Below are 144,179 nucleotides of genomic sequence, written 5' to 3'. Positions count from 1 at the left end.
GGGATATGATCAGTTCACCACACACTGTTCCTGCCACTGCTCAGGAAGACGAATCCTTCCCCTGCTCCAGCATGGAGTCCCTTCCACAGGAGACAGTTCTCCATTAAATTCTTCAGCCTGAGTCCTTCCCATGGGCTACAGTTCTTTCTTAACTGCTTCAGAGAGGTCACAAATCCTGCCAGAAAATCTGCTCCAGCATGGGCTCCTCTTTCCACAGGTCCACAAGCCCCTGCTCCAGCCTGGGCTTCCCAGGGGGTCACAGCCTCCTCTCAGGCATTCAGCTGCTTCAGCATGGGGCTTGGCCACAGCAGAGGGTGTATCTCCGCACCCTCCAGGTACCTCCATGTTCTATGGGGGGACAGATGCTTTACCACAGTCTTCACCAATTCTTCCCTTCTTAAAGATGTTATCACAGAGTCATTACTGCCATCTCTGATCGACTCACACTTGGCCAGTGGTGGGTCTGTTTTGGAGCCATCTGGCATTGGCTCTGGCAAATATGGGAGAAGCTTCCAGCAGCTTCTTACAGCAACCACCCCTACAGCTGCCTCCTCTACCCTCCTCTCTACTAAAACCTGGCACTGAAAACCAAATACAGCATTTCATTTACACGGTGAATTAGATAAAATAGAAAGAAGAAGAGAAACTATGAAATGGGGTTAAAAATAACAAAGACATTTTACCACACAAAAGGAATGTTTTGCAAATTGTTGGGCCCATCTGCTGCTCTTCATGTTCATGGATTTAACTGCACCATGAAAGACAGGGTCAGCAAAAAGCAGGAGTGGTTCACTGAACTGCTGAATATGATACAATTTTCATAGCTGCATAGAGCTAGTGAGAGAATAGGTGAAGCAACCTGATAGGTAACTCAGATATAAATGTTTAATCTACAGCCTGGAGCTTGGCCAGCTAGCTGTGGAAAGACTGTCTTAACCAAATTTGTTAATCATTTTTGTATGAGTATCTGGGCTCATAAAGACAAACAGGAAACAATGACTGATGGATGTTCTCCATCTCAAGTCAATGCAGAGGCATAAGTTTTCTGAAATGATATTTCCTAACTTAAGATTTAGACTCTGCTGCCCATTACAGCAATACCTAGGATGTTGTCCTGCAGTGATCCAGACCACCATCTGAATCTTCATGTTTCCAAATGGATTATGTCATTGAATATTTCCCACAAATTTTTGTACCTCATGGTGAAACCACTTCCCCTGACCTGTCGTTCTGACAGGTGGGAAGGTTGGGTAGGTTCCAGAGCTCCTACCTGTGGGAGGGTTAGCTCAGGTATTTCTGTAGAACCCTTCTCTCCAATTATCAAATCCCAATCCCCTAAGTATTTTCCAGAATCACTGTTCTGAAAAACAGCCTGAACTCCCAGAACACAAAACCTTTTGCTAGAAACAGCTCTGCATTGATGCAGAGCCAGATTTTTTCTGCTTCTTTCATATTAATCCACAATTTCATTATATAAAGTTACAAAAAACTAAATACATCCAATTACAGAATTTCAAAATCTATTCAGAAATAGGAAGGGAGCAAGCCCACAATTAGCGTGGTCCTTAATGCAGTTTCATAAAGCCCATAGCAATTAAGTTGCAAAGTGCTGTAATTTACATGAACAAACAAAAACAGGAGTGGGTGTAGGAGTCTTTGCTTCATAAACAAAATAAATGTCACAGACAGCTCTAATGCAAGACTGTACAACAACAGCAGGGATGGCATTTCTCAGTGATTCTGGCTACTGCCTGCAGACATTCAAGTTCTTTTCAGATGGGCCAGGACTGGTGAAAGTGAGGCTGGAAAAGGATGGACTGTTTCTATCAGAGGTTCCCATGCCAAGGACAGCAGTTAAGCTCTGCCCAAATCTACATCAGTGCCTGGCCCCAGCAAGGGCATCAAAGAAACAAGATGCAACTTGGGAACAACCCCTCACATTTTAAGTGACAGCCTGTGACTACATCCCTGAAACATCAACAGAAATGTCAAAAAATCTCTGCATTTTCACATTTTCCTGGGTAGCAAATCAGTACAATGAAAGGGTTCTTAAAGACCTATAAATGCCAGCTCTCTGCCCTCCTTCCCATCATGGCAAGAGGTGTCTGAGCCGCATAAAAAGAGGGAAGCAGAAATCCCTGTCTGAAGCTTTCTTTGAGGAACTGCTGTCCTTAACTTCATTGGAAAAAGCTGCTTGGCACCCTCATCAACAGCTCAGTTAGTGTTGTGGCTGCTTGAGACAATGGGGCCAGTTCCTTCAAAACTCCCTTACAGCCTTGGCCATGGTGTCCAATTCTGAGTGCGTAGGGTAGGGTTTAGCCCAAGTTTTCCAAGGAAAAATTGGTCCTTCAGGTGCTAGGGAGAACATGCCAGTCATCCAGACAGCCTTTCAGCTAACTGCCTGACAGGTAGGGGCTTTGGGGCTCCCAGCTTTCTTCAGGCAGGCTGCTGGAAACTAGGAGAAACTTGACTCAAAAGTGAATTCATAAGCTGCAAGAGAAATGTGTCATTTCCCCTTTTCATAGGTGTGAAAAATATGTGAAAATGTCACAATTTCCCTATAGGAGAGAAATTGCAGCTTTAACCAGCTCACCTCTGAAATTTGTCAGCATTCTGGTACACTTGATGCCACTCCAGACAAAACAAGCATAGCTCATCTTCTCATCTGTGCACACAAGCTACAATAGCCAAGGCTGTAGAGAGGAATTACATAATGGTTCAGCCTCCTATCTCTGATCCCTTCACCCTTCCCTCATTAAAGTTGGGAAGAAGAAAGTACATTATCATCAGCTGCAAGGAAGGCTTTTACTGGTAAAATAGTGTGACTAATGGTGTTTAAAAATAGTAAATGGCCTTTAGAAGCATTAAATTCCCCAACAATTTCGCAGCTTAAAAATTGTAGCAAAATCAGTTTTGCTAAAGTTCTGTAAATGTCACATCAGCATTTCATAAAAATGTTTTCCAGCTGTTTTCCTACATTTTAAGTAACATTATATAGTGAAAGGCCTGAAGCACTTGCAGATGTCATGCTTTCCTAGAAGAATCAAAATATTCCAGGAAAATGGTTTCATTATTTCTAAGTCTTGTATAATTTCTCAACAGTTTTCAAAAACATGCATTGTGAGAGATGAACAACAGAAGATGTCCCTGAAGAGCTTCCCTATTTTGCTCGAACCACCTGTTTCACACCACTGTGAAATGAATTCTCCACCACTGCATGAGCCCTTCTGAGCAGAGGGAAAAGCATGGTGGTATTGCCCACAAAATTGGATTTGCTACCTGGTGTGCAACAAGCCACTAATAGCACATTGACAGAGACATCGATTACTTTTTTCAGATCTGTGCTGTGTGCGTGGAGGTTTTCCACAAAGAAAGCACATTGGTAGGACACTCTGCAGCTTTATTTACACACAGAAGTTCAAAGTTAGTAACTTCCCAAGTACAGCCCACTCATTATGCTTGGTTAGTAGTTTCCATTTAAACAAGGTAATACTAATTTCTACACAAGCCCAAGGGAAGGCTTGTGTCATTCTGACTTTGAGGCATGACTTTCAGAGTTACAATACAGGCAGCTCCTCTAAGGGATACATGGTCCTTGAGTCATTTGCCAAGTTTATTCAGTAACATTCATAGACATACAACATCTTCATTTATTGCATTCTTACAGCTTGGTTCCCAGATATCCTTGACTAAGGAATGCTAACTGTTTGTTCCACCTATTAGGAGTCCTTTCTTGCTGATATAAGAAAGTCTTAATTAGCCAAGCTAAAGTATTTAAAGAACATCCCAACTTAAGATAATTTTGACATATTCCTCATTCTGCAACAGTGGTACTGAGAAAAACTGTCACTTTTCACACCCAGAAATCAGTCCTGCTGCTTCAGTCTAGAATAGAAAAGGGCTCTACTGTAAATTGCAGACAGTCTTTAAGGTAAAATCAAGAAAATACAAGTGATTTTGCCAAGATGTTTGAAGTTCAGTGTCTTCTCTGTGCTTAATTTTGCTGCTGCACTGTACAGAGAGATTGCATGTATACTTGAGTATAGTACTTTTGCTTGCATCCAGAGCCAAAAATATCTATGACTCATGCATGTTAATCTACACCTCCTGTGATCATTAAATTCTACCAAAATCCTTTCTGCTGGGGAAAAGTTCCCTTTCTAGCTTTCAGGGATGCAAAGAAATGTGAGTGCCCTGTTCAGCCTCCCTGGGCTTGCAAGAGAGATGAAAACCTTCTCCACAATTTTCACTGTTTTTGTAACCATTTTTAGGCGTCCCACCACCACGACCAGTACTGATCCCACAGGGAGAGTCTGGCCAGGGTTTGAGCACTGGACCCACAGTGTGATTGCAGGGGACTGGACCATAGGAAACACTTGTGACAGCATGGCTAAAAAAACCCAAATGCACACATACACACTCATTCAGTCTACTAAAAGAGAATGGTGGGAGTCACCTATATGTGTCACTCACAGCTTCTCCTGGAGGAAACTGTGAATAAGGAAAGCACAAACCTGTTTTTAAACTCTGTGGTTTTTAACTCCCCTGCCTCAGCTTGGAGGAAGGTGCATCTGATGCCCTAAAGTGTAAAAGCCAGCAACTACCAAGTTCTTCCATCCGGGCCTTGCTGGTGCAGTTGTTAATCTTCTGTGGCTCAGGACAAACTTGCCTTTACAGAGCCATCATTACATTCTCAACCAAACCAGAGGCGAACCAGATGTGTGCCTTGTCCTCCCCCCTCAGGTAACAGCTAGCTTCACCCATCAACATCTGCACATAACCTCTCAGAGAAATAATTGAGTCCTGTCTGACATTAGGAGGCACAAATACGGTCCCCAGCACTGCCACCTGCTGAGTTAGAAGTACTATGACAGCACATGCCAACCCAGCTCAGCCTCCACCAACATCAAAGTGCCAGTAGGTCTTTTAAATCCTTTGAATTCTGCTCTTCCCCTGAGCACTGGAAGAAAGTTATTGCAAAAATGTAATGCTCAGAAGTGCTAGAAAATATAAAAATCATTCAGAAATAAAACAAAGACTTAGAACAGACTACAAACCCCTCTGCTTGTGGTCTGACGCATCTGGCAGAAAACACAACTGTGAAATTTTAGTTGGTAACAAATGACGACTAAAACAAGTATTTGTGACTTTTATCTTTAAAACACTTCACAGGTGTTAAAACAGTCAGAAAAGCAAATCTTCTGGGCAGGTCTGTATTTCCTTACTGCATAGTCAGTGCAAATTCTCTGAGACAAAACCCTGAGCTTCTTCCTGATAGCATTTTGGCTCCTCATGAGAGATAGAACTCCTGTCAACTAAGCATTAGATGGACATTGCTGCAGGATTTTATTTTCTATTTGCATAGATTGAATAAGTTTTAATATCCACTACATTGCCTAGTTAGTTCTACTGAGGTAGTTGTATTTGAGCCTGTATCTCCCTCCTGCAATATTTCATGCATTTTCTGAGGGTGGCAGCTCAAAAAATGCCCCACCACATCTTCTAGAAAAAAATCAGCTGTGCTCACACTTGATGCCTATGTACCTTCCTTCATCAGCATGGATTATAACTTTTTTAACCCAGACTTACTAGGCTTGTGAAGATTTAAAGCCCCCAAAGGACTGAGTCTAAATCTGACCTTGGCACTGCTCTACTTTCAAGTAGTTACCTGTTAGCAAGCATTATATTTATGGAAATTTTGCTGCAGCACAAATAACACAAGAGGCTACTAAACCCTTCACAGTCTTTAAAAGCATGGTTACAGGTGAATGCAAGAGTTCATACAGTCTAGCCCTCCTGCTGGACTGGTCAATTTGAGTTATTTGTTTAATTTGAGTTATTCAAGCTGCTTTGCATTTAACCACAGGACTTGGGATCGGGCAACGTCACATTTCAATTACTAGTACCACATGCTGTTTTCACTGGAATTTTTAAATGTCTCACATTTATTTGGGCTGAAATCTTCTGACGCATTTTATTCCCAAGGTGGTCTGAGATAAGAAATCTGCTCACAACTGCTTCTAAATTCTGCTTCCATACAAGCTATATCACTTTTTAGCATGTTTCAAATGCAAAGTTTTTAGTTCTCCTATATCTTTTCAAGCAATCTGAGATCACTAACGGGACCATAAAAAGGAAATTCACATAATTAATATACTTCTCACAGTGTGCAATTGACTGAACAGAAAGTGTGCTAAGCTGTAGCTATTCATACACTGTCTTCATACACTGGCTTCAATAACGACACCACAATAAGAAAACACCGAGGTCTGAGTTGCTCCTTCACTTCCATCTCTCTCTGGCTGTGGATCCTGTGGTCCATAGGATACACTGGAAGGTAAGAGCTTACATGGGAAAAGCTGGGGACTTAGGGCTCCATGGGTATGAGACCTCGGCTATGAATGCTTATGCTTATGCCAGCTAATGAAGGACAGGCTTTAAAAATTCCTGTTTCTATTCCTGTTAGGAACTTTCATCCAGAACACTTCCTTGAATTGCTTTGTTAAATCCAGAGTTAAAAAAAATCTGGAAGTGCATCATTAGATGATAAAGACTTTTATTAAATCAACACATCTACAATTTTCTTATTCACTGCCTCAAATTTGGCATCAGAAATCTTCAGAAAGGAGATAAAGAGAAGGCTTTGCACTCCAGAGACTGCTGGGCTGAATAAAAATTCTCTTCTAATGCCTTTGAAATAGAAACTGTGTCTTCACACATAATAGAAGTCCAATGAAGAACAAATCCACAAGAAAAAGTTTTTATTTTTTCTCTCCAGTGTACTTTCAGATAAAAGGAAATCAGTAGTTGCTGTGAGATTCACATCAGAAAGATCAGCTTATTTATGTATGAGCACAGCTCCCTGACCCCCTGAAGATGTCTGTGCCATTCCTGGGAACAGGTCAGACTGGCCTGAGGGCAAAAAAATTCAAGGACAGAGTACTCAGCAGTGACATACACTTTAATCTCTGATAAACTGAAGACTTGGTCGAAGCAAGGGAAAGTTTTGTACTTTGCTATTGTTGTAGAACCTGTTTTTTAACTTCTTTTCTATGCAGCAAAACTCAGAGAATACTTCCTCCCCCGCCCCCAGTTTGCTTCATTCTGCAAAATGCATTTTTCTGCTTGGAGAGGTGTTCCTCCTTACAACAGAATCAGGTTATCTTCCTTAGGAGAAATGTTTTAATATATTCATAGACCAAGCAATGGACTGTGTACTTCCGTTTACCAAGGCACTCTAAACTGTTGAATTACAAATATGTGTATTTCTGTCCCAAACTGAAGTCCCAAAGCAGAAGCCAGGCCTTTGCAGTAGATTGAGGCTGCTTGAGCCCTGTTCCACAAGGCACTTGTTGACATGTGGATCCACCCCTGTAGCTTCTCCATGGAAAAGGCCATGGGGAAACTCACTAGCAGGCTGAGCCGGGGAATCAGGAGAGGACCTGGTGTGTCAGACTTTGAGAAGGTAATCTGTTCTTCACAAAACTGCACTAATCTGTAGAAGTAAGGAACTGGGACACACTTTGCTCAATGGGCAGGAGAGCTAGAGGTGCAAATACTGGTTACATACCATGTACCACACTAGAACCATCCTTTCTCAGAGATTTGACTGCTTAAAAGAATATTTTCTATTATAGATTTAGACTTTCATCTTCACTCATTTTATTGCTGCAAGCCTTGACAATTTCCAGCAACTCTTCCTTGGCATATTTCTGCATTAGAAAAAAAATTCAATTCCCTTCAAAAATCTATTTTCAGATTCAAACTTATTATGAATTCAAGCTCAACTCCATCTCTTATCCACACCTACCAAATGCTGTCTAAGATACTTGGCACACAAACACGGGAGACTGAACTGGAGGAAGACAAAGAAATCACATCTTCCAGACTGTCAAAATTTTATTTTCAAAAAGAAAATACTTTTTACAACAGAATCCTTCATGCCAGTGCACAAACACAGACACCTGGGCAGGGCTTTGAACAGAGTACACCAAGCCATTAGTAACTTGTAATTATTTTCTTCCTTTAGTTTCCAGAGTGAGCAAATGGTACACATTGTGAAGATGCTCTCTTCATGACCGTTTTAGTTAGCTGTGTTGATTCTGACAAGATTTGTTACGTTTTATTTGGAAATTAATGGGCTACGTCTTTCAAACTGTCGAGTTATGAGCACAAGCACTGACAGAAGTTTTGCTGCAATATAAATTAGATTGCATAAGAAGTAATCAAAGTTTAAATATTAGATAGTACTGAGAGACACATATCAGCATTAAAGCACACTAAGTGCTGTGGTGCATATTATAATAAGCAGTAGACAGTAAAATTATGTTTACTAAGGTAGTCTAATTTGCCAAAATCTTCCCTGACTGTCCATAAAATGTTGCAGCCTCCAGTTTATAGCAAATCTCATCTAGAAGGAGCCAGCTGAGACTACTGAGTTTCAGAAAACAACCTGTGAACAAGCAGACAAAACACCATTTTTCCATTCCCTTTTCTATAGGAATCAAAGTGTTCTATTTGTGGTGGTACAGATTTTTTTCCAAATGCTTCTTAACAGGGAAATCACAAAACAAAAGTAACATTTCTTACCAAGCACGTAGAAAATGGATTTAGAAAATTGCATATTGTTCACTCTGCTCCTGCATAAAATTTGACTTGCTGGGGTGCCGTGAAAATTCTCCTTCATATATTCTCTGCCAAGTACCAAGCTCCAGAACTTGAATTGAATGAGAATGGACAATTTTACACATGTTCTAACTTCCCTTTAACCCCTAAATTCCTGGAGGCTCTGAATAAAATATTACCAGAATAAGTCATAATTAATTCCCTGTGGAAAACTCTGGACTACCCCTTAAGATTCCTTGTACAAACTCTTCATGTTCTTTTGTATGTAATACATGATGAAAGATAGAGCAGATATTCACAGGTGCTGTCTTCTTTCAGCTACATCTAACAGATAAAATGTTTCAAAAAAAGGGTGAGAGAAGAATGTACATTTTGGGGTCAGGAAGAACCACTTGCACTTTGTTCTTGGCTGTAAAGGAGTTGAGCCAAGAGGAACAGAGTTTGCTGATAAAGGCAGGAATTTTCTCACCAGTGCAAGGTCACTCAACCATCTAGATATGGAAACAGGGACCACATAACTGAGTGTAATGCCTCTGTCACAGTGCTGTACCTCAGGGCCATCTGCCCACTTGAGGGGGCACTGTAGAGAAAACTTATTATCCTGGGCCTCTGCTAATGATAGTGAAAAGGTTTCAGCATCAAAAAGAGCTTCCTGGAGACAATGCTTCATTGTGGTGTGAGCTGCAGAGGAGGAGGAGGCTTGATGCCAGTTGCCAGGAGACAGCCTGGAAATCTCAACAGAAAGGGGCATGCACCTCTCCTGTGCAACTTACCCTGGCTCACCGTGGCATCTCAACACCACTGACATTCTCCTTTGGGAGTCACCACTGTGTCTGTGTGGTGAGAAATGAGAAGAGTCTTGGTGAGGCTGGAAGCTCTCTAAGAAAACAAACCTGGATATGAAAAGCAAATGAATGAAAATAAAACAGGTTGTGTGTTCCCAAGACAGCATGGAAGAGGCGGCTGGGAAAGAAGGCAGTACCTTCCCAATCTGCACACACACATGGCAAAAGGCAGAACCACCCAAAACATAAAATTCAGTGAAAAACTAAAAAACAAATCATTGCTGGTGATGAGGGTGGGGACAATATCTTCAAATCCTGATTCAATTCCCAATTGGTGCAAGTCTCAAGGAAGACCAATTGCAGATGAATGGACAATTGCATCAACTACCCAAAGGATAAGTACTACAGAGCAAGTCCCGTGGGATCAGTTAAACAAACACAAGTGCAGGAATGAACAGTGGGTCCCAGAGAAGGATAAACACAACCCAAAACGGTCATCAGCCTGCAGCTGGTTGTAAAAGCTCCTTTTTCTGCCCATAAACACAATGGTCTCCATAAACTGTCAAGAAAAGATGAGCTTTATAATTTTCTTTGTTTTAAAAGCATTTGTAATTTTACTTTGGTACTTAACTCCCTTCTTTTGAAATTTGTGAGTGAGTGTGTGTGTGTGTGTGTGTGTGTGTATGTGTGTGTAGGTTGGTGGTTTCTTTTTACCTGTTTCCAGTCCACAGTTTATTTTTAGACCTAACCTTTTGTTCTGAATCAGGAGGGAATAATAAAATAAAGCAGTGAAAATTCCCACAAGGCAGAAAAAGAAAAAGGAAGAAAAAAAGTGTTACAGAACACCAGCTTTTGAGGTAGACAAAGAGCGACCTCACCCTTCCTCAAGCCCCTAGGAGATCATCCCCATAACTTTTCCTGTGGAACTATTTTAGCTCACTCTCCCTCCCCACAGACTGCTGCAGCCCTGACCTTCAGAAGCTTTCCCCCTTGAACACATTACATTGTGTTTCTATTTGTTGCTGTGCTCATTGCAGGTTATTGCAATGTGCAAAAGCCCCATAGCAGGCAGGCCAGCTTGAACTTCCCCATCTAAAATCACTTGCATGGATTGGTAAAGAGCAGAACAGCAGGTTAGAAAATCTAATTGATTAGAAAACACTGTAGTTTTAAAACATCCTTTGGTGGCATAGAGAAAGGGGGAAATGTTTCACTGAAATAACTCCAAATAAAGAAGTGTGCTTTACACAAAACCCACACAAGCACTTCTGTGTACAACTGATGTCACTGCTGACAAGTTAAGCTGTTTATATTACCCGAGGGGGAAAAAAAACAACAGAGAGCAGGTTTTCACTTGCAAGTGGAGTTTAGCTTGCTTCTAGGAAAATATCATGGACACAACAAGTTTCTCATTTTTGCTTCCTTATTGTCTCACTTCAAAAAACATTCTTCACAAGATATTGATTCATTTACAATGCAACAGACAGAAATTTTGCAGGACAACAGATGCTGTCATTAGAAAGCTAGACTTTGGATTGTATCAAAATTTGAGTATGCAAAACTACACTAAATCACAATCTGCTTTGTCCTTCCAAGCTCTCCTCAGGCTCAGAAACTGCATCAGGAGCCACTTATTGCCATGTTGTTCAGAGATGGCATTGGCTCTGGAGCACCTACACAGCATGGCTTGAAAGAAGCAACACTGGCCAGAGATGGACACAAGCACACACTGCACATGGATTGTGACTATTCAAGTCCTTCCACTTGCACAAGCAGTGACTCTCAGTCTCAGTTCTTTCATGGAGGCACTGCCCAGATGATGAACACAATGAATTCATCTGCTGCTTTGCACTTGCTGACTTAAAGCCTTTACGAGTACAGGGGTTTGGCTGTAACCACTCAGACAGTGGTTGCCAAGCTGCACATTCTTCCTCAAACACAGCAGCTGGGAAACAGCTGCCTGAGCAGAGCATACCGATCCATTGCTCTCCCTCCTCTCCAAAAGCTCTCCGACAGTCCTCAGAGGCAATGGAGGATACCTGCTCAAGAGCACTTCCCAGGAAATGATGTATTGCAGGCCATAATGCAATCCTGAAGGAGCAAAAACCTGACAGGAAATAGTGCCCATGTCTTGCTAGTGAGCATCCTTGGATGCCAGCTTTCTCTCTTCTGCTACTGGAACAGAAGAACAATGAACTAAGTAATTCTCTAACAGAGAAAAAATCTGCCAGAGAAAACAGACTGAAATAAAGCATTTGCAAACACTTTCTCCAGCCATGTTCCCAACTACTTCAGTTGCTTCTTGAGATAAAACAGTCACACAAGGTCCCCAGAAATGTCTGTGTCTTTGTCCCTGGTCCTTCTAAGTTTATCCAGTTTCCTCTATCATCTGCACACCAAAACTCTTGGCACAATCATATGGAGACCTTACTGCCCGTCGGCTGGGAAAGTTCTGTTTTAAGGCAATAGAACCTGAATTTAGCAAATGCTTTTTTCTTCTCACATATAATGAAGCAAGCTGAGCATATGGACAAGGCATGTTAAGAGGTTTATTACAGCCAGGACCAGGAGATGGCATTTGTTTCTACTCTGTGCAAAGTTCTGTCAACAGAGAGACAAAAGATTTTGAAAGAAAGCCAAAAGATCACTAGAAATCTTCATGCTTGTGGGGTGTTCCTCTCATGGTACAACCTGACAACTCCTGGTTCACAGTTTGCAGACACCAGAAAGACTCCAGCTCCAAGCATCTAGACACAATGAAACTTCTGAAGAAGAATTTTCCAGTGCTTTGCAGAAATTTGATGCATATCATCCATTGTTGCAGTTTGAACTGCTGCTAGTAAAGTCCAGGGTAAAGAAGCAAAAAAGGCTTTTGCATAACATCCATAGAAGTTTAATTCAGCCGCGTGGTGAGATGTTCTCCTCTCTCACACACACACCCTCCCAAGGTCCTGCTCTCTCCCCCAGGGGCCTCCTGGCTGACCTTGGTCTCCAAGCAGTATCAAGGTGAGGCCCAATCAGGGAAAAGGGAGTGAGAGCCTCAGGAGCACCTATTTTCAGGCATAGGAACAGGAGAAGGAGCCAATGGGGTATAATGTAGGATAAGCCCCTCCAGGGCCTCCACAATCCATCAGCATCTGGGTTTTACCTACAACAAAAGTAAGTTCAAAGACCCCTCTAACATTTCACTCAGATGGTTTATGTGAACTCCAGAAATCTTTGGCAAGTACATATATTTTTACCATATGTACATAACGGCTGAAAGGATTTATTTTGTTTCAAAACAACTCTCCCACTGCTTTTTTTCCCAAGTCAGCCATGGCATGATCAAAAAGAAAAGAATCTTTCTCCATGGGGGAGCTCCTATTCTGTGACTCTCTTGTGCAAGCACAGGTTTTGCACTTTGCTTGGCTTTCCTCCTATGAGGAGTTGATTGAGGAAATGATTCTCAGTTTCCATTTGATTAAAGCACAGAAGAGGTTAGAAACTGTCCCTTTACTTTTTTCCTAACTATTAGATGGTGCATCTTTGAAAGGGCTTCATAATCCTCTTCTCCCAGTTCACAGATCTCACTTGCTGGTGCATGTACCACAGCAGCTTTTCTTCATTATATCTTTTCACCTCTCCCTCACTTTCCCTTTTCTTTGTGTCACAACAATGCACAGAGCCTGCTCTCCACTGCCACTGCTCTTCTTGAGCACTGCAAGAAGAGCAAGCAGGTCATTCTGAATCACACACCTGGTAATTCAAACCAGCACAGAGCAGGAGGGAGACGCAGAGGCGTGCCCAGCCAAGTGCAATTCTGTTTCCAGGATGTCACAGGGCCATGTCACAGGTGGAGTAATGGAAATCCATGAGCTTCACTGGCATCACAGAGGTGCTCAGGAGTGACTGTGGTTCAGCTTATTAATCCTCAGAGGTTTGGATGCTGTCATGAAAATGCTGTGACTGTGAATTCATCTTATCAGCATCGCTAACCATTCAGCATCTTTAGGGAAAGCCAGCTCTGCCATGAAAGAACACAAAAAATTACCTAGAAATCCACATACTGAGCTATGGTTTTGGGGGAGAGTTAGAGATGTCTGTATGTGTTAAAGAGCATACAGAGGACAGGAAAGGTCTGTGGTGCCCTCACTCTTTTTCAATAACCTAAAAGAAAATGCCTTTGTTACTGTGCAACCAACACTGCTGCAAACTGAACAGAAAATTATGAAATCACCGGTAATAGCTTTGGAGAGAGTGGAATTAACAGCTTTACTTTTTGGAACTTCAGAAGCCTTTATAATCTGAAGCCAAGGTTACCATTTTTCCATTATATCAACAGAGAAACAATCACAAGGTGTTGAACACTAAATGCATCCCTGGGCCATAGGCTTTCCAAGGTGGCAATAATTACTTTTTCCTGACTGCAAGGCCTTTACTGTAATGAAGCCTTCACTCTATTCTTCACTCTATTAGTCACACCTAAAATGATAACTTTCTGCTATTACTTCTGATGATTGCACTAGGCTTTTGGCACTGTTCTGTACTATGAGAAAAGTTTAACATGCAATAACTGGGGCAAGAAAGGAAAGAAAGAAAGGAAACAGGAAGGTTTCACACAAGGGATACTGTGTCCTGAACAGAAACTGCTGGCGGCAGCCAGGAGGGCAGGAACAACTGAGGCAGTCTAGGGCAGACAGGATAAGCAGTGATGATGGCCAAAGGTGAATGTAGAAAACTACTCTGGATGCAGCTCAGCAATCAGGTAGCCAAGGTATTTCTCCCAAGCATTTTTTGCTTGTATACTGGGAGAGAATTAGCTCCACAAACAGAAGTTTGCACTACCATGGAGCACTTCTTCTATCTGCCAGAAGAGTTTGGCACCCATGAAGCACCACCACAACCAGGGATAAATATCCATACCACTGTGAGTCTGTCATCAATTCTCCTCTGCTGAAGCAACTGACTTTGATTCAAAAATTAACAAACATGACCTGATTGTTTTTATGTTGCTGTTTCTTTTATTTATATTTATTATTGTTTTATTTTTAAATCATTAACAAGGAGAGGGAAATTCTTCTCATTTCTCCACTTCAGCCAAAAATCAGAATGGAGATACCTGTGTGCACTTCCCAAAAAGCAGCATTCTGTCTGTTCTCCCATTATCCCTGAACGTTTTTACGTTTTTTCATTCCTCATCTGACTTCCTTCACACAACTTTTGTCTTCACTCTTCTGCCACTCATAGCAGGAGTTGAAAGCTTCTCTGTTCCTTTTTGTCCAGAGCTCTAAAGGACAATGAAGGTCCTATGTGGCCACCTCTCCCTCTGCTTTTCTTCCCAGCATGTTCTCAGGCAAATCTATATTTATCTGACCTGATTAACATGTCCAGACTCTGCTGCTGGCTGGGAACCTCTCTAGAGACAACCAGGTCACCACGAGCCAGAGCCATGAGACCTGGGGAGTCACAGGCCTGCAAACACTCTGTCTGTATTTGGCAAATTCACAGAGTCTTCTAATCAATAGAGCTTACTGGCACATGGATAAACTGCGGGCACTAAGAACAGGTCACAGTCGTGTTTGTGAAGGAAAAATGTGCTTTACTAATTTATTTGTGCTCTTAGGATGGCCTGGCAAATGTGCCAACTTGAAACAGCTCTGATGGCTTTCAACTCAGCCCTCAAGAGATACAACTCTACCATGGGGTGGCAGCCTAAAGCCCTCATATAAATGGTTAAAAGAGAAAAGAAAAAGAACAGGAGAAAGTGGGGGTTTATTTCAGCAGAGGAAAATCTCAAGAGAGGTGCGTATCAGTGACATTTGCTGTTCAACACAGTCTCAAATAAGCTTTTAAAAGATCAGAAGAGAAGCAGGGAGGCCAGAAACTTCACTAGCCTAATCACAGTTATCCAGACAAGACCTGACTTTGCATATGTATCTGGTAATATCAGTGACTTGACAATAAAAGAGCAGATTAAATTCTATGTGGATGAGCATAAAATTATGCACATGGGTGAGGAAAATACTGCTATCAATTTAATATATAAAATGATGGCATCTGAGCTAATAGTTACCCCTCAGGAATCTTATCTTGTCGATAATACACCAAAAACACCAGTTCTGTACTCAGCAGTAGTCAAAACTTTCACATTCTCAGATTTATTACACAAGTAGTGGAAGACCCTATAGAGAATGTAATTATTATCTTCCCTTATAGGAGAATAAATCCTGAGTTCCTGCACGGGTTGGCATGACAGCTCACTGGAACTATAGACCTATAGTTAGGTAAATATGTAACTACATAACTCTAGTCCAGATATAAACTACAACTTGCATCCCTGATCTGTTAACTGTGGTCATTGAATGCATTCCTTATGCACCAGCACAGCACAGCATCTTGGAGTCAGCAGTACAGGACAGAAGGAATTAGAATTAATACCTGAAGGAAGGAGGAGTTTCCAGGTTAAATAACTCTCGGTGACTGTGGTCACTCTTTGCAGCATGTTTTCCTAGGCCATATGCAAACCTATCTAATTATAGATTATAAAGCCTAGCATGCTGGAATAGTAGCACCTTACAAAATCAATAATGTCAAAAGGTGGACATAATTAAAACCAATATAATTATAATCCTGCCAAGAGTTGGCTGTGGCAACACTGTAGGAAACAAACCAGAACAGAGCTGTTCCAGTGGGTTCATCAACATCCTAGCTAAGCTATAGCCAATTTCTAAGTTTTGCTACTGCTCCAATCAAGTAATACTATTTCCTCTTACCTACACTTTCCTCTAAAGGAAAAAAAGTGCATTCCCATATAACCTCAAAATGCGCAGCTCCCTTGTTTTACAGGTAACTTCTGTCATCTGATCATAAACCAAAATATCTTCCCCCTTGCTATGCACCCCATTTTCACTAGAAGTTTCAAGGTTCTACACTTAAGTTATTTTAGTTTGTGCCAGAGAGAGGCTTAAAGCAGAAGTGGATGCTGTGAGCAGCTGAGGTCCTAAGGCATCTCTCTGTCTCTTATTTCCATTTTCAGGTGCACTTTAAGCTTCCTTGTGTTAGCAGTGATGGACCAATCACAGCACATATTATCATAGCATGAGAGAGGCTGAAATCTTGACTTCTAGCTGAACTAGGAAAATTGCCTTTTCTCCCTCTCAGAGTTTCTACTTTCCCGAGGTGGGAGGGAAGCACATTCAAGCAGATCTCATGAGTGTGATGGCAAATCAAATTCAGTTATCAGAAAGAAGAATCAGAAGCCTGAAATGGCCAATCTTCTGAAGCACCCTGCAGAGTTATCAGTGAAATGTGTAGCTATTTGCCCTCATCCATAAAGTGCCCTGCACACACACTGTGCAGTAAATCTGAGATTGCTGCATTAGGGTCCTTGTCAGGAAGGGGAGAATAATTTCTTGGTTTTGCTAAATGAAATTCTTCCTTGTTGGCATGGCTATCAAGATTTTCAAGTAGCTTTGTCTCCACGTGCCCTTGCACAGCTCCAGGAGAACCATCCCAGGCAGCCCTCTCCAACTTCTTGGTCTCAGGAATCTCACATATGCAGATCAGAGCTGCTGGTGACTAACCAAAATGTTTGCAAGAGGGATCCTACAGTTTGTGCCTCCAACTGCTGGGCTGCTTACCAAGTGTCACTCTAGGTTACTTTGCTGTTAACTCTTCTTTTGAAGAGTGTTCAATCTGTTACCTAATGAGGTAGAGAAACTGGCAGGCAGGCCTTGGGACAGTTCCTCAGAAACCCCTTCCCAGCCTCTAGCTCAGACCTGATCCTGCAGACCTAAGGAATAACAATGGCAGTTGTGTCTCCATCAGGTGGAAATGGCTGCTTCTGTAGAAGATGTTAATTAACATCCTACAACAGCAACATCAGCAGCATGTTGGGGAGGAGGGAGCCAAAGGGAATGGGAAATTTAAAGCCAGCCAGAGCTCAGTGGAGCATTAGTGTCCAAGTCTTTGCCTGCCAGCCTGCAGGTGTTGGAGAGATTTCATTCTGCACCAGCCCAAAGGGATACAGTTTATTTGTGACAAAGGTTCTGTGGAGGATGTTCCTCCCCAGCTCTCCCCAGGTATTTTTGATCCTCACTGGTATGAATGATGTGAAAACAACCTTCCTGTTTTGTTTTGGCATGTTCCAGATTGCTGGAGGTTTGGCCACACTGATCAGCCAAGTCAAACATGAATTGTTCTCCTAGTCAAAAGCTGTGTTGGGATTTCAGATGCCGTAAGACAAGGATCCATCAAGCAGTAACCAAAAAGTGTGAAATACAATATTTCACTTAGAGCCATGCTACATGATTGGACTCAATCTGTAAAATCATAATGCTATTCAAGGGAACTTGCATCCACATGTGTTACAGGGGTATCACTTCCCCATAATTTTTATAATTAGTCTGTCATAGCAGTACTCCCTCTTCCCCCAGCAGAGAGCTGTCAGGAGTTCCACACTTGTTCTCCATTTAATCCTGACTGTGACCAAATGTTTTACTCATTTCTCTTGTGAGAGAACAAGGCTCCAAAGAAAAGAACTCAAAACTCTTCTTCTTTACTCGTACTACCGAGTACAGTAAACTCTGTAGGCAGTGATTGTGTCTGTCCCAAAATATTCTGACAATCAAAAACTGAAATTATTTGTTCTTCCTATCTCTGAGCTTCTTTCTTTGTCTCTCGTCCAGGTGGAAATGAAGACAGTGTGAGGATCCCATCCACTCTATTGCAAATTCCATAGAAGAACATTGAATAGAAGACAAGCACTATTCCTAACCAGAGAGAACGGTCTTATCTGTAAATCTATGAGCAGTGTGTTTTAAAATCCAGTGTAAGTTTTCTTAAACAAAACCAGGTATTTTTATCAATTTCTTACAGCCTGGAAGTACAATAAAAATTATCTATTCTGATTCTCAGTCCTTCTAAGGTATATAACAGCAATAAATCATAGGGAAATAAGTGCAAGTATCAAAATATGCAGTGCTACTTTCCCATGTACTAAATCACCAGCTTGACTTCCTTGGTCTTGATAGGCTAAAAAGTTTAATTAAAAAAGAACATACTTATCAGATCACTTGCAGAACCATGAATTTTAAGATAGAAACTGTCTCTCCTGGGGCAACTGTAATTCTCTTTTTTGACCTAATGTGTGGAGCTAGACTAAGAAAAGCAAAGGTATAAAGGAGTCAGACTAAAGAAGATAGCTGGGAAACATGCAGTGACATACTCTGCATTAATAAAGCAATAAGACAATGGCTTGCACCCTCAAATAAGGTGAATACACAACAACTGTGCAGGAAAATAAACCCAGATTAATAAACTTTATTCTATTAAATTAAGAGGTATTGCAACATATCCCATACCATTAAGCAAAATAGATGTTTCTTGACTATTTGTAAGGGTGGTTTTGTCTTTTCCCTTTTCATTATCCACCCAAATTACATTACTGCAGTTTGACTTTCAGGCTGTGGCCTCCAAAATTAAGTAATGGGATTTAAGTGAGGGACAAAGGCATCGATTGGTGCCGAAGTAGTTTTGCTAATGTACTTTGGGTAATCCTGCCAGCTGCACTGGCTTGTGGCCTTAACCAAGGGCACCAGAGCAGCCAGCTGCCCTCACAGGGCCTCGATCTTCCCTGTCAGCAGCTACATGCCTTGCTCTTTACAGTGGGAAGGGGCTGGTCTGGGGTGTCAAAATGCCAAGAAAACACCTTGATTTTGTCAAAGGTAAATTTTATGGTACCCCAGTGAGGTTGTTGGGGATGGATGGTGCAGCACAGGCACAGAATCACGGAATTGATTAGGTTGGAAAAGACCATCTCTGAGATCATCAAGCCCAGCGTTTTGACCAATCAAGACTCTTTTGACTGGGTGCCACATCCAGTTTTAGCTCAAACACCTCCAGAGATGGTCATTGCACCACCTTCCTGGGCAGTCCATTCCAATGTCTAATCACCCTTTCTATGAAGAGACTCCTCCTAATGTCCAACCTAAACATCCACTGGTGCAGTTTAAGATTATGTCCTCTTGTCCAGTCACTAGTTGCCTGGGAGAAGAGGCTGGTCCCCACCTGGCTACAGCCTCTCTTCAGGGTGTTGTAGGGAGTGATAAAGCCAGCCCTGAGCCTCCTTTTCTCCAGGTAAAACACACACAGCTCCCTCAGATTCTCCTTGTAAGAATTGTGGCTCAGACCCCACACCAGCCCTGGTCTCGCTCCAGAGAGAGAAGCCTTGTGAGAAAGCAGTCCTGTTCCAGCATTGAGGGGAAAGTCTAACACCACAGGTTTCCCCAGGACCAGATACAGCAATTCCTGTATAAAAATATGCCTAGACCAGAAATCTTAAAAGCCTCATGCACTGAAAAGGCATCAGTCAAAGTAGGTTATTTGGGAGCAAAAAGTTAAATTTGAGTCACTGCACTACCATTACACATGTATTTAATTAAATACAGTACTCTCCCAAGAGGAGATTTGAGTATTCCCATAAGAACTGTAAGAGATGGATATGTAGAAAGAAACATTGAAGATTTTTGATATAACTAAAAGCTAAATGGTCAACTTTCTCTTTTGGATCACCTTTTTGCTTAATAAAAGATGTTTTATTTAGTAAAAAAGTGATCCAAAATAGATGAATCATTTTTTTGAAACCTCAATATATTACTCAGAAATGCTTATATATTTTAGTTTGTCTAAATTTATAAAACAGCTACAGACTGCCAAAAGAATTATATGTTTACTACTACAGCTCTTCTAGGAGATCCTCACTAGCAGTTTATATTGGCAGGTCGGGGAATGCAGAAGAAATATTAACACTGAAAATGTTTGGGTGGTGAGATAGCTGTTTCAGCTGCCTCCCTAAAAGAAATCTAACACAAATTTTTGTTCAAATAACCCATGACAATACTACAGCAGATTTGAATGAATGAAATGGCCTAAAAACCAAGATCAGAAAAAGCTGTTCATGACAATACCAATACAATATCTTTAAGACTGCTTTACCTTTCTACTTCTACATACCTGGAGAGCAATGCTAACCAGCGTGGACAGCGTCATGGGAGAAATCCACCAGCAGTGTCCATGCACATACTCCTCTCCCAGGTCACTTCTGTTAGAGGTTCTGACTGATGCACCCCTAAATCTTTGCAGCCACAGTGTGAAAAACACAGACAGTCTGCATGGAATGAGGTTGCAAATCCCTGCAATGGCAGAGGAGGAGTTTTATTCAGTTTTTCACCAGCCTGCACCTTCCCACTGGCCAGGCCCTGGAGCTCTGCATGGTGACATTGGCATATGATGGCACCATGCTGCTGGGTAACAGCATAGACAGTCAAATCAAGGAACTGTTTCCTTCTGAAAACCTAAGGGAGATGCATGTCAGTCAGTTTATCAAAGTATGGCATTACCTAGAGCTTATTTGTATAAAAGACAAGGCAAGGAGAAAAAAGGAAAAAGGACATTTTTTCTACAATGTAGTGAATTTCGATAAGTTCCAAAAGTTGCTGCTGTAAATTTAGTCTCAGAGAAATACAGCTGGTGACTCCAAAGTTCAAATGCTGCACAATGGCCAACCTGCTGGTATCCTCCTTCTAGCAGTCAAGTGTCAGTTCTTTGCCATTAAGCTACAGGAAGAGACCAAACAGCAGTGCACAGAGGCAACTATGGACATGACTATTTGGTGTTTGATCATTTTTGAAAATGCTAGGGTTTACATCAGTGGAGATTTACAAGAGGAGAAGCTGTGAAATAAATGACTCTTCCTCTCTCTCTCAGAAGGAATCACATCTTCTAAGAGTTAAATCAGTGTCTTATGCCTTGAAAATTTTCAAGTGCTCTCTTTTGTCTCACAGGTAATAGTACTGAGCAGCAGCACCACCAGATCACCATGCAAAACATGAGACATATCTTTAATTTTGCGGGTATCAATCTCTCAGTAGCATTTCTGATTTTTTTTTTCAAAGAAGAAAAGGCTTTCCAGAAGAGATGCCTTAAGAGAACAACATGGGCTTGTATGTCTTCTCTTTTTTGTGTTGTACCTTCTGAAACATTAAAAGACATAGGCATTGCAAGAAGGAACCTGCTGAATTGTCTGTGTTCTGGTAGAGGGTCTGAAGGGCAAGAAGCAAAGCAACCAATGATTCTTTATTTCTGCCATTACATGTCTTTGCTTGAATAGAGGTGACCCCTGCACAGCGTTCAGAGTGATGTAGTGACACATAAAGGTTACTCACAGCCTTGGTGGTCTGGTCAGACACTCCATCCCACTGTGAATTTGCCTTTCTGGGAGCTGCAGAGCAGGCTTGACTCCTCATTCCTTTCAAACACTGCCACTTCCCGGTTTAACTGAACCACTGCAGTTCTTCACTTATAAAGAAAGCTGGGATGTGGACTAGACAGGCCATAGAATGGAATTGCTCCAGGAATACCTTGCTTTACTGTAAGAGGCTGAAGTCCTAGATTGAAGCAGGAGGAAGTCTGATAAAGCTTGTTCGTATCTTGAGGAAAATTTCAGTAACTGTTTTGGGACCAGTTAGACTGGTCTCAAATCTTCAATTTATTTGTCCTAACTAAATCTGCAGAGCAGCCACCAAGCTACAGTATGCTTCAAATGTCCCCTGCTGGCTCCCTGGAACAGATGGGAGACTTTCTACTCTTAAAAAGCATTACCAATTAGCCCCCTGAATTTTATGCATTTCTACTATCTTCTCATCATTTCAAATATCCTTTGGAAAGTTAAATAAAATTTGCAACTATGAATATACAGGAATTTCTGCTGTTTTCCCATAGCTGAGTTTATTGCAGACATCTCAAATGGAAGTTTCTTAGGGCCAACAGTTAATTTGCTTCAGATATTAGCTATGAAATCTCACAGAATCCTGCAGTCCTCAAGTGTCTCTCTAAGTCATGCAATGGTCAGCTGCAGGCTTAAAAAAGAAACATTTGAATATGAAGAGACACTATGAATATTTAATCACTTGCACACATTGCTTTTTAGGGTACCACAAATATTTGGAGAACATCATCTCTGTCTTTCTCCAAATGTAAGACAGGTGGTGCTAATGAAACTGCAGTGGGTGGGTTTTAAAAATACCTCCCTGCAGAGATTTTTAGGAGTGGTTGGATGTGACTCTCATGTAGCTTTCCTCCAGTACTATTTATAACCAGCCCAGCCATCTGAGGTGCCCTTGAAATATTTCATTATGTCAGCATATAACATTCTGCATACACTGCTGGTTTCCTCTGGCGCAAAGCAATTGGAAGAATTGTTCTGCAAACAGGAGCTTTAGGTTATGTTCCAGAAAGCTGATGAAAGCCTGGAAGGACCTCCAAAATGATCCAGACCTCCAGGACTAACCTGACTTAGATTCACAATCTGTTTCTATTGCAAACCTGGAAAGGTCATCTTTACCAAAGTACTTCCAAACTTACTGCCTAGCACACCAAGAGAGCTCTGCTTGTCCTGTCCCCAGGCCCCTTCCTTTTGTCCAGTAGTCCAATACTTCTATCAGTGAGCTAAATCTATTAAAGTACCTTCATGCCCACAGACTGCACATAAAAAGCATGGCTGGATGAGGGAAGTTTTACAAAATGGTTAGAGAAAAGCAAGGCTGACCAGGATGAAGAGAAGACATCAAACAGCACATTAAACTAAACTCAGCTTTTTTTGCACTCCCTGGACTAAGATGTGCTCAGCAGAACCTGAAATTAGCTCAAGAAAATTGACTTTTGAAAGCACGAACATGGACATACCCCCAAAATGTAAGCCAGGAGGAGGCATAGCATAAAATAAGCCATTACTTTAAGTGCTCTCTAAATGTCGGTCCTCCTTCGTGCAACATTTCACAGCAGTCCACCACTGACTGTGACCCCACTTCCAGTCTGTCTAGAAAGCCTGTTTCTTTGAAAAGCCATCAGGTAGATGCCACACTGCTGTTTGTGCACTCAAAGCCTGTGGGCAGCTCAGCTTGTACTTTACTTTGCCAGCTATAATCCTTTATTCTTGCCCTGAAGATATATATTCCATCCCCAGCAAGGCTGAACACATGAGGAGAGGAATCTGTGAAAAGCACTTACAAAACCTCATGATGATCACCTACAGAGGCTTTCCAGGAAAAATGTTTTTTCCTGCAAAGGTGAGCACTGCCACCACAGTGCAAGAGACGAGAAGTATTTAACATAGGCATGCTTGATAGTGTTAAAAGTAATAGGCTTCTTCTTCTCTTCCACAAAGTAATGGTGGGCTTTAAAGAGAGTTTATTCACGGTGCCTTGGAAAATTCATAAACACACAAAGACTGGCTGCAGCTGAGCTGAGATGTGCCTCATTGTCCTTTAAGGATAGCTTGCAGCAGTAGGCATCCTGTCCAGTCTCTCCAAAAAGAAAAGTGAGCAAGATCTGCAACCAGTTCTTGTCTACTACCCCTCCTGCTACTCTGCATGCCCACAGCAGCAAAACTGAATCACTTTTGCACCAGGATGATTTATTTTTAGCCTTCATCTAATTCTGACGCAGGGACAATGGCAGGAAAATTAAGTACTCTTGAGGAGCCTTGTTCGACCCCTCTGAGGGCTGTCCCAGGAGAACCATCAGCCCAATGTTCAGGTGTCATACCCACCCTCATTCAGGAGCAGCTCTCCAGATCAGGTGTCTGAGGGGGTTTGCTGCTTAGGGCTATGAGATGTTTTATGAAATGCAGGGGAAAAGCCCTTCTGGATGGCACAGGACTCATTATGAGGGGGAATCAAAGGCAGGAAAAGCTAGAGGCTTAGGTGAGTGGAGGCATGAAGAAACCCATAGGAAAACAGAGCTGTAAAGGGATTTTAAAGGACCAGGTTTGTGTAAATAGTCAGCTCGTCAGTACCTATGTCTTACTGTGCCGTGTACCTGGTGTGCATCTGTCTCATCTTTCACAGTGAACTCCTTTCCACCCCCTTCCTCCATGAGGGGCACTCAGTTATGGTGCAGGTGTCTGGGGATGGTGAGTGATGTGTATGTGATTGTTGGTACCAGGACCTGGAATGGAGCTGTGCCCTCCAAGGCATGTATGTCCAAACAAAAGCAAGTGGGGAGACTGGGATTTGGTGTCCAGCTATCGGACGGGCTGGGGACTGAGTCCAGTCATCCTTGTACTGAGTAAATGCTTTCTGTGAATGACTACAGCTGAAGCTCAGAGGCCCCAGCATACACAAACACACACAAGCACGTGCAGTCCACATGTTCTGCTACTGGTGCCAGTTCTGAGCTTTTGTTTTGTCTTTGGTTTCTAGACAGAAGTGCCTTTTTTTTCCTCAAAACTTTGCTCTTCCCTAACAAATGCACTTTTTGAGCTGTGCGCTGTTCAGCACCTGGTTTTTTAATGTTATGCATGGCTTTAGCTGCTCTGAAACAATCTGCAAATGGCTAGCAAGGAACACAGTTTTCAAATAGACCCATTGCACAGTAAGACAAAAAACAGATGCATGAGTGTCAAGGAAAGCCCATCTAACTCAGCTTTCATGTCTATTATCGAGAAGTTGGGTTTATACACAGTGGAGAATAAAACCAAGAGGCTTCCTGAATTACAATTTTAATGGTAAAAGAGATGTGTTAGCATACAGCCCAGGGTACAGTTACAAAGCCAGTTGTCCCTACTGTATCACATTATCGGCAGCCATCATCTACCTCATCCACTCCTCTGAGATCTGCAGATCTCTAGACCCTGTAGTTACAAGGGGATTTCTAACTGTTTCTATGCTGCAGTTGAGACAATGGATCCACCATTGCCTTGGCCCAATTGTTTGCTTTGAGGGTGGTCATCTGAGCAGTCCAACACTGCCCTGCTACCATTAATAATCCCTGAATGAACCAGACCAAAAAAACACTTGGAAAGGTGCTTCCATAGTGTGATACAAGATGCCCTAAAGTGAAACAAAAGAAGTAAGGGAAAACCAAGAGCTCTTTGATAAAGAAAGAAAAACTGCAGCAAAATCAGGAAAATCCAGTTGTAAAATAATCAGAACCATTTCTAGACTCCAAGACCAGGAAGACTTACAGAAGTGGAATGAGCAAAGAGTCTGAACATGGTATAAACCTTTGAGGACTTAGAATGCCAAGTTGTGCCTGCTTTCATGTTGAAGTCTTGCAGACATGTGCTCCTATAGCTCCTGTGAGCACCTGCCAGCAGATGGGTGGGATCTAGCTGACATTGGCTCTGGATCAGTTTAAAATAGCTGCATGCATCTCTGATAAAACTGATCTGTGGGAGGGCAGATGGATGATAGGTGGACCATTGACTTCTCAATGACTGCACCCTAGCTGTCACTTTGATGGTGTGGCATACCCATTCTCTCAAATATATGCCTTCTTTTCCCTGAGGCTGGCTGGCTGGCTGATAGCTGTCCATAAAGCTACATGCTTGTCTTTGGATACTCCTGTTGCTACTTCCAGGGCTTACCTCTCCCACTGGCTGTTTGACCACCTCAGAGGTGCTGAAATGACCCTGGAAGACCCCAGGACACAGTTTCCTCCCCCCTAGCTGTGACTGGCCATCTCAGAGCCTCTTTTCTAACCAAGGACCTGACTCCCTCACAGCCACAGGACTCAGTAAAGGCCTTCATGCACAGCTTCTGCACTGGGGCTGCTGGGTCACCAGGAAGTGTGCAGGGGCACCGGCCCAGCACTTCCAACATGCAACAAGACATTAAGTAGTATGTGACACAAAATCCAAAGCAACCTCATGTACTGAAACAGGCATTTCCCTGTTGATATGACAAACTCATATCTCTTTTCCATTGTGTCTTTTTCCAATTACTTTGCACCCAGAAGTGTATAGACTTCTCAGACATCCCAAGTAACCCCTGTAAAGCCTGTGTTTTTTCCATTGTCTAAGCACAGACTTCACTGTTTCACAGTCAGCTCACCCTTCCTGATGACCTTCAGAATCTCCTGCAGAATTCCAATTTTTTCTTTGACTTTAAATTAAGTCTATCATCAATTATGTAACAGTGGCTGTCCTTTCAGATCCTCAGCCACAATAATTACGTTTTTTATGTTCCAGGCACTTAGTGTGTTAGTCTACACAGTTCTTACCTCTTCCATGAATTATGGATAATGATTGATTAGTAATAAAATCAGCCTCCTCTCCAATCCCAGCACAAAATCCAGAAAACAGTAGACAATTTTTAAGATCATGAGCGCCTGTGTCTGCAGAACCTGATATTAAGAGAAAGGCAACAAAAAGTGCTTCATTGTTATGTCTGCTTGCCAAAATCTCTTCTGAACACCTGAAAACTATGTGCAGGATGGATTGTGAACAGCCCAGCTTGAGATCCATAAAAAGGAAGACAAAACCTGTGCAAAATGTGGAGAAGAAAGAGAAGGGCAGAATCTCTGACTTTTGCCTTCCCTCACCCACCACCGCCTGCTGTGAGACACCCCAAGGCCTCTGGGAGCCAATGTTGCCAGCTCGAGGAGAATCGTTCGATCCTTCTTCCTTGGATCCAAGTCACAAGTGAGCTGTGGAAGCCCCCCATCTCACTGCTCCTGCCTCCTGTGGTGAGAGCTTGACCACGGGGATCAGGCACAATGCCTGCATTTCGGGGGAAGGGCGGCTGCTTTCTACCTAAGCTCCTCCTGAGATTGGAGAAGGCAAATAAGACACTTTAAATGGCAGAAAATGACAAAAAAAGGTACAAACTGCTTTGCCCTGACCTGCTATCAGTGACAAAAAAAGGTAGCAACAGTGTGGTGGTGAGCAATACTATACTTTTTAAAGAAACCTTAGCTTATAATAACTTTTCTCTACTTTTCCTTCTCCTTGCCTGTTTTACTGTTAAATAAATTATATCAAATTTTTTGATATCATTGTCTAACCTCACTTTGGTTTTATTCTTGTTTCTGGGAATAAATGAACCTTTGAGTTCATCCTGCTATATTCACAGAGAGTTTTCTTTGCTCCTCCATGGTGGGGGTGGACTGTAACAGCACCAACAGAACTGGCTCCTGCTCCCAGCATGAAGCAGGAAGCTGAACTGTCACCTGCACCACCTACAACACGATGTGCAACATCAAATGGGCCACACAGATCTGAGTAACTGAACTGGGAAAGAGGAAGAGATGAGGCCTTGTCATATCCAGAAGGAACAGCGCCCACACTGCAGCCAGAAAGGCAGTCAACCCACCAAAGCCAATGAAGCAAGAGGATGAAGCCCAAGGCAAGTTGAAAGCATACTTTCTTAAGAAGGACCCTCAGAGATCAGACAAACAGTACCAAGATGCCAGTCAGCTATGAAAAATGCTTAAGGTGAGACCCATCTAACTATCTCAGATCTGAGAACTTCCCTGAAGGCAATGTGAGGTACCCCAGGTGCCCATCACAGCCCTGTGAACAACTCTTTGCAACTGCTAGCCTCCAGCCATTCTGATTAAAACTAGCAAAGTTGCTTGTGAGAGCTTGTGAGCCTGAATAGACAACCTTGTCTGTAAAGAATAATCTCAAAAAGATCTTGCAGAGGGAAATGGTGAAGCACTCCCTGTCATATCAGAACGCACAGACATGGGACTGCTTGTTTCCTAGGGAAAGAGAAGACAGTCATCAGAATGAGAAGACTGTTTTTTATTGAGTCACAGCACAGAGGATCTGTTGAGATGCCAGTGGCAGAGGATCCAGAAAACAACTCATCATCTGTGCTTCAAATCAGCATTGACCATTTTTAAGCAATGCCCACTGCAATGGCTGCAATAAAATCTAGAGAGACCCTCAAAGCTGAGCATTTCAGTTGAAATCATCAAGTCTCAGATGTTGCAGCTGCAGTCCGTAACACTGACACAAAGCAGAGAAAGGAATCTTTTCCAGAGGCATGAGAGCAGCCTAAGGGATACATTCTACTTGATGTCCAGATTCACTAGTGTACTCTCTTTCCAGGCACTTCTGTAAAACAGCAAAATGCATTTAAATAATAATCCAAGTAATGCTAATCCAATCCATTGCAGCTAGTTACAAAGGCATTGCTTAAATGGGAAAGCAGAGGCATTTGGACAATACATTGGATTACAAAATGCACCAAAGCAGAACTTCTGCTCTGCATCCTGCTGAGAACCAGTAGAAAAGACCAGAAGTAGAGACATTATTTGCTGCAACAGCAGTCAGTTCTGTTCCCAACAGTAATGGAAACCGTCATATGGTGCAGCCTCAGAGCACCCACAATCAAAGCCTTTGTGTTCTCTTTGAATAAGGATTCAGGCAAGGGACAGTGAACTTTGCATCAAAGGAGAAAACAAATAAACAAATAGCCTTAAAGAATTTCATTTAAGTTGAATGAGAGAGTTGAATGAATTAAGAGAATGAAGTTTCACTTTCTTCAGGTGCTTGAAGAAACAATTGCAAACTACAAACAGGGGCAGGAAACAATAAACAAAGCTTTAATGGCAACATCTCCTCATGGAAATCACCCAATCAGTCTTTGGACTAAAGCCAACGGCTTTCATTTTTGTTCTGTTCTTATTTCCATGGACACATGCAGTCATTACACAAGACACACAAAGCACAAACATGTCCAATTCAAGCCCTTCAGTAAAACACCTCTGCACAGTGACGAGTGCAAGTGTATTGCCATGTGAAAGACTAGACATATTTATACAGATGTGGACCACATCTGCCTTTTAGTAGTCGAATCTCTCAGACTACTCTTGTAAACTGTTCTTCACTAAAGCCAGATCATTGCTAGACTTTCTCAAAGAAAAACTAATCAAAAGAAAGCCTAAAAAAATCAGGAATATAAAAAGCTAAACGTGGATGACGTTGGAAATTAAAGATGCGCAGGGACTAAGGAGGTACTAGGGATTTGCACTGCAGTATACCTCTATTCATATGCAGCACTGGAGTAGCCTAACTTGAGTTGTGACCAATTGAATCCTGAATGACTACATCTACACCTGGGTTTAAACAGCTGAATTTATCTATCTTAAATGCACATATTCAATTGATATGGATTTTTTTCTCTGACTGCTCTAATCCCAAGGAAGAAGTTATTGCACAAAAAGAGGTAGTGCACTCAAAGTAATGATTTTTTTAATGGCAGAATAGTAAATCAGCAAAATAAGAAAATATCAGTTACATATAAAGTAAGAAACACCAGTAAAACTTTTGCATATTGTTATTTCTTCTGGGAAAAAAAACGTAGTTAGCTCCTACTGGCTGCAGGGCAGGTTTATGCTTTCAGGGCTAGCAAACAAAACTGTTAGCCCAATTTCTTTTTGTAATGCTTGGGAATTTCAGTCAAACAGGAGACGTTTTTACTCCTTATTTATTGGAATAATACCGTGTTCAGGAAAGGGACGGAGCCAGGCCCATCACTGGTTACTTCACAGAGAGATGGAAACAACCAGTAGTACAAAGTTCAGGTAAGTATTAAAACCACTTATAATAAAGGCATGAAGACTTCCAAAATGTAACACTTGCTGAATTAGTGCTAATTTTCATTCCATTTTAAGTGACTATACACAGAAAAAGGGACTTTTCTGCAGTTAGTCTCTCATACTGATATTTAAATGAAGATAGTAAGTGGCAAGTGCCTCAGGACAATTGTGCATGGGTAATATCAGTGCAAATAAGAAATTCATGTATGAATAAAACTGACTTCAAAGCAGCCTGGAGCTGCTGGCAGTTCCTAGCAAGCCAAGAGTATAAATAAAGGTACCCAGCATGTAGAGCAATTCACAAGCTATACATCTGCATTACATGTAATGCAGATGCTGCAAGAAATTCACCTACTGTAGCATCTGTTTTGCATTATTAATGTCTCAGCCAGGGTAAGGTTGTAAGGGTAAGGTTGAAAGGAACAAATACAGGTCCGGAAAGTACCTTTTTATCCAGGTACATAAAGACACCAGGATAATGCTGTTTTCCCTCTCAGTGACTGAAGCCATTTAATTTCCTATCTGGCAGTTACTTGACACACACTTGTCACAGACATACTGCCAGTGGAGTAATACTTTAAGCCATTCTTCTGTTTTGAGTAAAAGGCAGATTTTATGACAATGCAATGCCACACCACCTCTGTTTCAGTCACACTGCACTTATTCAGTGCTACAATGACTGCTAGCTCCTTATGTTCCTTCAAAAGAATGGGACAAAAACTTTCAGCCTCACAGCATTTCAGTTAGTTTCTCTGCTTTTATTAACAAGCATATAATATTCATTGGCAAAACACTGGATACAAGCTTCACTATCATAAAATCAAAACATTAAGCATTAATCCCCAAAAGGCTTATTCAGACAAAACTAGCCACCAGTAGTACAGAAATTACACAGCAACACAAAGCATAAAAAATTGTAAACTTTTAAATGAAGCTAAGCCAAAAATATGGTTTTACACTCTGACAGTTCCAGAATCTTTATTACGCCACATATGAGGATAAAAGGCTTAGTGGTTGCACTGGCTAATTGTCCCTTAACTGCAAAATGATCCTGTTTGCAGAAGGAAAGAACAAACTTTCCTTTTGTCCAGATAAGTCACTTGAATTAAAGATTCCATCAAACCAATACTTTCCATTTCAAACAGAAATAACAAAAATAATGGAGTATCAGTACTCAAAACTCAGGACTTCTTCCTTCAGCCATACCTCTGTTTGCATGAATGAACCCACTGGTTTCTGTGGAACCATCCAGGTTATTACTAAAGCTACCAATGTAAATGTTCATAGAATTGGACATGTAGTTCCTACCCTACGACCAGGACATGGACAGGTCATTGTGGCTTCAAAAGATTTCCAAAAAACTCTTAAGTAGGATAAAATATGGAACAAACAGTAGAGTCATACCTTTAATTTGTATATAAATAAATAGGTAAAACATTACCTGTTGATTTGCCACAAGACCCAAGTTCCTAGGTAATTTTTGTCCTGACTGCAAGTTTTGATGAGAGCAGAGACTGAAGCATTGTTCCATGTTCTTTAGTATTGTTCTCTGCAACTTTTTCTTCAAAAATGGATCTCAAGACCCAAGTAACATCTAATTGTATCTTATGTAGGGAGATTCGTGCGTGGAACAATTTCTGTTACCAACTTTAGGCAGACTAACTAAAGTTGCATTAATGTTTTCAGTGAAGCATCCAAACTGAAGTGATTACCTGAGGAAAAGCAGAAACTTGATTTTGCTGTTCAGTAAAGCCTTCTGTACAAAATGTGTACCTAAGATTCATCTCACTGATGTACAGACTGGTTGGCTTTTTCCTATTATCTTTATCTCAATGTAATATGCAGAATGCTGTAAAACAGCAAGTTATATTTATCATCTAGTAGAAAAAAAAAAATCTGTATATCCCCTAGGACTGTGTTGTTATAAAGACAATAAGAGCCAGATAAGCTTTCAAAGGCTCATAGCCTACTGGAAAAAATAGCACCATCATAGTTGTAGTCTGATATTTTTTACGGTCCCATATCTCCTGAGTGACAGTGTTGTGTATACTATTGCACAACCATAGAAAAAATATTCCCAGGTGTGATGGTACACAAATATACCAGACCTAACAATGGCACAAAACATTTTCAGATAGGCTGCAAGTCTTGTCGATTGCTTCCACAATTCACATTAAGGTTTCTTGCAAGATCGTTTATTTTAAAATATTGCTGACAGATAGTTCTTGTACTTACAGAAATTTTAAATCCCCCATTTCACTCATAAAATAAAAAATGGAACAAAGCATAAAATACACACCCACCCCCAAATAACAGCCCCAAATAAAACTCCATTTGAACAAGTGAGAAAAGCCATCTACATTCCTTTTAAATGTAATGGTAAGTAGATGCTACATTTACAATTTAAACATACGCCTAATAAATGCATGTTTCAAACCTATTGCACAAAAGCATAAGTAATGCTCTTTATCCATACAAAACAAAAACATACAGATGAAAGCTACTCAAACTCAATGTAAAAGGAAGAAGCTTGTAAAAACATCTTACAATTTCAATTTATATGCCCGTAAATAAAGCTGGACCACTAAAACCAAAAATACTTGGATGGTAAAATAAGACAGAAGGCTTAAAATAGAATAAATAATTTTATAAAGTTAAAATTTAAACCCCCAAATCTTATTTAAATTCAATATTATATATTCTATCTGAATTCTTTATTTTTAATGAAAGTATACTTAGTGAGACTCTAAGCCCAGGTGATTCATCAGTCTCACTGCTGCTGAGGATAATGCAACAAGATACTTCCTTACTGCAACTATTTACCAGCGTAAGAAATTATAAAAACTACTTCACAGTAATGGCATCTTCACAAAAGCCAAAATCAACTACCATGATCTCATCAGAACTAAGAAATATGTATGGCCGTGTCCAAATTTTAGTTCAACTTTCAACAGTATCAGGGTTACTTTACCCAATATAATCTTGATATAAATTGTCTCTTAAGTGTCACAGAAATTAAACAAGGCTCTGACCCAAAGAAGGCCTCGCTCTACACTGTAGTCTTTTAGTGAGACTAACATATGGTACAGACAGAGTCACACCACTCCTGAGGGCAATTTTTGAAGTGAAGATGTTATCACATGTGATTTAGAAAAACAACTGAGTAACTTTGGAGTTTTTTGTTGGTTTGGGGGTTTTTTGTTTGGTTTTCTTTGTTTGTTTTTTTGTTTTTTTGTTTTTTTTTAATGGTGCAGTATTATCAGATTAAACACATTGCAAAAGCAGTTACACACAATTACAAGCAAAAACCCCAGCTATAGGTATTAATACTGGCTTGAATTTATGTATCCATATAAACAGAGTTTTCTATATACTCATAGCACCATAACAAATTCAAGTGATTCTAAAGATGGTTATGAAGTTATAAGTTTTCTATTGTAAGTTGTTACAGCAAGAGATAGATTTGAAAGGCTTCTGAATTTGCGTGTTCGTAATTAATTTCTCAGTTGCTCAAGTACACAAGGAAGAAATGAAATCCCAATGTACTTTAACAGCACTGCGTCAATATCTAATCATACAAAAGTTTCCTGCAGTACACACACTTGAGGTAGACAGATCTCATTTATATGTGTATATGTATATATATATTTTTTTGTTTGTGTGTATATATATATATATATATATATATATTCTGATTAAGGTGGTTAATCAGAATGCTGTCTGGCAGCTTTAGTTTAATGTCTACATCAGGTACAGCCACTGTGTGTATACTCTGGGTGCACAGAGCTGGGACCCTTACAGTCCTGTCCACATTCTCAGGGCCTCAGTGGCAAAGCCAGCCTCTTATTCACACTAGAACAGTAACAATCACGTAAGAAACAGCTCCAGAGAGGCCCAGTATGTCAGCTTGTGTACACATCCATACCACCTGCATTGACTGCTTTCATGGAAAGTTTTAAAAATGGTAGACACATGATCTTGTTTGTTCTTTTCTGCCAGATCAAGTAATGCTCAAGATAGAAAAAAAGCCGAAAATACACAAACAGCAAGATAAAATCAGAGCAAAATTTGATTGCATGAATCACAGACATGCACACAAACACCACACAAGAACCAGATGTGGAGTTCTGTGTGACCTAAACATTCAAATGCAGCTATCTTAACACTTTCACCTGCATGGACAGCAGCATGTTCTGGCCTTTGTGTGGCTCTCCTTTCCATCTCCACAATTCAGGAGGCTCCCTTTCATTCTCTGCTCACATAATTTCTTTTTCATTTCCTTCCTCCTCACATCTGTGACTGTAATCAAAATAAGGAGCCCTGTTGTCAAAGGTAAGCACAAGCAGCAGCAGAGCTGGGAAAGGAGAACTGAAGACTCCAGAGAGGGAAATTAAGGGAAATGTGCTGAGGAATGTAGCGCTTTGAAAACTCAAGAGGAAGAATATTTAAAATGTTTATATAAATCTCTTGCAGTATCAGCTTCCAGTTACTAAGTAACACTTTCTAGCAGAAGAAGCAAAGGAGCACAGCAAGAGGAAGCAGGGCTTCTTATCAAAAGACAATTTATCAAAAAATAACAGGGTTTAATAATAGGAATAGCGACTAGCATTTTCAGCTGATAGGAAAACTCTTCCAAAAATTAGGTTAACTATTTCCAGCTGGCCATAATAGGGCATACACTGTTTTCAGTGACTTCACACCTGTGCCAGACAAATGTTCTTACAATTGTTCTATGGATGATACATAGTGGATATAGCTTGCAGAAATCACTTTCAACTACAGTTTTTTAAAAGCCAATTATTTCCAAAAGCCTTACAAAAAGTGCAGTGAGCCCTGCTAAGTGCCATTGAGGGTGCTTTCTATAACATATATAGTTATATGTGTATATAGATGTATGTACCCATACATACATTAATGTGTATTACCTTGCATCCAATTAGGGCTGATGCAAGCAAAATTACTAGTTAAGGCCAAAAGGTGCTAAAATAATCTTGTCTTGATTCCCCCTTCCTCCCCACCCCATGTAAGTTTGGAATTGCAGTACAGAAAATGCTATGGTTTTGTAAGAAAACAGCTAAAGAAATTTAAAGCTGCCTGTAAGTTTTAATCAGTGAAATGAAAAACCTACAATACTCCCACAGTTGTCCAAGAGCCACTGTTTCAATAGCTAGTGATAGCAAATTCTCTCTAAATTAAAAACTGATTTCTGCAAGCCACAAATACATAAGAAATGTTTATTTTTTAAGAAATTCACAAATCTAGCACTTGTGAGTATTTGTCATTACGTGGTGCAATTTATACCATAGCAAAATATATATCACAGCACATTAAAATCAACTGAAATTATTTCTATTAGTCTTACCAAATTAACACGTATACAGAAGTATCAAAACTTTATTAAAACACAAGGTGAGGGAGAGCAATAACTGGGCAAAAATGACAAATTTACTGGTTTCCCAGATTTTCTTAAGTTTTCAATGCAGCATAATAAATTATCACCAGTCACTGTATTATCAGGTATGTTCAATGCTCTACAGAATAACTTCAATAAAGCCAATGCAATCAGGCATACTATATAAGACAATAACACTTTGCAAAAATATAGTTTTTAAAGATTTAGAATGCGAGAACTAAAGCAACTTGGTGTCAAAAGCAACATATTTATATCACCCCACAACACTCAAACTTTTTTTCTGTGTGTAACTGTAAGAGACAAATCAGGCTGAGCTACATGGAACTGTGAAGTGTTTTCAGTATCTGTAAACTTAATGCTGGTAGTGTCTTGCTGAGTTGAAACTTCTTTCTTCCATACAAAAAAGTATAAATATTGTCTGCCCAGAAGTCTAGGTAACACATCCCTAGAAGAAATATTCAGGACAGCCCACTATGAAAGCCCTCCAGTCTTCCAAAATTATTCAGCTGGTTTGTGTCATGTGATTAGTGATGCACTAAGAAGGTGCCAGATGATAGTCTCTGCAAAAAGCTCTGTCCAGAAGGACACTTAAGTTCCCTTACAGCAAGTCCATTTTGGGTCTATAATGTAGCAGTAGAGGTGCTTTCTGCAAGACAGAAATACCAGTAAGTTAAGAAACAAATCCAGAACTAATCTGTTCAGTAGGAAAAACTGTGTCATAAACTAAAGCTTCAATAAAGACAAGAGCAACTATCTGATCTGTCAAAAATTCACCAAGACAAAGACAAAGTGCAACTTCATCTGTGGGGCTCAAACAAGTGATAAAGAACCCTTTCCCCTTAATCTCAGGAGCAGATCTGTTTATCTTGGAAAACTCCCTGAAGTAAGGGATGTCCAGAAAGCAGAAATTAGAGTATGTGGTACTTCACATTTAATAGGTCTCACTTGATTCCTCTTCTGTGAAAGCATCATTGATTTTTTTTTATGAATAGGCAAACTTTTACACCGCAACATCCTGCACCATGGACTTCCATGTCTCATAAAAACAATTACTTCAGCTTGTTTGTTCTGGACCTTCCGTGTCTCAGTTCCATTTTACATCCACCACTTCTTTCACTTGGGAGGGCAGTTCACAGTTCTGCTTTCCACATGACTCACAATTACACAGATCTCTCACAGGTGAAGAGTAGACTGTATAGATGCACATCAATCTGTTTGGTTCTCTCTGCTACACCACAAAACCCTAATGTTTGCATTGTATCCTTTTATCTATAGCTACATTCAATTTCAGGTGTTTGTTAATCACCTGTCATTCAGAACTGTAAAGACCATTTCCAGGTCATTCAGAAACACCATATGAAACAGATTCCAGCAGGATTCCACTTGTGACATCTCTGCATTTTTAACACTGACCATTGACTTTACCCTGTGACTCTTACACAGGTCAATTATTTTGTAATTCCAAGACAGAAAAATGCTTCTCTACTCCCACACGGACCTCTTCTAGATATGCATCCAAAGCCACCAAGTGATTTCACCTCAGCGTACACTGTATGCTCAGAATGTGTTGGCTTTGCATTACAAATACAAACTTCTTGTTCCAGTAACTCCATGTGTACATATACTGACTCTCCTCCTAAGTGTTCCGTTTTGCTACTCATTCTTACTGCCTGAAGGGGTTAAAAATAACACTTTTTGTAGCTTCTACTTCCTCTGACAGACTTGATAACAATTTGACAACTAATACAGTGTTCCCTTTTCTCTTCCAATGAATACTTAATTCTCCTTTCCTTCACTTACTGGAAACAAATAAATACTTGGTGTCTAAGGATATCATAGTAGATATTTATAAAAGTACCTTCTATAAAGCTATACTGCAGTACAGTTCCAAATTATCGCTATTTTATAAACATTTTATTTGGCCATTTCATGATTTACATTGAATCATTGTGTCATACCTTAAATCTCCATCTAGTAACAACTACAAACTTGAGCGTATGGTCCTTGCCAAGAATCTCTTCATTGCATAATATGTCCAGCTGACAAAATAAAGGTGACAGTTAATTCACTGGGACCCAATGCACCAAACAATGTATTTCACATATTACTATACATTTGACAAGACTTATTTTCTCTGAAGACACTGGAACTGGTAATCCTGAAGTTGCCCTGCAGACAAAAATCATACCAGGAAAGACAAGATAAAATCTGCTCTCAACATAAAGTACTGAAAGACCATGTCAATGCCTGCCTAAGAAATATAGTATGATATGGATTTAATGTTTGATTTATCTTCCCAAGCAATACTAATGTCCTTTCCTGAAAGCTTTACATGCTTCTAAAAAGCTTGAATACATGAACAAGGGGAGAGAAATCTCAAAGAGAGCTGTTATTTAGCATACTATGAAATTTTTTTTACCTAAGACCAGTTAGGTGGCATTGTTACAAGGACAGAGGTTTTTTTAAAAAAACATTGTCTGCCATATACTTATATGCTACATTTATAGGGGTTTTACAGATACTTAACAGGTATTTTTTGTTTTCTATCTCTGTTTTTAAAAATCTTGATATTAGAAACAGGGAGGATCTCAACCTAAAAGTATGAGGGATCATATGACTACTAATCAGCTGAACTACAATATCTGAACATGAACTAAAACCAGGGAACATGTATGAAAACAAGTTCCACCAAGTTGGCTTATGTTACAATGTTTTACCCCATAGCCCAGGAAGGCCTGAATGTGCATGCCGTCCACTTACATAGCAGTAACTCAAACCTGAAATAGTCTGTATCAAGCAACCAAGTAACCATGTACTCAAATTCTCCTTCTATATGACTTAGTACTAGTACAATGATTACATGACCATTTATGTATTTTTAAGAAGGCAGAAAGGGATAACAAAAATTAAACAGTACTCCAGAAAAGTTTTTCTTTCAGTAGAAACCAAGTAGATTCTTAAGTCACATCTTGGCACACTGCATCGGAGGGCTTACACTCGCATATACCAAAAGAATATATTAAAAAAAAAAACCTTTTGAACAATCCTTGTAGCTATCTAGCTGCTGGGCTAAAGCCAGGAGTCAACCACCTCTGAGCCAGCTGAGGACAAAACGGGATACATGGTTTTGTTTCAGGAAAACTGTCAGAGTTTGGGGATATACTTGAACCATAAGAGAGAGAGAGAGTGTTAGTTTGAAGTGTACAGAAGCTATGGAGGAAAAATGATAGAGATGCAAATTGGCTGTTGACAAAATCGAGCAGCAAGGTGTTGACATACTGGACTGGAAAGCAGATTATTTGATTTGTATGAAATGTCTTAATGAAATTCAGTGAATCCGTGTCATAATATGGATTTGAGAGATGTCAAGCTGAGAGTCAACTGAGATGTCCAGAAACTGTTACCAAGATCCAGCCAAGTGATAAATAGGGGCTGCATTCATAGTTTGCCACTTTTAATTTTTGAATCTAGGAGAAGTTCAAAGTATTGCCTTTTTTTCTGTACCTTTCAACTTAAATTCTTCTCATGATACCCTGTAAAGACAGGGAAAAGTAGGCATCTGATAACAATCTGGTTGTGGTAGGCAGCAACTTCAGACTGAGCTTCACTAAGAGCACAGAAAAGAACAACATATTTATAGTGCTTTCTCTTCAACGGGGCTTCACTGTTGAAGTGTTTCTGTCTGGCCCCTGTAGAGTGCAAACTTCCTAAAATGTTTGAGATAAACTCAACTACAATATATCAAAGAAATCATCTTGCCAGAGTCCATTTAAACACATGTGGAAGCACATAACCAAACCTTTTTGCTCAACTATTTATAAATGCACATGAAAAGATGCACTGCAAACTAACTGGAAAGTCCTGTACAGACCCAAGAAAGGATAAGAAAATTGCTATGTAACATATATAGCATTCAAGAAGCAGTGTATGCTTCTGTTTTCTGAAAATAAAATCAGAATAAAAGACATTCTTTTACAAAGGAACAAACCCACCCCTTTCAAGTTTTTGTAGCTGTAAACTTATTTTTAAAAATTAAAAGATTACCTCATTAAAAGAAGAAAGGTTGAGTTTTTTGGCAATGAACTTCTTTAGATGCAAGACTGTTGCTTGTGCAGAGCAACGAATCCATTTTCGTTTCAATCCACGCAGTTTGCTGCTATTGCACTCCAAGCAGATGCTTACCTTCAGGAAAAGGCAAAAAATCAAGAGTTGGCTGCAACAATTTTCTGCAGCCTTATGTATTCCACATGCAATTTTTATTAATCCAATACAGCAAAGTACAGTACTAGTGTTCTTTAAACTGAAATGCCTATTAAGAAAACCACATTTTCTAAGATTTCCTAAGCCGAGTGGTAAGTAATAAGACAAATATGTTCAAGTAGTAATTTTTGATGTTGGAACAAGGCTGCTTCAGTCCAAATTCATAGGTTGTCAATAGCTTAAAAGGGCCATATGTTAAAAGCTAGAGCAAGAAAACAGAGAAGAAGAAGAAAACCATTGAAAAAACCATTAAGAAAACCATTGTCAATTCTTAATGGTTGCTTCTAACATAATTTCTTGCTGTCAATGCAACTGCTAATCTAGTTTAATTTTAACATGTTTAAAAAGAATGAATACAAATGATATGACAAATATTTCAAATTCTCACTTTTTCTCCCATGCAGCTATTCATTACAGTCTAAACTCTTTGTGATGGTATGCTTGTATTGCACTAGGAGGATCTAGTAACAAGTACAATCCCTTTGAAAGTTCCCTTACATGGCAACTGGGAAGAAAATTAACCCAAGCTAAAGTTACTCTGGACTCACATAACCAGAAAACATAAAAGGCATGGCTTGTTTATACCAAAGGGAAGTTTCACCTTCAAACAAGCTTTGTGTTCTAAACTTAACAGTGGGCTTCCCTGCTTTTATAATATTTTTATGATTCAGGGCTAACACTGTATTGGTATTAAAGGTTGAAAACAAAATATGTAATAAGTTAGTAAGACTGCTGTTAAGGAAACCTGTCTGGCCATCCAGGAGCCACTCTGGCAGTCACATTCACACCACCTAAGCTGGGAAAAAAGCCCCTTCACAGCTACACCCCTCACACTCACATTCAGGCCAGGACTCCTTACTAGCTCAACCCCAGGTTTCCCATAGCAGAGTCTCAGACATCCAGGTCCTTCAAACAGCTTAATTGTGGTGCAGTAACTAAATAACAACAGCTCCAGCTGGTAACTCGGAGAAGGGGCCCTGAAGAAAGGAACCTCTGGGCTTTCATACCCTCACAGAACCAAAGTCTGGGGGTCTCAGCTGCTTCTGTGTCTCACTGTCCAGTCCCCAGGCTGGTGCCACAGGTCCCTGTGCCCCTTTCTGTGCCAAAGGTTGGCAGTTCATGGCCTCTTGCCTCGGGCTCCCATCCAGAGCTCAGCGTGCAGCTCTCATTGCAACTGCACTCTGAGCTACCTGCACTGAATGTGTTAACAGTGCCAGTGGTTTAATTCATAATTACCAATACACATTCAGCTTAATGTATGATGGTAACACTGGGGTGCACTCCTGTAGAAAGCAGAAAATTACATTAATTTGTTTTGACAGCAAACTTTGAAGACTCATAAACAGTCAAAAATATAAAGATATTTGCAAGAAGATTTGAATGTATTCTCCATTCCTGCCAAAATCCAAAGGTAAAACCTCATGCTTACAAAAAAGCATTGCCCAAACTGTATCGTGTTTGTATCAGAGAACAGAAGAAGTACCTTGAAATAAACTTATTTTCTTCTCTGTTAGATTATCAAAGTTACCTTACCAAACCACAACAGCTAAAACAGAAGATAAAACTAGAGCATGCCCTATGAGCCTACCTGTTCATCACTTCGGTGGTAGTCATTATCTTCTTCCTGTTTTTCCTCCGAAGTTTCTTTATTTATATTTTCATCTGCTTTAGTTTCACCTTAGACAAAAAAACCCAGATATATGGGATACATATATATTATTACCATATATAAACTCCATACATACTCAGCAGCATCTGATAGAGCTAATACAATTAAAACAGCAAGTTTCAGGACTGCAGTATAGAATAAGCTTTGCTATCCCCAAATTGTGCTTATCGGCTCAAGCAACACTTCCAGCCAACAGCCCGTGACATGAAAGAGGAGAACACCTATGGAGTTCAGCTGCTAGCAGCCCAGAAGCTGGGTAATTTCACAGTCCCCATGCAGGCACTGCTGTGGAGACCAACTTTGCCACAAGCAACATGCTATTAACAGCTAAAACCAAAAATTCTGTGCAGAAATAAGGGACAAGGCAACAATCCTATGCTGACTCTATTCCTTGCTGTTACGAAACAATGATTGTAATGTACTCACTGGGCACATACTTCAAACAGATCTGTTCATCAATTTACTATACGTCACCCACCAAAGACAGAATAAATAAAGGACTATTTACCATTTCGATGAGAATCTAGGTGCTGTTTTGTAGAACATGTCTCCCCTTTGATATCCCCTGGAACTTCCATGCCCAGTTTGTGATAAAACTCCCTTTGCTTTTTCATTTCCGCTGTTTAAAATTGCAAATATTAATTCCTGTAATAAAGTTCTAATGCAACATTTATGAAGTTATTCCAAATCCCTTCCCACTTTAGGACTGCCAACAAGTGGCAGTGGTGTCATTATTTACTGTCTTCTATCTCTCCTATTGCATCAAGTTATGCCTAATCTTATTTTTCAGAATTAGAAAAGCATAAAGTAATCTGTATAGTTACTACTATACTATTACTGCTAGAATGAGATGGAATTTAAAATACTACAGCTAATTTTGAATATCCCCCATTTTGAATATGACCGTATTTCAGTCAAAACATTGATTTTGAATTTTTATTTATAGTTCTGGTTTTCAATATCTCAGAAATAATTTTTAAAATATCTATTTAATCACACTGACAGTTGGAAATGCTCTGGTTAAAAAGCAGCTTCAATAGATTTAAATACTCTATTTAAATGAAAACTTTAACATACATTAAGACCAAAAAAAAACCACTGAGCAATATTTATAAAGTATTTCTTTAGTTTAACAGATCTAGCATCAAAGAGGATTATGAAAACAGTAATTGAAAGTTCTCTAACAAAAAAGAACTCTCAAAAATAGCACAAACTAAAAGCATTTTAAAATTGCATTTTACCTCTGAGAATTCTAGAAAGCTTGCACAACAGGTATAACAAAAACAAATTAGAGTTATGGTATGGCAACATTTGAAAGCTGAATGACTATTCTGCTTTACATAATACTGCTTTTGGAAGAAACATCCCACGTTGCCTCCCACCAACCCCACACTCAGTTGCTGCTAGTACAGGTACGAAATTAAATTAATTGCTAAAAATTACACAAGTGAAAGAGTCTCATTTTCCACTGTATTTTTTCTCAGTTGCACCCCCCCCAGCCTCTCTTTTCATCACTTGAAACTTTATTTTATATTTAATGTCAAAGAAGTATGTGCAAACTGACCTTTAAAAAGGTCACACCACAACTTACCTTCTTGGAGGCCTGGCACAAGTTTGTAAACAATATCTTGCATTGTTCTGTCATGACTAGCAAGGAAAAAAACAACAAAAAACCAGAAACAAAATCAAAAGCTTAAGTTCATGATCTTGATTGAAAACATTTCTCTTAAAAAGTTCCAGTACTAACCATATGCAAAAATCTCTAAATTCACCTAAGAATTTTACTTCTCAATCAGTATTTCTATCAAACCAGAAAGAACAGCAACACAAAAGAAACTATGAAAAAGTACAAGCTAAGACAGAAAACAAATGAAAGTTTGAGAAAAACTAGTCTGTAGAAGAATTCACCCCACTGAGTATGTCCTTCTGCAACAAGGCAAGTATGATAATAATAACCTAAAACTCTTTTCCAACTTAGAGATAAACTCATTTTTATTACAAAAGAATCAATAATAGCTTATTTCTCACCCCTATAGACTAATTTCTCACATTTTTAGATTAATTATCTTTACTAGGATCTTCTGAAATGTATGAGATGAGTTCACAGAAAAAGACCACAACCAACTAAGTTTTACTTTTTTCTTAAAAGGACAAAGTAACTGTGAGAAACATTATTTAGCTAAGTAGCCTGTAGAGGTAGTGTGGCTCAAATGAAAAAAAGTCAACAATCCCAATGCAGGACAGTGGGGCCAGTTAAGATTCTAAACTTTAATCCCCAGCTCACCTAGAAAAATCCTATTCTAATCTAAAATAAGTGATGGGTCTCAAAGAAATTAAGTACTACATTAAATTCCAATTAAGAAACAGTATAAGAAACATTTCAAGTGTCTGCCTTGGCTGCTGCAATGTCATAATCTCAAAAGTGTCTGCAGTATCAAGTCCTGAATTGGATTTGAACAGAAAAGGCCTACAAGAGTAGTCTCAGGCTTCTCATCACCTGACATGAGCACTCTGCAGCAGTGGAGATCAGTAACCAAGTACAGAAATCGTGACAAATCAAGACATTTACAAGCAGTAATTACAATATTCTTAGTAGCACTACAAGATTCAGAATACCACTTACCCTAAATTCATGTCATTTTCACCAGTAGCAATCTCATTTGTACAAGCTGAGATTATAAAGTGTCATTTATGGACTGCAAACACATTGCCAAAATTATTTGAACAAAAATATGTAAGTATGACACCACCATTAAATCAGAGGTGACAATTTGGGGGTTGGAACTAGATCATACAGATGATCTTTAAGGCACCAAAGAATTTAAGACTCTGATGCTATTTAACAGTATCTAGAAATGTAAACAAGGAGACACATTTGATTTACCTATTTTTCAGACAGAGATGAATAGGAGTTTAAATCTCCATTTTCAAACACTTGTGATACTCCAGACTGTCAATTATTTTTTTAAAAAGGTAAATAAATATATCCAAAACTAGGCTGGACAAAGTCTGTTTCAGTTTCAATGGGCAATATTTTACAACTAATTTAAGCAGCTTACTTAAGTTGAAGTGTATTCAACAATAAAAAACAAATAACAAATTGCCTTCTAGCTGCTCTCAATATCATGTTGTTTCCTGGCCCTTTTTGCACAAAAACCAGGTTTTTGAACCAAGGCAAACATGTTGTCTTACATGTCATTTATTCATTCTTGCCTATTTGCATGTACCTGTCCCTTTAATTATACACTCATACAGGAGTATGAGTGTATATTATAAATGTGGAGGCATTTATAATATGCTTAGTATACTTAGTTACAGGCTCCTGAATGAGGATGAGCTTGAGCAATGTGTGTATAGACATTGACAGTTTTCTATAAAAGTTCAATCATACTCATTTGCTAAAACCATTGCTTCCGCAATTGTTATAGAAGTGAGAAAGGCATGTTGAAAAATGCTATGAACAAACACAAGTTCCTTATAATGGAAGACAAAACACTACTTGATATGCAACAGCTAATGCAGACATACCATTACAATGTATTTTCATCAGCAGGAGTAAAAAGGAAAGAAAGCACTCAAGGAAAAGAAAAAGAATGTCTTTTCTGACAAGCAAAGGAGGAAAAAAGCCAACAAAAATACTTAGTGAACATGCAATTTGACTATTCAAATGCAGATGGAAAATAAAGAGGTGACTGGCAACAGCCAACATGGCTTTCACTATGAGCAAACCGTGTCTGACAAATTTGGTGGTCTTCTATGATGAGGTTACAGAGACAGTGGATGAGGAAAGGGTGAGTCATGGCATCTACCTGGACTTGTGCAAAGCATTTGATGCTGTCCTGCGCAACATCCTTGTCCCTAACTGGAGAGATCTGGATTTGACTAATGCAGCACTTGGTGCATACGGAATTGCTGGATCAAGAAAGGCTGGATGGTTGCACTCAAAAGAGTTGTGATCAACAGTTCAATATCCAAGAGGAGACCAGTCACAAGTGCTGTCCCTCAGGGGTCAGTACTGAGATCAATGCTGTTTAACATCTTTGTCAGTGACAGTGGGATTGAGGGGCATCCTCAGCAAATTTGCCAGCAACACCAAGCTGTATGGGGCAGTAGACATGCTGGAAGGAAGTAATGCTTAGGAGGTGGGTTGATGTGAAGCTCAAAGTTCAACAAGGCCAAGTACAAGGTCCTGCACCTGGACTGGGGTAATCCCAACCACAAATATAGGCTGGGCAGAGAAGTGACTGAGAGCAGCTCTGAGGGGAAGGACTTGGGATATTAGCAAATGGAAAAATCAACATGACCTGGCAATGTGCAAGAGCAGTCCAGAAAGCCAACTGCAACCTAGGCTGCATCAAAAGAAACTCGTCAGCAGATTGAAGCAGGTGATTCTGTCCTTCTACTCTGCCTGTAAAAAGCCCCTACCTAGACCAGTGCTTTCAGCTCTGGGGCCCCAAAGGATGTGGACCTGTTAGAGTGAGTCCAGAGGAAAGTCATGAAAATGAGGAGAGCATTGAAAATGACCTCCTCTCATGTGAAGACAGGCTGATAGAGTTGGAGCTGTAGAGCCTGGAGAAGGAAGACTGCAGGGAACCGTCAGAGCAGCCTTCCAGTACATGCAGGGAACCCAAAAGAAGGCTGGAAATAGACTTTTTAGACAAGCATGTAGTCATAGGACAAGGGGGAATGGTTTTAAACTAAAAGATGACAGATATAGGTTAGATAATAGGTAGAAATTCTTCAGTGGGAGTGGCAAGGCTGGAAGAGATTGTCCAGAGAAGTTGTGCATACCCCACCCCCAGAAAGGAGGGGGCGGGGGGAGCAGGGTGTCAGTCCAGGCTTCAGGGAACTTTGAGAAACCTGAACTAGATGATCTCAAAGGTCCCTTCCAGCCCAAACCATTCTATGATGATTCTATGACATTCTTATCTGTTCCTACAACCTAAGCAGACCTTTGAAAGATTAACTGAACAATAAAGCTGAAAATTATTTCTCTTATTACTGTCACAAGGAAAAGCACTGTTCAACTGAGAGTAATTTCTGATAATTTTGTAAAAGTGTAATTCCTACAAATGTTTCATATATATAATTTTTACAACCCAAGCATACAAAATGAGGAATGACTATATCCCATTAAAAATTATACAGAAATTAAACATTTGAGTGTATAGTTAACTTGTTTCTAAGTCTGGAACAAGCTGCCATGCTAAGGCCTTGCAAACTCATAGCAGAAGTTTCATTCTGTATCTCCTTCTCAGTCACCTTCATACTTCTTTTTCAATGTTTAACATGCTGATAAGCAAGAGCGAAAATTCTGAGAGAAGCTGTACTGTATCAAAGGGGATGAACCAGACGAGAGTGAAGCTACTTGCACTTCTGCTTTTATACTTACCCAATATACTGTAATGGGTGGCTCTGATGTATAACAATCCTACAGGTTGGACAGGTGTTGTTTTCCTCCAAATATTTCACTAGGCAGCTTCTACAGACTAGTAAAAAAGACATTCACAATTAAAAAGGAATAAAAGTAGCATAACAGAAGTCTGCTTTTATACAGTCACAGAATGCACAATACTGAAATTTACATGAAGTTCATTTTTCTGCATAATATGTCTAATCTTGCAGAACACAGTTTCAAGTACCTTTCATAAATTTTCCTGATACAGGGAAAGAATGCACTAGAATTAGAGCATCTATACCTATCAAAAACCTTAGCACAGTACACAACACAAAATCTCACTTCAAAATTTACTAGAACAATTTCTAGCAGGTCAACATTCAGCTTGCATGGATGGCATTACAGGAACTATTTGCCATTAAGATACTAAACAAAATATATTTGCTTTAACCATGGACACCTACAGAACAAGTGTGTGTGGTGGCAGCACACAAAAAGAATTCCAAAGCAGGAAAGTGGATATCTTGTGTGTCATTTTAATTCTAACTTTCACAGAGTATACTACAGCTGAACTTCCACCAGAAAAAAAAAATTGCATTGTCACAGACCTTCATTATTAGTAAAATGTCCTGCTAGGAGTTGCTAAGTAGTGATTCACTATTAAGCTGCATGTTTCTATATGTATACACACAATCATCCATCTTTTTCAAAGTAAACTATTTATACACCACTCTCCTGCCCCAAAACAGTACTCATAAAATACACTACTAAATGATATCCTCACTCACTTGAAGTTGCAACTGAAAAGGTATGGAGAAAAGAAGGGAGGCTTTCTTGAAGTGCAGTAGTTCATGTAGTCTTGGTATTAATGTACTTTTCACACAAAACAAAAGGATTTCTGTAACTATAGTGCCATCTACCTCTCAAACAAGAAGACAGTACAATTACATAAACACCCACTGACTAAAAAAAAAGTAACAGTAAATGAAGTACTATAACTTTGCATTGTGTTGTGTATTTACACACCTAGGATGACAGCACTGTTGGTGGCAGATGTTAGACAAAGCCTCATCCTGCACAGCAGTTTGTTCCAGCAGAGTGCCAGAACAGTAGATCCATTTGCAAAAGTGAAGCCAAACTCCATTCCTACCAAGTCAATAAAAGCAGAATCTGACAGAGGAAGCAGGGACAGGTATCCTGGAAGGAGTATAGGGATGTTGCTAACTTGGGTAGGGAAGGGTCAGAAAAGCCAAATCACAAATGAAGCTGAACTTGGCAAGGGATATGAAGCATTATAAGAGCTTTTATAAGTATGTCACAAAAAGAAGGTCAAAGAATGTGTAAACCCCTGATAAAAATTACTGGCAAATCAGTAACAATGAACAAGGTGAAGCCTGAGGTATCCAATTTTTCTGCCCCAGTCTTCTCTGGCAATTTCTCCTCCCACAGCTCTTGCATAGATGAACTGCAAAGGAGGCACTGGGGGTGTAAAGTCCCTTTGACTGTGTGAAAAGATCAGACTCACAAACACCTGGGAATGTGAATACACGTAAGTCTCTGAGACCTGACGAGATGTGTCCCAGGGTCTCGAGTTGGCTGATGTAGTTGCCAAGCGACTAACAGCGACAGTCCTGACAGTCAGGTGAAATCCACAGTGACCAGGAAAAGGGAAACATTGCCTCCACTTTTAGGAAGTGGTAGAAAGGGAGAGATCGGGAAATCACCAACCTGTCTACCTTAACTCTGTGCCTGGGAAGACCGTGGAGTACTAGAAGGTGTGCTAAGGCATGTGAAGGACAGGGAGGTGACTCCAGACAGCCAGCACAGCTTCACCAAGGACTCTGAGCAACTTGATGCCATAGAAGATGCCCCTGCTCATTGCTGTGGCAGTGCATTAGGTGACTTTTAGAGTTCCCTTCCAACCCAAAGCATTCTGTGATATCTAAAATATCATCTCATGTTAGTACATCTTCCAGCTTGGACTAAATAAACACTAACTCCTAAAATGAACTAGTCACAAGTTAGCTAATGTTCTGGCAGGTTTCAGTCTGAGCAGAGCATCCAAATAAATGCCATTAGATGGCTTATGAAGGCTGCTGCAGCCATCTAGGTTCTTTTTTTTCTGGGGTCAGGTCAGGATTGTAAACTCTTCTGAAACTAGAAGTCTTTGGAGTAATGGACAGGCAACATGGGAATTGTTCTGTGGTCTGAAACAATATTACTTCTAGAATTTTGCACTACTTTGGTTTTCCAGTATCTCTGATCTCTGTTTACCCAGATATACATGCACTGATTGTGGACATGAGCTGTACATTTTCTGATTTCTTATACACATCAGAGAGGTTTCATCGGAACAGGAACAGACAAGGCTAATGTTCACTTTTTATTTTAACAGTTTCACTTCTCTTGACTTTTTTCATTTCTGTATCTAGCTCAAGTTGACCTTTTATCATGCTGATGCATTCAGAAGATGATACGTTTCATAATGTGAGGTTTTCCCTTTCAAAACATAGAAACATTATAAACTTTGTGTTTATAATGTCAGTTTTGTAAACACTAACAAAACTGATATTATTAACACAAAGTTTAACAAGACCAGCATGTATCATGTAGCCTAGAATTTTAATCAAGGAACAGATACAAACTAAAAAAAGACTTGACTTTTTTTTTAGTTACTACTAATGAAGTTTTTGGCGACTTAGTGGCCTACCTGTCACCAACAAACTAAAACCACAGCAGAGAAGTAAGTAGGAAAGAAAGTGAAAACACTTTGCTTTCTCCTAAATTCATTTTTACAAAAATTTGCCCTGTTCCTCCAGAGGGCTGGCCTTGGTCCTCCAAATTACTTTCACTAAAGGACCCAAGAACTTCATTTACTACTGAAGAGTCTTTGAATGGTTAAAGATCAGTAAATGAGAGAAAAATTGAAAAGGTAAGAAAAATGTACAGTTTCTGAGTAGAAGAGAATGAAAATTTCAAGGTGGTGTGACTTAGAAGAGAATTCACTATCTCAACAGACAGGGTAATTTCATGATGGATTTTGCAAGGATGCTTTTACAGAACATATATCATTAGCAATATCTTACACAATACAAACAATGCAAACATGTATGAAGTTTTGTTAAAAACACAGGAAGGACTCTGTGCCTCTTCCCACAAAACTTATTATACAGGGCACAGAGCGAAGTAGCATTCATAAAATATAAATTGTCAAAATAAGGGAGAAACAAGCCAAAGAAAACCCCAGAAAAAGCAGCAGGAAAAGGTAGTGTGGTGCATTTCCTGACTTTTGCAGCAAGTGCTGTAGAGCTGTGGATCTATGTATTTCCTCCATAAGCAAATATAAGAGATGGTGCAGACAGTATCAGCTGAGGGGTATTTGTGAGGCTCTGCTTTATTTTTAAAGAACAATAAAAAATGACCTCTCTCTAGCTGTTAGCCATGTTACCTTGTTATGATACTCATTTGGGATACACTCTTCTAACTAGCAGCAGTAAAGAAATTTGGGCAAAACTAAGTAGAAGCCTAGCTGTGAAAACAATAGCATGGAAATTGAGATAGGAAGCAAGAAGGCTCTGGAGAGACCTTAAAGCAGTCTTCCAAAAGTTGAAGGGCACTACAAGAGAGATGGGGATGAACTTTGTACAGGGGCATGTACCGACAAGACAAGGGGGAATGCCTTCAAACTGAAGGAAGATAGGTTCAGATTAGAGATTAGAAAGAACTGGCACAGGTAACTGGCACAGGTTGCCCGAAGAAGCTGTGGATGTACCATCACTGGAAGCATTCAAGGCTAGTTATATGGGTCTTTGAACAACCTGATCCAGCAGATGCTGACCCTGCCCATGACCAGGCAACTGAATATAGATTCTAGAACCATTCTGTGATTCTCAGAATCATAGAACAAACCCTTCTACTATCCTAGATTCTATGAGGATATTCAGAACAACATGAAGTGTGACAAGTGCAACAAATTCATCACCGCTGATAAACAGAGCTTCTAAATGGAATACAATAAAAAACCTAATCACTGACAAATCATGAACATTGCCTTTCCCCTTTGTCAGATATAAAAGGTGAAGTGTGCCGACACTTTTTGTTTTATGATAAATACACAGTCACAGAATAATTGCCTTCCAAGAAAATTTAGGACTAAGTCATTAAGCTAATTAAACAACCTACTAGCTTTATCAGAATAAACATAAATATTGTGGCAGAACAATTTTAAAACATGGGATGGGTTGCAAGGTTTTAAGTCATCCTTAGCTTACATGAAAATAGAAATTCATGGAGTAATTCATCAACAAACAACTAATTTATCACAATGTTTTGGAATACAAGCTTTTTTCTAGGATACAATACAACATACTTATTCTTTATCGATAAACTACTCTGTTTTCTGCAGAGGAACAGGAGAGAAAGAGACATCTGAAAGGTTCCAGGTGGAGAGCATATGCTACATCAACTGTCACAGAAGAGAGAACTAGGTATTCCACATTCCTTTAGCATGAAGACAGACTGCATTCTTGAATAGTTACATTACCACTATTATTGTATATGGCTTCAAGTTTATGCAGGACAGCTTTAATGTTCCCTCCATTTGCTTTGCTAAAAAAGCAAATCAACTGTTAAAGAAAAGCAGTCTAGTAAAACACATACTTTTTTGGGTGATGCACAATAGCTATTTGAAATTTCAACTGAAAACCATACAAAATGTTTTAAAACCAAAAACCCAAAACCAGAAACAAATAGAAAGCAAGTCAGCAACTTTAACTTAATTATATTTCTACTTACAAGTATGCAAGCATTCTGTTACAGTAGTAGCATCGATCAGGTATCCATTGCACAGACGACAGGTTATATGGGCATTAATGTCCCAAAGCTTAATCTTCCTTGTTAGCATCTTTGGTGTCTGTGGAAGAGATGTATCATAAAGTAACACAGCTGTAGTCATTTGGGAATAAATTATTAACTTGTGTTAAGCCAGCTTCAGACTTTTGTACAATGTATACAGATGTGTGTGCACAGTCGTGGCACTAACTTTTATGTGACTTCACAGAAACTAAATAATGTAAACTCCACACTATTTTGCAAGTCAGTACTGCAAGAGCATAGAAAATGGCCCTTCCAGTGGCTACTAATAAGTTCCTTTACCAACCAACAGACTCAGATTTAAGATGAAAACCCTACTATCCTGGTAGCTTGAGTCATCATATTCCGTCTAGTTATGATAGAAAACTCACAAAATATGAAGAAAATCCTCAAAGTGGGTGAATTTCAGATTCAAAAGTGTTTTGACAATTGAAAAGTCAAAGCAACTGTTCAGTTTAACTACACTTTTAAGTGTTTGCCTTGTGTCACTATATTAAAGCATAATTTTGAATGTGTCTCTCAATGGGGCTGGCAAGTAAACCTTCTGAAATCCCTTTTATTTAAACAGAAGTTAATTGAACACTACATTACAGATTAAAATAATTTCATTGGCAGAAGAGCAGCTGGTTGTGCTAAAACTTGAACTAAACATCATTCCTTTCTTTTGAGCATGGGGTTGCATAAACATCTTTAAAAGGAAAAAATATTAGAAATCAAAAATTAAAAAGCTCATTTAACTTTTTTTTGCAGTAACCCCAATTGCTTAGAGAGAATACACCACACAAAGCCCATGCCTTTACAAATAAACTGTTACATTTTAAACATAGCTGTTATTATTTTTTTCAAAACATTTTGAAAATTGTACTATTACCAGAACTTGACCAGCATTCTAGTCAATTAACAGAGCAGGCTATACTTGCTTACATACAACCTACTATATTTGGTTCTCGTACTGCGGAAGTCACCAAATTACACTGTTTTCCTTTAAAGTGATTTTACTGTCCCTGGCTCACAAATACTGGTTTTCATCTAGCTCGGTTTGGAAAACATTTCAGAATTTGAATGGTGACACATGTTCCCTAAGTTTCACACTGAAATATTGCAACAAGGTTGTCTGATCTTTAATTTTGTCATCTTTTTTTTCCCCTGTGTTCAGTGAAGTGGTACTAAGAAAAAAGAACTATCAAATGGCAAACTTCCACACCAATCTGAACTATTCCAGTGCAGAGAAGTGCAAAATGTTCCACTGTGAACTATGGAGAAACATATCCAACACCCACCCATTCCAATCTGCATTGTCCTATACAAAAAAGACTAGGAAGATTTCTAGTTCTCATGGTTAAGAAGTAAACAATGGGAGAAAAAAAATCAGTATTACTTTATAGAATTTGAGATTTAGATTTAGTTATAAATCTAGTGACCTCCCATTAAAGAAGAATAAAAGAACAGCTTGGTTTTGCAGTAGACAAAGTAGGTGAAAAACATTTACTTAGAACCTGAATTACTTTCCTAATTTTAGAATTATTTTTAACTCTCTGAAAACCAGACACACATTAAATCCTTTCAGGTGAGTGATGAGGTCATCAATTAAACACTACTACATGAGGTATATAGGTTTCTGTGGTGCTAAGGAAGAGCTATTCAACATCACTCTTCAAGAAGAGCTCAAGGGATGGCATCAAGCCACCAGTTAATTTGAAAGTGGGCATGCTAAAAAACACAATTCATGACAGACAAAAAAGAAATTAGCTTAAACAGATCCTGAAAAAGGCAGTACCAATATAACTAGTTGCTTGTCTAGACAGGAATTCAGAAGAAGGTGTTCAGGATAACCACAGGCAGAAATCCAAGCACTTCTAAGGCAGAAGAGCCAAAGACTTAACAGTGAAATCTGAAGCAAAGAAATTGTTTTTTTTTCTAGAAAAAAAATTACAATTTTTCTTCCCAACAGTAGAGATAAATGCTGCCACTAGAAGAACCATAAATAAACAAACAAAAAAATTCAGATGGGGTATAATATTATGAGAACAATGACTGAACCATACAACAAAGGCAAAAATAATACAAAATAGTAATAAAGCCCATTGTGCCAGGGGAAAAAAGGAGGATATCAAGAATAATACACACTTTTCCAACCTAATAGGAAAAAAATCATACACATTTTGGCACTGGAAAAATGAGTATCTTCTAAAATATCAAGAGCAAGCCTATCAAATCAACCTTATGAAAATTTGGTTTTTTGAAGGAGCACAGAAAGTCACTCTCATTAGATGTCTGAAGGACTGAAAATAAGAACTATTGGAAGAAGCAACAGAAAGGTAAGAGGTCTTTCCAGGGCAGTAGACACTTCAAAAGGTGATAAAACCTACAGAAGGACATTTCTCCAGAGGGCCTGTCCCCTGCTGCCTTCTTGCAGCTACTAAAACAGGAGAAGGATCTCTTCTCTGCTCATGCAGAGTCCATGGTTGCTTCAGCACACCTTCAATCTCCAATAAACAACACAGCTTTTGAGGTAACTGGCTTTGTAAGCAAGCTATCAGTGTCAGACTTTATTTAAGCCTGTGTCTTCTACAATTGTGACCCACATCCTCTAGTCTTGGGAAAACAAAGAACTCAGAATGCCTCTCTTGCTTTTCAAAACAGTTAATCTGTTACAACAAGAGGACTTACTAAAAATCTGAAAATTAATAAAAATAAAATTTAAAAAAGGCCAGACCACTTCATATCTATTTAGAAAGGTAGAGAGAAGCTCGCAAAAATAGGCATATTACCAAGATGTCAGTTCAGTCAGATAACATAAATGCTCAGACTTTGCAGAAAACTTGAATTGCTTCCTAGAGAGAAATAGAAAAAAAAATTTAGCAGAACTAATGACACATATAAAGAAAAATAGAGACACTAATGTTACAACCTGGTATAAGAAATTAAATTCACTAATCATAGCAACTAATTAAAAACATAAAGTAATTCCAGATTATGTAAAGTAATTCCACATTATTCACCTGCCTGTTCTGTATCACTTGAGGGGAAGTAAATAACATAATTGCAGATTTCATCATTAACTACTTTTTTTTCTCTTTATTATTGCATTTGAATATGATACACAGTCACACTAGGAAATACAAAGCTAGGCTACTACTCACAATGCTTAAGAAGAAACACTCCATGTGGATAGGTGGCTAATACAGGATGTCTTTCATGTTCCTATCTGGAATACAGTATCAGTTCAGACAGGGTACTAGCACTACTTGAACCATACATCTGCTCTTGGGAAGGCATCCCAAGATGCCCATGTTTCTACAGCCTAGTGCCAAACAGAAATTAAGCACCACTTTTATCATATAAGACAGCCAAGTTGTTATCACCCCACCAAAATCCATGCCAGTAATCTCATACAAACTGGAACTAAACAGCAAGACTACACAACATCCTAAACATCAAGTCTGACTAAGAATCACACAAGCAATTTTTCTATTTTCCAGACAAATCCAGGTCTCCCTTAAACAACTTCCCTTTGAAAAGGGGATATTTTTTAAAACCTGAATTCCTGATGATCTCTTTCACAGAACTCATCTTCTCATCTCTCAAACAGTTATGTGCTGAAAAGAAAGCTAAAAATGAATTCACATACCTCCAAAACAAGTAATCTAACCTTAAAAACAAAAACAACACAAATCTCAATACATATTCCCAAGAAACCATGCAGCTTAAAAGCACAGACAGATACCTGGATAACACACTGATCCACTTGGTCTGACCTCAGTCTACTCTTCTTTGAGCAGCTGGATTATATAGAAATCCTAATTTGGAAGAGACCCATGGAATCAAGTCCAAATCCTGTCCTGCACAGGACATCCCTAACGTGTCTCATGTGCCTGAGCATATTGTCTGAACCCTTCTTGAACTCTGTCAGGCTTGGTGCAGTGACCACTTCCCTGGGGAGCCTGTTCCAGTGCTCAACCACCCTCTGAGGGAAGAACCTTTCCCCAATACCCAACTTAAGTCTTTGCTGACATAAGTCATGCCACTCCCTGACACCCTATTACAGGTAACCACCTTACATGAAGGACATGATCTTTTTCTAATCTGAATCATCATATGATCCAATGAATTTACTACCTCTGCCTATCCATGTATTAAGCAAGCTGAAGTTCTTACTATATTGACTGATCTCAAGCTGCTGATGACCATTAGAAAATCAGAGACGCTGACTCAATGAAGTTAGCATGAGCACAACATCTAAACCTGGCTGCTGCAAAAAGAAAACACACAGAATTGGGTTGACATTTAAGTCACGCACACCAGCTTGAACCAATAATAAAACATAAGCTTACTTTTCCGAAGTGCAACCTAGGCTGATACCTCCTTGCCTAAAAACATATATATATTTAAAAAAATCAGACCAAAAGCATTATCCCCCAATTGACACTTTTTTTTTTTTAACAGAGATTCACTAGACTGTGCAGGATTTAGTAGGCATAACAAAGCTTTAATACACACAATTTACATTTGCCTTCTTTTGTAATGTGACCCACCATGCACTGTAGAAGAGACATGCTCAAGAGCTTCTTGAGCATGGATCACAGGATCACACTCAAGTTCATAAGCAAAAGTTTCACAGAAAGCTACCATCCAATATAAAAACAGGTAAATTCAGAGGACAGACCAAATTCTGAACATTTACAGTATCATTTTCCAAACCTAATAGCTCATTTGAACACTGTGAAGCTCAGGCCCCCACTGAACCCCCACAGCAGTTAGCAGACAAGAGAAAATACCATACCTTAATTTAGTTTTAAGAAAGTCAAAGCCAAGAAAGCCAAATTTCTGTAAAACATAAATTCTTTAGTTCTTCTTAATTAAATTGTTAGTTCTTCTGAGATTTACCTCCTCAAATAGTAACCTTGGACAGCACGCAATCTCAAACTTTAAGAACTGTAGATAACCTTGAAACTTTCAATGCACTGACTGAACTGTGACACTTGATTAAATAAATTTAAAGTCTTGCTCTGTACTTAGTCAACAAACACTGGAGCAAAAACACAGTTCTTCTCTGTGGAGGCACCAGTTGTCAGTTTTTCTGGGTCTAGACTGAAGGCACTTGAGACAGTAATTTGTGTTAGGACTCAAGTTTTTATTATTTCTTATCAGTAAAACAGTCTCATTATTATGAGTTCAGCAGCTTTTCATTAGAAGGCACAAAATGGCTAACCATCTCTTGTTACAAGGTATTTTAAGATTAAACTATCCATTTAAGAACTGACACCCAGATTATTTTCCCTTTTAACCCAATAACTGATCCCAAAGGGCCCACAATACAGACTTTTCTGCCCAATTACAAAATGCTACTCAAACCCATGAAGAAGAAGGAAGAAGCAGCATGAAGAAATCCAGGACGACACCCTCTGCCCTCCATGTTGCTTCCATCCACAACATACTAAAAATACTAAAACCAAAATTTCTCACCTCGTGATACACCTACACTACTTTCTATAATCTATTTCACACTTTTGTGGATTCTAGTCTATCCTGAAGTCTAGGAAACTTTCTCAATGAATGAGGGTCAAATTCAGTGGTCCCCTGGGGGTCAGGGCACCCCAGAGCAGAGAGAGAAATATTCATGGCGCCCTGGGTTTCCACACGTCTCCCTCAAAACCATGTTGCTGGAATAGTAAGAAGTCACTCCTCAGTTCTTTAATCACAAAATTCTACTCAACTCACTAACTAACCAACCAATCAAAAACAAAACCAACCCACGAAAAAAACCCAAAACAAAAACAAAAAACAAAGCAAAGCAAAGCAAAAACAAACCCCCCTCCACAAACTAAAAAATCCCCAGAAAACAAAAACCCATCTAAAAAAAAGACACACAAAACACCAACCTGAGCCTCAACTGTTTAACTTTTTTTACAGGAAATGTAAAATTCATAAAAAGTGTCCCTTCAACATGTTACACAGATTCATAGGATAATGTTATGGAAATAATGAAGTAACCTCTTCAAGCTTCTCTAATCCAACCTTGCAATCAAAGCAGGCCCACGTAAATAGAGTTACAGTGGGCTATTCTAGCTTCACTCAGAAAATGTTTAACAATTAAGATTCCACAGCCTCTCTGGGCAGCCTTTTCCAGTGCCTGACCACCCTCACTGGCAAAAAATGTTCCTACTGTCTCATAGGAATCTCCCACATTGTAACTTGGGTACAATGCCTCTCATCCTACAAGTGTGCACCTCCAAGAGCAGTGGAGGCACACCTCATCTTGATTTCTGTCCACAGGTTGTGTAGAAAATAGCAATAATATCTTCCCTAATTCACAGCATCACTTTCTTTAGGAGTTTTGTAAACACTGCATAAAAAAGAGCAACACCAAGATCTTTTTCAATAGCTGAAGAGCCACTCTTCACCCAAGTTGTTAGTACTTCATCCTGGTTATTATTTTGGAGGCAGAACAAATCAGCATTGCACTGCTTTAGAGAAATAGGAAGCCCTCCAAGGTGCTTAAAAAGAATTGAGAGATCCTGTTTAAAAAAGCTAAAAGAAGAAAACACACCAATCCTTCTCTTACAAAGAAAAAGCCTACTTTTCTAACATACGCCACCACATCTGCTTGAAATGGATGGAAGACCTGGTAGAAGAATTCCATTTTGAAGAGACAGTTTTCTTAACAGCTGCCAAGCAACGAATTATTCAAAAACAACATACCAACAATGGAGAGAGAAGAGAAACTTTCTTTCAGTACTGGAACATGAAACCCCAAAAACCACAGAAAATGTTCCAAACATTCAGCTAACATGAAAAAAAGATCATTTGCAAAAAAGATTAGTATTTCTTCATCTTGGATCTAACTGACATTATTTTAAACCACACTGCTGGCACAGTGTCAACCTCTCACTGTCTGGATGTCTTACAAAACACCAAAAAGGGAGTGAGGGCATTTACAAAATCTGGACTATATTTCCAATTAAAAAACAAGCAAACAAACGAACCCATACACACACAAAGTCATGAATGGCTGAAAGTGGACATGAACATTTCAGAAAGTAGACTTGTTTTGTTTGTGCATCACCCTCTTCGTCCACTAAGGCAGTGTTCTCCTAAGATGATCAAGCAAAAAGTTAAGCAACATATTACAGACCTCTCCACTAAAATTGATATGACAAGCCTGCATATCTCAGCACAAGCTTTCACATTGCAGAGAGATGTCAGCACTGAAACTATTATTCATGCAAGATTACAGAGAGGATCAGCAGAGGGACTCCTCAGAAGTACAGCCTTATCATTTATATAGAAACCAGTCCAGAATATTTTGGCCTACATGAGGCATACCTCTTAAAACAGCATTTCTTTTCAGAGTCTGCCATCCAGAGACCTGAAAAGACAGAAAAATAGTCTGAAAGTTAAAATCCAAAATTCCTCAAAATACAGCTGGCACAAAGAAATACTCAGCTCACTAAATTCAGCTAAGTATTTAGTTCTCTTAAATTTATTAATTTAAGAGAACAGTGGGGCAGAAGCACTTGTAAGCAAGAAAATGGGGAAAAAATTGATCCTCAGGAAAAATAAAGAAAAATGAGATTTAACACAGTCTCCTTCTAGACCAAGAAAATCGCTCAAAAAAGAAGTTCTAAGAAGTCTTGTTAGCATGTGATGGAAAAATAAAAAGAAATTCATTATCTTCATAAGTGACAGGGAAAATAACCAAATAAATAAGCAGATTTCTTTAACAATGACATATGGACTAGAAAGTCTGGAAGAAAAGAAAACATTTTGAATTGAAGATGGACATTTAGACGAGCAGCCTTCTCAGTTTTCAAGCTATGTTTTCAAGTAATCTGCTCTTTGTATCTTAATCTTCCAAAATTCTTTCAAGGAAATAACTAGTATTTCCAGAATCTCTAGCTATTTGTCAGAATAAAATTATATTTTTAAAAATAATAAAAAATAAGATCTTTATTCTTTGGCTAAAAGTGAAACAATCTCACATGAATAGCTAAGTTTGACAGAAGAAGCAATTTTTCTTATTCATTCTCACAGAGAAGATTCAGCTGTTACAGTGACGGGTAAAGAGTACTACTAGTTCCATCTTCCTGCTCCAAAAAATCAAAGGCATAGCCTGTAGTTACTGATTTTGCTGTTATATTCCTAAGGGAATTATGGAAACAATGACAAAACAAGCTGTTAATGATAGCACTTGACAAAAACTTCAGAACAATGCCAATAAAAATCTTTTTGCAGTTCCACTGCGGACATCTTTGACTGAATTCAAAATAAAAAATTACTATTAACGGAAAGCAATGCAGAGTTGCAGGAGATGCTCTTTTGTTGGAATCCACAAAAAAGATCCCCATTGAGGACACAAAGCCTCTCATACAGTAGAATAAACTCCATAAGATTTTGTTATTTAAAAGACCTATTTTTCCAGCAAAATGTGGAGAGCAGTCACTCTGCTTCTAAAGAAACCAGCTCAGAAGCTTATCACAACTCCAAAAGCACATCACAACATGAACTTGAGTAACCAGTCTTCCAAAAGGCCTTGTCATACATCTTCCCTTGCTACTGCTGGAAGGGGACAAGGTTACACTTTGCTTCATGTTGAAAAAGGAAGTGGCAATCAATTTGTGAGGAAAAAAACCAACCAAATTGGTCCTAAATCATCACTATATTCTTCCAGTTCTAGTTACAGGGTGATAGTGATGCACTATGAAAGCTAACAACAGGGAAATTCAGTTCATTTTTAGATTTAGATGGTTGCTGGAGACTGGGCAAGTGGATCATTGTACTGATCTTGTAGTAAGTTAGAAGTGAGCACTAATATTTTCTTTAATGATTTTTTAAGTGCTGGGATTGCTATTAACAACTTGTCAGATTATCAAACTAACTGTAGTTTGTACCACCTAGCTTTGTGGTACAACAAGACGGGAAGTTATTCTTACCAGGTACAAATTCAGAAATGAAGAGAATGGCAGATTTACAAACTATTACAACTTTGCTCTATTTTAACAGAACAAGCATACGTATTTTTCTTTCGCTGAAACATAGCACAATAATGTTAATTCATTAAAAACCAGAAAGATAATACTCACAGTGGGGGAACCCTGAGGAAAACAACTACATGTAGTAAATAATAACAGTTTAGCTGAATAATTTTGCTGAAAGGTACTAAAGTCATACAGCACCGAAAGCTGAATAACAACTGTACTGGAAGCAAGAGGTGTACCTCAACTCACAAGGACAGTGTATTTAAGGTGAAAGTCACAGCTCTAAGAACAAAGCACTACAACAATAGATCTTTGTTCAGATTCAAAACTAAGTGTGGAAAAGAAGATGTTATGATTGTGTGGCTTACATCGGGCATAATCATCTCACTTTTGTGAGATCACAAAAGTCACGCATCTCACTCACTAGTTAAACCTAGATTTTCAATGAGCTGAATTAACCTTGCTATTGCAATCAGTTTCATTATTCTCAAAGTTGACCAAAAAATATTGATAAATTAACATCTTAACTATTAATTTAAATATTAACATTAAATTATCTAATTCCACAAACTATACTAGCTGAACAGGCCTGGAAACACCTTATTCCATAAAGACAGAATTAAAAAATGGCTCCTGATATTGTGAACACAACCATGTAATAAGAGAACTAATGTAGTTAGTTATTAGAACTAAGTCTAATTCACACTGCCATCACAATGCAAGTAAAGTGTTGTATGGTCATGAGGTCAGAGATTATGAAGAGATACAAGCACAGAATATGTCTTTTTCAACTATAAATAAAATAGTCTGTTTTTCCAATCAGTTGCAATAGAAAGATAGAAGTTGTTAATGACTGAACAAACAGACCTCTGTTCCATAAGGAAATTTATTTTAAAATAACTTATTCAAATAATATGGTGACCTGCAACAAATGAAGAGTAACAGCTAAATAAAATTAATTAAAAAGCCTCACCAGCTTAAAATAAAGTACCTTTCTCTTTTACAAGTTTTTCCACTCTAGGGCAAGATACTTATCAGTCAGACATTTACTTCAAGAGAACTGGAGAAGCAGTCATAGTCCTACTTCCATTGCTAGAAACATCAATACAGCCAGTACAGTATTCTGAAGAAGGATGAGGATATTATCCCAGGTAAGCAACTTAAGGTGCAGGACACAATTTCAACAGACGGACAAAGAAAACAGTACTGTGGTTGCTTTTGTTTCAGATACCAAGGTTTTTTATTTCAACTGTTGTCAGTTGTATGTTGTTGAACTTTTACTTTGAAACAATATATAAGCGACATATAAAAGAACACAGTGACTTCAAACATTAGCAGTGAGAAGTTTGTGCTGGGTTTCGCAAAATGGCGTAACAGAAAATATTTTGTCTTTTAAAATTAGTTTTAAAATATTGTAAGGTCCAATAAAACTCTTTTATGTTGTGTTTGCAAAGCAATGTTTCATAAAAGATACTACTAGAAACAAACCTTTCTGTTGAGCATAAAGTAATAGATTAAATATTTAAATTTGCTCTAGCAAGCTTAGTTATGAGTACATGTGCAGATTTTTATGACTTAATTCAAGAGAATAATTACATGCTAAGTCAGAAAATATATCCACGTACTCTTTTAATATCATGCCAGCAATTTTTCACATCTCAGTGGAATTCCTCACAAGGGGTTTTTCTCATTCCTGGGAATGTCCTAACACCACCAGATGGCACCAGTACCCTACCTTCAATAAAGCAGTAGCTGTATCTTAATAACTGAGCACAGAAAAAAATCAGGATTGCTCTGAAACAGAAAAAAAACACATTCACCATCGTTTTCACAATGGAGACTTCCAGATCCTGCTGTGTCCCTGGAAGCCATCCAGACTCAGTTGGTCACCCCAACAGTCAGTTCCTCCCATCTCCCCCTTAGGAGATGCACCTGCCTGTCCATGCTGGTAAGCTTGGCTGGTTTGTCAGTAGCACTCACTCACTTTACTATAGTTGCTGGCACTATAAACTACAGATTCAGCCAAGCACATCACTAAACCATGTCCCTTAATGCCACATCTACACATCTTTTAAACACCTTTAGGGTTCCAACACTGCCCTGGACAGCCTGGTTTGACCACTATTTCAGCACAGAAATATTTCCGAATATCCAGTCTAACCCTCACCTGGCATAGTTTGAGGTCACTTCCTCATCTTATATCACTTGCTTCCTGGGAGAAGAGACTGATCCCTACTTGGGTTCAGCCTCCTCTCAGGTGGAGACTTAGAAGGTCTACCCAAGCCTCCTTTTCTCCAGACTAAACAACCTCAACTCCCTCAGTGGCTCTTCACAGGACTTGCACTCCAGACCCTTTCACCAACTCCTTTTCCCTTCTCCATACTTGCTCCAGCACTTCAATGTCCTTCCTGTCATGAGGGACCCAGAACTGAACAAGAACTCGAGGTGTGGCCTCACCAATGATGAGTACAGGGGAACAATTACTGCCCTGGTCCTACTGACCACACTATTGCTGATACAGGCCAGGATGCCATTGGCCTTCTTAGCCACCTGGACACACTCCTGGCTCATGTTCAGTTGCTGTTGACCAGCATCCCCAGCTCCTTTTCTGCTGGAAAGTTTTTCAACCACTTTGCCCCCAACCTGTAGCACTGCATAGGGTTGTTTTGATCCAAGGGCAGGACATGGCACTGGGCTTTGTTCAGTTTCATATCACTGGCTCAGCCTACCAATCCATCCTGTCCAGATAACCCTGTAGAGCCTTCCTGCCCTCCAGATCAACACTCCCACCCAATTTGGTGTTATCTGCAGGCTGACTGAAGCAGCACTTAATCCCCTGACACAGGTTGTTGATAAAATCATTAAATAGAACCAGCCTCAGTACTGAGCCTTTGGGAACACCACCTGTGACCAATGACTAGATGGATTTCATTCCATTTCCCACCAGTCTCTAGGCCTGGCCATCCAGAGATCTTTTTACCCAGCAAAGAGCGCACTTGTCTGAGCCCTAAGCAGCCAGTTTCTACAGAATACTGTGGGAAATGATGCCAAAGGCTCCACTAAGGTTCATATAAACAAGATAAGCCCTTCCCTCATACACTAAGTGGGTCACCTTGTCACTGAAGGAGATCAGGTCAGTCAATCAAGATTAAAAACTAGGTCAGTACAAAGCCTATATAAAAGTTATGAGAATGCATTTACCTTTCGTGAAGTGATTAGGAAGAAAACCACCATGCCTTCCTACTCCAGGCTAACATCCACATCTATTTTGTTTTTACATATTCCAATACTTCAGAAGGACAAGGTGGATGGGGATGCTGGGACATTTCACTGTTCCTTAATAAACTAGGAACTTTCTTTAGCAGGGATAACTTTATAAGATGCAAAAAAGTCATGGAATTCTTCCCAGTAACTTGTATTATTGCATGCTTGTGTCAGAGATAACTGCTTCCAAGAACAATGCTTACCAAACACATTCATAAACCCTGAGAACACAACTAAGCAAAAGAGAAGGTGATAGAAGAAAAACTGGAGCAGTACTTAAAGCTCAAAGCTCTAGACTATCACATTTTTCTCCCTGCAATACTCCCTAAGTCTAAGTTTATTTATTTCAAGTCCAGTTTAGAGGAAATCAAAAAAGGAGAAAAAAACCCAGAAAACCAACCAAGGACAAAATCCCCACCTTATTTTGCACACAGCAAGTAAAAACATCCTTGATACAGACATACTAAAATTCCTAATTTATACAAGAGCATTACTATTGCCAAAGAATACTGGAGAAAACTTTTTACAAACCAAAGCCTATGATCCTAGTTTTAAAGTGACTGTGTGAGTTGGTAACTGAAAAAGCTGTTTAGATTTTCGCTTGGTTTTTTTTTCATCTCTAGTATTGCTTTTGGAACTCAACAAATTAATGAAATGGTTTTTTCTCCCTCCCTACAACCAGCTGGCAACTCAAATAAACTCTTTCTAAACATTTCTGTGGCAAAATTTCCAATACATAGGAAGTATTACTTGATCTTCAATACTACCCAAGAGGCTGCTTCATTGATGAGCTTTATGCTAGACAGATTTTTACTCTAGAAGTTCTTACTATTCACCAGGCAATTCCCACTTCACATTCATGATCAAAATACAAAGAGCTGACAAGTCAACCAAATACAAATAATGGGATTTTAGCCAATATATTTGTAATTAAGTTTGCCCCGTTATTTTAGAGAACTTGGATCATGATTAATGGTAACATCAGCTATCAGATAATACAAGAAGTCATCAAAAAGAAAGAAGTGGTGTGATAACACCACAAAAACAAAGAAGTGGCGTGATTACAACATTTCCATGAAAACATCCTTGAAAGTGACCATGTAGTACTCACTTCTTTCACCTATTATACTCAAGAGAACCTGGCTCTTTTTTCGAGAAGACTTGACTAACTGGTTAAAGAGGAACTACTCAAAATACATTCATAATTTTATTAATAATTGCATTAAGGTGGCTTAAGAAAAGTTCACCCCAAAGCAAAACGCACTCACTTTTACACACAGTTCATTAATTTCAATGTACATTAAAAGACAGTACTGATGATAAATTATATGTAAAGTCTGACACAAGTGTTTGAGATAAAGTAGAAGCAACAATCAGGACACAGAAGTTTTAAGTCTACCCATCTACTCTTTATTCACATCACATATTTTCTTTTATGGTACAATGAGAGGCTGATCTATCTGGTACTTCCCCACCAAACACGTGTCCAGAGTAAATGAAACAGGCCCTGCAGTCAATTGTCAGAACAGCAAAGATATTCAAAATTTCTGTCTTACATGTCATTAGTGAAAGGCATAATGAAGAAAAGAAGGATTTTATTTAAGACAGGAGAAACAGCAATGAAGTTGAAGTCTAAGTGACTGAGTGACTCAAAACTAGGTCCCACACCCCTTCACACAAATTTTGGTAACATCTTCTGCCATTTCAATCTGAAGAATGAAATGACGAACATAAAACACCACCCCCTCCCAGCTGTCACAGGAATTAACTTCCTTAGAAAATTTGTAAGATATAAATACTATTAAAATGTTAAACATATTAAAAATAATTTCCCACACACAAAGCGATCACCACAAACAACAAGAGCCATTCAATCTCAGTTTGCCAAATATCTCAAAAATCTCATTTACTAGACATGTGTTTAATACCAAGGTTGAATACAATGACATTTTAATATACGGTTTTATTTCAGTATTTTCTCTTATACTTTGCTTAGATTTGGAGTTTTTATTAAAATAATTTACTGCATTAGAATCCTGAACCATGAAGCAAAGGAAGGAAGCTGTTAAATTTAGCTAAAAATGGTTGCAAAACTGATCCATCAATGTGTTTGCAGCCAAAGAGATAAACAAATACCAATATCAACAATGTAAGACTTGTTTAAAATTTCAACTGACAACAGATGCTTATAAAGCACTAAAGTAAGGAAGATACGTTGAAAATCAAGTAACCATTATTCCTCTAATAAAATCAACCAAAGACAACAAATACCTATTTGTCAGAAAAATGGCAACACTAGAGTGTTATTATACATGGTGTTTACTTTAAAACACATCCACACCTTCACCTACCAATAACATAAGACTTCAAAGAAGAAAGACATAATCCCTGCACTATGATTCATATTTTATTTTCAATAAATATTGAGTTTCATTAGATTCATTGTAGATTTGAATTAATAGATGCCAAGACTTAACAGTATAAAAACTGTGCATGGACAGATGGACAGGACCTTCCGTCCAAACATGTGAGAGGCTTCAAACATTGACAATATTTACTGCAGCCATAATCAGATAGAGGCTAATCCAGAATGTATCATGGGCCAACTTAAATAGTTACAGTCTGCCTTAAATGCAATGTTGTAAGCCACTAAGTAAAGCATCTTTTGAAATAATGTTCAATTCTAGATGAACACAAGGAATAATGACATGAAACTGGACCAAGTATCAGAACACTGTGTGAGTAAAACAATCCCTCTGTCTTTCCTATATTCACCTATCACATCCTGATCTGAGAGCGCTATATGACTATTACTTACAAGATAAGTAGAAAACTGAAAGAGTTTTTTAAATTAAATATACACTGGAAAGAAACCACATGCGCAAACTATCTAAGAGCTATATTTAGGTGGGCTTTAGAAAAATGTTCCCAAATATCTGTAATACTTCTATACTTCAGATAATGTAGAAATGTAATAAAGCACCTTGTTTGTTTACTTAAAGACCGGGGGAGAGTGAAGTTAACTAAATGATCCAGACAAGTGTTTCAGGCTTTATAGTTTCTCTAAGATGGTGCCTTTGATACAGCAAGGTCAAAGCAAATACAGGAAAATAACAATAAAAGTGTTTTTTTCTTCTCAGTATGCTAGCTGCAGAAAAACAAATGCAAACGATGTCATACTCTCAACTCTGACTTGCAGCACAACCATTATTTAACCCCTCCCATAAAGACCACCTGTAACTTCTCCAAATCTTTATTATAGAAGCCCACTACAGAGTTTTGCTGCAGGAGTACATAATGAGGAAAGAAAATGGAACTGCATTTAGAATGTACAAATGGGAATTCAAAAGAGCAGAGAAACAAGCACCCTGCCTCCCTACAGGAAGCTGGAGACAGATTTTGGCATTAGCTGCCTTCAGCTCTAAAGGCAAAAGCAAACACAGTGCAAAGCAATTAAAGATTAAGGTTTTCCTGATGTCAAGCAATGATGATTAAAAATTGTCTTATATTAATATGCATAAAGCACCAATACTAAATCAGAGCTGGCATTTTGAAAGGTTCTGTTTAGGAAGAAGAGCAGTGAGAATGAAAAATAAGGGAGAATGGCAGATTTTTGAAGTAAGGAACGTGTACACTAAATGCAACATCCTGGCCTACTTACTTGATTGCTTCCCACCTACCATCACTACTGTCAGCCCCAGTGCATTATTCCCCATATCCTTCCTCCTCCACTTTTTCCACTGCCTCAACATTTCTTAGAGTCAGACAAGGGATAAATACGTATTGCCATCCACCCAAGACACTGGAAGCATTATTATGGAAGAGATCACATTCCCATCCCATCACAGTCCATCAATAGGAAGCTTTGCAAGTGGCAACAGATGGCAGGCATTTCTTATCAGAAATAAAACATGATAATGAACATGAAGTAATACATTATAAGAGAATTTTGTATATGTACTTTCAGTTTTCTTTCAGTATCAGTATTAACTTAAAAAGTTACAGTAAATGCAGTTGCAGTGCTTTTACTTGAGCTTGTAAGTCACAATACAGATTTCACTGTAAAATGATATCTTATCTTAAAATCAATATTCAAAATTTATTGAAACTAATCCAAAGACTGCTGCTGTTACAAAAGAAAAAGGATTTAAAAAAAAGGGGGCGTGGGGCTGAGTACTGGAGAAAACATTCATCCTAGAGAAGGAAACATCAATTATAAAGACCATGTAATTCCTATAGCTAGCCAAAAATGTAGAAAACACAAGATAAATCCAATTCTCAGAGTACTTTCAGATTGGCTAATATTTTTTTCCTATTATTTTACTGAAGTGTATTAGGATACTAGGGTTTGGAGTATTGTTTGTTTATATAGTGGTTCACTATTTTGTCTCCAAGTAGTCATCTCAAAAACAGCATGCTACAGTCAGTATTCCTAAATTGTATTGGTCTTACGTATTAATATCATAAAGCTAGACTGTAAACCTCAATAAAGGGGATAAAAAGGTGATTATACTCTTCAAGGTTTTCTTGAATGACATTTAAAATGGCAGTAAATATACCAGAAAAATACAGGGATATTTACTATTGTGAATTCCTATAATTTAAACATGCTTTTTCCACATCAACCTTTCCTTCATCAGGCAGGATGAAGGCAACTGGCTAGCCAGGCAAATTTCAGAAGCAAGATACTGAACTGCATTAGTAAGAGACCCTAATTACTGGGATCAGATTTACAAGCTTTTGACCTAGTACTGAATTTCTGTATTTTGGGAGGAAAAGTGTCTGGGCAGAAGATCTGCAATGAGCAGCGGTGTATCTGGAGACTCAAACTGACAGCCTATGAGGTGGCTCTACTGCATCAGCACAAAAATTTTTAAGTTTTGTTGTACCTGCAGTGCCAGCTGCTAAGGGAAATGTGATTCTTTCATTTTCAGCTCCAGCCTTCTGAATCATTCACTCCTTTTAACCCCTGAGACAAGTAATGCAGTTGGCAGAGCAGGAGTCAGCAGCACAAAACCAGAGAGAAAGAAAGGCAAGACAAAAAGGTTTTGAAAACAACAAAACACCTTTAAAACTTGGTGTCTTGTACTTGTTTTGGCTGCACTTGTACTCAGTATCACAGAAATCAGGGATGCATACTTAACTATAATGCCAGACTATAAAGAGTCATAGGATAAAGAATTATTCTTCACAACTTTTGTGCTCATCTCTTAATAGGGAGGGCATGGTTTTTAAAACTCATTTGACTGTCACATGCAAACACTTACAGTTTGTGTTTCAGCCCAGTCACTACCTTGCCCCCAACAGAAACCATTTTGACAGAGTTGCTTTCACTAACAGCAAGTAACGTATCTAATGCAAGTAATGTATTTAATGTATCTATATGAAACCATGTTTTGGTAATGTAAGCCATTTCCATTTCATTCTGTTAAGATTTAGGCAGCTGCAACATAAACAGAGAACTACAACAGGAAAATGAGGAAAACACTGCCTCAAAGCAAATGTTTTATTTGGTAAGAGAAAACCTAAAGAATCTTAAGCATTTGTAATATAATCCAACTAGAAATAGTGATTTAATGGTCTCAAAGTTCTAAAATACCACAGTTATTCTTTGCTTTTATTTTGGTGGATTTTTTAAAAATCAAATGGACTTACTACTGTATTTGTGGTTGATTGTACAATACCTGTATGTACACAAAGTCCTATACAGACTAGTAAGGTATACATTTTAATAAAATTTCATTAATGAAACCTTTACTTAGAAAAGCTTTTATAAATTACATTGTCCATAAAATACCTTGCAAGAATTTTGTGGCACTTTAGATTAGAAAACATGTTTTCTTAACTGACATCTAGCTCGTCTTGATTAGCAGACTTTGGAATTTCACTACTGTACAGTTCAAAGCACCTCCTAATAGAGTCACATTAAGACAGTATCTACCAGACAGGTAGCGCTGTTTCAAAGCTTAGAGATGCTTTGGGAATGACTCAAATCTGTGGATGGTCTTCTGCAGGACTGCTAAATTCACTTATTAACAGGAAGGTTAATGGAGAACTTGAGAATGCTCAAGCAAAGAGGATACACTGCATGGTGAAAACTGAAAATTTTTTGGCAGCAAAACACCACTGCCTTGGCTCCTCAGTCTGTGAAGCCACTTCCTTCAAAACTCTTAATTTAGGTGCTTTCCAGACCCTTCTTCCAATCAAAACATGCTTAATTGTTTAGACCATGAGATGCTCACGACAAGGTCTTGACACAGTCCTAAGAACAAAGTAACAAATACAAGGACACAGAAAAATATTTGTGCAACAACAAATAAAATTCTCTGCAAGATAGCTTGAATAAAAACATCTGTCTGGCAAGATTTTATCAAACTAAACATTTTCCAACTTCTGACAAAGAAACACTGATTTAATTACATTCAAATTACATTCTGCTATTTCCTTTTTAGTGCTGAGGTCATTTCCAATCAACATCCATTTACAAGCATGGATAAAACTGGGAAGCGGTCTTAGAGTGCCAAAGTTCCCAAAGTCTTAAAATATTATAAAAGCAAAATTGAACTTATTTTCTGTAATGAACACCATTACGACCTTCTCTAAATAAAATCTGCCTCATTATCAGAAATCAAAATCATTGCTAGAGGTCTCCTGGCTTTTGAAGAAAAGACTACTCTTGAGCGCTGTCCCAGATCAAGTCTTGACAAAATGTTATGGAAACATTTGGCATACACTGGAAGAACATATTCCAGCATACTACATGCTGAGATTTTAGAGATGTAAACTACAAGTCATTACAAAAGCACTTTGTTTCACACAGACCAAGAGATCCTTGACTTCCAGTAATTAAAACTGAGATCAAAACCAGCCCTGAATATCATGAAGAAAAAATCTTCAGTGAGATTTCACTACCTGATTTCACATCACTTTTTGAATGTTTAATATCCATGCACTTCAGAGAAGTAATTTAAAGTCTTAACCACAGCTGAAACAGACTGTAACATTCATTATGAAGACCTCTGCAGAACAGATGGACAACTCAAAACAACAAATGACTTTCAGCTGTCATTTGAATCTGACGGTGTACGTTTGAACTGATTGCTCTGACTCCATCCAGACAAGAAAACCAGGAGGGCTTGAAAGGTTTACCTTGAAGAAGCAAGAAGCCTTATGGATCTGTGCCATCAGCTCCTCAAAATCTTTAAGCTTTGGTGATATTTGCCTTCCTCATTCTATTTACACATGTATGTTTTAACTTCCACTGTTGAAAAATCCTACTTATACAATAAAAACATCTAGTTATATAAGAAATTAAATGTAATTCTATAACCCCAGAAATCAACCACTTATTAACAAAGACAAGAAAAACGTGTATCCCTAGTAAGTAACTGTATGATAATCTGAGCACTAGGATTTTTTACATCTTTCACCACAGATCTCTATCAGAAACAACAATTTTCTCTATCGTTTCTGAAATAGAGGAAGAAGACAATTCCTCTTGCTATCTATTAAAAGGTCCTTAAAAATTCTGGTTTTCAGTCACCTGACTCCACTTATTGGTCCAGGTACACTGGCAGACCAGTAAGAGTAGACGTTTAAACAGAAATATGTAGTGACAGGCCAGAAGCTACCAGCTGGTAAGAAGCAGGAGGGTACTACAATTCAACTGAAGACACATTTTACCAACAATCACTTTTTCACATTCCCATGTAGATTAACCCCAGATAGCAGCACTTGATGGTTAAATAATCCAAAGATTTGAAAGGCCCCGAGAAACTACATATCCTTTGGTTTAAAAAGTTAAGTGACTAAAGCTTTCAACTTCATTGGTCTGCCAAATAATTGCCTCTGTGCTGCTACAACACCACAATTCTAGCACAAAAATGTTGCTAGAATTGCTCCATAACCTCAAAGTGGTTAGCAGGTATTCTGGAGTCTTTGTGGATTCAAATGAACAGACAGTAAATTACATAAAATTAGCTATCCATGTACCATATAATTCAAATTATAAAGGAGCCTTTCAAAATTGTCCTTTTGTTCCTGAAAGCTTGGGAGGACTCTAAGATGCACTCTGTTCACATGCTTCTCCCATTATTCCGACATTCTGCTCTTTCAGATATAAACTGCAATGATACAACAAACTCAAAGTCTCCTTTGAACTCTTGCTGCAGCAGCTTTCTTACCCCAGACACAATCCTCGTATCTGGCAACGAGAAACAAACAAATTGTTTACATTATTTACTTCATATTAAATACTACAGCAGGAGTTTAACCAATAGAGCACAAAAGCTATTTTTGTTTCCACCTACAGCTGTTCAGTCCTCCATTTCTTTTAGCATTTAATTCCCTCAATTCTTAACTTGAAGTCTTCCGACTTTGGTTTTTGAAAACATTTTCCATCTTTTTTCCTCTCTCAAATGTAATTATTAAAATGCATAGCGTGTTAAGTGGGGGGAAGAAAGAGGAACAAGGAAAACATTTAGTATGATGGTATTTGTCTTCTCAAGTGACAGTTAAAAGAGACGGGGCAATGTTTCTGGAGATGGCTGAATAACTGCCCATGGGTAGCAGTGAATTTGTTTCCTTGTGTCCTCTGCTTCTGCACACAGCTTTTGCTTTCCCTGTTAAACTGTCATTACCTAAATCCATGAGTTTTTTTAGAGTACACCCTTAAACCGTGTTAAACCATCACAGTCCTTTTTTGCATCAGATACGAGGCACAAAGGCTTCAATGACACATTCCATTGGGATGTATTAGACTGAATAGCTGTTAGTTCAGCTGATAAAACAGCGGCCTCCTGTGCTTGCCTTGGGGCTTGCTTTCCTGACATGTATTAAGAGTCTAGTGCTTGCTAATGCTTGCTTTTTGCTTTCACTGCTTTCTGTACTGCTGCACTGCTTCTCACCTTCCCGAGTTATGCCTGGGAACACCTTGGTAACACCACATTGATGTACGACTGGCAGATGGCCAGGGTAGTGCCACTGTGCTGACAGGTTCAACTTTGGTCTGAAGATGAGCTGAAGAGACTCTGATGTGCTCTCCACGGTGGAGGAGTGATCCATGCAGCCCATGTAGAATCCCCTGCTAGAGCAGGCAGATGACTTAACAAGGCTGTGACCTTGTAAGAAACCCATGCTAGAGCAGATTTGCTGGCAGGACCTGTGTCTCCACAGGGGGCCCTCACTGAATCAGTTTATGAACAACTGCAACCCATGGCAAGGACACACGTTTGACAATGTTACCCATCAGTGGGGCCCACACTGGAGTAGGGGAAGCAGACAGTCCTTTGCAGCCTGTGCTGAAGACCATGGTAAGACAGGCTGTGTCCCTGCTGCCCCGGGAAGTCCTATGATGTGGACTCCGCTAACAGTGGGCTCTTAACAGGAAATGCCTTGCAGCAAGGCTGGGGACAAGAAGAGGATTTCACTGCAATATTACACCCTATAAACCCAAAAGGATCAGGTGTGAAGATTATATTGGATATATCATTAAATTGTTACAATCCATTATCTGAATTGTATGTTGCAGAAGTAAATATAACAGGAACTACTCAAACCAACAAAGGAGAAGCCTTCCAGAAGTCCAAGCACAGCAGTGACACAACCTGAGCTGGCTTTGGTGCCCAGTAATTGGACTAAATTAATTGCATGCAACACACCTCCTCTCCTGTCCTCAGTGATTACCATAACAGATGGAGCCCAGCGTCATGGACTAAATGAAATCAAACGATATATTATGGACATTTTGCAGGGGTGGTCCACGGACTACGGGAATGACATCTGGGTATTTTATCAAAGAGAGGGAAGGGGAATGGTGGTTAATGAGCTTGTACGGAATAGTGTGGGACCTGAGCATGATGAAAATGATATGGAATAAGGGGTGTAATCTGCTGGTTTTGAATAGGACAGAGCTAATTCTCTTTAGAGTGGCTAGTATGGGGCCATGTCTTGGATATATGCTGAAAAGTGTTGATAATACAGGCATCTACTTGGCTGCTGGCTGGAGTTAAACCACAAGAGGCTTTTATGTGTTATTTACAAAGACTGGAAGATTTCTCCTTGTTAAATATATGCCAGAATACACTATTAAAAGCTTCCCTTTTTTAACAAGGAGACCTACAAATAATTTCAATGATACATTAATCCATTAACGGTTGGGATAAAGCCACACTTGTCAGTCACTGCAAGCAAAATAATATACCAGGAAAAAATCATCACTTATTATTGAGATTGCAAGTGTCACGAAGAAGCATCCACTCCTATTCTAGCAGACCCCTCTTCAGTGTCAACCCCACAGGCCTTGTACTGCACATATGTTTCTCATGGTTAAGTCTTTTTCATTCAGGTACCACTCATGGCATGTGACGAACTTCCCTTGAAAGACAGCAGATAGCCAGCAGTGAAGGTCCAAAAGCCATTTCCATCAGCCTGAAACTGAGCAGCAGAACTGTCCGAAAAATGTGAGACACTATTCCTCAGCTGCACGAAAACCCCTTAGGCCCATCTGTCCTCTGCAGAATCAAGGGCAATGAATAAGCACTTGTCAGCCCTACAAAGGCAGGGAGAAAACAGTAACCTGGGCAAATCAAACTTAGCAGAACTCTCCTTTTCTCCCTTTGTACCAATGCAAACTACACTCAAATAACAGCCTTCAATATAACCAGACTAAAAGGAAGGCTGCCAAAATAGAGTGACAAAAACATGTAGGCTTATAGTAGAAGAAGGAATATCTAAGAGGAATTAGGAAAGAAATGGGCACACTGACAGGTAATAAAAAGGAAAGAGAAAAACAATAGTTTGAACAAAGGAGGACTAAGACAGGGCATAAAAACCTCTAGACTCATCCAATAAGCATGAAACCACATCCTTCCAATACAGTAAAACTCTAGCTTTTAAGATCTGAGCTTATTTTGAACATACCACTTTTACCATATTAAATCAAAATAGGAACATAAAGAGCAGCTCTAAACTACTAACCCAGCTGCCCTAAGAGGGTTTTTTTAACCTTTACAATTTTTCAGCAATTAGGTGCTGTATCCATTCAGACAGCACAGAGTGTCTTCTGCCAAAACACAAAAGACATTCATAACTAGATTTCATCAGCCATGTCTCTCACATTTCATGTATTATGAATTTTTCTTACTATGTCTGTACTCAGGATTGGTCCCATTATGTGAAGGAAAGATTCCGCTCATGCTTGTGGCAGGCTTAATGAAATAATTACAGAGACATGAGCCAGGCATCTCTGAAATTTCTTTACATTGCTACGTGTGCTCATGTAAAACAACAACTACACTTCCAAGTCGGAATGATTTCAGCAATGAGAATTACTCCACTTCCCATTTTAAAATATTCTCAGCAGATCAACATTTGAAAACTTACACTTGTAGAAAGAATGATACCTTTAAAGCACTCACATTCTATTTTCATTTCTTTGTCAGCATTAGATCTGGTGTTTTGCATGCATGTAGGAACAAAGGGAAGAAGTAAAATGTCTAGCATATGAAAAGATGCATTATCTTGAATGAAATGATACTTCACAGAAAAAAATATCTACAGTTATCAAAACTTCTTCTGTTTTGCTGGGTATTGGTTTGAGGGTTTTTGATGGTTTTGTTTCAGTTTGTTGGGTGGTTTGCGGATTTTGGGTTTGTTTTTACATTTCACTGTAGACACTGCAGAAAGAAAAAACTTCCGAAGTTTTACTGTAACAATTTTTTTTTCATTGCATAACTGAATAATGTGTCACAGTTCAAGGAAACCTGATAGTAAATACAGAATATCAATCATTCCAACCATTGCATCAAGTCATTAACAGATAGCTCCTCAAACTCTGACCAAAAAGCAGAGTGACACCATTACACCATCACTATTTTGTCTGTCAGTGTCAATGAAGAACACTGTCCATAGTGAACCATAATACCATTAGAGACTTCAGCACTTACATCTGAATTCTTTGCAGTGACCTAATCACTGCCATGATGTGACATTTGCTGGTTTATTTAAAACTGAGAAAATTTTCTTGGCAGTATGCAGGAGCTGAAAGGTCTAAATTACTAAGGCAACGAAATCTCATCTGAGGCTCGTCTCACTTGTGCAAGAGCCTAGACAAACTCACTTCTGCAGTTTTAGAAACTGCTGATTGGAACTGTCCACTCCTCTTGCTGGAGACGACCACCTGGAAGCAAAACCTTCTTAGAGATCAGGTGCTTATTTTAACAGATACTACTACAAATTAATGATGAAGGCAAGTTTCTGGCAATACAGGCTTCATATAACAGAAGAGCAAGGAAAAACTTCAGGGAAAAAGGCAGGTGTAAGAAGAGGTACATCCACCTACCTGCCTGACATAATTCTCAAGTGCTGTTTTAACAGCATACATTATTAAGATCTGCCAAAATGATGGTCTGTATTTCCTTCCCCTAGTCCATCAAGAGTTGTAGTTTAATCAGGAAGGAGTAGCCAAGGAAACACTTGCTAAATTGCCAAATACCAGCTGGTTAACTGAATCCCAGAGAAGGTAAGCAGTTAGTTACCAGTTTTTCTTAAAAGCACCTCAGCACCGGCTGCAACATTAACAAAAGATTCACATAATCCAGGTAGTAGAAGTTTCCCTTTCCAGTCTTGCCTTTTGTCATTTGGCCAGACAGAAACCTGTCTCTCTGAAGTCAGAAATATAGAAAATACATACTTGAGCAGGGCAAAAGTTAAATTGTTCTTCCTTATCCAGTCCTGGTAATGGTACTCTACAGTTTCTGGAATAGTTTAGTTTTAATCCAAAAAAGAGTTGAAGACATGTTCTGCATTTAGATCTTTGCACGAAACTCCTCAGAATCCCTTATAACAAGACATGATATCACCTTTTATAGGTAATGGGAAATTGTTAGTGAAAATAAAGACGTCCAAACAGAAACCAAATAACCAGCTACCTCTTGCCAATTTCAAGTAAAAAAGACAGCACTAACAGACAGGTGAAACGAAGTAAAAACACCCATGTGGAAAACTAGTATGAAAGCAGACAAATAATGACTAAAATAATTACTAAAATGGAAATGGCTTTTTTGCTGTGAAGAGTTATGACAGCATTTCAGATGGTCATAATGATTTTCTGATATACTGAAAACTTTTCTAATCCACAGTTTAAGATCAGAAAGCAGCAAAATACAAAGAAAGCACTGGCAAGTCATTGATGAGCTACAGCTTTTTATAATTATCTTTTGCTTAGTCTGTATAAAAAAGTTATCCATCATTAGAAACATCACTGAACTTACAGAATTGACAATTACCATCCAAACAGATAGTCATTACCACTCAAAACTTTTCAGCTGCACATTGATACAAACTGTTAAAAAAACTATTGAAATAAACTATTCTCTGAAAAGGCTCAGCTTAAACAGACCCTGACAGTCCATGCAAGGCATAAGTAAATAAATAAGCATTATCTCTGCTACTTATCTTAATAATTCCATTCTAGAGATACTTTTAAACTACCCTTAGGAATTTCTTAAGGCCAAATCACTTTCATACACCCCTAAATTTCAAATGCTAGATGGATGTATGACATGCAATAAAAAGAAAATAAAATCTTTCACTGCAAGTTATTAACTACTGCAGCCTACTAGTAGTATCTGTAGGCTTGAATTTTGTCCTCTGCAATTCATGAAGACCTGCTTTTGGCGACTGAACTATGCCATATGAGACAACCAAAATAACTTACCAATTTTATTAAAAATGTAATAGTTTTTTAATAGATGACACCCACACTGACACTTGTCTCCCTCCATTCTTCAGAACACAACATTCATCACAACAAGCATGCACCAGTAAAAGTTTGGCTGACAAGGTCAGAAAGGACCGCGTCTCCATCGATCTTCACAAAGCAAATCCTGGGCATCTCAAAGACTTTCTGTTCTCAGGATTTACCATGTATAGGTCTCTTCATACTAGAAAGATGTTATTTCAGGGGAAAAATTTTTAAAAATCATTACTTTGGTTTTGGATTAAAGTCGGGAGAAGAGAGCTGAATTTGGAGGTTTTTTTCCATTTGAATGCTAAAATTGTCAAACTCTGCAGATGGCAATAATGGATGAGTAAGTAGGAAAAAAAGGTTACTGATGGGAAACCATAAATGGCTAAGGAATCTGGGGGAGAAGCAAAAGCAGCTCATTTTTCCCTTGTCTTCACTCTTACAGTGAATATATCTTATGGTATCATCAGGCCTAATAATGGAAGCTACAGAAGAGGACTCAAAAAACTTTTCGCATTTACTTATAGTCTGGATTTCCCATACTAGAGATTAGGGGAAAAAAAAAACCCCTATGACACTTTCCAAACACCTTCAGAAATTCAATTCATTGGCAACTGATGCTTGTGACTGGAGAACAAATGCTCTGACAGAGCACTGGCTTTGGAAATGTACATCAAGTTCCACTATGAAAGTAATTTGACCCATTTGGTGGAGTGATGGAGAGCAGAACTGAAGAATGGGGACAGGATGTACTTTCTCTTCCCTAAGGGAAGCAGCAAAAGAAAACCATAATTGATTTACATATTTGATCACAGAATAGCTTATATAAATAATTAGTCCTAAAATTATTTTCTACCCATAGCATTGATAAATTCAGTAAATTAGAAAAAAGGCCAGGGTAAAATACATCTTTGTCCAAAAAAAAAAAAAGAAAAAACAAAACCAATGGGAAACAAAACAAAATATTATCCTCCCTCTATCTGCAAAACTTTGTCCAAATTCAAGCCATTTTTAGTCATAAAATCGTAACCATACAACTCAAGAGCTATTATTGTCTGGACAAAATAACCTTAATTAATTTGAATAACTGCTACAGATTAGAGAAAACAGATATAGATCAACAATTTCCAGGGGCAGTATCTATGGTGATCCCTAAAATGTTACATTAAAAATTACTGCAACTGATACAGTACTTTTTACACCTATTTATTTCTAAGACAGTAAAATGAAACCTTGAAGTGCCAAGATTCACTTAATACCACGTAGATCAGTTCTGGTGACATTTTAAAAAACTTGAAAGAATCTCACAAGCAAGAAAGAGAATAGAAGAAAACTGCTCCACCTGGAATCCTTTTTACCTGGTGTGGTGCCATTTACAATACTAGGCTACTTTTACTACGGCCAATGGTCAAAAAATGACAAATGAAGTATTTTACCAATATAAACACAAGTCTTCTGAAATTGTTGCAGAATAACCTGATCTTGGGAGGGATTTCTACCTCATTCTAGCCAATCAAGAAAGAGAAGTACAAGACTAGAAACAGAAAAATAATAAATTGATATGACAATAAATTACTTACTCTGGTGCTACCACGTCTAACACCACTATTAACAAGAATACATGATATTAAAAAGCATTTCAGTTAAACTCCTCCTACTCAGCAATAGTTAGATTGAAACTTTTGGTAAAATATGTTATTACCCCAGTAATTTCAGTCACAGAAAAGGCCTATGTGGATTTTTCAAGGGAAAATACAAAAATATTGTCCATCTGCAATTTATCTGAGAACAAGCATAAATCAGAGAACTTTATTTTACCAATATTCAAACTAAATATCTGTGAAGTAATCATCATCTTATGGCAACCCAAGAAAAAAGCATGATCTTAAAGCATAAATTGATTTAAGATGGAAGTGTACTTTGCAATTGGTTTAAGGCAAGTGCTACAGGAAAACATAGTTTAATTACTTACTTCATTCAACAAATTAAATAAATCCATGCAAATGTTACTAAAAAAGGTAAACATTTTTCTCTAAGACCACGGATTTCACACAAGAGTGTAATTTTTTACTACACGTTCCACACCATGGAACTTTTCCGCAAGTGTGGTTTTTGCACGTGGTAAGAACAACTTGCACATAGGGATAAGAAATTTTAAGCAAGCATTTAACAAGTTATGCTTGCTTTTTTCTAAAAAAGGTTTGGTAAAGCTTCAAAACCAGACAGTAACCTGCCCCTGTACTTAGGGGCTCTCCTGAGTACAGACAGAAGCAATCAGGCAAACACTGTACACTGGTGTGGGGTTCAGACCTCAGAGGAAAGGAATAACTCCAAGATGGAAAGAAAATTTTTTCAAGCATTAAGACGGGTTTGAATAGAGTGTGTTAGCACTTTCTTAAAGTGATGAAATACTATTAGAAGTATCTTTAACAGATACAGATTTAACAGAAGTTACATTCTAAAATGTAAATACTTGGATGTAGGAACAGGGGCATATATACTTTTAGCAGCATGCATGATTAGGTACTTACAAAGCACATAAAAAATTTCCTTACCTCCTCCTATTTGGAATCCTGATATCAATATCTGAGTCCTTGTGTCCAGAAATTAATTTATATATTAGGGGAAAAAAAGTAAATAAAAGAAAATCCAGTTATTATCACAACAAAAAAGTAGGAAATACAATCATCTGAAATGCAGGAGTTAGGATCCCAGACCACCTTGATGTTAGTGCCAAGACAAAGCTTAAGCTTCTAAATGTCTCCATGTTCCAACAAATTTTGGGAAAAATCACTCTGAAGGAACATACTTTGTATGGACAGTATGTTGAAAAAAAAACCCAAAAAACCCCAAAAAAATCCTGTTCCTCAGATCTGTTGGACTGATTGCCATTGCTCAGTAAAACAAATATTTTTTTATTGTAAAAACATTTGTCTAGTCAGTTAAAATAAATTTGGCAATGTCCTTTAATTAAGTAATCAGCTGACCCATGGCCTTTATTATGCCAATCTCTATACTCAATAGTTCAAATACAACAGTAAGTGTCACATACAATTATTCATAAATAAAAAATTTCTAACTTAGCCAGCTGTGCTGTATCTTTCAGCTTCTTCTTTCAAGTGACAAACCAGAAAAAATTATACAGCATAACACATTCCCTGAAAATTCATCAAACACTGCACTGATACATTTGCATGAAAAAATGACATTCATGATAACAAAAACTGTAATGTTTGCATGCATATTGTAAAAGAATAACAAAGATGACCTGTACTGGTATAATATAATCATAATTCAAACAAAAATTGCATTATATATAATAATTGTGATGTTACTGGATAATAATCAACTAGAGAAGGCATTGTATGCTGTCTGGTTATGTAGAGAGGAAAAAAAGTTTTTAAGGGAAAATCTTGACAAAACAATGATTTGCAAGTTAGCAAATAACATCAAACTCATTCCATGAACCTAAAAAATTAACTTTTCCTCTCCTAATTACTCAGGTACTGCACAGCATTTTCTCATTGACACCAAACATACACAGAATGCTTTCTGTCTTAAATCAAAATTAACTTAGTGCTATTCATAAAGCAACAGTTTCCAGCAATTAGGACAGTCTCAGTATCAAACAAGAAGGCTCCTTCCTGCTGCCAGAACACAAACCTTTCTAATGTAGACAAAGTTCTAGGTTACTGTTAGTTAAAAATTCAGAAGACAAAATAGTTATCTCTTAATATCATCCAATATAGACACCTGCAGGGAGAGTAAGTCTTCTCCATACCACTTTACAAAGATGAAAAATAGTGTCAGAGCTAGTTTAAGTTCTTCTACTGGCAACAAAACTACAAAAAAACCCCCTGATTATCACTCTTGCATATTTCTTCCTTACAATCCTTGCACTATCATAATGCTACCATACATACCTTGATTTACCCCAGTTCTCACCCTCACCTCCTCAACAATTTCCCCCACTGGCTCCATCAACTTAAAATTGTGATTTGAAAGAGGCAGTCATAACTGTGAGAACACTCATTTTCTGGCACAAAGAACAAGTAACTTGAGCCCACCAGAGTTTGTCATTCCCCCTACTTTTAATGATCTGTACCACCCCCTACTTTTGCAAAGTATGTGTTGTGTTTGTCAAAGGAATAAAGACACCCTTAAGTTCCTACATATAGTGTGAAGTTCCAAGTCTAAAGTATTGTTTCTGATTAAAGAGATAAAAGAAAAGGCAGACCTGGAAAGAAAATAATGTCACTGAAGAACTCACTGCTGGTTTATTTGTTCCTACAATGCTGGCTCTTCAGTATGATTGCAAAACTTCAGGTCTCTACAAACTTCAGTCAAACTACCAGTAGCACATAAGGTTTTCAGTCCAATTAGTTCTCACCACACTGAGTATTTCAATTTCATATTCTGTTGATTTAAGTATAGATGCACTTATTCAGTAAAATTGACTTGAGAAAAGCTAATTTTCAGTCAGACAATGAGGCAGCATCACCAGCAGTGACTGAGCTAAGTGTGAGGGTGAGCACTAGATCAAGGTGTACAGGGGGGTTCCCAAGCTCAGGGACTCCTGAGCAAGAGTTCAGAGCTGCATCCAGACCTGGAAGCCTTGGTGAGCCAATCAAGCTGGCAGATAAACAGATGTAGAGCTGCCCTGAGGAGAAGGACTTGGGCTGCTGGTGGTGGCCAGCAGGGCCAGGGAGAGGATTCTGCCCCTCTGCTCTGGTGAGACTGCACATGGGTCTAACCCTAACCCCGCATCCAGCTCTGGGCTCGCAGCACAGGAAGGACATGGACCTGTTGCAGCGAGTCCAGAGAAGGCCATCAAGATGACCAGGGGGCTAGAGGAGCTCCTACAAGGAAAGGCTGAGCAAACTGGGGTTGCTCAGCCTGGAAAAGAGAAAGCTTTAGGGTGACCTAACAGCAGCCTTCCAGTACTTGGAGGGAGTCTACAAGAAAAGACAAGGACTTTTTACAAGAGCATTTACTGACAGGACAAGGTGGAATGGCTTCAAAGTGAAAGATAGGAGGTCTTGATTAGATACCACAAGGAAATTCTTCGCTGTAAGGGTGGTGAGGCACTGAAACAGGCTGCCCAGAGAAGCTGTGGATGCTCCATCCCTAGAGGTGTTTTAGGCCAGTTTGGATGCTGCCCGGAGAACTGGGTCTAGTGGGAGGTGTCCGGGTCCACAGTAGAGAAACTGGAACAAAATTATGTTTAAGGTCCCTTCCAACCCAAACATCCTATGATTCTGTGAATTTCAATAAAAGCAGCAAGTTTTCTCTAGGCTCTTCAGAGCAATTATAGAACAAACCACTATTTATAGGGTTTTTTCAGTTAGCAATGAAAATGTGTTACATATCACAATAGGTAAGATTGCTTTTAACGCAGAATAACCTGATTCTTTTTTCTCTTGTACTGCTTGTAAGACTTTCATTTACCACCTAAACTTGCAGTCTAATACAGCAAGCTTGTATTTTAAAAAGGGTGGTGTAAGTAATGCAAAACTACTTCAAGACAGAGCTTCCAAATAAGTCTTGTGTAAGCTAGAAGACATGGGCACCTTCTGCCTGGCTTCTAACCTCTGCAGTCAAACTGCCCTGAGAAGGTTTTCCTCCCCATTTCCTTTAAAAATAACAGCAAACCTAACACAGCAAATCAGAGAAGTTTAAACATCACTTTAGTAGCACTGACAAAAAGAGACCAGGGTATAGATCAATAACCTCTCAGGAATGCTGACAGTCTTAAATCAACTGCATCTCCAAATGCTACTATCAAAACAAATTCCCACTTAGTAACTACTGACTTACTACATACATGTTCAAACAACAACAGTCCCAAAGCAAGAAGTAGAGAAAATATTTATTTATAAAATACAAGATGTCCTTACACTTTCTTGTAAACCAGTATTGTAATTTAGAACAGTAGTTGTAGAGTGAAAGGCTATCAACATGCATGCTTTTCAAAACATCATGTCCACAGCCACTTTGTAGCTCAGAGCTTAGTAGCTCTACTTAAGAGTTTCAATGGAAATGCTTCAACTTCTTCTCATAGTGTCACCCAAAGAGTTCAGGAATTTAATCCAGAATTATTTCAGTCCTGAGAGTTCATTACATGAGAAAAGCTAAAAAGGCCACATTACCTATATTAAATGGCCATATGGGAAAAAAGAAATGAAAGCTATTAAAGTAAGTGTAGAACGGTTCTTGACAAGAAAACTTACCTGTATCTTAAATATAAAGCTTTGAGATGACCTCCTCTAAATCATGTAAGTGGACAGGAGATGTAAGAGCAGGACAGCTGCAGCAACTAAATGCTGTACTTTACAACCTCTTAGTAGCAGAAATCTTTCATATCATAGCAATTAATTTCTGCCATTCTTGGCATTACCATTAGGCTAGGATAATTACAAACTCTAAGTCTACTTTATTGTAACATTTACAAGTGCTCAGTCTTGATTTCCTACAGTGACAGCAGAGTAACAAGATCAAATCAGCCAGATCAGCTCAAAGAAAAAAATCTAATAAATTTTCCTCCAGAACTGGTTTATGAAATGTTCTATTTCCAAGCTTTCTGTAGAAAGTCACCTGAGCCTCTTCTAATGCATCCTGTGTGTTTCCACCACGTATCTTGGGTTCTGCACAGCTTCTGTATTCCCTTAAACACATTATAAGCTGTCTACAAGTATAGCTTCAAAAGAAATAGTAATGCTACTGAAAGGGTACAAAGTTTCTGTTTCTATTCCCCTTGTCACAAAAGAATTTCATAAATTTCAGAGCACCTTTATGAGACACATGATGAGTACCACAGTTGAGATTCTAATCTGATCTAAAAGAATGAATAGAAAAGTTGACAAGTATCCTACCCCAAAATAACTAATAATAATCTTTTAACAGCACAGTACCTAGAACTAAAACGACTCCTAACAACATAGCTACCACATGCTTAATTGTTCATTCTGTATAAACAAAACTAATCTATAATGGAGGACATATACATGGGATGAGGATGCTCCTTAAACATAAAGGCACATCTCAACTTTTTTTTTTTAATTCAAAGCTTTTCATCCATGGACTTAATTCTTCTGTGATACTCTGGAAGAAAATACACAGTATTATTTTGAAAAACACCAAAGAAAATATTTTCAGAACATTCCAGAGGATGTAGGGGTAATAAACCAGAATTTCTTGAACTCCTTTCTCAGAGGCATGCATTTCATACAGAAAGCAGGAAGAGCCTAAACTGATCTGACAGAAAGCCTGCACAAACAGTTTTGTAACAAAAAAAAAAAAAAAGAGAAATTGCAAATATGTGAAGCAGCAAAAGAACATCCAAGTGCTTGATAACCCTCAATAATCAAACCTCTTTGAACCTTATAAACTTTGGGACATGAAAAACTTTCCACACAGGACACTGAAGTAACGCCCAACACTTTTGAGGCTAGAAGTGACCAATTTAAAAGGCCAAATGTGACACCACAAGTTACTAGAACTCAGTGGTTTAGAAAACTTTCCAAATTTCTTAATACTGAACAGATACACACGTATATACATGTGTGTGTGCGCATACATATGTATTTGTCTCTAGACTGTAAAACAGACTACAGACTATAGACTGTAAAACAATTCAAGCCCCTGTACTTTACCTACGAGTACCAATTCATTTCCTATTTCTCACAACTTCATATCATAGATACACAGCACTGGAGCCACATACCTGCACGGCTGAAGTCGCACACCCAAGGGACGTATCCCCTCTATCTCCACCTTACTGGAAACGCCATCTTCACCCCTCCACCCAAAGAGACCCTTTCTCCCCAAGCCGTGGGATTCTGTTCCCTGCCCAGGCCCCTCCACACAACCGCAACTCCTCCCGCGGGCAGGAACGGGTGGGGCGGGGGGTGTGCGGGTTGCCTTTCCCCCAGCACCGAGAGCCTCCTTCCCCCGCGGTGGGCACACGGGGCAGGACAGGGACAGTCGCTCCCCTGGCCCACGGAGACTCCCTGACAGTTTCGGGAGAGGAACCCCACAAAACCGCCCACCCCGCCTGCGACCACCCCACGCCCGCCCCGAAAGTTCCAGCGTGGCCCCCCCAGCCCCGGCCCACTCCTCCGCAGCCCCCTAAGCCGTCGGGGCGGAGAAGACGCTCGGCCCGCACCCCCTCCTCACCCCGCAGCCCACACCGCAAATACCCCGCAGGCGGGCGGGGGGGGGGCGCCGGGCCCGCCCCGCCCCCGAGCCCCTCGGCTGCCCCCCAGCCCCTCGGCGGGGCAAGGCCGGGACCCCCACGCCCACCCCGGCCCCGCACTGACCTGACGGGGGGGGCGCGGCCGCCGCTCGGGGCTACAGCGGGGGCTCCCCCCGCCGCCGCCGACCCTCCGCTCCCCGGCCCGTCCTTCTCCGAGCGCCACCGCAGGGCAGAGAGCAGAGGAGTCGGAAACGCGAGACGGAGGGAAACACGGGCCCCCTCTTCCCTTTCCAAAGAAAATTTTAAAAAGAAAAACGGGGGATTTAAAGGGCTCGGCCCGGAGTTTAAAACAAAGAGGCGGAAATAGCCGAGTGCGGCCCGAGCGGAGCCGAGCGGGGGCGCCGCGCTCGCGGCGCATGCGCGCGGGGCGCTCACCCGGGCACGGCGCCGGCCGCCCCCTCCTTCCCTCCCCCGGGCAGCGGGGCCGGCGAAAGGGGGTCCGGAGCTCCCGACAGGCCTGGGCCCGAGCCATGTCCCGGTCACAGAACCGCACAGTACGCTGGGTTGGAAAGAAGCCATCAGGATCATCGAGTCCAACTCTCATCCTTGCACAGGACACCCCTGAGAAGCACACCATGTGCCTGAGAACATTGTCCAAAGGCTTCTTGAGCTCTGTCATGGTTGGTGCTGTGACCACTTCCCTGGGGGACCTGTTTCAGTGCCCAAACACCCTCTGGGTGAAGAACCTTTTCCTAATACCTAGCCTAAAGCACTTCTGACGCAACTTCAGGCCATTCCCTCGGGTCCTGTCACTGGTCACCACAGAGGAGATATCAGTGCCTGCCCGTGTGTCTCCCCTGGTGAGGATGTTGGAAACTCCAATGCCCCCTCAGTCTCCTTCAGGCTGAACAGACCAACTGACCTCAGCCACTGCTGGGATGGCTTCCCCTCAAAGCTGTCTTCACTGCCCTCCTTTGGATATTAATGGCTTGCTACTTTTCTTACATTGAGGTGTCTAGAACTGTAGATAACACTCAAGGTGAGGCCACACCAGCAGAGAGCAGGGGTAGGAGTAGAGGCTGTGTGCCCAACCTTGAAAAATCCATGCAACTTGTGAGCAGGAAGGTGATATCAGCAAAGGTGGTTGGCTTTTAGGCAGGATGTGCCTGTGTGTTGCTCCAAGCTGCCTCTTCTCGCTGAAAGGTTTTCCTCAAAAGCGCACAGGTGTGTTTCCAACTGATGAGAGTGGAAACTTGTGTAGGAGCTTGGTGGAAGGAGAAATTTTAATAAGAGTGCTGGTCACAGGACACACTGTATCAAACTGTAGGTGGCTCAAAACACTCCTGACTGATAAAATGACAAGATCCTGTCTTCCTGAAGGTGTGAATTCATAGGTCAAAGAGCTTGCACGAAGTTTGGGAAGCCCATGCCGAGTTCAAGTTTGTACCAAACAGCTGAATGTTTAACTTGCAAAGGCAAGTACTTAAAAATTCACCTGTCCAAAGACTAAAGACACCAAACCAATCTTCACCTTCTCAGATATGCACATATTTTGAATGTGATCCTTTAAAATATCTGCATATTTCCCTCTTTTCTTTCTTCCTTTCCAACAAAGAATGAGCCATGAGACAATCTTCCACCTTGTCTAAAAATGCCATTGGAAATGGGCTATCTGATATGGCACAAGCCCTCCATGTTCTACAAACTACGGAGCTTTTATTGTGTGCCAAGACAGGGGCTGTGCTTGGCTCTGGGAGCTATGTTTTCCAGATGCTAAGCCTGAGTTAATGGAAAATATGTCAGCATTTTAGATTTGCTTTGTTTCAGTTCAAGGGTTATGTAGTTACATGAGTGCATCTTGTCTATCTGAAATATAAATTCTGTTTCCAGTTTAACCACAAATTACTTTGTTGTGTGTTGTACAAAATAATGGGGCTTCCCATCTGACCCATGGAACTGGGGTTCAAGTAGCCAGAAGAAAAAGTAACAAACTATAAGTATGTACAGAAAATTATAAACTGTATGCCTGTTTTTCTTGTTTGGTTGGCTTGTTTTTTCCTAGTGTTTCCAGACCAAACACTACAAATTGGGAAAACCATTAAGGCCATGGTGTATAGATGTTGACTTTCTCTTGCTATAGAATTTTTTTAGAAGATGGCACCTTAAGCAAGATGATACGACTGTGTCTCCTACAACAATTTACTGTAAAATACCCACTGTGACAAGATTTGTGACCCTCAGAGCACAGGCAGTGATTTGCTCTCTTCGCAACCTCATCACCCAACATCGGTGCTAATGCCTTTGGCAGTACCATTAAAGTGTGTGTTAGACACACTTCAGTGGTGTTTCTGAAATATAAGCTTTACCAGTGACTAAAGCATCTAATATCACAATTAGAGTGCCTTTTCTGAACTACAACACTGGATATTAGAAGAGAAGTGAAACTTTTTGTTTGCATTGCAGTCAGTGAGCCATGGTCAAACTACTGAATTTCAGAGAGTGACTTGATGAGAACTAGAAACTGCGTTTAAAACGATCTTGAAGTTCGCTTTACATGCATTAGTCTTCACAATTTTCACCCAAATAAGAGCATGATGTGAACATGGGTAAATTAAATCTCTACCTTCCAGAAACATATATTTCCTCACTAAAACAATTCATAGAACAGAATCTGAGAACTTCTTGACAGAAAAGAACCCCAAACATCTCAGGTAAAAGAAGTTTTCTTTACTTTCTTTAGGTCTTCTAACAGTGAAAAGGAACTGGTCAGCATGAGGATGTTAATAGTAGTGGTATAAACAAAGAAATTACTAGAAACCCAACAAAGCAACACATTTTCATAAGCAAAGCAGAAAAGTAGCAAATAAAATTAATAAAGCACAAAGTAGGAAAATAAAGGACATAATTACTCTAATTTAAGACTTACTATGATAAAGTGTTTAGAAAGAGAAATATTGAGAACTAAAATCCAGTAGTTTCTCAGAGCACAACAGCTACATCAATTCTGTAGGTCTGTGAATGAGACTGTTTGCGAGTGCTGAGAGAGTCTGTTGATGCCATTGCAAGGCTACTCCCCAACTATTACCTTTTTGAGATCATAATGACCAGGCAAGTCCCCCAGTACTGGAGAATAGTAAATATTTCACCTGTCTTTGAAAACAGTAAGAAAGATAATTTAGAGAACTGCAGCCTCACTTTGGTCCCTGAGAATCATGGAGAAATCAAAGATCTCAGGGCTGGACTCAAACATCTTGCAGCCTAAAACCAAAGAGCTCAAGCATTGACCAGCTTATTTTTTATACACGTATGCACTAGGCATAAATTATTTAAGCACCATATTCTAATGGGTCAGTCTATAAGATATAGGCATTATCAGAACACACACACAGAATGTGTGAGGTTGCGAGGGGCATTTGGAGATCACTCAAGATCCCTGCACAAAGGAGGATAAGGTGGAGCAGCAGTGTCGCTTCTTTAGTTATCATCAGACCAAGCACTGCCATTCTTACATTATAGGTTCTGCATGGTCATCCTAAGGACTGAATGATTACTTCACTCTTGCCCGGGAACCACTGGAAGACAGTCATTTGAATGTCAGTTTCACCACAGTGATATTCTGGCTTCAGAGACGTGGTATATTAATCCTCTGATCTAAAAATAAAGACCCAGAGGTCCTGTACAGGAGGAGCTATGAGCTACCACCCCCTACAGACACGGCTGCATAGGTGACAGGCCAATCAACCAGCAAACTGTCTTGGCAAGAGGCTATTTGGAGGTTCACTGCTTCCCAAATTCTGACATTCTGAAATATTGTTCAGCATTTTGTTATAGATGTTACCTGAGCATAAGCATAATAACCATAAGTTTTTAACACTATAACTGTTATGCAACCTCCTGCATCTATAGAATAGTAGGAAATTCCTCTTTCTTTCAATAACCTTTAATATTTTAGGTTTGGTGAGTTGGTATCTTTCTCCCTGCTGTCCTTGCTAAAGAATTGATAAAGCATTTTCTGAGTCTTATTCCTGAGTCTTATTTATTCCTAAACTGATCTGCATAATTGTTTTTTATGAATTAAGGATACTATAAAATTCAGAGAGGTTTAAACCCAAGTGATAAATACTTAACTATACCCTCAATCATTCCAACCCACTTGAACTGTTCAATCGTCACTGTTACTTGGTTTTCAAGGTCCTCCATTTCCCATGGAAAAAAAATCCTTCATTTTCTCTCTGGTCTCAATGTCAAATAAATCAAGTTCATTCCCTAGTCAAATCCACTGAACTGTATGAGACAAACTGATTCAGCAATCATTTGTAAAAGAGGGAGAAGCAAAACAGAAACTCTTTCTCAGGTCCCAGGAGTTCTGCATCTTGGATATTCTGTTCTCAGAACCTGGAGCTTGCTCCAGTAAGAGGAAAGTTATCAGCAGTCTACTGCATTGTGCGAGGCAATGTGTGGTCCCTGTGACTGTCACCTATAGATATTGCATTGAAACTGAGGAGGAAGTTCTCTTCCTGACTGGTGCTTACCTTCCTGACTTCTTCATGACCATCAATTTTAATTTGGCTCTAGTTTGCCACAGTGAACACTGACAAGAACACTGGTCAGTCTTTTGATTGACTACACAAGTACAAACCACAAAGATCAATATTTAAATTCCAGCAATTTAGTTTCAGACACACTTCCATGCAACCTGTACCAAATTAAAAGCAGAGGTGGTAAGTCAGAAGTAAAGTCTGTAAAGAGGAGCAGGCTCCAGAAAAAAGGAACATTTAGAAAAAGGGATAAAAATAATTTCTTCTTGAGAATCCAGCATGTGCTGATTTACCACTTAGACACGCACAAGTCCATGGGACCAGATGGTACCACCCAAGGGTACTGAGGGAGCTGGTGGAGTCACTGAGTCATTTTCAATTATTTACCAGCAGTTGTGGCTAAAGAGGAAGGTCCCAGGTGACCAGAAGTTAGTCTAGATACCCACTGACAGGAAGGGCTGGAGAGACAATCCAGGGAACTGCAGGCCTGTCAGTCTGGCAGTGGTGCCAGGGGAGGACATGGAGCAGATCATGTTGAGGGCCATTATGCAGCACATACAGGACAACCGGGGGATCAGGCCCAGCCAGCAAAGGTTTAGGGAAGGCAGGCCCTGGTTGACCAACCTGATCTCCTTCTGTAACAGGATGACCCACTTAGTGGATGAGGGAAAGGCGGTGGATGTTGTCTCTGTGAACTTTGGCAAAGCCTTTGACACCATTTCCCACAGCTTTCTCCTGCAGAAACTGGCTGTTCATGGCTTGGATTGGTGCACTCTTGGCTGGGTAAATATCTAGGTTTCTTGTGGCAGGAAAAATAGGGGAACATCCTAATGATAGGCTAAAGTTTGCCAGATCAGTGACAATAGCAGATGTACTGGAGTGCAAATATTTCCAGATGCTGCTACAGCTTTTGAGGTAAAGTATGCTGTTGATCTAGGAATCAGGAGAATGACATAGGAAGTAAAAAAGGCTCGATAATAATAATAATTTATTGCCATCAAGACCTCAGGAATTCATGTGTTCACCTTCTGATCATATCCGTTTGGGAGACTAGCATATTCATACTGTGCGAACCACAGCCACAAACAGCCACCCCACTCTGAAGAAATAGTTATAGTCCACGATGAAAAAGTTATCTTATGATAAGCTGCATCATGTGGCTGGACTTGAGTACAGCAAGAATAGGCTGCACCTGCAGGCACAGGGAGAAACCACGTCCTGAGCAGCTTTAGATGGGACTTCATGGCATTTTCTATTGTGACTGAAAGAGCTACAGGGATTCTGCATGAGACCTTCTGTGCTAAGTGACCCAAACCATCCAGTGAAATACCTCGATCTGCATCATGTGGGTGATTCTCACAGCCTTTCGTGAAGCAGGAACTACTAACAGTACCACCTAATTACCATGAAGTTCCACAGAAGCATGTGAGCTACTCAACTTTAGGCAGAGACTCCCAGATTTGAAAAGGATTCTAATGTGTGTATATATGAAGGGCAAACAGGATGTCTAAAGCTGTTTGATTAAACCAGTTTGCTAGTGACCTGTACCTTACAAGAGCTGTGCCCACACCTAGGAACTACCTTTTTTAATTTAACATTCAGATAGATAATGTGACTCAGTGAAAAATAGCCACCTTCCCAAGGCACTTGGCATGGCAAGGCCCTTTACTGTAAATCACTTTTTTCTAGTTGATCTTCGTGACCCTGTCTCACAAGGGAACAAGTTTCCTCCTTCTGTCATATATACCTGGAAGAGTATACCAGGAAGGAGGAACAGATAGAACCTTCGACATAGAGAAATGTTTAATGGTGAGTGAAAGTCACCAAAGTAGCTATTTATTTTGGATGAGATACTGATGTAATTTTGTGGGATAATTGTCCAAAGACAGTCTTAGACATCTCAAATTGAAGGCAAATCTCTTGTTGATATTGACAGTGAAGGTGTTTGGACTATATTCCTCCTTATAATCAGTGAACCTACCCATAAATCTTTACCTGTTTCCTCCACTTCTCCATCATCTGATACTGCATAGTGTTTTTCTTTCTTATCTAAGAGAATGGCCAAGGAGCAAAGCAATGGGCTCTGCAAGAGGAATGAAGAGAGGCTGGGAGATAGACCCCCATCTGCTAGGCAAACTAAACAGGGGGAAAATTAAGCACAAATTAATACTAAGATTAATTTTTTAAAATTAATTAATTAATTAACACTGCAAAGAAGGAGGAAAAAAATTAAAACAAACTTTGAAAGTCTGTAGGAGGGGAGAAAGAGGGCAAAGAGAGAAAGTGGAGGAAAGAGCATATAAAGTTTGGATTTGTTTTTTCTTAAGTTTTACAGAAAATGTAGTAAGTGTATGTAAAAGTCAATTACCCATTTATCGCTTTCAGATATTTTGCAAACACACTTCTCTTTTGCAGGAAACTTGAAAGCATTGGTAGGGGAAATGAAATGGGTGTCCCCCCTTCTGTTTGTGTCCACCGCTTTGGGTATCCCCCCTTTTGTTATTGAGCCTAAGAGGTTATGTGGCAGTCTCAAGGTTACGTGCCATGACCAAAAGCCACGTGGCTTGTTAGATTTATTGCATTTTCAAATTGACACTAGTGCATTCCTCTTACTTTCAACACAAGGTATGCTGAATACGATATAGTTGAAACTGTGAATTTATGACAGGTTTTGAAAGGACATTTAGAATGGAGGCCTTCTTCTAAAATGTAGCCACTATAAAGCCCAGAAAGTTCTGGGTTGAGTTTTTTTCATATTTCTTTTTAATAGCTTTAGTAAAGGAATTGCTGGTTTGAGGTGGTTAGCCTTTGTCCAACAACATGTACCAAAGCCTGCAACACTTTCAGGCTTATGACTAACCTTTTTACAGTAGCTTATACTGGAGAATACTAAGATTTGAATACTAACTACCTCCTCTTAGTCTTCTTCACTTCTACAGTATCTGTACCATTCTGTAACTGCACACATGGATAGTTTTTCTACACAACTGTAGAAGAACTAGTTCACTCAAAACCAAAGAAATAAATCAGCTCTCTGAGTGGGAAAAGGGCAAGCATTTCAGCAGGACGTCTGTAATTGCCTATCTAAAACTCCTTCTGCATTGGCCACAAAGGAATTTCCTGCAATGACACACTCACTGAGCCTAACAAAGGAAGTGAAGGCCTGGCTCCTGTACCCCTTCTTCCTTCCCAGGTTTAGTAAGGACTGCAGCTCTTTCCATCAAGAGGGCTACAGTGATGTAGTGTCTCTTGACCCAGCCACCTGCTATCATAAACCTCGTGACAGCTAGAGACTGAGGTCGCCACTTTATTGCTGAATTGGCAAAGGAAAGCAAAGATTTGGAGGAGGCAGACATGAACCATTTTTCTAAGGAAAACAAAGATCAAAATAAGAAGGCTACAGCTTAATGTAAGACATACTATTATTTCAATCAGGCATTTCCATAAAGGAGCAAATCTGAATCATGGTTTTGTGGCACACATAGCAGTCATCCACTGATTAACAAACTCTGCCTGGATTAATGAGTCAGCCAAATCACCCACACCTATGAAAACTACAGATAAAATTTATAAAGCTGTCATTTTCCTTGAGGAAAAGACAGCTCTACAGCTCTGATTAATGAATGTTAGTCTGCTAAGGTTCCCAGTCATGGACAGCAACACATTTATTCCTTCTATGAACTCTGAAGATGATGTTAGTCACCAGTGATTAATGACTTAGGGTATTTCAAATTGATGCACTATAAGAAGCATTGCATAATCACTCTAGAAGTCTGGCATCTCGTTTTGGTTTCTTAAATCAATACCTTTAGTCCCTTTTGAAATATATTGGCCTTTAATTATTTTTTTTTAATAAGAAGCAAAATTGAGTTAGAACCTTGCTTCCATTCTTAAATCCCTTTTAGGTTCCCTCAGGTTTTTAGCTTGAATGAAAGTGTGCCATGTTTCTATGAGAACAAAGATAAAACTACAAGAACTGGTGAAGTACCACCCCTGGTACTAGCCTGCTTTGAAATCTGGATTTTTTTCTTAACATTTTTCTACCTTATTTGTACCTCAAATGCTACCTTATTAGCACTGTTTTGGTGGTTTTGGAGAGCTAGTCCTCACTGTTAACCTGGGAGAAAACTAGGCTGACAGTAAAGGACTTTGGAGAAGGTGAGCAGTTTACATGGCAAAACCAATTATATTTGGTTTTGCCAGCACTCTCTGATATCAGATCGAGTCCCTAATGTAAACTAACCAAGTTTGTTGATAAAAAGTTTTGCATTTAAATTTATGCCTAAGACATTTAAATTAAATTTTCATTATATGTAAAGACAGAGTCAGACCTTTACATTTATCTCCAGTCTAATAAAATGGTCAATGTGTTCAATAGGCTGTGACTGGACTGAGAACAATGTTGGGGCCATCTTAGCTGGGGTTGCAGCTGTTCTGTGCTCCTCATTTAGAGATGAACAAATCCCTCAGCAGATTCCCACAGATGACCTTTCTCTTTGGGATGGGATGGGTGAGAGTAGGAAGGGGTTCTCCTGGGGAGTCCAAATCTCTGTCAAAGAGAATTTTGTTGAGTGCCGTGGGGTAGAATTTAATCAATTACTGAAGATAATAATCTAATGGTTAATCTACACCCATTTATTTAAAGATCCAGCTTGGCTCATTTAACACTGGGCAGTTCAAAGATTTGTTGCATGCTACAGCAAACAGTTCCCATATGGGTGCTTTTTGCTTTCCGGAGTTCAGTGTCATTATGACATTTGCATACTGAGCAGCCATCCACGACTTCATTACAACAGCCTCTTCGGTCAACAGTACCAGCTCAATTACCATGTTATCTAAAATACATGTAATGCTCAACTATCATTAAAAAACCACAGCAATCAAAAAATCTGTGAGAGCTCAGAGACCTACACTTGAGTAAGTGGTCTCAGAAGTAATTCCTCCTCATTAGCCCCATGTCTAATGCCAGATGGACACTGAACAACCTGAAAAACTCTCCTGAATTCAAAACAGCACATAATTCTCCTTTGAGAAGGAGAAATTATTTCAACAATGATTTTTGGCACTTTGTGATTTGGTAATATGTGTAGCCTTCGAATGGTGCAGCATGGAACAGTTGTAATAGGAGCTGAGGAGAAGCAGACCTGAAAAGAACAGTAGTAAGAGACAGACATTACTTCCATTTGATGTGGTCTGATCCTTTTAGGTCCCTGGATTGTAACTCACAGTCTGTACAAACAGAAAACATACATTGGGTTATTCCTGTCTTTTGCCCATTAAAAATCTACTTTTCAGCCTCACTTATGGCCTTCCTAGAGGTGCTAGGAAATCCATTTCCACTGTGGTTCTCCAGAAGTTCTTCTGTCTCTGTTCAGAAGAAAACCTCTCAGTCTGTGCTTCCCCGCCCAGGACAGGCCCCAGCCCAAGACTGGGATATCATAACTCTTCTCCATATTCTTTTCTACCCACTCGCCCCATGAGCCTCTAGTGAGTGGGTTTAAATACTGACAGGGTTCTTGTGCACAGCCACTCTCCCCAGTCTGTAATCCCCACAGACAGTACAGCTCCATCTGTGCCACATTTCCAAGCACGTGGGGGAGGATCTGCAGGCTGCAGGTTTATTTCAGTGGCATAGAACTTCCATAAGCTTTTGCAGCCTTGAGTGGGCAAAGAGTTGGAGGGCAGTAAAGCTGCCATCCCACCTTTCTTCCCTTCTCACAAGTCAGCTTTAATATCAAAGAGCAAGCTGCAAACAGAGAATGAAGCAAGGTGCCAGGCTTCTAAAAAGCAATGTCAGTGATTAATAGTGTGATCATGCCAAGACATTTGTGGGTTAGATTACTGCAGTTCAGTTTTAAAAAAGAAAATTCAGAAATGTATTTGCATGATGAGAAATGCATGAAAGACTCACAGTGACAGGGTATTACTATGGTGACCAGTGCAGCATCATATTTAGAGTACAGTGATAAGAGATGTTGATGGCAGAATCCAGGGCTCCTGAAGCAGCCAGACCTTTAGGGGAGCTGAGTACACTTTAAAAGGAGAATGAAGGTATTTCCCAGAGATAACAAAGCAAAAACACAAACAGAAACATTGTCCTAGCCATGCAGAAGTTTGAAGCTGAGATATGAGGGCTCTTGGAATCCCCAAGTTCAGCTCTGAGAGTACAGCACTACTTTTTCAGTATTGCTAGTGCAACAGGCAGAAAACAAGCAGAAACAATGGGTACATTTGTGAAGCTGGATACCAGAGGAATACAAAGACTGTATTTTTTTCTTCTTATGAGGAGAACAGCACAGCTCAGTTGTTTTCAGCTTGCACACTGATGTTTTGTTGATAAGGAAGCCAGGACAAATAATGGGATACAAGGCTAAGACCCAGGAAATAGAAAACAATCCCGAAGTCCATATCTAGCTGTCAATCACACATTATTTTTTTTTATAAGAGCTATCTTTAAAGGGAAACACATTGTCTCGTAGCTTTGTGATAATTTTCCTGTGAAAAACTTTCATATTTTGAGCATGCCAAACAGATAGTATTCTATCTTTGTGATAAGCAAAAAGCATATACCTCTGTTGGACTTCAGGTCTACCCTGTTCCTTGCTAAGCTGGTTTTTGTTCTGTTTTGTTTTCTCCAGTAATATGTTCATAAATTTCTTCACTCTTCTTGTGCTACTTTCATCCTGGATTAAGCTATTAGTCTTTTCTTGTACCTACTTGCACCTGGTGCTGCTACTACAGATTCTACCACCAACTTTCCTTAGCCCTCTACAGTAGCCATCATCTAGCTTGACTTGCAGAAGCCTCTGACTCCCTTTATTCCCATAAAGCTTTCTTAAAGCTTTACTTGTAATAATCCCAGCTTGTTTGCCTGGCTGTAACATGACACATTAAAAGTCTTTTTTCTTAAAACACTAGTAACTTTTGAAATCAGGATAAATCAAGGCATCATAGTTTCATGAGGAACGGGCAGTAGAAATGCACTTGATGGCTTGCCACCAGGGCAATGTCACCAATACTACAGCTTCAGGACAAAGAAGCCTCACAACAAATTATCTCCTATTGTCTGCATTTGTCCTCCAAGACAAGGATTCATCCAACACACCGAGTACTACTCCTGTTAGTTCTGGAATGCTAACAGATTGCAGAGGATATTTCAGGAAAATGAGCTGAAGCAGTGCTCAGGAAGCTGTGATATAGTATTGTAGAGTATTTTTTTCACAAGAGACCTCTGGAGGTCTGATCCACCACTTGCCCCATCACACTTTTAAACTCCATGTTTAAAGGAGTACCAGCTGAACCAGGGTGCCTCAGAACTTGTTCAGTAGAGCAGGAAGGATCTACAGGAGTGGAGATCCCATGGCTTCTTTGTATGTCTCTTCTTCAGTCAAGCATCTTGCTGGGGAATAAAGGGGCCCCTTTGGTCTCTGGCAAGTGTCTTTGGTGCTGTCCCTCTATACCTCAGAGAAGAGGTCTGTCTCTTTCCTTTCTGTTTCCTCACCACAAAGAAGTTGAAGACATCCAAAAGAGTCCTTCTCTCCCTTCTTGTCTCCAGATGTTGTGTCTCAGTACGAAAGTCTTTTCTCCATCCCTTTCCAGATGTACTACGCTCCAGCACTTTCTCTATCTCTGTAGCATCTGCTGGGCTTTTTCCATGGAGTTAATGGCTGCCCAGTTCCAGGGAGGCAAAACTCAGCACAGATCTCCAGATGCTGCCAGGCTCACTGGTGCTGATGCAAGGAGAAAAACACCTGAATTTGAAATTAAGTGGCACAGAAGCAAATTCAGGCAGCTGAGTTTATTAGAGTCATCTGAAGCACTGGTCTTGGTGCTCTCCTGAATTTAACAGGGGAATTCTTGGGTGAGAAGTTTTTGTGTACCAGATACTGGTTTTTCCAGGAGGAGATATCTAGGTGTGCATGGCATAGAAGCAGGTGTATAGAACAGTTCCTTAACACTGTGCCAGCCCTGCAGGGGAACACTGTTTAAAACTGTTTAAAACTGTCCCCAAGGGATGGAGTAGATGTGTTTCTTTCCACTGTCTTGTGCCCTAACTCCTTGTACCTGATTTTCTTTGGCCTCATAAGAGGTAAAAAAGTGACAGGTTTTAGATTGTAATCTATTTTATGCCATGAAACCCCCTATATAATTATTAATTTTTAATTACTATTAGTACTATAAGTACTATTAAGTACTTATTAATTTTGGTTTTCATTTCTGGCAGATGCTGATATGTGAAACAGTGATCCAGAGTCTAGCACAATAAAATGAATACTGTCCCACTGCCTGTCTGCCCAGGGCAGAGGGATTTCTTGTCCATGAGAAAACTACTGAAAGGCTCCCTAACCTTTATGTGGAATATCTACATACTCCATACTAATACTTAAACATTGATAAAAGTATTTTAATTAAAATTTTTGTAAGTGCCTTTCAGAAACTGCTCAAACACTTGTCTTTGTACAATCATCTAAATGCCATCCACTTCCCTTGAAACAAATTATTTTCAGGACTAAAGAATTAATCTAAAATTGTCTCTGAAACTTCTTTTCTCAAAAAGACAGAATTAATTTCAGAAGCAAAAATCTATAGAAATATTTTTATATTCTTTAAATAAACTGTTGAATTTGGAGCTGGACTTCAAAAATGATCAGTTATTTTTATATTCTAAGGAGCTCGACTAAGATGTTAATTTGAGAAACTAAAATCAATCACTTAAGCAGAGTAAATCCCATGGTTCAAACTCAGATCTTCTGTAATCATTTTAGATAAAAAATACTTACAACAACCCCAGGAGTGGAGAAAACAAGATCAGCTCTTTCCTTGGAGTGGCAAGGGCTTATTGTTGCAAACCCACAGCGTCTGTTCTCATATGATGGGGAAGTGAGAAACCACATATAATTACTGTCTGCAGTCTTGGAGCCACTGGCTGCCTTTAATTGCAGAGAGTTTGCATACTCTGTCTAATGTAAACTCTCTCTGCAATTAAATCCAGCTCACTCACATCTCATCTGGCCACTGATCCCCAGTAACCCTGCTGGAGCATGGGGGTTGGACTGGACCAACCTCCAGAGACCCCTGCCACCTTCAGCTGTTTTTCAGCCCTTTGAGGCTGTGATCCCCACCACAGCAATGAGAAGGTGCAGTCAGCAGCCATCCTAAGACAGCCCTCCTCCCCGTGCAGAGCAGCGCCCCAGTCAAACCCCAGGTCAGGAGGTCTCAGCTCCTTATTTCTGCCCTATGCCAGAGCCCAGCAAGACCCCTACCAGCTGCAATGGCAGAGTGAGAGCAAGATGAAGCATTTCCTGACAGGCTGGAGTCACTTGGTAGGAGCTCACACTTAGAAGAAAGATGAAGAGGGATGATAATGGTAAGGTGCTTACCTTGGCGTGGAATGCCCAGCTGCAGAGCAGAGCTGCTCCACTAGAGCTGAAGCACCATGTATTTCCTGGCCTGACCTGAGGCATCAAGGATACCCCAAAGCTTAGAAGCCCAGAAAGCATGGACTCACAGCTGAGATGTATAAAGGTTTCTTTCAGGTGACACAGGCTGCTTCTCTGGAGGCTAGTGCTGGTGCTGAGGGCAGCTTTACATTGCTATGGAAGAACAGAAACTGCTGGGTGATGATGGGGCAGATCTTGAGGAATTCCTTGTTTGCTGTCTTTGCCTGTGGGAGGAACCCCTTTGCAGAGACTGAGCCACCATCTGTCCTCAATGAAAAAGCTATGATCAGTCCCTGGAACATAGTGGTGAGACAGAGAAAACAGAAGTCCATAGGCTCACAGGCAGCATGATTCAAGGGTTAGAGCGGCACTGTGCTGGCAGGGTCATGAACAGGAGACCCAAGTGCAGACAGAGTGATAAACATGAGAAACCCTCACAAACACCATAGATTTTAGGAGCCTGGCTTCTGGAGTCCTGACTTGCCTTTGTAATAACATTTCCATGCTCCAAACATCCTCCCATACCCACCCACAGCAAACTACCAGCAGGAAAAACAGGCTGCACATCAGAGGTAGAACATTTGTTGGGATAGGAGGAGCTGACATGAGTTCATTTTCCATACCCTTTAAGACATTGTTAATCTGTACAAATACATTCCTGCCCTGAAATTACTTTAAAGAGCAATTTTACAGATTATATGCAGAAATTACCTGAGCATGGTTGATCTAATTTATTATGTTCTTTAATGTTCTTGCAACAAAAACAATCTTGTTGTTCTCATCTGTACAATGAACCCTGTTCAAAAGGATGCTAAAAAATAGCCTAACAAGTCATTCCTGCTGGACATAAATTAAAAAAACATAATTCAACTGCTGACTCATTAAATAGAAGCAAGAGAAAAAATTCCTGAACTTGGAACAATTTAGAGATGTCGGTATGGCAACAATACATTGTCAAATTTTATGCCAAGCATGAGTCCGAGTAATAATACCCATAAGGGAAAACACACTGGACAATGCAGATATTGCTGCAAATGGGCATTGGGGTTTCCTCACCTTGTCCAGATCTTTCTGCAGTGAGAACTAGTTCTTATAGTATGTATGACTGCATGTGAATGTAAAATTTTTAGCAGAAAGACCTCTTGAATGCATAAGTAAAATTCCAGACTTCTGGAAATAATGTCAAAATCAAATGAGAGATCCTAAAAGCTTGATGACCAGGAGACAGTGATAAAGTTCACATTTTATTTATCTTAAATGAGTGATTTACCATCTGAGTAGCATTAGGGAAAATGGAAACCATAGGGATTATCTTATCTTCATTGCTGAATGTTTAGGTCAGGCAGATGTGGGGCTAACCACTAGACATGTTGATGTTTTGCTACTAAGGCGTTATCTGAAAAAGGAAATTATAAACCACATTGCCATCATAGATGTGCTACTGCCCAAAAGTTGCTCTTTTCCCAATTTACTCAGGACAGAGCAGACTTTTATAATAGGCATTTTCCCACTTAGGCAGGCCTGTAAGTTATCTTATTAGAAGTCTTTTTTAGGAGGATTTAGTGGAGATAGGTACTTTGCTATACAAAAGGATTCATTACTATGACATGCTTTTGCTGCTTGTTTTAAATGCAAGCCAGGCTTTCTGCATGCTCTTCAGAGGGGATGCAGCAGCAGATTTTGAAAGCTCTTCTTCATTTTCTCAAGCAGTAATGCTTCAGCAGCCTAGAGACCTTAGTTTGTTTCTATTTCTTAGAAGTCTGCCTGTGCAGACTTCTAAGAAATAGATCTGAAAGACGTTTTTTCCAGCAGAAATCTCACAGAGATTTTACTTTGTGGCCTTCACGCATGCTCAAGAGACATTATATCTGTGTAGTTGGAAAGTAATCCTGCAAAGAGGGAGGCAACTTCACATCAGGACCCTCTATGGCTTAATTGCAACCAACACACCTGTGTCAGATGTTTTCATCTTGAAAATTGGGCACATTACACCTAATACTTTTTCCAGATATTTGACAACAGCAACATATGACAAACATGCTAAAATAATACTTCTTTCTCCACTCAGACTATTGAAAACTCCTGCAATTTCATGCAAATTAGTTTTAACTTAACAGTTGCCCTCCAATGTGTGTGCTATGGGTTTCATCATGTTATTAATGAGATTAGTTAAATTGCATTTCTGATGTGCTTTGAGCTACAGGTCAGCCAGTACATGACTGGCTCTTAAGGCAGACAATTTGCGTATTTGACCCTGTGATCCAGAACAATCCACAGCAGGAGAAGGCCTTCAAAAAAGAAAGGCAAACAGTTCGCCAGTGTCATAGAGCACAAGAAGCTTTGGTTTGAGTGGTGTTTGTTGTTCCACATGCACATTCTCAGCAAGAGGATGTCCATGCTGTTATGATTTCTCTTCCTTCCCCTACCAAAACTCTTCATCTTCATTAAATGTCTCCAATCACAGTTTCTCCACTATTGGCTTGCAAATACTTACCCTAGTTTAAACACTGGACATTATCTAGCATAGTTACTGTTCAGTGATATAATTCTACTTAGTTTATTATTTCCTTAATTAGTTAATATGCTGTTACTTGAAATGGTACTACTTCACCCAGTTAAAACCAGATTAAAGAACAGAACATGAACTATTAATACAGGACCTAAATACATGCTTGAAAAGCTCCCTGAGATCTTCAGTGATTATTTTATTATAAAGTCTTTTATTGCAGTGAACCTACATGTCGGACCTAAATAAAGGAAACTATATATACTTTTTACAATATAATTAGCATAATAGGTCAACCTTTGAGTCTGCCGAGACTTCAATAAGATAGTCAGAGGTCAAAAAATAGAATTAGTTAAGTTTGAATGTATGAATGGCTTTGTTTTTAAGAATGTTATCAATAAGTCTTACGCAAAATAATTCTCCTTAGGAAAATGAAAATGTGGGAGAAAGTTGTATGGCTAAATTGCAGAGATGGCTTGTTGCTTTCTCAAAAGTGTTTGAAATACTTATTCTAATATAGAGGGAAGCCTTATCTTTTAAATAAAATGCAGACTGCTAAAGGTTTAGATGGGTTAGAGGAGAAAACCTGGCCTATATGTTTTTAAGAATGGCTATCAGAGCTACAGTCTTATCCCCAACCCAAGGGGAATTCAGGAATATAAACAAATTGCACCACTGTCAGAAGTGATGAGTGTATAGCAGCTGACTGCAAGGAAAGCTTGTGAGCATGCTGTGGTGAAGCACAACAGCCAGGCAGTCTGTAAGTCTCTTGTAGTTCATAGCCCGTTTCAGACAGCTTCTCTGCCCAAGAAGTCATGTCAGAGATCATGATGTGTTCAATGTGGAAATGAACAGCTGGATTTTAGAGCATTAATATAGTAAAATAAATTGGTTTGGTGTAGTTTTTTTCCTTTACATTAGTGATGAGCTGGCATAATATACTGCAGCACCAGCCTGAACGGCTGACTGCATTGGCTCTGCTATCACAGTTGACCTTTGTTTTACAAGCAACCAGTTCTACACAGGTTACCTTCACTGGCCTCTGTAGTATGTAATTTATCCCATGCACTTTGTATGAACAGCTCCTCTGGGTAACACATTACAGTGTCTCTCTTCAGCATGTGCAAAGGCCACAATGACAATCAAATATCAATCTCATTATTTCTGCTGGAATAAAAACTGTTCAGGTCTGTCACATGAAAGCTTTACCATCCATGCAGTCTATGAGTTTTTCAAAATCAAATGATAATTCCAGCTTTGTAGTCTCAAGCCACAGGATGTAAACACCCCACACCCCATCACTTACACAGAGGCTAATTATTCCCTAAAAGTATTTAAAATTTTCTGTAACAATTTTGATTTTAAAAATTAGTGCTGCTGAGAACATTTAAATTGTGTAATTGCATTTTCAGCTATATTAGCACGTCTGACAGCACAAGAGAGAACAAATCAGCCTCTGGTGGATAAAGTTCTAACAGGAGTTGAGCTTTAAAGCATTTCAGTAATTCTGCAGGACCCTAAAGAGAATTTAAAATCATAACAATTGGGATCTGTATTAAATAATTCTGTCTTCATATCTGTTAGTTATACATGGAAACAAGAACTGGGTATTTGCTCAAGGTGGGAAGCAACTGTGAAATTCATCACAAGAACACAGAAGAAGTTCTTTGTGAAATACTATCCTAACAAATTTGAAGACAGACTTGAACTATACCCTAGGTATTTTCCTAACAACTCTGTGATACTGTGGGAAAAAAATCATTAAAACTGAAAAGAGCAGCAAGAAAATAGGCATGATTTTTAACTAGCTAATTTTACTTTCTGGCCGGGTGTAATAAAAAACTAAACAAATTGGTCTTTCTGCAGAAAACATGTAGTTTTCATGCATTTCTTACCAGTATCCACTTACCACATGGATCTTTTCTTTTGGTCTTCAAGACATAGAGTGTCTTTTATGACCCTGAGCTCTTTTTGGTTGAGTGGACAGCAGGCAGGGGGCAAGTGTGCCTTGGCTGGCTTAGAACAGGAGACAGGGTGTCAACTGCCCAGCTTAACTCTGCTCCTGAGCTTTTGGGGAACTCACCAGAACACAGAATACCTGACCCTTCTCTGCCTTTCCTTATGCACAGTGCTGTGTCTTCTTTTAGTCTTCCTAGAAACCAATTTTTACAAAATTTATATGACATCAAAGCCATTGGGATTTCCAGCATGACTGAAACAGGTCAACACACACAAAAAGTTACTTATACATATCACAGACTTTTCCCTTGGCAAAAGGAGGGGTCTTCTAGTGCAGCACTAAGCAAATTGTACTTCTTTCACAAATACTTGCTAGCTCTCATTTTCAGTAACACTGACTACATGCATGACAAACATAATTACTTTTCCATTTCTCATCCTTCTGGGCTGGTTTAGGTCCAGTTGGTTTGTTATGTATTTACTGGTCAGCAGCTATATCAGAAACAAAAGAAGGACTGAGATTAACTGGTTAATTCTGGACTTCTGTGAAGCTTTCACATGCCACTTTCTGCCACCACTGTGTAACAGAAATATTGAATTGCTCTTTTCCAATTACACAAACTGACAGAAGAAGACCAGGAGCAAAGCAAGCATGCATGCCTCTATGTGTTGTGGGTGTGAGAACATACTGCGTGTCCTCCTGCAGAGAGATTAAGAAGTCCCCTGCTGGGGATTTCTGGCATGCACAGATACAGGCAAAATAGAAGAGGAGGAAGTAACCTTGTAGACCTTTGGACTTTGTTGTCCAAAATCCTCTGCCAGCCTATATATGCCTCACCCAGCCTGTATAATTGAGCTGCTCTCTACATCTGAAAATGTGTATGAAGCAGAAGGAATGCATTAGTGCATTTGACTACTGAAAGGCAAAACTAAAAAAGGTTTTAAGGAACTCTGTAGTTATTAGCAGTCAAAAATGACAACATCCTCTTTGGTGTTTTGAATTAGGTTTAGGAAGGGAATTCCATTCCAGAAAAATGTCCAGCTGAAGGGGCATATAACAGAATGTGCATCCAATGACATGGTAAAGTCCTCTGAAGAGAAACTGAAATAAAATACCACAAAATATGTCTTCCAAACACTAGAAATTGAACTGAGATGACTCAGATATGCAGAAAAGGCCTAGATAAATCACCCAACATTTTTTTGTTTTTCAGCGAGAAGGAAAATGAAAGAGGAAGAGGAGCAAGAGAAAAGAAGATAGAAAGGCAGGACATGGAGCTACTGTCTACAGGTGTCACTGCTTTCTGGGAAGATGAACAATAATGTCTTGTATTTAAAAATGATAATGGTATGGCCTTTGCACAGTATCCTTAAAGCAGATTTAACTAAGTCCCCAGTGTGCTCCACCTGGATAGCACCAACCATCTCTTCTCATCTTCTCATTTGTTGCAGTGCACCTGGAATTGTAGTTGTTGCTTTCTGAGACCATCATGCATCTAATTGTGTTGGCAATATGTGGATCTTTGCTTCACTCATTAGCTCCCATTTAACACATTTCTTTGTGCAGAGAGCAAAGGACAAATCTGGGAATGTTTCTGAGAAAAAGGCTGTCTTGTCTTGCCCATACAAGGGGACAAGACCCAGACACTGCTGACCCAGTGAAACACCTTTGTGCTGACAAAGAAATAAGAAAGAAAAAAAGAAAAAAGAAGAGCAGAGACAATGCTGTCTCAGGAAAGCTAATCGTTAAAATTTTCTTTTACTTCAAAATGTAAATTGGACCTATTTTGTTTGGATTCTGCATTTGCTTATTTTAAATGGAGCATGAAATATGGTCTGATATAATGATTCTGAAACACTTTCAGCTATGCATGTTTGCGAAGCCATTAAAATTAAAATTATTATTTCTTTTCACACATAAAATAAAATAGTAAACTAAAGTATTATTTCCATTTCTGTTCTTGAAAAATTTATTCTACAAGTCGCTAAGGAAGTTGTGATTTCATAAAGGACAGATTTTTAGATAAACTATAATTCCACTTGCTTGTCTTGTATAAGTGGGAAAAATTGATACAAGTATAAATGGAAACAAAATAGCTCAAGGAGGACTAAATACAAAATAAGAAAATACTTTGAAATAAATAGGAATTTTTTTACATCTTTCATTGAGTAATCTTAGGCTTCAGAAAAGACTGGCAGCAGAAATACAGCAGTCAGGAGTGTGTTTTACTTCACATTCATGGGATCCCCTTTCTAAGGCATATGTAATTTTTTTTTTGCCAAAAAAGACCTGTTGTGAGACTGGATCTCCCCATTTGAAGTAATAGTTGTAGCTTTGAAGACAAACTGGTACTCAGCCTTGGGAGAAGGAACATCTCCACAAGGAGGAGCGAGACAAAGTGTAGACAAGTCTTTAAACTTACCCAGAAGAAAATTATTCAGAGACTGCATAATGTACTTTTGTCTTTCACTGGCACTTAGAGCAGCAGAGGTGACACAGCTTCCCATGCTTTTGGCAGCTGCTCGCAATTCCCTTACAGCTGGTTTTCCAGGCTCACAACTGCCAGTAATGGCAACACGAGGAATCATTCCCAGGACCTGCCTCACTGTGAAGAGATTCAGCCACTGGACAACTGGTTTGCTACCCAGAGTGTGGGACATGCGTTTTGTTGTCTCCTATGATATTTTTTTGTGATTCGATTGGCCTGTTTTGCTCTGTTTGTCAAAGCAAGCAGCTAATCTATGTCTGGAAGAAAGTGTCTGGTTCAGCAGTCTGCAAACATGCCAGTGCAGTGACTTCTGCATTCCTGTTTCCTCTCCATACCTGCCAGTAATGCGGAACTTGCATATGCAATACTCTCTTGCAGTCTGGGAGATACTTTGCTGCTGTTTTGCTCTGTGCACTCAATAATTGCTCTCTCTTCTGAAATCTTTTGCTGTTGCTGTTGTTTTTAATTTATGATCTGCTCCATGAAGGGTCTTAGACGTGTATCATGGCAGTCTTCGACATAAAGATTTAAATAGTTTCTTTCAATTCATCTTCCACATTGTGCACTGTGGAAAAACACAGTATGACTTCTGGCCTCCAGGTCTGCAGAATGAGTCTTCAGAGCCCTCTCTGCTAAAAACCAAAAAAATACTTACTTTATTAGCTTTAAAACATCCAGATTAAAAAAAAAATTCAGGATTCCCTGGAGAAACCTCCTTTTGCTTCTGAGATCTAGCAAGAAAAAAGCAATGGACAGTGGATCCATTTTTTTTACAACATCACTTTTCACCATATTTTTGTGTAATGAAAATTAATTAAGTCTTGCTAATTTAAACATTAAAACATTTGGAAATGCCAGAATAAAAACTGCTTGAGCAATCCTAATTCCACCTCCACCCCCATACACACATTCTGTATTTCATGAGCTTGCGTGGCCTTTAATTACACTTTCAGGTACCATGCGGGCTCCTTAGATAGTACAGAACACACAAAACTAGTAAGTTTGCCTATTTCCTTTTCCTTTCTCTCTTTATTTTTTTTAATGTTACCAAGTTTTAATGATACATGGCAGAGAGGCAGCATTCCTAATATAACAAAAGCCCCCACAGTTTCCTGAAAACCTGTGGCTAAGGAAAGAACCTATTAGCACAGCAGCACAGAAACCTGCAGTGTCAGCAGCAAGCAGATGATCCATGCAGGAGAATATTACCAATGCCCCAACCATGATGAAAGGGTTGCAACTTTCTCAGTGCTAGTCAACCCAAAGGTGCAGCCCCAAGACATCTGACTCCTTAGTTCTGCAGCTCAGGACATCTTGTTCCTCACCTCTCGCACAGCTGCTTTTCACCCTGTCACTCTTTCCAGCAGTGAGGAGATCTCTGAAGCTTCCACCAAGTGTAAGAACAGGCTATCTCAGTTTTCAAGAAAAAAGGAGATAAATAAGCAGACCAGCTTGGGTAAATATGGAATTGTGGCAGAACTCCAGTGCAAAAAAAGAATATACAGAAGATGGAAGCAGGGATGGGCTACGCAGGAGGAATTTACAAACATTGCCTGGGCATGTAGGAATGGTGTCAGGAAAGCAAAAGCTCAGCTGGAATTTTAACTTTCATGTCAATAGTTACAAAAAGAGCTTCAGCTGCTAAATGGTAAGCAGCTGAACAAGGAAAATTGCATCTGGTCACTGAGTAGGCTGGGTGTTTTACTCTAAGTGGACACAATTAAACCTGAGGAACTTAATGCCTTCTTTACACAGCAAGGTCTCCTAGGGCTTCAGGCCTGGTATTCATGGACAGAAGAGATCACCATGAGTGGGTGAATTAGGAGTTGCTGGAGAAAACTTGGCTTATACAAGTCCATGGAAATACAAGGGCTGTGTCCAAGGATGCTGAGAGAGACATCTGACTCCAGCACAAGGTTTCAATCATCTTTGAGGAGCCATGGATATCCCTGCCAACAGTAGAAATGTTGCATTTATACTTAAAAAGAACTCAAAGAACAGCCCAAGCAACTGCAGACTGTCCAACCACACTTCAATCCCTGGCAAAAAGACCATAAAAAAAGTTCTCGCATTATATTTCTGAACACATGAAGGAGAAATAGGCAATTGTGAATAATCAGCACAGGTTCACCAAGGATAAGTCATAACAGTGAACGTGCCTGATTGCCCTTTTTTCATAAAAGAATGGGATTTGTGGATGGGTGAGCGCAATGCATGTTATTTACCTTGAATGTAGCAACATTTTCAACTCTGTCTACCAGCATTCTTGTATTTAAGCGAAGACATTTTGGTCTGGATGTTTAGCCAACTGATCCAACTTTGAATGAGGTCAGAGGGTTGTGCTTAATGAGTTGTACTCTATCTGAGGGCTGCATTGTGGCATCTATCCTGGGACTGATCCAGCAGGAGAATCAGTTGCCCAAAGAGGTTGTGCAGTCTCCATTGCTGAGGGTTTTCAAGACCAGATTAAGTCCTAAGCAAACTGGTCTGACTTCATTTCTGTAGAATCTTAGGAGACAAGAGGGCTAATGTGTATGTCTCAAACACCAATAGCCAGATAGCTGTGGAGCCAGCCATGGATTGTTGGTGACAACAGCCAAGAACTGTTGGTAATAATACACTGAGAAAGAACAGGATGTGGCTGGAGAAGAGGCCATAAGGAGGTAGGGCAGCACATTTCTGGGACAAATGTCCTAGTTCTGGCTCCTGGAGATGAGCACAATGCAGCACAAATGCAGGGATGAGGCTGAGAAGTGGGTTGTAAGAGGGGATTGAGACCACCAAAGATCCCCAAAGCCATCGCCAACCCATTTCCAGAAAAGTCTAGAGGAATGGACTGCACAGGATTAGTAATTTGCATAGAAAGTGAGAAACTTACCTCCAGTATGGGGAGATTTATCTGTAGAAGGTACCACTGTAAAGCCTGGGTGCACAGGTGCACAGGTGCTCCCAGAACCCTGAACATACCATCAGCTGGATCAGTGCTGGAGCCAGGACTTTTTTTCCTTTCACTCTGTCTCCTCCTCTACAATTCATGCCTCTGTTCTCATTCAACCTACCCCATTACCCAAACCCAGTGCCATGTGCTTACACCAATTGACATGCCAAGAGTGTCATTTACTAATAAAACTTTGTAAGATTTTGCAGCCCCTCTGATTTGTAATTTCTTTCAACCATGAGCATCTACAAATCTTGGATACTCCCCTCCCCCTTAAGCCACCATTTCTGACCCTGCTTGGAACCTGGATTATCATGTAATTACCATCATGAGGGTTTAATACTTGAAAAGTGCTATGGGTGCAGAATTCTCTTCCGACACAAAGTTATTTCATATCTATTTTTCAACCAAGGTACAGAGATTTCAACTACTTCACTGCTGAAAACTTTCTTTCCCTTACTTACTGTATCAATTGCATAGTTGGATCTGTTCAGTATATCTTAGATATACTCACACATCAGAGGCTACAGGTATCCCAGTACAAGTACCTATGAAACAGTATATCTTAGATATCAGTATATTTTAGATATACTCACACATCAGAGGCTACAGGTATCCCAGTACAAGTACCTATGAAACAGTATATCTTAGATATCAGTATATTTTAGATATACTCACACATCAGAGGCTACAGGTATCCCAGTACAAGTACCTACGAAACAGTATATCTTAGATATCAGTATATTTTAGATATACTCACACATCAGAGGCTACAAGTATCCCAGTACAAGTACCTAAGAAACTGCTTAACTAAGAAGCAGAAATCTGGCTTATCCTTCCAGATCATAGAAACAAGAACAAGGATGAAAATAGGGATAGGATGGGAAAGAGAGGGCGACACTGGGGAGAAAGAGACTGATAGAAATACATTAGGCACAAACAAAGGACTAGGAAAGAATGAGAAGATGCAGGGCAGACAAAGCCATTCTCCTTCAACACTAATCCTATTGCTGTCCTGGTTGTGCTGCCAATAGAATTGGTGCCTCTGTTCATCAGGGATGTGGTGTAGAGCAGAGGAATGAGGTCACAAAGAGCTGCTCGAAATACTCCTATGTTTCCGCAGCTCCAGACCAGTCCTTACAGGGTGCATACAACTAGGCAATACATCTAGAAGGATAAGTGGAGAAAAGGATTAATTTTACTCCCAGGTGTGGGAGTAAATTATTCTGCTTCAAACATCAAAGCAGTTCTCTTCTGCTGCATTGTCCTTTTCCCTTTCTGTAGCCCTGTTTGACACTGGATTTCTGATGTCTGCACCCAAATGGCAGAGCTCTCACAGAAAGTATCTCCGTCACCATCCAGCTCCAATTTTTTCTGGGACACTATTTTAAGTAAACAGCACATGTTATCTTGACATAAATAATATTGAAAGGGGCTAAATGGGGCAGACTTGATTCTGATCTGTCCTACAAATATTTGAGCTTTTGACATCTTTTACTCACAAAAAAAATCAGTAAGGGAATTTCACATGGGATCTTGGTTTCTGACAGCATTCTTCAGACATCTTTAATGATAATAGAGATTTTAAGCAGAAGAGGGTGTGAGCATGGTGATGCTCATCTACACAGAGTCTTAGTGAAGTTGATTTTCACACAGGGCTTTTTCTGCCAGGAGAGACAAGGGAGAGGAGGGAATGATGGTTCTCCTGGTGAGCACTGGCCACTGTGCCTTTCTGCTGTCCCACACATCTGGGCTCTTCCTAGCATGTTGGTGGATAAGTTTCTCTGCATGTGACAGCACTGCTGAGTCAGGAGGGCAGTTCACTCATGCACATAACTCAGATCACTGCATCATCTGTCTATCCAGAGCAGGGCAGAAGCTGCTGTGCATCAGCCTACAACATACAAACACAGTGCACATTTGTCAGCATCTCACACACCAGGCAAACCAGGTCAGGTATTTGTAGATAAATGAACATGTCAATCAATAATATTACCTTAATATTCCCACTTGTTATTACAAAATGTCAACTGGTATTACTAAATGTCAACCCCTCATTCCAGCTGAGAGAGACTAGAAGGCACAATCTATCAGTCAGTAAAGCTGACTAGCTTGCTCACTTGCACAAATAACCCATGCTTCCCTCTACCTTGAAACAACAGGCTTGACATGGGATAGAAATAGTTCCTTCTTCTTCATTTTCCTCTCTCTATTCCCTACTCCTCTCCGATCCCCGAAAATTTCAGCTAAAATTGTTCATGAGAGAATACTGGCATGCAGGATAACCTTCCTTACCCACTCTTCCAAATATGCTCAATGCATTTGGCATAAAGTCGTTCTAACAGTAAGTGACCTCAGCCTCTTACTGAGAGGGTGATATGGTCTTAGCAGGTTGTGGTGAGGAATGGCACAAGGATTTCAAAGGCCTGAGCAAGCGGTGACATGGTGGATGTTAGTATTTTAGGGTCATTTCTGGAATCCATCAGCCTGTCATCTCAGTACTGCTGAGGCCGAGTGTTGGTGTGCAGTGGGTGTGTGAGGGCGATTACATCTCAGAGTTGACATAAAGACGCCGAGGCACTACCAGTGTTCATCTGATCTAGTCACAGGTCTTGTTTGAAACCAGTGGAGACTTTTCTTTTGCATTCCTTTACATTTTTCTCCCTTGGTGAGTTTTTGGGTAGGAGATAACATCTAGTAGGGTGTCTCTACGTCGGGGAAAGACAGCAGCAAAACCAGTCATAAAAATCCATAACCGAACTATATATACTTCGGCTGATAGACCCCTGTGGGTCTTACTTTTCCCCTTATTCTCCTCTAGTCCTTTTTCTACTCCAGTAAGCGATCATCCCTCGAAAAGGGCTGCTCCCGCAAGGCTTCTCCCGGCTCATGCCACCACCAGCACCCCCAGCTGCAGCAGATGCCGCTCGGCTGCTGCCGGAGGCGATAGCTAACGGGGACTCCCACGGGAACGCGGAGCCGTCAGCGGGCATTAGTGATGGAGGCGATGCTGATGTTGTTTTTTTTGGCGACACACGAGCAGGAGAGGCGTCTCCTCGCCAGGGCAGCCCCGTTCCGCGCACCTCAGCAGCTCTGATGGGGGGCGCCGGGCTTTCACCCGCCGAGGAGCGCGGCAGGCCAGACCCGGCTCCGCGGGGAAGGGCTGGCGCCCGGCCCGGGGCGGCTCCCCAGCGACGGCACGCCCGCAGCGCAGCCCAGCGCGCCGAGCCGGGCGGCGGCGCGGCCGGGGCCGCCCCGAGAGGCCGAGAAGGGCGGCGGGGCGGGGCCGGACGGGGCAGCGCCGAGCCGAGCCGAGCCGAGCCGAGCCGAGCCGAGCGAAGCGTGCCGCACCGCGCCGAGCCGCGATGGAGGGCGCCGAGACGGCCAGCCTGCTGGGGGAGCGCAGCCTGGGGCCGCCGGCCCGCTTCAGGACGTACCGGCGGCGGTGGTTCCTGCTGGCCGTCGTGTGCCTGCTGAACTGCTCCAACGCCATGGTGAGTGCGGCCGCCTCTCCCGGCGCGGGCAGCCGCTCCCCGCAGCCGGCCTGGGCTGGGACGCTCCTCCGGAGTGCTGGGGAAGGGGGCGGCCGCCGGCAGCCCCGGGTGCCCGAGCAGCAGGCGGAGGCGCAGAGCAGACAGGGCACACAGCCCTTCCCTGCCGCCTCGCTGTGCAGCAGATCTGGAGAGCAGGTCTGGCCGCTGCTGCTGCTGCTGGTGCGGAGGGAAGACGGGCTGACATGGCTCGCCAGAGCCAAAAGCACCTCCTGTTTCTTCCTAGAAGCAGCCAGGCAATCCTCAGGGCTCTGCCCCAGTGCCCTGTCTCAGATCCACCCCCTCATCCTTGGAGCACCCGAATCGGTTGTACGTGCACAGTTCGGAGAAGCGCCAGCCTGGCCGTGCCTTACGGACGGAATAACCGGGTTTTACTTTTGAACTTTGTCGTTCTGGTTATGACTTAGGCCTTCACGCTTTCCTTTCTGACCGGTGGGATCCGGGACACCGAGGGGTGTGGCGGGGGAAGGGCAGGATGGGGCGGGAGGGTGTGTGGGATCTCCAAGAGCTCAGCAGGAAGTACCGCAGCGTCAAGTCAGCCTGGGATGAAGCAAAATGTGTCCTGGAGCACAGCAAAAATTGCTGCCGAGTACACTTCGTATGCCATGGGGAGACAGAGAAAGTATTCATCGTCTCTGAGGGTCACATGTTTCTAGCCTAAGAATAGGAGAGCAGTGTTGAAACGCCATGGGAGAGGAGCTGGAGTTAACTGCTGCATTGCTTGCCTGCGACAGCAGATTTATCTGGTCAGGAAAAGAAGCAAGCTTCCTTTCAGGGTCTGTTGCATATACAGAACACTATAGGAGTGATTATACACTAAACGGATGGTTGTATGAACTTCTTTTTGCCTAGTCTGCCTTGTTCTGAGAGACTTGAAAAAATTGGATGCCAGGTCATACCCCACCTGTTGAACTGATTTAAATTCAGTAGTTCTAGAGATAAACCCATAAAGCTTCCTCATATCAAGGCTTAGTATATGAAAAAGAAGCCCGGATCTTTGCTCATCAAGTCATTGAGGACATTGTTGATAATTATCAGACTGATGTAGAATTATTCATGTTCTTGAGGATTACTATGCTGTGAATGCAGGCTGTCTGGCAGACAAGATCAGGCACTGCAACCTGCAAACATTTAAATGCTTTGAAGAATGATTAGGTATACCGTGATGCAAGAGTGCTGGAGTAGAGAAATGGAAAAAACATAGTGAGAATTTGGCTGTATATGGGGAAAAAAATTAATGCACCTTCTCAATGGAAAATCAGTATATCCTTTAAGAGTGTAAAAAAGTGTACTGCAGAAAGGCCCCACTGCTTGCTTGCAGTTAAATTGGCACAACAGAAGAACATTATGTGACATGAAATAAACCCTGTAAGTGGACAGTGACAGCATGGGTGAAGGAAACTGTACCAAGTCTTTTTCAGGATGTCTTGTCAGATTTTGACTTTGCTGAAATCTTAAAGGTGAAACTTTAAGAAACAGAACTTTTCAGTATATCTGCAAGTATTACTGTGTCCTCAGTGTGTTGCTGAAAACTTTGTAGCCCTGGAAGAATGACCTGTTCTGTCTCCTTTGTATCTTGACAACTTCCTGACTGCCCATAATACTATTTTTCCACGGTATGAAATTAGGCCAGAACTTTACAACTTCAAAACTGGGTGCCTAATAAGTATCCTAGAGTGGAATTATTGTTTCTAAGCCATTGCAAGGATCTGGAATGGCAACTATGCTAACGTATAAAGTTGTAAGCAAACATTTCCTGATGCTAAAGTTTCTTCTGAATGTTCCTGATAAAAATCACATTAAAATGGATGTAGTAGTTGAAAGTCCATGAAATCAAAGTGGTTGGTTGCTATTTAAAAGTTACAGATGAAAAGATTAATTAACCAGTTCTGTGATGTGAAAAATTGCCCTGCAAGTTGTGTCATCAATTCCTGTGCAGATGTTGCGTGCAGCATTTTGTTCTATGTACATCTGTGTAAGGCTATCTGCAAATGCATGTAGTGAGGACACAGGACTTTTGAATTGTCTAGCTTGAACCACATTTGCTGGATCCAGCTTCCAGAATGATGCCTTGTATTCCTCATTCTTGTCCATAGACATGCAGTTTTCTATTAGTGACCTTTGGTGCCACTAGCAGTGGCAATCAGGAGACAGTACTGAGTGGGGGAGACTTTCAGTGTCAAGGAGACAAGGTAGAAGCAACTTAACTGCAGGACAGCACATTTGGTCATGCAGCAAGTACAGGCTGAGAAAGGAGTATTTCTTAGTCAGGTTTAGAGAGTGATTGAGCAAAGCCAGAGCAGACCATGTGGTGATGAAAGAGGCACTCTTCCCTATATCCTCCTGCTGTTTCATCGTGTGAAATCCTTGCATTAACTGGAGCAGAGTGGAGTTAATATGATATAGAGGCTTTTACACCAACGATAAATATAGCCCCTTACTTGTGCTTTTATTACTGGCCTGAGTTTAAAAGCCTCTGTCTCTCCCTGCTGTACAAAGTGGGTACTACCTTATCAAGAATTTGTTGTCATTTCCTAAATAGGGCTATTCTGGGAATTCCTAACGGACAATATAGTGTAAAAAACTGCTGCCTTATCTTAGGAAAGCCATAAGCAGACATCAGCATAATATACTTGCTGCCTGAAGTCGTGTGCAAGGAGGATGTTGTGACCACAACTAAACTTAGATGATTTATCCCCAGCTGTCTCTTGCAGCACTGCTGATGGGGGGTTGACATAACTCTGCCTGTGGTTTCTCCCCAGATTTGTTTTGCCAAACTTCCACTGTGGTTTTGAGTATGATTTTTTTCATCTGAAGGCTTAATGTTTAAGAGTATTCATGCTGTGCTTGCAACTGCTGTAGCACATAGCTCCTCCCTTTTTTCCTCCTTCCTGTGAAGCTGCACAGGTGGGAACTTCGTGTTTCACAGGAGGGACTTTCTCTTGCTTTAGCACCGGAGACACAGAAAAAGACAGAAGAATGAAACCAAGAGTGTTTACTGCCTGGTTCTGTGCTCAGCAGCATGAGCAAGCTGGGAGGGAGCAAGGGAGCAGAGGGTTGGCGCTAGCTCACGCTTGGCCAAGTGGCTCCTGACTCACTAAGTGGAGGACTTACACTACCACTCAGTGTACTTGGGAGAGGAAGGAGAGCTGCACAAGTGGAGCCTGGCATGCTTCAGGGCAGGGTGCACATGCTCCTCACCCACACCTGTCTGCTCCAGCAGTGCCCTTATAGATACGCGTGTGCACACAGCTGCTGCTCTTTTTTCCTGCTACTTCTCTTGAGAGCTGTAGAGACTAAAAGAGACATCTTGGCAAGAATCTGGCCTTTTCTGAAGATCACACCTCTGTCCTAATGTCCTAAACTCCTGTGTCAGCATAGGTTCTTTCAGCTGAGCACAGGGGCTGTTTGCTTCCAAGCTGTGTGTTCCTTTTAACCTTGAAGATGAGGACTCTGGTGTAAGGGCTTCATCATCCAGTTTCAGGGGAGAAAGAGGCAGCATCCATGTCACAGAAAGATCTCTTACATCACCTTGTAAGCTGTCTTCAGGCACATGAAAGAATGCATGCTGGAGTTGGCAGAATTGCTGTAGGCGAAGCCTGTATGGGGACTGGCGAGCTGTGCTGGTGCCTGTTACGAAGCAGAAATTCCCATTTTATGCAAGACAACCCCCTTGGCTCCTTCTTTCAAAACTGCACATAAAAGGTACTGCGGGGGCATTTCTACAGTCTCATTCTATAGTCAGCTATACAGTATGCTAGACAATGAAAAATACTCCATCTAGCAACCTTTGCTAGCTGATACTGCCACTGACATGGCAAAGTGGCCTGAGTCCCACGCTTCCTGATTGCATATGCTTGCCTTTCTGCAAATACTTTCCACTTTTAGAATCTTGATTTGTTCATGAGGAAAGCAGGCATTGATTACCAGCTTGTCTTTTGTGAAGAACATGTCTGGCACTGCTTTTGTCAGGGTTGTACTTGGTTATATGTGTGGTGCATCAATGTTGCTGCACTTTGAGATCCAAAAATCTTGCATCTGTCATGTATGCCATTTCCATCATATGTGACAGCTCACAGCTGTTGCTTACCAAAGTGCAGAGCCTGTGTGGAGTCCTGCCTTCAGGCACCACCTTGCTACCACTGTAGACAGAGAGCTGGTGTCTCATAGCCTACCTCCTGCAGAAATGGGAGGAAGGACAAACACTGGGCTCCCTTCAAATGGGTGGAGGGAAACCAGATCCTGCAGGTGAAATTGGTCCTGGAGAGTCTGTGTGGGAGTGGGAACAGTGAAGGCAGTAGGGTGGAAGAACTGAACCAGGAAAAGATGGAGTTGTAAGGGGAATGAGTGCAGGAGAAAAACAAAAGAACTTGATCTGATTCTGGGAGGAAGAGAGTGGGACACCTGTAAACCCTTACCTGTCAGCTAAGGGTCTACAAGGATATCAGAAAGGACAACATAAAAACTTAAAAATGGAATCAGGATGAGAACAGCTGTAACCTGTTTTGATTACAGGAATGCCCATGCAGGCCTGCAGTTGTCATAAGATCATGATCATAGAATCATAGAATGGCGTAGGTTAGAAGGGACATTAAAGATCACCTAGTTCCATCCCTCTGCCATGAGCAGAGACACCTTCCATTAGACCAAGTTGTTCATCAGCCTGACCTTGGACACCTGTAGACATGGAGAGTCCATAACCTCTCTGTGCAACCTGTTCCTGTGCCTTGCCCACCTTAAAGTAAATTTCCTAATATCTAATCTAAATCTACCGTCCCTTAATTTAAGGCCATTCTCTGTGGTTCTACCACTGTATGCCTTGTGAAAAGTCCCTCTCCATCCTTCCTTTCAGCCACCTTTAATGAAGATTAAATCTCAGTTAATGGAGAAGGGACCAGGCAGTCTCTGGCTGGTGCAGGAGAATTAAAATGTCAGCTAGAAGAAGATTAAAGCAGAGGGCAAGAGAGCTGAAAGTGGAGCCAGAACCATTCCCAACATCGGTATTAGTCAGATAGTTTGAGTGTCAGTGCCCTGGCCCTGGTGCAAGCCTCATTGTTAAAGAAGATGTGGAAAGGCCCTCCTGTAGCTGAGGATATGAGTTGACTGTGGGTAGAAAACATTTCTGTCCTTTTCTTCTAGTGTTGGGGCATGGCTCCCCAGTCAGGCAGCTGTGTGCAGTGGGAGTTACAGCTGTACCCCAGTGTCAGCTGGAACAGGCTTGTGGATCATCAGGGTCCCTTCTGTTCTCCTCCTCAGCTGCTGAGCACAAGTTTTTATAGTGAAGAGTGTATGTATACCTGCTGAGGTATGTATTCCAGACCAGACTAGCAAGCACTGGAGCTTTTGCTATCTTTAAACCTAAAACCACAGTGAGATGAAGGTGTTTCTAAGGCCTGAGCTCAGAAGAGGAGTGTCGGAACTAAAATTCCTGTCTTCTTTCTGGAGAAGAAACGTCCAATTATTGGAGAAGAAACTCCAATAAGCATCCATTATTACATTTGCTAGGTGCATATCTGAAAGGAGAGAAAAGTCCATAACTAAACGCTGAAGGAGCAAATACCATGATCTCAAACATCAGTGAAATAATGATTGATATTGGATTATACTACAGGAGGAGCTGCAATTTGAAAACAACTAATTCAAAATCTATGACAGATTGCTGGGGAAGGGAGTTTTGACAGGTGTCAGGGGATTGAGCTCACAAACTCATTGTGGCTTTTTGGCTTGCAAAGGTAAGAGTCCCTGTGATTTAGTGGCTCTGCATGGGTGTGGGAACCCAGAACATCCCTCTGGCTGTCCAGAATGGCCAAGACCCCTGCCAGGGGTCTCAGAAGCCCTGGCACAGAGCCCAAAACACCTGTGGTTTTGATTATGACCCGTGGAGCAAATTACCAACCTTATATGAAGATCAGCAAGCCACAACAGTTTAAATAGAATAATAGTGAAGTTATCACAGGGTGGAAAAGTAGATTTTGGGGTTTCTGGAATGGGGGTTCAGGAGGCAAGATGGAGGGATCTGGGTGTGTCCAGCCTTTCTCCTTCTTCTTTTAGGCCTCCATCTTCTGCTGTGATGTTGGCACTTTTAGATTGGTTTAGAGTAGAAGCTCACTGTCAACATAGGTGATAGGTAATGGAAAGAAATTATAAACATTGTGTACGTAGTTTTTAGTATAAAGACATAACACCGCCCCGGGGGCAGGCAGAATGCCTCGGACTGTCTTGCTGAGCAGATCTTGGCAGGACAGGAGAAAGAATTTTATAGATAAGATACAATAAACAACCTTGAGACCGAGAAATTAAGAGCCCTGACTCCTTCAAGCACTGGTCTGGGAGAAGAGACTTTTGAGCTCTTCTCAGGGTCACTCTGACAAGCTAAAGATCCCGACACATGGGCTTCCATGTAAATATTTTGATTAACTTGCCGTGGTCCAGAAAGTGAACTGCTGCTGACTTTCATCATTATCTACTCTAACTTGTGCCAAATTGAGAATTTTGTCAAAGTTTGCCAAAAGGTTTCATTAATTGTAGCACTGGCAGGGCTTTGAAGGGATATAAGCTGTAGTAGGTGAGTGAAAATTGCTTGCCAGCATCACAGTCAGGAGTTGACCTTTTGGCATCTATTGAGCTGCATTTGGAGAAGCTCATGTGAGCACAGATGAAGCAGTGCAGTGCATAGCAAGAACTCATCTTGATGCCTTCTGCATCTCACACTGAGGCTCTGGTTTTGTGTGGCCTCTCAGGCAATAGAGCTGCATGCAGCTTGACCAGACCACAAGGGTGTATTTCCACAAAGTGAAGCTTGTGCAGGGACTGAAAATTGCAATGACTGAGCAACCCTGCAAGAGGTAGGGTTGTTTCTACTTTCTTTATCTGTTCCAGAAGCAACAAGCTTCTGGGGTCTGACATCCTGTAACCCCAAACGTTGTCTCTTCCCTTGTATCTGTCACTGTGATCTGCAGTGGTAAGCCTTGATACAGGCCATGCAATTAAGACTTGGACTTGATGGTCCTTGTGGCACCCTTCCAACTCAGAATATTCCATCATTCTGTGATTCTGTGGTTTTGGTGTGCCAAAGATTAGTGAAGAAAATGGCCCTTGGAGAGTGCTGGAGGCCAGAATCTCTCTCTGTCTCTGTTCTGTATCCTTGGAGCTTACAGGACTTTGATCTCACCAAGAGAGAGCTGCATCTTCTTTACCGGCTCTACGTGAGGGGGCTTACCTCAGGGCAGCCCCTATGTAGGTGCCAGCCTTGGCAATGCAAAGTTTCAGAAAAGCATGTTGGATAAGGGCTCTGGCTTCCAGCAGAAGAGCTTATTAACTGCTGTGGGTGAAGTTACCATAACTGGGAAAACCAAAAGCAGAAGGTGGCATACTGATTGTGTATTTCCCTGTGTAGGCAAAACCCCACAATGCCACCTCTTTGTTGTAGGGGCATTTACTGGCCTCTTTGACTACAGTTACAGTTTGAGCTCCATTGCCCAGTTCTGAATTTCTGTGTTAGAACAACACATGGTAAACAATGAAACATACTTTTTCTCTCCAGACCCATAAATAGACCCACTTCCTATTTTGAGGGACAAGCTGCAACTTTCCACCCTCCATGCTCTCACATGGATATGCTAGGACTGGAGCTCTTGCTCAGGATAGGAATTCGGGGCAGCCCCTATGCTTGGTTTTCTGCATGAAATGGTTTTAATAGATCTAATGGAATTGTGCCAGTGCTTGGTCCCAGATCACCTAGATGCATACAGTCACTGAACAGAAAATGCTGTGCTTTGGCTAGTGGCATCACTTTCCTAATGATGTAATGCATGGTTGATCATTTTGCGTAGAGGAGCAAGGGGGTGAAAATGTACCTGAAGCTGGCTTACAAAATGTATCATCTCTTTAATTGTTTCCTGGTAGAGTGTTTCATCACCACCACCCCTGCATAGAAGGCGTTGAGGAACACAGAAGTGCTGTTGTTGGAAATACACAGCTGGGATTTGTTTAGCAGCAGTTTAGCATCCCATAAGCAAACTAATGCTCATGTCTTAGTCATGCTTGTAACATCTAAACAGTTACATTAGCATTAAACAATTAAACTCCCTTCCCTGTCTGATGGAAGTCTGGAAAGTGACCTGGATTCATCTCCTTGTTGTCTAAGAGTACAGTTTGCTTCTGCACCTAGCATCTTCCTTCACCAGGCTGTAGAAGCTGAGTAAACACCAAATCCGTCCCCTACCAGACCTTTAAATGATGTCACATAGGTGTGTCTGAGCCCAGCATGCTGATTCAATTCTTTGAATTGAATACAGGAGGTACAGCATGGCAGCTCCTTTCAGAAAAGAAGAAAGGGCTGATGCTAGGAGTCCTTGCAAGGCTGCTGAGAATATATTCAAAACTTCTCTGTTACTACCATTTACTCATTGCCTCCCTGCTAGGGGAAAAGCCTAGCTAAAGAATCATTTGTGTGTGGCTGTTGTCACATCATGACTCTAGGGAGAAGAAAAGCCCATCTCCCCTCTGCTCCTGTATAATGTGACAGTTTTTATGGTCCCTATCATGTAAGAAAAAAACCCCAGGAACCCTGGAAATAACAAGAAACAGTTTGTAAGAGCACACCTTCCCCTGAGATTATCCAAGCCTTTTTCAGTTACACGTAAACGCCACATCTGATGCTGGGTGCAGGATGCAGGCTGTGAAGAGGAAGCTTGTGATGACAAAAGGGAGTACCTGGAAAGCAACTGTGGCTGTAGTTCTTTTGTAGAAAGCTATAACTGAAGTTTTTGCTGACATTTCTGCAAACTTTATAATCTTGAGTATTCAGCAGCAGCAAGATCATCCTCTAACAGTGAGGCAGCCTGTAATCGACATCATTGAATGGTTAGGCCATTTGATAGGTTAAACCAGTCTTTTTGAAAAGCGCTAGGATGCATCTTGGCAAAGAATCTACAGAAACATCCTCTAACTTGCAGTACCTCATTTTCTTTCTCATGGATGTGATCTCAGAACCTGATTTTAGGATCAAGCAGTTCTTGTCATTCTCATAAGAAACCAGAAGCAGACAGGAACAATGAAATCAGTGTCTACAACAAAGTTTAGGGAGCTGTGTTCAGATATGGCTGGAAGAAAAATGTGGATAGTTGTTGAAGTACCTCTTTTGTGTGTACCTCCCTGTTATGTGTTCTAATACATTAAATAATGCAATCTCTAGGTAATTTTATATCTGTTGAGTGTGTCTTAGAAGGCAGGGAGTAATGTATCTCTTGGCTGACACATAGTAAAGTTGTTCTTACAAGGCCACATCCAGGTATTAAAATGGAACTGAAACTACCAGTCCAAGTTTAAGGGATCTTAGCTGTAGAGAGGAGGTGGCAGATTCTGTTTTTTTATGCTAACACAGAATGAGTCCATGTGGTTTCCATCAGGTAAGTAAGTGTGTCAGAGCCAACCTGTTCAACATGGGGACAGGAAAGGTACTGACTTCTACTTTTGCCAGCCTCCAGCATCAGGACTAGGGGACTGGGGATGAGGCAGTGAAATGTAAGGGGTGCTCTGGGCCAAGTAACTGCAGACACTGAAGGTTTGAAATTTTATTACCAGCCTTAACATCACAGTTTCAAGGAGAGACTAAGACAGTGAGCCTCCTCAAAACTCAGTTTGAGGGGATGCTGAATTACTGTTCTGTTGGGGGTGTTGATGCTTACTGATTTTTGGTCTTTGTTCGGCAGCTCTGGCTGACGTTTGCTCCTGTAGCTGATAAGACAGCTGCTTACTTCCACATTTCCCTGGAGACAGTCAACTGGCTCTCAATGGTGTACCTCCTCATCTCAATCCCATTTGGTCTGGTGGCAACATGGGTCCTTGACAGCGTGGGGCTCCGCTGTGCTGTGAGTTGAAGTGTTCTGCTTCCCTGAGGAAATTTCACCTAGAGGTAGCAGTAGAAGCACAAATCAGTAATGTACATGCTTTGAATAGGAGTCTTCCCAAATGCTGCAGAGAATTAGCACGTTGAAAGCTCTATTCTAGATCAGTAACATCACCTCTGTGGTGATGGTGGAGAGAGCAGTGGGAAAAGTCAGAATAAAGTTGTATGCTTGCCTTTTCCAGCTTTAGCTTTCATTGTCTTAGCCAACTGACAGGGACAGATATTGTGAACTGACTCTGTGAAGAGCTTTCTGTAATTGGGTCAGATCCGCTATGGAAAAGTCTTAGCACCACAATTTTGTTGTCTGGGCCAGTTTAAGGAATAGCAGGACAGAGTGCAAGCAAGAGACCCCTGTCAGGTTAGAGCTTGGCCTCTGCTAAGCCAGCTTGCGATCTGTACACAATCCCAGAATTGTGTTGTGGAATGCAGCAGTGAAACATTAGTATGCTAATAGAATAGAAGAAGATTTGCAGGATCCATAAGCTGGATGGTTCATTGCCATTATCCTTGGATTGTCACAGCAAAATATGGGTGACGGTGCAAACTGATAGCAAGGTGTAATTAGCGAACTTCAGATTTCTCATCAATGTGGTTCTTACATGGGGCTGAGACAGCCACCTTGCTCCCTGTCACCCCAAGACACTCCCTAAGGAGGCGGGTAGGATCAGGAGCATCTCACAGTGGCCCAGAGGGGTGGGGAGGGTCTGCAGGCAGTGATTACTAGCACACAGTGTTTCCTGTAGTGCGTTTGAGACCTTGCTCATGCTAATCCATTGTATTAAGTTCTGCCCTTCAGGCTTCAGCACGCAAACCCTGTTTGTTTCTGCTCACCTGCAGGTGGTCCTGAGTGCATGGCTGAACATGGTTGGTAGCATCACCCGGATGTTCAGCGTTCTGAAGTTCCTGAGCTTGGGTTCCCAGAGTTACTGGTACCTGTTTGTTGGACAGTGCTTCTCTGCATTAGCACAGCCTCTTATCATCTTTTCACCAACAAAGCTGGCAGCACTATGGTTCCCAGACCACCAGAGAGCAACAGCAAATATGATTGCATCAATGTGTAAGTGATAGCTGCAAAGTAACATTGCTGCCTCACAGAACTTGTTAGCAATTTGTTTGCCTTTCAGAGGTAGCAGGCAGAGGAAGTCCTTTGTACTTCAGCCATTTGCCCTTGCAGATACAGCTTCACCCAAAAGTCTTCTAGTCATGTGCAACAACACAGACAAACAAGAAGTGGATATAAGCCACATCCAGGTGCAGTGCTCACCACCCAGACTCCTAACCTTCTTTCTCTCTTCCAGGACCAGGTTGTCATCTTTGCCTAAATATCACATAGGGTGACGACAGCCCTTAATGTTACTAAGATTTAGGGGCCCTAATTTTTCAGTTTCTTAGGAAGGTGTCTTAAATTGCATTGTAGTGCCAGTGGTCACAGTTGCTAAGTTCTGTAACTGGATGGAAGGGAGGTGAGGCTGCTGTGGCAATTTTGCCCACCAGTTCATCCAGTAGGAAGGCTGAGCACATATTCCTAATTGGTATGTATGCACACACAAACAAAATATACTTGTCTGTCTGCACAAACATGTTGGGGATGCTAAATGGCAGGACTATCCATGCAGAAAGCACACTTGCCTTGCTAAGTGCCTGGAATCTGGGAAACTGGATAAGCAGATAAGCTTGCTCTAATCACATTCCTCTCTTGGCTTCTTGGGCACAGATCGAGACAGGATACCACACTTGATAGACCTGTTTCCTCTCTTCATGTGACACTTTGCCCAGCAGCCAAAGAAATCTCTTCCTCTTTTCTCCAAGGACTTGAGAGGTGCTCCAAAAACTGGGCTGGTTCACTGGCTCCAGCTGTGAAGCCTCATAGAACCTCTATGTGTGTGGCAGCCCCATCTGTCCTTCCCTCAAAACAGCCAGCAGCTGCCTTCCCTCCCCATTGCCTTGAAGCTGTAAGGAAGGGTTAGGCGTGGGGAATGAAGAGCAGCCCTATGCAGCTTTTCTAATGCTGCTGCTGGACTAGAGCATGGGCACTGTTGTTTAGCAAGAATGGATCTATGGTGTCAGAACGAATGAATTATTTTTGCACTGCTTTTCCTAGTGCTGAGACAGACCTTCACCTTCGTTGCTGGAGAAGGAGCTCTGTTGTCAGTGTGGCATGATACAGGCATTACCAAGGACCACTGGGCACTCAGTGCTTCACTGCCCTGAAGGACTGCAGCCTGCAAACAAAGGGCTCCTTTAAGTGAGAGAGCAGCCAGAGAAGCTAAAGAGCATTTTATTCACAAAGCCTCCTCGGTCTTTACAGAACCAAATGAATCTAACTATGACAAAGAACAAACCTGAAGAGCAAGGAACAGTGGAATCCCAAGACCTGAAGCTGTTCAGTGTCTGGTGTGTTGGGATGTCAGAGTGCAGGCTGAATGGTGATGGTTGTCTGCTGCAGCACCTGCATGTTGCTCTACGGAAGGCTTCCATTAATAATGCCTGGTTACATCCATAATGTCTGCTGTACAATATCAGGATTTAATTTCAAGAAAATTTAAATACTGTCTGGAAGGAGGATCTGCCGCAGCCCCAGTCTTTTAATCCAGTTGTCAGTTAACTCATGGCAAATGTCATTATCTCAATGCTCTTTATGCCCTGTCTATTCAGTCTTGTTGCACCTGTCTGTCAGGTAGTTATCAGCTCTTCTCTACTTTGTCTTGAAAGACCAAATGGCTCCCACCCAGGCACTTTACAGCCAAATTTCCCTTTGCTTCTTCGCACTTGTCTCTATTCTTGCTGTTGCTGATGTGAGCTTTTTGTGTCATCTTGCTCCAATTTATCAGTGCCCACTTCCCGTGTAATTAATGCTGAGCAGCACTCAGAATTCCAGTTCCGTCAGTATCAGTGCTGCATACAGAAACTGGTTCCACATCCTCCTGCTGTTAATGCCTATGGATAGGCTTCCATGGGCTTTTGTGATAAATATGAACCTTGCACTCAGGATCCTGCTGAGCAGCTGAAATTACTATGACTCAGTTGTCATAATGATTAATGACTCAGCTTAAGTGTTTGTTCTGCCCATCACTTGTAGAGACTTACTCAGAGAGAAGCAGTGCAGGACCAAGAACTCATCCCCTGTGAAGATCACAAGAAATTCTCTTGTGTCAGAAGGAGAAAGAGTTGTCTGAGTGCACTGAAGTGACCTTTGCTTCATTCAAAGGAGTCTTCATTTACTGAAGTCTGTTGGTATATCACTTTCTTCACCCTGAAGAGTTCCAGTGCATCAGGATCACTGACCACAAAACACAAAGCCCCACTGTGGAGTACTGCAAGCTAGTCCACCAGGATCCCTCCATCATAATGTATAGTTGATTAACCCAGTGTCTTCCTTTCCATTCATAATCTAGGCCATGCAATAGCTCTTCCCAGGAAAAGAAGGCAACTGAAACCATGTAATTCCTCAAGTGGTCTCAGTCCTTTCAAATTTAGCCCAATGCTCACCTATACCTTTCCAACCCTCATCTACACTTTCTGGAACTGCTTCAGTATGTTGATAGCTCATGGAAACAGCTGACTAGTTTACAGGCCCAGTTGCATTTTATCCCAACAGAGAAGATGCAATCCATCTCCTTGGAAACTCTGTTTAATTGTTTCCATGTACTTAGAAGCAGGTAATATTTCACCGGCATCATAAGCTAGTACTTTCCCAAGCACAGAGTAGAAATGCTACAGTTGTGTGCTATAGGATTATTAATGATGCCTCAGCATCATTATAGAACAGACAGGGGTGGAAGTCACCTCTTGGGATCATCTTGTCCACACCCCTGCTCAACCACAATTGTCAAGACCAGGTTGCCCAGGTTTATGTTGAGTCAGGTTTTGATTATCTCCATGGATGGAGGTGTAGGAGCTTATCTGAGCATCTTGTTTCAGTGCTGAACAGCTATCACAGTAAAGAAGTTTATATTCAGGTGGAGTTTCCTGTGTTACGCTTTGTACGCCACTGAGAAAAGTCTGCTTCCATCTTTATAATTGCTGATCAATGTTCTTTTCTCCAGGCTAACTAGTCCCGGCTGTCCCAGGCTCCTTAGGTATGAGAGATGTTCCAGACCTTTAATCATGTCTTTGGCCCTTGACTGGACTTGCTTCACTAACTTGGTGCCTTGTATCAAGGAACCCAGCATTGGACTTGGCACTCTATGTTTCTCACCAGGACTTAGCAGAGGAGGAGGATCATGATCTTCCACCTGCTCTTCCTCTTCTTCAGCATGCTGTTGGACACCTTTCTGCAAGGATTCATTGCTAGCTTATAGTCAACTTGCAATCCACCAAGACCCCACGTCCGTCTCTGCAAAACTGCTTTCCAGCAGCTTCTCCAGGCTGATCAGTCCCACTTCTTTTAGTGGCTCTTCACATGACAGAAGCTCCAGTCCCCTAATCATCTTTTCTCTTTTCTGGACCAGTAAATTCATGTCTCTCTCACACTGGGAACCTGAGAACTGCTCACAGTTCTCCAGATGTGGACTTGCTAGTGCTGACAACACTGCCTAATGCTGAGCCCAGGATTGTGGTGGTTTTCTTTATCAGAAGGCTGTGTTGCTGGTTTATGGTCAAGTTAGTGTGTACCAGGACTCCCTGCCCACTCCTCCTCTGGTCCTTCTTTGCAGAGTTGCTTTCCAGTTGGTGAGTCTGAAGGGGTACTGATGAATGAGTTCTTATTCTTCCCGAGGTGCAGCATATTGTAGTCACAAACTTCACAAGGTTCCCTTCTGCCTATTTCCCCAGTCTATTGTAGTGCCTATGAGTGGCAGTACAGCCATCTCTTCTGCAAGTCACTCCTCCCATTGTCACATCATCTGCAAACTAGCTGTGGGTGCACTCTGTCCTATCATCCAGGTAAACTGTATGGCCCCAGTATCAACCCCTGTGGTGCATCACTGATGACAGAGCTCCAGCTGGTCTTCGTGTCAGTGATGACAATCCTCTGGGCCCAGCCATTCAGCTGGATTTCAGTTCATCTCACTGCTCCCTTGTCTAGACAGACAGTACTTCCTCAGCTTGTCTGCAAGGTTGTTATGGAGACAGTGTCAATTGTTCTTTCCTCATCCATCCAGCAGTCATTTCACTGTATTAAAGCTACCAGGTTAGTTAAGCATTTTTCCTTTTCACCTTTTCATCCCTCATGTCCCTGTAAATGGTGACAAGGATTGATTATTCCATGACCTTCCCAGGGAACAAAGTAAAACTGAAAAGCCTGAAGTTCCCTGGATTCTTTTTCTTGTTCTTCTTGAAGATGGGAGTCATATTTGCTCTCTTCCAGTCCTCAGGAGCCTCTTGGAATTGCTTTTAAAGGTAACCAAAAATGGCCTTGCAATGGAAACAATCTGTTACTTCAGCACTGATGTGTCCTATCAGTCCCATGGATTTGTATGTCTGGCTTACTTAATGTTCTCCAACCTACTGTTTCTCCATTGAGAGTAAGTCTTTATTGCTTCAAACTTTACCTCTGATCCCAGGGCTGAAGGTCAGTCTTACCAATCAAGAAGAGGTGAAGAAGGCATTGAATTCATTTATGTTTTCTGTGTCCTTTATCACTGAGTCTCCTGCCTCATCCAGCAGAAGGCCCACATTTCCCTTTTGCTGCAAAAGTGCTTAAGGGTACCTTTCTCATTGCCCTTCACCAGGCTCACCAGGCTGGCTTTGGCTTTCTTAACCCCATCCCTGCATGCTAGTAGAAAAGCAGCTTTACTTGTTTGACTATTTCCAGAATGTTGCCTTAACATTAAAAAATTGTTGCCTGCAATTTTGGATGTTTCCAACCTGAGTCCCAGGAGTGCTGCTTCACACACTGCCCAGCTCCAGCCCCATAATAATGCAACTGCCTCCTCCTGTACAAAATCTGCAAGATTCTCTGCTGCCATGTAATTTTTGTACTAGATAAGTAGCAGAGATCATGTTGTATACCTGCCTGGCCTTTGCAAATGAAATGTAAAGGCTTGAAAGGTCTCAGGAATGAACCCAGTGTGACTTTTTTTGTTCATGGCCTTTTGACAAAGAAAAGTAATGGCATCCTGGTGACCCTCCTAAAGAGCATTGCCAGCAGCTTGAGGGAGGTTGCCTGTCGGCATCTGAAGAACTGTGTCTGGTTGTAGATTCCTATATATAAGAAGGATATGGACGTATTAGTGTAAGTGCAGTTAAGAAGCCACTAAGACAATTAAGGGAAAGGAGCATCTGTCATGGCAGCAGAGGCTAAGAGAGCTGTGGCTGTTCACCCTTGAGCAGAGGAATCCTCTACACAATGTATACATGCCTAATGGTATAGGGGAATAAAGAAAAACACCTCTGTAACTCCTGCTATGTAACACCAGGACAGATGACATGGATTCGCCCATTTTAATTTTGTCCCTTTAGCTTGACATTTACTGAGACAGCCTTGTAAGAGTGAGGACATCATAGTCCATAGTTGAAAAACAGTTTACAGGAGTTAGGAGTTGAAGGGAGATGGTTTTATAGAATGGATTTCATGCAAGTGAGACAACAGATGTGGCAAGAGTAAGATCACACAGTCAACTTCTCCAAATGTTCCCCTCCTGGTTCTCCCTATATATGCCTTATTTTGTCCTTGTTCATTACAGTGCTGCACACTGCAGCTGTGATGCTGGCAGGCAGTAGGGGTGGATACCTGATTCTGACTGCTTGCATGAAAAAAATATTTCTCTTCTATTTCCTTCCAGCCAATCCCTTGGGCATTCTTATAGCAAACTTGTTGTCCCCTGCACTAGTTCCTGAAGGAAAGCACATTCCATTGATGGTAAATGAGAACTGCTTTAATCAGTCAGCTGGGTTGATTTGGGTCCAGCTGATTTATTTGTTTGGAGGTGGTGGAGCTGGAAAGACTGGTAACTTGTCTTGTCCTTCTGTTGCATAGCTGGGTATTTATGCTGTCCCAGCAGTAACAGCCTGTGCTCTAGCAACTCTGGGGATTCGTGAGAAGGTCCCACCAACGCCTCCATCAGCCAGTGCCACCAACTCCAACTCACAGCCATTCTTCACAGGGCTCAAAATGGTAAGTGTTGCAACCTAGAGACTGCCATGCTGGAGTGAGGGATGCAGCCCTGCAAGGAGGGGATATGCTGAACAATCTGCCTACAAGAGACTCTGAATGCCCCTCCTCCAAACCTGCCATGGAAGCCCCTTAAAGGAGATCAGTATTCCTTCATTCCTCAGGGAGTGGAAGCTGCTCACAGCAAAGCTGCAAGAGACACTGTCTGATCAATCACCTGTGGGCTGGCAGTCGTTCAGATAGCTCAAACAGGCAGACTTGGGCTTATCCAAGAGGACCATACAACTTGAATCTTCTGAACAGATGTGGTAACAGTTAGGATAGCACATGGCAAAGCAAAGAAGAATTTGAGCACTGAAGACTTCCTCCCTCCCTAACATGGTCCCCATTGAAACTTGTCCTCTGGCTGAATTGCCGGGACAAAGCCACACCTTGTCAATGATCATGGGGTTACCTTGTCAGCAATTTCAACTGAGGAGTCAGAGCCACTGACCCTCAAGTCTGCTGTCGCAGACAGGCCTTTTTCCTCCTCCACTTATTTACATTAATTTCTTTTTTTAGCTCCTGAGAAACAAGCCATACATCATCCTTGCAGTGTGTTTTGGAGGAGGAATTGGGATGTTCACCTGCTTTTCAGCTCTGCTGGAACAGATCCTTTGTGAAAAGGGGTATTCAAATGTGAGTCTTCTTCCTTTTCTCCCCACTGTCCACATTGTCTATGATACAGTCAGATTGATATTCCCTCATAAAGGACTCAGAGCAAAATGAAGACAATTTAATATGCTGCAGTCTCATATCTTATTTGCTCATGTTATCTAATATAGATTAAGCAGCAGATTAATCCAGAACACAGTCAGACTCTTAGTATAATAGATGACCTGCATTTTCATTACTGCCCATGGCCAGGCTCCCATTTGCAAACAAAAATTTTTTCAGGAAAAAAGAATATTGTGATTTTTCTAAGCCACTCCAGAGCACTGCTTATGCAGCCTTCTGTCACCTACTCCAGAGTAGAATGGGGCCCAGGCAGGCCCTAGAGTGAAGTCAAAGACCAGCTGATGCAAGCACCTTTTCCTCTTTGGACAGATTTACATGAAGCCAGGGCAGTAGAAGAGGTCAGTGGTACTGTAACAGCCGTTTCTTCATCCTTCTCATGAAGCAGGTGCTACTTTTACAGTTCAGCACAGTATGTGCACAGCTGGGTCCTGCTGCTCTCCCCCTCCTGCTTATTAGGAGGCCCCCCCAGTTCAGGCGTTTCCTCTCAGCAGGCTGCACTTCAGTTCTGGTATATGTATTGCCACGGGGGTCCTCTTAAAACACCTCTCCAGCTGTTACATATGCACATTAACGTGTCTGGCTTCTATCCACCCCCTCTTCATCTCCCAGATCTGATGATATCTGGCTCAGGGCTCTATAGCCAGGTCACATTTTGCACACTCCATTGGCTTTTAACTGGAAACCTCTTAAAATTTGCAGCCTTGCTTTATGTGCATCCTGATTTTGTCTCTGTGTGACTGGCTTGTCCTGGCCCTTTAGCCCAGAGAAGCTATTCCATATACCCTTTCCTTCCAGTGCCACTCAGGGTCCCAAAAATGCTTTTCCAAGTTTGTTAAAAGCTTCTCTGCTTTCAGGATTGCTGTCTGCATTTGAGTTCTTATGGAGCTCAAGAAGTGCTACAAGCAAAGGGCAATCACTGCAGGCAACAGAGCATGTACCCTATCCTAGCCACTGCTTACTGCCTCCCTAGTTAGATTTTGACTCAGCTGGTGTCTCCTCTAACATGCTTTGGGTGTCCCAGTGCAGGTCCCTGGTTAGAAAAGGGCCAGGAGGGTAATTATAGACATCAGCAGGTACCAAGGCAGTTGGGCCTGTTGTCACCAGTATGGACAAATCACCTGATGGCCCCTGGAAGAGCCCTGTGGCGCCAGGCTGGAAAATGTAATGCCAGGGACCTGCTATAGCTCTGCATCCAGCCTCCCTTGACAAGTGTCCAGAGACTTGTCATCCTTTGGGAGTGCTGTCACCATGCTGCCCCCACACACTTGTAAAAGCACCTGGACTCTGTCATTTGCTACTCATAGCCCTCTGATGGCCTCAGCTACTGCAATGGGCAAAGAAGCTTTTCCTACCTCAGTAAGTGAACCACTGTTAGCTGGCAGATGGGTCAGTGACATTAAAACGTCTTTCCTAACTGCTCTAGTTTCTCATTACTTGTTCTTCTGCCCTCCAGGATTTTGCTGGCCTGAATGGTGCACTGTTCACAGTCTGTGGTTTGTTGGGTGCTTTCCTGCTAGGCATGTATGTCGACCGGACAAGGAAGTTCATAGAGTCCACCAAGATCAGTTTCTGTCTGAGTGCGCTTGCCAGCATCATGTTTGCAGTGGTAAGTTCTCCCTTGCATTGTGCCATTCTCATGGGCTTATTTCTGTTGCTATCTGATTAATCATCAACTTAAATCAAGGTCATTTGATGTCATGGTGTTTATTAAGCCCTGTGTTATGCTTTGGGATTATCTCTTTGGGCTAGGAATTTCTTATTTTAAAGAAAAATCCTTTACTGAGGATTTGACAGTCACTGTGGAGCCTGAGACAGACTGAATTGGGATAAAGATAAATAGGCATAATTTTACTTCTCCATACTGGATCACCATTTGCTTACTGACTCCTGAGACCATTCTTTTAAAGAAAAAAAAAAAAGGGAATTGCTAAGTATTTATATCACAAAAATGAACAAGAATGTCATATTTTTCCAACTCCTGCCTTTAACAGTGGTAAGTATTAGGGTTGTGACATTAGTGGGAAGGACCTAGTTATATTCTAGTTCTGAAGTAGTTCCTTGAGAGAGACAAGAGAGGCAGAAGAGGAAAACACTTGAATTCAGCCAGGAGAGGAATGCACAACCTGGAGACTTTACGCCCATGAGGCCAAGTTACAAGTACTGCACTCAAGCACAGCCATTGCCAATGGGAGCCATCACACAGCAGGAATCTGATCACAACACACAGCACCACAGAGGACCCAGAATGGTGCAGGTTTCTGCTTTCCCAGCAGTCTTATCCTGTGCATTTCTCTTGTGTGATAAAAAATCCAGACTTTCACTAGAGGGTGATCACACCTTCCCTGGGACCAAGGCCCCAGAGATTGTAGTTCCATTTGGAAGAGACAGACAAATATAATGCTTTTGTCAATGCAGGACAAGGTGCCTAAAGCACACCTTGCATTTTCCCTTTTTATTTTCTGGCATTTGTTTTGAGGATGATCTGAATACAATCCAGCTTGCAGGGACTCAGGTGAAGCACTGAATAGGTAAGAGGCTATGTTGGGAGCAACAAGCAAACCTATTCCTCCTGCCCTTCCCTCCTCACCTTCATCCCATCCAGAAGGACTGTTAGTTCAAAGTGGTAGAACAAAAATCACCCATTCAAATCTGTTTGATCCCTTTGTGCTTTGAACTCTGATTCCAGACACATAGAGTTTTCCTTGACGTAACCAGTTTAGCTGGGCCAGGTTTGCTGCCATCCCAGGACAGACACCTTGTGCTCCTCTCTGGGAATTTATTACATGGTGAAGGAAGGAGGTACTAGCAGCATGGCTGCAAAGTACTTTGTCTTTAGTAGCATTGGCTGAACAAGGTCATGCTCTTCCCTCTAGAGTTAGGGACAGGCTGTTCTAGGCACTAAACTAATCTCCAGGTTTTGTAAATGTTTCAGGTGTTTTTTTTGTTTGCATTTTTGTTTGGATCTTTTGATGTTAAAATCCTAGTGTTACAAATGTGTGTCTGACTGATTTTCCTTATCATTGAGCTGCAGCAACCCAGAATTCTCACAAGTAATCTAATGCAAACATAATTTCCAAGATACTATGTTGCTTTGGGACAAAGGTGTGTGTTTCACTTGGCCCTAGAGAGATGTTGAACGTACTACTGGTAAGTTACTGACCAGTGAAGTTACTGTAGTACAACTACACCAGTGCTTTTCAGATAATTCTGCTGATCCTCTCCTTACTTCAGTTCAACAGACACCTCTCCATTTTGTAGCCTTCTGTTGACTTTAGAGGGCTGAAAGTAAAAAATTGTTTTCAGGAAAAGGTAGGGAATATACTGGTGAGCCACCCCCTGAGACTTTCTGCAGGTTAAAAGTTCAGAGACTTTCTGCAAAACAGTGCTGGCATTGAGATTTTGGTATTGTTTTGTTTTGCCTACAGACTTCTCGGTTCAGACATCAGGCCATCACGTTGGCCATCACCAGTTCACTCTTTGGTTTCTTTGGTTTTGCCATCTACCCCATTGCCATGGAGCTGGCTGTGGAGTGCTCCTACCCCGTAGGAGAAGGTACATCTACAGGCCTGATTTTTGTTGCAAGGTAAGCAGGCAGATTAAATCCAATTGAAACGTGAGCTTGGGTTCCAACACTCACACACACACGCACAGGGATGTGGGTGCAGATAGACATATCAGTGCTTGCCGTCCTGCTGAATGTCTTTCTGGTGTCTGTGCACATGCCCCTGGCAAGGGGAGCTGGCTGGCTAAGCCATGAACTTGAAGAGCTAAATGTTTTAAAAAGGGAGGACTCTGTGGAAGAGGCCAAGAAAAGCAGTAGGGAAGATGAAGGTCTCCCTTGGTTGGCACAAAGTATGATTTAACCATGCCCAGCACCACCTGCCTCTGAAGTAGATGGGGGCTACATGGCTAATAGAGGCACCATTCCCACAACAGTACATGGATGAGTCAGTTCCCAGTGCTCTGTTGAGGGACAGTGACTGTCCTTCCAGTTATCAATTTACCTGCCTAGGGCTGCCTCTGCATTTCAGCAGGTATGACTTGCTGGAGCTCTAAGCAGTGACACCAGTGATATGATGCTATGTGTTTGTGTCAGGAGGAGGTGCAGCAGCAAGAAACGTCAGTGAGGGGCATCAGACACTGCCTTTGAAGGCTGTTGTCTCTTACTGGTTGTGGACTTAGTGACTGCTGCCAGCCAGCTGTGAATGAGGAGGAGGCTGAAGCCACTGCCTTTTTTATATCCTCAGTCCTGCAGTGAGAAGTGTTTCCAAGTCTCTGCCTAGTGAATATGCCTCAGGTTTTTGACAGGTGTAGTTCAACACCTGCTCGCCTTTAGAGGGAGTATATAGTGATCCTGCCACCCTAGCCCTCTGTCTGAAGTTGACCTGGACACCCTGTGGGACAGAACCAGTTAACCAAATGCCTGGGCCAGAGGAATCCAGCAGTAGCTTTCTCTGCTAGAAGGACCATGCTGCAGAAAGAGACATCATTCTCTTCCAGCTGGGGAAGGTGGCCCTGTCTGCAGCACTGGTACCTCAGGCAGGTAACATAACTGCATGTTGTCTTCTTCCCACAGCCAGATTGAGGGTGTGATTTTAATGATTCTTCTACAAGCTCTCACTGTCCGTGTTTCTGAGGATCCATTTTCCACCTGTGCCCTTGACCAGGATGGAGCCCTGGACTGGACAAGTAAGTATGTTCTTGGAAATGATGCTGGACACTTGGTTGCACCCCAGGTACTCCCCACTCTTCTCCAGGTCTCAGTGTGAGGAACCCTGCAAGTCTGATTCCTATTGTAGAATATCTTCTAACCCCCTTTCTGAGTCTGATGGTGCACTCCTTGTTGCTCCTGCTAAACCAATCCTGCAAGATTGAAATAGAAAGAACTCTACGGTGCCATGAATGCCACTGCTAGCTCTGGGTTAAAATTTCTCTTGCAGTCACCCTGCAGAGGCTTGAGTTTCATAAAACTGGAAAGCAGCTGTTCTGAGGGGAAGACACTGTCCATGTAGCATAGCCAGGGCAGGTTTTCATATCGGAGGCCAAGGTTACAAATGCTTTGACTGAAAGCTACATCCCTTTATTCTGCACAGACAGCTGCCTGTATTTGAGCTTTTTTCTCACTTACTCCAGATTTCCCTTCCTTTCCTAGCTGGTCAGAAGAGACAGCAACTGAGATCAACAGGAGCACATAAGTGTTTTCAGTGCAGGCTAAACCCTAGTCTTGATCTCTCAGCTGGTTCATGCCACCTGGGGACACCGCTGAGCAGAAACTCCCCAGAATAAGGTCTGCTAGCTGTAAGGGATCAAGGCTTTGTAATAACTGTCCCTGAAAAGCAATCTGACTGCTTCACCTATGAAAGTCTGCAATTTGCCATTTAATCAGATCAGAGCTGGATCTTGGGATTAGGTACCCATTCATATTCCTTTTGTGGTCTGATACCTACAGGAAAAAAACCTGTGGAGAAGGAGATGAAGATGTTCATTTGGGACACTGGTGAAATTAGAACTATTTCCAGGCTTTGTTGCATAGTCTTTTAGATATACTTTTTCTTTCCCTTCAGAAAAGATTCTTTAAACAGAAATTTGTCATCAATAAAAGTTCATGTTAAGCATACTTTTCTACATGTTGCTCTCAGATGATATTACAAGAAGCACTATCTGTGTGGAGCTGTTCCCTTGTGGAGCTCAAGTGATTTGATTCAATCTTTTTTGTAATGTTTTTCACTAACCCCCAGGACGCAAACGTGTACACTTACAGAGGGACACACACTCCTACAAGCACAGTGTCTGCTCTGATGTAAGACCTCCAGCCTGGGGGGTCATGCAGAACAGTGTTCTGGAAGCCTTCCACATTTTAAGTAAATACTCTTTCTATGCCAGTGGTAGGTAAAGCAAGACTTGTCTGTTACCAAACTGGTGATGTCCCACTATGGTCTGCACCCTGTCCTCAGGGGTACCCTTTGGCAGGAGGTCAGACAGAATGTGTTGTTTTGGGGAATTGGCCTGTCCATTTCTACACCCATGGGGAGTTTTGGCTTCACTGCCTAAAAGCGTATCTCTCTCACAGCTCCGGTTCTGGTGCTGGCTGGCCTCTGCAGTGGTATGGCTTGTTTCTACGTCATCTTCTTCCACACTGACTACAAGCGGCTCCATGCTGAGACAATCAGTACTGATTTGGTCAAGGCAGAAGATGCAGTGACAGCACATGTTCCTGAATCCTAAACAGGCCAAAAGGGGATGCCAAGGGCCAGGACTCAGACTAGTGGGCATGGACCAATCCTGAGCTGGTACACTGGGATATCTGTGTCATGTTGCACAATAAGCAAGGACTAGAGCAAATAGCACCTTTGCTGTACATCTCTCAGTCTTGTGTTTATTTGGGGATCTGGGCTGTTAAGGGCTGTCCTGCCAGAAAGGTCAAAGTGGCAATGGACAACTATGCTCACAACTAAAATTTTTAGCTAACTTGATGCAACCTAAAGAAATGCCACAGTGGAGGGTAGCATTGTATTTCAGCCATTTTTAAATTTTCATGTACGTGGATCAAGGGTGAAGGTTTCAGAAAGATGGAAGCTGTGCCTACCACAAACCCAGCGGAAAACTTCTATTTAAGGACTGTGTTACAGCATAACAACTCTTCCATTCATGTTGGAAGTAATTGTGCCTTTTAACTAAAGGACAGTAGAAGCTAGAGCATCCTTCGATTCCAGTGGGGATATGTAAGTATGTGATCTGTAATGGAAGTTTGTTACAATAAGTCACTTTGTCTTCTACAAGAAAAGAAAAGTCTTGCCTGTAGTGCTGCCTATAAAAGAAAATATCAGTAAACAGCAGAAGTTAAATACAGCAGCATTTCTCACCCCTCTGCTTCCCTGAAAAATGCTGAGACATTCAGGATTAGCTTGTTTTACTTGGGATTCTGTTTCTTCACCTCTCTTGCAATTTCAGTGGTTTAAGTTTCCACAAGAAGATGAAATTGCTGGTTTAGTATTAGACTAATGTCATGCTTTCCTATAAAGGATCACTCCTTTGGGAATGACACTGTAGTGCCTGGCATGATGGAAGCTGGCAGAAGAACTGGCAATGGTGACACTAGTGCAGGGACTTGTCATAAGTTTCTGCAGGTGACAGGGGCTTTGGGGAGGAGACCAAGTAAGAAACAACATCAAAAAACACCTGTTCTCTCTGCAACTGACATCTGTTCTTTAGTGTTAAATGAGATGGGAAGCGACACAAAAGATCCCATTTGGAGTTCAGTTACACTGACAATTACAATGGGCACAACTGGATTTTTCATTTTACAGAACTTCCACGGCAGTGTAATGTCCTGCTTTGATTTCAGGTCTAGGTGTACTACCTGAGAAATTCTTACTTTATAACACTTAGGGAATCTGAGTACTTGCTGATTAAGGGACTTTGATGCAAATTGAACCTGTGAGTAAGTTCATCCAGTCCAGCTAGAAGACAGTCCCAATGCCAAGAACACACTGTGCCTGAGGAACACTGTACAAAGGAGCTCTATCAGTGCCTGAACTCTCTCCCCCATTAGCAGCTGGAAGGCTCTCCCTTTGTAAAACACGTTTGCATCCTTCTAAGGAGCCTGCTTGTTCCTACAGCTCCAGCTATGCTCTCACTAGTAAGCACTGATGTTTGTCAAAAGGAGCAGGAAAGAAGTCTGAAACCAAAGTGAAACAAGATTGTTTAAACCTGTCAGAGGAATGAGATATCTGTCTTTTGCAAAACTAGCTGGTCAGTTCTGCAGCCCTGGAACTAACACACCAAACAGATTAACGCCAAATTTACCTGCCACTTCTGAATTCCACTGTACTGGGAAGCAAGAAGCACTTGATACTTTATAATTTTATATATTTACAAATGTTTATGGTTTTTTTTTAATAAAGGGTGGTTTAAGAAAGGATTAACCTCTTCTCACTGTATCATCTTTTAAAAAGTATTTTATAGATGCAAGGGTGTGTTGGATCTGCAGCACAAAGCATAGGCCCCTGTATTTGCTAGATGCGCTTACACTGACAATCTGTGAGGTATAATCTCAGAATAATCTCAGATTCTTAAAATGACCATGTGAAATTAGCTGTAGGATAAACTATGGTTAGCTCTGTTTTGAAGGATAGGTTAAAGGAGTAAGGAGATACTGCTAGCAACTGTCTCCAAAACCTGCTGTTGCCCTGGAGAGAGAGTCTGCCTTGCACCAGCTGAGACACTATTATCTTCATCCAAGCACATAAAAGAGATGATAAAAAGGGGAGACTTTTCTGTCTACTAATGCATGAGACATAGAGATGTGTAAGGCTCTTTTTGGATTCCTGATGAGTAGTTGCTCCCTCACTCTATGGTTTGTCATATGCTGACAGTGTGCCATAAAGGTGTGATGGCACTGTCATGCAGTGAGGCCAGACAGCTCATGCAGGTACCTGCTTTGCAGCATTAGCTGTTCCTGCTGGCTCAGCTAACTTCCCATTTTGTGTTTAGAACAAAAGAGGCTCGAGTGTCCATGCTAGTCTGTAATTACCACCACAGCTGAAGGAGACTTTCTGCTGTGTACTCTTCTCTTCAAGACTGTGTAACTGATCTATCTCACAGCTCACTTATAGATGTGCCTTTCCTTGGAAAACCTATGGAAAATGTGAAGCTGAAATCTTAGCAGAACAGAGGGATTTTGATGTTGAGGCATGGGCCAAGTATGCTGGGGACCCGTGTCCTTTCCCTGCCAAAGGAGGGGCCTTCCATGACCCCAGCAGAGACGTCTACAATTAGGTCTGTAGGTATCACTGGAAATCTGCAGAAAGCTTCCTGCAAAGGAGGTGCTGGCTGTAGTTGGGTCTCACTAGAACCCTTCTGTTTTTGTGAAGTCAAAGCAGAGGAGATGGGACAGTCATGTCACTGGTCCCATTACAGCAGTGGATCAGAGAGAAGCCTTCTGAAACAGGCAAGGTTACACAATCTTGCTGTGACTGCAGTCTGAGGTCTGCAGGCAGCCTCTCCCCACAGCAGTTCTGTCTGGGTGGGGACAGCAGACACCACCAGGATAGACAGGATAGATCGCAGATTGCAGGAAGAGACATGTTTCTCCTGGGGCAGGGACAGGCAACAGACCTGTGCGCAGAACACATGCTCAGGTGGCGCACCTCCTGCAGCAGGTGGCTGAGCTGCAGCAGACAGCAAGAAGGGTGCATAACATCAGGGAGACTGAGAAGGTGTTAGATAGCTGGTCCCAAGCTCAGCCTGCAGTGGCCCCATAAGCCGACGACCTAACAGCCAGAAAATCTCCCTCATTAGCACATATGGAAGGCAGGGGCTAATACTGCAGAAGAATGGAAGCTTGCAAGGACCACAGATTTCCTGAAGCCTGAAGTGCCCTTGCCTTGCATAACCACTTTGTTTCCCTGTCGACTGAAGAGGAAAGACCTGTCACGTCATGAGAGGCACTGGAGCTGAGTAAGGCAGCCCCATCTGCTCCCTGTATAACAACCAGTAAGGCAGCCCCATCTGGTCCCACTTCACAGCCAGCACAACTAAGAAAAGGCAAGGGGTGGTAGCAGTAGGTGACTTCTGAGAGGCTCAGAGGTACTGAGAGACCTGACACAGTCTCTGGAGAGGTGCTGCTTTCTGGAGAGTCGTAGCAGGGATGTCACTGATAGGCTGTTGAGCCTTGTACAGTCCACTGATTATTACACACTGCTGTTTCATTAATTCCCCCCTGAAAGGGAAGGTGTTTGAAAGGGCCAGTCAGGCAGGTAAATCAACAAATGGTTACAGGCTGGTACCTCAGTCCAGGTTTCAGTTTCTTGGACCACATAACTCACCTTGCGGAACTGGGTGTACTGAGGGCTCATGGGCTCTGTCTGTCAGGGAAGGGGAAGAGCATCTTCAGCCATAGGCTTGCCAGGCTGGTGAAGAGGGCTTTGAATTCAAGGTGTCAGGAGATTGGAACCTCAGTCCCTCTTAGTCCTTCCAGTCTGATGGGAAGTCAGCAAGAGATGCCCAGAGCTTGGAGCGGGTCAGGAGCAGAATACACGAAAAGTTATGAAGGAACTCCTGACACTCCAGCCAGTAAGTCTGCTTCATCAGGGATGGAACTTATGCCACAGACATCACAGGGAATGATCAAGAGGAGTTAGAGATGGGCTAAGAGGCACCACAGAGATATGGTGGGGTGGCTCCTATGACACAAGCATTGGAATGAGAGGTTACAGGCTCTTTTGAAAACAGGCAGGAGAGACGAGAAAAGAGTTGCTGTCTGTGCCAAGAACATGCTGAAGTGGATGGATTTCTGCCCTGGGATGGATGAAGAGCCAACTGAGAGGTCATGGATCTGGATTAAAGGCAGGGCAGGGACAGGTGACATTATAGCAGGGGCTCACTACAGGCTGCCTGACCAGGAACATTGAGCAGATGAGTCCCTCTATAGACAAGACAGGAGCAGCCTCACATTCACAAGCCAGGTCCACAGAGGGAACTTGAATCACCCTGAGAGCAGTTCAAGGGAGAATACAGCAGGACATAAGCAATCTGGGAGGTTCCTGGAACACAATGGCAATTTCCTTCTTCAAGTGATAGAGAAGGAGATGTGTTAGGACCTTGTTCTCACCAAGAAGGAGAGGCTGGCAGGGAATGTAATGCCCAGGAGCAGTCTTGGCTGCAGTGATCATGAAATGGTGGAGTTTGAGATCTTCAGGGCAGTGACAAAGGTGCACAGCAAGCTCACTACCCTGGACTTCAGGACATCAGATCTTTACTTCTTCAGGGGTGTTTAGGGATAAAGTCCTGGAGGGAAAAGCAGCCCAGGAAAGCTGGTTGATATTAAGGATCACCTTCTTCAAGCTCGGCAGCAATACACCCCAGCAAGAAGGAACTCAGGCAAAAAATGCCAGGAGGCCTACATAGATGCCAGGAACCCCTGGACAAACTCAAACACAACAAGGAAACACACAGAGGATGGAGGCAAGCACAGGTAGTCTGGGAGAAGTGCAGAGAGATTGTCTGAACCACCAGGGATCAAGTAAGGAAAGCTGGTTTTTGGCCTGGTTTTTGGTAGTGGGGGAGACTACAGAGGTGGCTTCTGTGAGAAACTGCTGGAACTTCCACCGTGTCCAGCAGAGCCAATCCCTTATGGCTCTGAAGATGAACATGTTGCTGGTCAAGGCTAGAGATGATGGTAATGCCTCTGTGATAACATCTTTAATAAGAAACCAAAACAAAGGTGGGAGCACAGTTTTAATTCCAGCCAGAGAAGTGGAGGAAATGAGAATAAGTGAGGCACCAAGGTCAGTGAAGAAGAAGGGGCAGGAGCTGCTCCAGGCACTGGAGCCAAGATTTCCCTGCAGGCTGTGGGGAGACCACAGTGAAGCAGCTGTGCCCCTGCAGCCCATGAGGATCCAGGGGGGATGCACAGATCCACCCACAGCCCACGGGGGAGGTGCCAGTGCTAGAGTGGGTGGGTGCCTGGAGGAGGCTGTGACCCTGTGGAGAGATCGGGCCCTGAACCCAGGCTGGAGCAGCCTGTCCTTAGAGAACTGCACCCTGTGGAAGAGTGACCCACGCCACAGCAGTTCTGGGAGGGACTCAGGTTGCAGCAGTTTTGGGAGGACTGCTGCTCAGAGATTGGAGCCATGCTGGAGAAGTTAATGGAGAACTGTCTCCTGTAGGAAGGGACCCCATGGTCTCACAGGGGAAGGGTTCCTCTCCCTGTGCAGCAGAAGAAAACCTCAGGTGATGAACTGACCAAAGCCTCTGTGCCCTGTCTCCCTGTGCTCTTCGTGGGAAGGAGGGAGTGGTTGGGAAAAGAAAATGTGTTTTTAAGGGCTTATATTACTTCTTATTATCTTCCTCTGATTTTGTTAGTAATAAACTCACTTTGTATCTCTAAGCTGAGCTTATTTTGCCCTTGGAGTATTTTCTCCTGGTCCTTATCTCAGCTCATGAACCCTACATTAAATTTTTCTCTCCTCTGCCCAGCTGTAGCAGAGGAGGGTGAGTGGCTTTCATGGGTGCCTGGCACTTGGCACCCATGGTGTCAAACCATGACAAGTCCTCATAGATATAAATCTGGCCAGGGACAACAAGGGCAACAAGAAATTATTCTATAGGTATTCTGTATAGGTACGGTAGCTAGGCTGTCTCAGTCACTGTCAAGTAACACCTGTTTTGGCATTGGCAAAGGCATGGTGACAGACATATTGCTGGGGATGGTCCTGATGTGAGAAGGAGGCTGGACTGAAAATGTCCTGCCAGCAGCACAGCTGTAAGTCCCAATGAGATGAAGAAAGCAAGTGGGTAGTATGTACCTCAAATCCCCTCTAGTAATTCAAGCACCATGGGACCTAGACTTTCAGGATCATTATTTACAGTTTCCAAATGATGTCAAGCAGTTCAAACATGCCACATGTTCTGTAGAGGATATCTAGTTGCATGTTCCCCACCATCAGGTACGAAACTTCACATACTATCTTTAGATAGGTCCGGGTTGGGCTCTATTGGGTCCAGTTGCATTCTGCAAGAGTCCTCGTGTCTCACACCTTCCATAACATCTTGACTTTGAGAAATCCGTAACTCAGTTAGGGAGTTGTGTAACCAAAGCAAAAGTTTTAGTTACCCATGAATTATAAATACACTGATCAAGACATAAGAAATATCAAATTTTCTTAAATACATGTGTAACTATACTCAACTACTCTTCTGCAAGCAGTGTTCAAGAACTTTTTAATACTCTGATGGCACAGCCAGACACACTTTGTGGTTAAGTATGTGAACCATGTAATCAGTAAAGGGGCAAAGTAGGATTCAGGTTCAGAATAAAGGTTTTTGAGTAGCTAAATGTTGCTAGAAAGTGAGCACAAGACACTGGAAATATGAAACATTCTAAATACACAGTAGCAAAAGCAAACCAATATAAACAGTGTGAGGAATGGGGGAGACCTCCATCCCATTTTGGGAAAGAGCATAAAAGAAGCTAGACACAAAAATGGAGGAAAATCAGAAGTCATAAGACAAGCTTACTTTAACCTCTCTCCTCAAAGTGCTTTTGTGACTTAGCGCCATTCCCTCCATGACTAGAAGCCACTCAGGACCACAGGCGGCAATGCTAAGGAGGTGGCATCTGCTACATGGTACTCATAGTTTACTGAGCACTGAGCTACACAGGGTGGGAAATGAACATATGATGAACAGCATGCAAGAATGAATCATTAGCAAGAACTGTGTTGTTACAGAATAGATCTGCAATTCCCCAGCTGATAGATAAATACACATATATTTAGATATCAGTCATGGTTTGGGTTGCTTTGTTGACTCCAAGCCTTCCTCCACAGGTCTCTGCGCCACTTCCCTTTGCAGGCTCCTGCAGGACAGATTCTCAGAAAAGTTTGAGAAACCTGACAGCCTTCATTGAGCCTTGTCTGGCACTGAGGAAACACAGAGGA

The 144,179-nt window shown here is 41.0% G+C and overlaps 2 protein-coding genes across 9 annotated transcripts; one reads left to right on the top strand and one right to left on the bottom strand.

The window, feature by feature from the left end:
* Nucleotides 1-30,523: 30,523 nt before the first annotated feature.
* Nucleotides 30,524-85,945, bottom strand: PCGF3 (polycomb group ring finger 3). 7 transcript variants are annotated; one of them, XM_036402983.2, is made up of 12 exons: nucleotides 85,700-85,792; nucleotides 79,937-79,974; nucleotides 58,719-58,761; nucleotides 54,164-54,226; nucleotides 51,315-51,432; nucleotides 46,515-46,611; nucleotides 42,714-42,769; nucleotides 41,631-41,741; nucleotides 41,042-41,130; nucleotides 39,238-39,375; nucleotides 37,152-37,232; nucleotides 30,524-35,839 (listed from the first exon to the last, which is right to left on the bottom strand). In XM_036402983.2, the coding sequence occupies exons 5-12, from the start codon at nucleotides 51,421-51,423 to the stop codon at nucleotides 35,792-35,794; spliced, it is 729 nt and encodes a 242-aa protein (XP_036258876.1). In that variant the 5' UTR covers nucleotides 51,424-51,432; nucleotides 54,164-54,226; nucleotides 58,719-58,761; nucleotides 79,937-79,974; nucleotides 85,700-85,792; the 3' UTR covers nucleotides 30,524-35,791. The 7 variants fall into 7 exon arrangements, with proteins under 7 accessions (XP_036258876.1, XP_054373838.1, XP_036258875.1 ...); XM_054517863.1 differs by lacking the exon at nucleotides 54,164-54,226; XM_036402982.2 differs by lacking the exon at nucleotides 58,719-58,761.
* A 26,788-nt stretch (nucleotides 85,946-112,733) lies between these two features.
* SLC49A3 (solute carrier family 49 member 3) lies at nucleotides 112,734-138,658 on the top strand. 2 transcript variants are annotated; one of them, XM_036402973.2, is made up of 10 exons: nucleotides 112,734-112,939; nucleotides 122,710-122,868; nucleotides 123,744-123,963; nucleotides 129,632-129,708; nucleotides 129,826-129,963; nucleotides 130,522-130,638; nucleotides 132,191-132,343; nucleotides 134,163-134,320; nucleotides 135,314-135,426; nucleotides 136,187-136,795. In XM_036402973.2, the coding sequence occupies exons 1-10, from the start codon at nucleotides 112,811-112,813 to the stop codon at nucleotides 136,276-136,278; spliced, it is 1,356 nt and encodes a 451-aa protein (XP_036258866.1). In that variant the 5' UTR covers nucleotides 112,734-112,810; the 3' UTR covers nucleotides 136,279-136,795. The 2 variants fall into 2 exon arrangements, with proteins under 2 accessions (XP_036258866.1, XP_036258865.1); XM_036402972.2 differs by lacking the exon at nucleotides 136,187-136,795 and adding an exon at nucleotides 136,808-138,658 and having other exon boundaries at nucleotides 112,735-112,939.
* The last annotated feature ends 5,521 nt before the right edge of the window (nucleotides 138,659-144,179 follow it).

This window comes from Molothrus ater, chromosome Z (assembly GCF_012460135.2).
Source record: "Molothrus ater isolate BHLD 08-10-18 breed brown headed cowbird chromosome Z, BPBGC_Mater_1.1, whole genome shotgun sequence".
NCBI classification, from domain to species: Eukaryota; Metazoa; Chordata; class Aves; order Passeriformes; family Icteridae; genus Molothrus; species Molothrus ater.
The sequence above is the reverse complement of the archived record's forward strand: the minus strand, read 5'-3'. Positions and strand labels throughout refer to the sequence as shown.

Excerpts from the sequence above, each read along its gene's own strand:
- PCGF3 (XM_036402985.2), bottom strand. The coding sequence starts at position 51,423 with ATGCTAACAAGGAAGATTAAGCTTTGGGACATTAATGCCCATATAACC. Across the intron at positions 46,612-51,314 it reads AACAGAATGCTTGCATACTT|TCTGTAGAAGCTGCCTAGTG; the intron begins GTAAGTAGAAAT and ends CTTTTTTACTAG. Across the intron at positions 41,742-42,713 it reads TGTGCCAGGCCTCCAAGAAG|CGGAAATGAAAAAGCAAAGG; the intron begins GTAAGTTGTGGT and ends AATTTTAAACAG.
- SLC49A3 (XM_036402972.2), top strand. The coding sequence starts at position 112,811 with ATGGAGGGCGCCGAGACGGCCAGCCTGCTGGGGGAGCGCAGCCTGGGG. Across the intron at positions 132,344-134,162 it reads CCAGCATCATGTTTGCAGTG|ACTTCTCGGTTCAGACATCA; the intron begins GTAAGTTCTCCC and ends TTTTGCCTACAG. Across the intron at positions 134,321-135,313 it reads GGCCTGATTTTTGTTGCAAG|CCAGATTGAGGGTGTGATTT; the intron begins GTAAGCAGGCAG and ends TTCTTCCCACAG.